We start from the raw sequence: 129,112 nt of genomic DNA on the forward strand, positions 1-129,112 counted from the left end.
CAGGGTCGCTGGGTTGCCGCTGGACACGAATAGGGATTTTGTGAAGCAACGTTAGCTTCGGCCTTCATGCATTTCCTCGTACTTGTGTTTGTGATATTTTTTCAGGTGGTTGAACAGATTAGCTGTGTTACCATAACATATATATAACGTCTTCTTGTTTAATGTCACTTGCCCTGAATCCGAAACAAGTCCAGACAATGGATGTGGATCCCTTTCGAGGCACTAGCTCCTCACGGTGGTGCTCCTCATCTCCACCTGCTGCTGTACCTTCTTCTCCCGACATGACTCGCTCTCATCAGTCCACCGAGTAACTTGAGGCCGCCGCTGCAGAGTGCGCTCGCTTGTTATTTAGGCAGCTTAATGAAGCCTTAACCATGCGTTCGGCTGACTACTGGGCTGGCTGAGAAAGTGCTTGATTAGATAGGTAGCAGAGCCCGCATTTTAAATGTAAATATCGCCACGATCAGGCTCATTTAATCGTGGCAGCCAAAATCGTGATCACGATTAAAATTTGATTAATTGTGCAGCCCTAGATCCAGATCCCTGCAAATTTTCTGACCGGGCCGGATGTCAAATGTAAATACTGAACTACTGAACAAATGAAAACAGTTTTCCGTCTCTGCCTCAAGGACATGGAAGGTTGTTCAAAATACTGAAATTTGTTTGAATGACTTTATCTCTCCTGAGGAATTCAAGATTTCTTTTTGTCCACTGCACCTTTTGTAAAATCAGATTCAGTCTCAATGCGTATTCCCCTGAAAGAGGTTCAAAAGAGCGAGGCAAGCAGAGAGAGGGTTGAACTTTGCCCATGACCTTGATTTGATTTGGAATGATGCTGTCATACAGATACACTTATACATACACACACACACACACACACACACACACACACATTCACAAGTGTTGGGGTATGCACACCCTCTCCCAACAGTAACAGGTTGCTCTCTGTGAGGTCCTAAAAAACAAGGTCACTCCCCTCATCATGGGCATGCCAAAGCCACAGGCAACCATGGTAGCAAGGTTATTAAACCAGCCATCTGTCACTACACACACACACACACACACACACACACACACACAAATAAATGCAAACACAAGCACGCGCGTGGACTCACTTGGCACACAAGCACATACAGTATACTCATACAAATACATATGCACAACAAACTGAGAAGCAGAGCTGTGCAGGTCAGGTGCAAGGTGTTAATTTCGGTCTTTAGGGTTCAGTGCATTTTCGCTTCCTTTCTTTGTTTCCTCCTGCCATGCACAAACACAGACATGCACAAACATGCAAACCTCCACACAAGCAAATGCACATGTGTTCACACAGGTGCAAAGTGTTAGTTTGGGTCAATAGTTAGGTCATATGATATAGCCTCCTCCCCAGGCGGCCTCTCTCTCTCTATCTCGCACACGCACACACACACACACACACACACACACACACACACACACACAGAACCCATTGCATTACATCAACGTTGGTCACTATGGAACTCATTTACAGTCAATCTCATATGTTATATGACAGGTTTAATGAGGCAACAGGCTGGGCAAGATCAATCGATGTTTCATTACGCTTTATCTCCTCGTGCTTATTTTGTATTTTCAATTAAAAGAAAAACATGAATAAATATGGCACACTGGGTTGACCCATGGTGTGCTAAAGCAACCTTATTTACAACCCTAAATTGCACCTAAGGGCTTTGATAACAGTTATAGCAGATGAGCATGGATAAGGCCTAATTTTACTGTAATTCAACACTTGCACGGTTGCACCATATCTGCTTAAACATATGCATGCACAATAATAAAATAAATGTAAGCCTGAATGTATCGTATGCTGATTCAATGCACTGACTCCAGAAAAGAGACTGCTGGCTAACATTATAGCAACATGATGTGCAGATGCAGAATTAGGTGATTCATGACGTCTGCCAGTGAGCTATAGCATTCACAGTTAGCATGCTAACCTTCCCCCTAGCTGCACACAGATGGCTGTGTTTACTACTTGTTGGCCCGAGGTCTACTTATTAGCATGCTGTTATTAGCATGCATGTTGCTACGAGGCTAAACCCTCACCAGAACACTCCCTATGGAAAATCAGTTGTAATTTCATCAGTATTTGTTGTTTTGTTCCTGAATTGTTTGTCGATGTTCATTTTCTCCAAAGCAAACTCCACAGCTGAAATGAGCTGGGGGCACTGAGCGCTGATTGTGAAACAGCTTTATATGTAGGCCTGGAATATTTTCTCCATGGGGAAAATCTGATGATGGATCATGAGCGTCAAGGGTTTCCATCGTGATCTATAGTTTATCATCAAAAGTTTATTAATCTTCTGAACATTTTCTTTTTTGTGTGCTATACTTTTCACCGCTCACTAGCCTATCAGGCAGATTAAATTTTCCTTTTTGTCAGGTTTCAAAATGGAGGAGCAACTTTTTCATCTCACACACAGCTTTCCAGACAACCAGTTTACAAAGACACAGACAAAACTAAATTATTGTTGCCTGGTGTGACGTCAGGAGGAGCCTGATCTGCAGATTGGCTATGGCAGTGAGTTCTTAATGAAAGTAGCCAGATATCAGGGATCCCATGAGGGATCGGGGCCTGAGGCATACTGAGTTTTTAGATTAAATTTATGGGAGCTTTTAAATTTGTAACACTGTTTTTAACTCATGTTTGTTTTTATTGTTTTTATATTAGGGAATTAAATCGGATTTTGGCCTTCTATTCCTTCTTTGCTGGTGTTGTGGCTTGAGGCTATGATCTGTTTTCTCTATTTTGTGGTATTTAGTTGTTACTGACTATTCATAGGTGTGCAGTGTGCTGAGCTCGTGAACTCATCTGGTGTGTACACTTTGGCAAATAGAAGCTGACTGAGGCTGCGTTCCAAATCGCATACTTCTGCTTTTTACTTTTAGTATGTATTGCAGCTGCCCTTACAAAGTATGTAGTGTAGTATGTAATATGCATGCGTATGCATACTATTGGGACACACTACATACATCATCCTTGAACTCTGACCCGCTTGTCGTCTGTAGTGCTACATTTGAATGTTGAAATGCACGCTGAAATGCATACTATGAAATATGACCGGATATAGTAAAACATCCTGGTACTCTTGGCATACTGCATCTGACATACTATGTATTGGGACATAGTAATTCTTTTTTTTTTTTTTTTTTGCATACTAAATAGTATGGTAGTATGAGTATTGGAACGCAGGGTGGATTTATGTGTGGAGTCTCCACCAGGGGGCCAGTCTCAGATATCCTTAAGTCTGCCTAGACTAAGGGCCCTATCTTGCGCCAGACTCCCTAAACCCGCTATTTGCGCATTTAGGATTTAGGAAGAGGCGTTCCCCCGTAAAAGTTGCTATCTTGTGCACCTCCCGCTATCCGCAAAACACCTCCGCTACCCGCTATATTATGAATAGGTGTGTTTTGGGCGTTACGCCAGCTAAACCAATCAGTGTGCCAGGTGCCATTGCCTTTAAGGGCAGGCTGCGCTATCCTAAATCCTAAATCCTAAACCCGCGATGGAGAGAGGGAGGTAGATTTTCTCAGGGCTTCTACTGAGGCTAAAGCAAGTTTATATATATATATATATATATATATATATATATATATACATATGATATATTATATTATAGGCGAGTTAATTCGGGAGGTGGAGCCACATGTGTCCAAGTGGACGTGTCACAAGGTTGTACTGATTGAGTAAAATCCCCGGGTCACACCACACACACACAAGAGGCAGAGGTGGAACTATGTGTAAACTAATTTATTGACAAGGTAGATTGGGCAAATAAAATATTAAAAATAAAAATATAGCACAGCTGCTGGCTTATGATAAAACAATAAAACGTGCTGGCGTAAGTGTCCAATTAAAACAGTCTTTCCTCTAAACAGTCTATATGAGTAATATACTCAGTCCATTCCGACGGCATCCCGGTATCAGTCCGACCATGTGTGTGGCGAGGCTCCGTCGGGGCGCGCATTGAAGCCGCCTGGGTGCGCTCTCGTAACAGCCCAAACTTAAGTGTGTGTGCAAGATAGCAACTTTAGGGATAGCGCATGAAACACGCCCACGACGCACCTCCAGGCGCAAATGATGCAGTCGGCATAATGGATAGCGGGTAGCGGGTGGCGCAAGATACCGTTTAGGGATAGCGGAAGTTCCTAAATCCGCAATTTGCGGGTAGCGGGTCGTGGCAGCGGATAGCGGGTGGCACAAGATAGGGCCCTATGAGTTCAAACATTTCATTCTTGTATTTACTCTTATTGTGAGAACCACAACACTGAATCTCTTCAAATCCCCATATTAAATTTAACCTTGACATTTAAATCTGCACATTCAGTTTACCTGCTAATCGGAGGGTTACAACCACATGTTTAGTATTAAGTGTTGCAGAAAGGATCACACTGAGGCACCAGAGAAAACTCTCTCTTAGCTTAATGTAGCATGCATGTTGCATAATAAGGCTGTCATGGCATTAAATCCAAACTATTCAATTATCATGACAAAAGTTATTACAAAAATAATAATATCACAATATCTATATATCTTTAAAATAATTCTATGACTCAGAAATCATCTTTAGCTTTGTTTTTTGTTTTTTTGGTTTGTTTTTTGGTCCTTTGGATCACAAAGACTAAAATTCAAGTAATTCACATTTTTTTGTTTGTTTGTTTGTTTTAAATAATCAGCAAAAATGTAACATCAAGGATCTTTAGAAATTAGTTTGGGCAGGATTAATAAATGGAGGTGTAATGAATTTGGAATGGAGAGAGGGAAGTGGAGATGAAGACAGGGAAACAGAGATCAATGGAAACATTGATCTCATCTCCACCTTCTCCTTTGACTTCCATGGCAGAAGTTTCTTGTGAGTCCTGCTCTGAAATGTCTCCTCTGGAGTAAAAGCATCATCACTATGCCCATGTATTCATTAAGAGATCACTTGATGTGCAACTTGATGGTATGCTTCAAGTTCTTCACCAAATTACCGATGAACAGCACAATACCCAAACTATGAGGTGCTGTCCAAGCAAGAGCCAATCAGGGACATGATATTCTCTGTCAAGCTAGCTGGAAAAGTCAACACATATCCATTGAACTTACTTGAAATCCCCAAAACTTCAGCAGTTGCCAACCAGTCATTTTCCTTTTTAAAGGCGTCTCTGTAGAAAGGACTCTGCAGGTCATACACAATCTGCCTGCTCTGCATTTCTGTGGTAATAAGCTCCTTGTCCGTGCTGATTTAGGAATGGAGCAGAAACAATATCAGTTAATGGTGATCTAAATGAGATGTAGAACAAACACACGTTTTATGGGATATTTCAGTCCCAGGTTCCAAACCCACCAGTCCTGGGTAATTATCTGCTTCAGGTCTCATCGGCAGAGATATAAAAGGGTCACCTCCTAGTTTACGACCCACTTAAGGTGCTGTAATATGGGGCATGCTCTACAGTTTAGGTACGCAATCCTAAACTCAAAGTAACTCTTACCTGTGGAATGTGATAAATTATCAATGTATCACAAACTCTTGAACTGGACCATAAGGTAGTTGTAATGTCAACTGAGGTTGGAAAATTATGGAATCAGTTAACCCACAGGTTAAACATGCATGCAAGGCTTCTACTAATCTAAACAGAGTCACTGGCTACTTTTTAAGGCAGGTGGCCTCGGGTAAACCTTGATGTAACCATTTTTTCAGCAGAATGAGATTGTCACTTGTTGTATTTGTTGACGCATGGCATTTATTAAGCTGACAGAAATGAAAATGGGATTCACTCTTTGCACATTCACATAGGAACAAGAGTTAGGATGGATTCAGTACTTATCAGCTGTACCCGTCTCCTCACTTATGACCCTTAACTCCGCCTCACACCTTGGTAAGCCCTGTCTGGCTGCCTGGAAATTTGGTGGACCATTAGCATCTAGACACTGGCTCCGACAGCCCCACTAAGGCACGTTCAAAGACCAGAAGTGACAATGGATATGCAACTGGCTAGCACACTGGTGCAGCAGTGGTAAGCCGGTAATGAGATGCTGAAAGATCTGATCTCAGGGCAGATATGGTGAGGTAGGTCTCTCTTGGGAATAAGTTAAAGTTCTGGTTGGCTTAAGTACCTTAGATTTGTCCTCAAGGGTGGAGAGATATGTCTGCTTCAGCACAAGGTGTCTCTGGCTTCTGTCTGCCATGAGAGTGATTACAACTGCAACATGCTGTCCAACAAACCTGCATGTGTTAAAAAAAAAAATAACATATATACACAGTGTATGCTCATAACCTCTCACAGATAGGTATACATACACCGGACACTGCTGTCTGACAAATTCAAACAGGCCTGACAATCATTTGAAGCCCCTTTCATGCACAACATTTTGGATTAGAGCATCTTGTCCTCAGCAGATTCAGTTCTGCTTGCATCTTTGCCAGCTCCCTCATTCTCCGCCCAGAAGTGGCTAAAGCCCTGGACCACGCTTCAGCATGGCCTGTCTGCTGCAGCCATTTTGTAAATCTTCAGCACTTCTCCAATGTAAGATTCAGATTATGCCCGAACTGGCTAAGACGTTGGAAGGACTTCTTTTTTTAATGCTACACTCTTATTAGAAGTGTTGTCAGCAGTAAAGCACGTAGCTGATCTCAGGTCACTGCTGCACTTGTAGGTAGAATAGAATAGAATAGAATAAATCTTTATTGTCCACCAAGGTGGAAAATTGTCTTTGGCTCACCAACATGTAAGACAGACAGCTCTATAAAACACAACAACAACATACAAAGATTGCATAAACACACTTGGTGAAATAAACAGATGAAAATAAAAATAGACATATAGCAGTTCATATCAGTATCTGTGGATTGGTCACTTTGTTGAATTAAGAATGCTGATGGCATTTGGTATAAAAGATTTTTTGAAGACGCCTTTGGCCAGAGGAACTCTGTAGCGCCTCCCAGACTTCAAGGGTTCAAAGTGACTAGAGAGAGGATGAGAGCTATCTGCCACAATTCTCCCAGCTTTTCTCCTCGTTCTTTCACTATAAAGATGGCCAAGTGGCTTTAGGGGTTTTCCCACAATTTTACTCGCCATTGACACAATCCTATTTAGTTTGTTCTTGCACTTAACACTTAAGTGACCAAACCAAGCAGAAAGATGAAATGTTAGGACACTCTCAATGTGTGTGATGTACACAAGTTCTAACAGTTTTGGGCAAACACCAAGACAGCTCAATCTTCTAAGGAGATTGAGTCGCTGAGAACATTTCTTGAAGATAAAAACTGTGTTTTCAGTAAAACTCAGCTGGCAATCAAGAACTGTACCAAGATATTTAAAAGTTTCCACAGTTTCAACAGGTTGACCATCAAGTGAAACTGACTTTATTGGCAAATCCTGCTTAGTGCAAAGAAGCAACTCCTTTGTTTTGGATACGTTGATCACTAGCTGGCTGTTTTGACACCAAGCTTCAAGAGCCTTAGTGTGGCTAAGATAGGAGGCCTCACCAGAGGGGTCTGTTTTCTTGAGCAGACCGACTAAGGTAAGGTTCTTCAATGCTGAATTGAAATGAAAAAGTTCACAGGGGTTATTAAAAAAAAAAAAAAAAAAAAAAAAAACATTTCTAGACACACACTGCTCGTGGACATGCAGATACACGACTCAGATGGAGACTTTATCATCATAATACCAGATAACTGGTGTACCGAATTAAAATGAGATGCAATATAAATCTATAAAAGAATCACCTAACAGAAACTGAGAAAACACACACATTAATGCGTGATAGGAGTGATCTGCAACAAAACAGAGCCTTTACTGAATTTAATCTGTAAATCTTAATCTTTCGCAGGGTTAAGCAGGAGATAGATTGATAGATAGATTACTGATGCCCAGAATAGGAAATTATGTGGTGGCAGCAGTTACAATATCACAAAGACAATATCACAATAAAAAGAAGAACAGGGTGGGTGGAGTGGGGGGGCCGCTGACCACAGGCTGACCGCCCTCCCGGTCGTCTCTGTCCTCCCACGCAGTCAGAAAGCTGTCGATGGTCATGCTTGAGTCTGGGATGCGGTTGTGTGGCCGCGTCTTGGTGAAGCGCATGAGAGGGGAGAGAGCAAAAGTCAGAGTGCAGTGGATAGTCAAAATCTACAAGGATAGTGAAAGCCTTTTGCAAAACCTGCCTATCAAACAGCTCAGACACGGCGCACTTGTCTGCTTGACTCCGGGTCTGTTGCTACACTGGTCAATACCAGTTAAGTGCTTTCCACGGTCTTGTCAAGATTAAAAGACCAGAGATTTCTCAAGCAGAACAAGTGTTGTCCCTTCCTCCACTACGCATTGACATTTGCATCAGACAACTTCAAGACAACTTCCAATCAATTATGGAGCACAGATACTTGTAGCTCTCTACACTATCTACTACCTGACTTGTTTTGAGTAACTGCATGAAGTTTGTGTCTAAAATCAATAGTCATTCCTTTGTTTTCGAAACATTAAACTGCAAAGATATCACATCACATCATTGTACAAATTATTCACAACAGGCTTCTGATGCGTCATTTTCATCCAAAAGGCTAACCATGACAGGCTCATCTGTGAATTTCAGTATATGTATAGCTTTCATCTCCCTTGCATGTGTGATGAAATCAGCTGTTAAGCTCATGCATGAGTACCCAGTGACATCTGTGCAGAGGTCTGTTGTAAAAGCAAAGATTTCAGCTTTGGCCAAAAAGTTTTGAAGTTCAGTCTCGACTTGTGGGTACATGTTTGTGATCTCCTTTTCAGCAAGGTGTTGTCTTTTTGGGAATTTGCATTTTGCCCTGACAGTTTTTATAAGTTCTCTAAACCCCGCCCACTCCACATTCTGAATCACATCATGTCCTTTTCCAGAAAGCAAGCCAAAGATTTTGTGATGGCTTCATCCTGACATGCAGTAGTCTCATCTGCCCTTCTTTTCCTCTCCAGAGACTCAAGCACGCTTCACTGACCTGAACCCCTTGCTTTAGCTTGACATGATGTCTCCCAATTCTTGGATGCTGCCTAGCCACCAGGAAAGAAAACAGCTGTCAGTGTCAACAGGTCAACCAAGCCAGGTTATTTTAGCAGTTGCTGGCTTCACAAAACCCAATAAAGGCAATTGTGGCTGAGTGGCAGCACGAAAGTGGTTATCAAGTGGCTCTGTCTGCCCAGCTTTCTCCAATGTGGCTTCACATCTTTGGACTTAATGGCCTGAACTTATTGTGTGACATGAGTTACCAAGGCGATGGACCCACTTTAAAGTGAGCCACTGTCATGAGGTTAGGCCCAAGTTGGCTCACTATCCCTGCTTCATGAAACCGGCCCCTGGGTGCTTGATAATTCAACAACAGATGGCATTATTGTTTGGAAGTATAAGTCACGTCCTGTTAGTTAACACAGCAAGTTGAAGTTGATTTTGAAGCTGAATATTCATTAAAAAAAACTAACATTACTAATCTTGTGGTGAAGATGGTATCGATAACTACAGAGATTTGTTCAGAGCAGATATAGGTTGATGAGCCTCATATACTTAGATATTTGTTGCATTCCCTTCTTTGGTTGATACTGTACTTATACATTCTCTACAAATTGGGGTACAGGGTAGGGTAGGGGAATTTTGTTTTGTTAATCCTGAAGAACTCCCACAGCATACAGTCTGTCCCCAGAAATGATATTTTTATCATAAACCATCTTAGTGAAATGGGCATCAAGACACAAAATCAGACAACATGTTGTGGACACAAACTGTGAAAATTATCTACCTCCACCATGAATTGGATTATGTGACATCAGTGTGAATTGGACAAACTGTTTTCACTTTTTTGTGACATGCAAAGTTTAGCAGACCGTTACATTTAGGCAAGTAAAACAGTTTTGGTTGAGGTCATGGGTAAGAGTAGGCAACCAAACCAAGCTATTGTTAAAGGAACATGTGGCCCTATTTTGGCTTCAGGTCGAGATCATATCTGTCCATCACAAATACTAATCATTCCATTTTGTGGATTTCTGTTGCAGTAGCTGATATTTCATTTTAAAAACCCAAAGCAAACAGAAATCAGTACATAACAGCACCCCTTCTGCACATACAAACACACTGACACATGCTCACACACACTAGAGTGTGGATCAGGCCGCATAATTAAATCAGAACCCGACCCGAACCCGAACCCGAAAGGCCTTTTTGTTTTTGTGTCCGAACCCGATCCGAGCCTGAGATTTTGCCTGTCCTCCATCGCTAGGTTACATTTATTGCTTGAAATAGCCTACATGTTGCCTTCAGTGTCGCCACGTAAACCGCAACACTATACACGAAGTTGCCCAGAACAGTAGGGTTCGGACAGTAGTATTTGTGTGAACCTGGCTCAACAAGGGTCGGGTATCCACACTCCCACACACACACACACACACACACACACACACACACACACACACACAGGCACACAGGCACACAAACATGTACACAGTTTTGTTTAATTTCATGTCAGCTTTTTTCACCTTTACCAGCCTCTATCAAGAGCCTAAGTGATAAAATAACATGTGCTTGCGTGCGTGCGCACACACACACACACACACACACACACACACACACACAGCTTGTCTGCAGTGTTGGCTGTGATCCCTGGTGAGCCGTGCAATATGCTGTGCTTCCTCTGTGGGAGAGATTCTTATCAGTCTGGTGACAGCTGCTTTGTCCTACACTAACATAATGCTCCCCTACCCCTTCAAGACACACACACACACACACACACCACCTTATTCCTTCACCCTGCCTACTCCTCTTCTCCTTGCTCCAGTTCTTCCTTCAGCCTTCCTTCAACAGACATATTGCAAGACCATTTCATTTGGAATGAATGTTACAGTGTAGACAATTATTTGCAAACGTATTATAACACAATTTCATCCAAAGCACTTCGTCCAGCAGCTTCATCCTAGGACTCAATTCTGATAAATTTAATGCACCCTCAATTATGTCTCTTCCCATTGGACACACTGCAAGTTGCTTTCCATTTTGAAAACGAGACGCCAACAAAAACAACAAAATCCTAGAGGTGCGATAAGGACTCGCTACACCTGATCACTTCATCTCCTCTTCCTCCCTCTCTCCACCCCGTTGATTTCCATCCCTATAAATAATATCCACTTAAACCTGATAGTGCCTCTCCTGTCTGCTCTCTTTCCTCTCAAGTCTCTCAGATCTACTCTCTTCTCTCCCTTTGCTCTCCTCCCATCCTCCTTTCCCTCTTCTCCCCATTTAGTCCTCCCCTCCTGTCCTCGCCTCTGTACCGCGTCCTATTTCCCACCCCTCTCCCTTTCCATCTCCTCCTCTGTCTTCTCCACAGCTTTTGTTTCTTCTCCCTTGCTTATTCTCCTCCTCATAGCTTTCCCCCTCCTCTCCTTGCCTCCTCCTCCCTTCTTCCCTTCTGTCTGTCTTTCTGTTCTTCTTCTCTCCTCTGTAGTCTTTTTAATACTGGACTTCAAGCTCTCTCATGGTTTTATCTTTCTCTTTGTTCTTGTTTGGAATAAAACAGAATGGTGTAACACTTAGAGGCTTAGGGCTTATGAGAGTGTAAGTGCCTCTCTCTCTCTCTCTCTCTCCCTCTCTCTCTCTCTCTCGATGTGTGTATGTGTGCGTGCGTGCGTGCGTGCGTGCGTGCATGCGTGTGTGTGTGATGTTCCTTCTTCTAACATCAGGGGGCACTAATTCTCATTTAATGAAGATGTGCAATTAGGTCTCATCTCATGGGTGTCAGATATATCAAATACTCTATAATGTCAGTGTGGGCTGTCTATCTATCTATCTATCTATCTATCTATCTATCTATCTATCATTAATGCAGCTGCTGCCTTTAACCGGTGGTTAATAGCCTACCATTTTCTTCCTTGCCGTTTCTCATGAATAAGACCCCGAGACGTTTGAGGCCCTCCAGCCGGGGCAGTAACTCACATCTCATGTGCGTAGGACAGGTAATCTTTTCCTGGAGGAGGACGGCAGCCTCAGACTTGGAGGTATTGATCCTCGTGCCAGCTGTGTCACATTCAGCCGCAGAGCGCTTCACAGCACGTTGGAGATCACAGATCGAAGCGGCCAGGCGGACGACATCACCCACAAACAGCAGAGATGTCACCCCTAATGTCACCAAGCACTCACTTTCCAGACTGGCACCTTGATATTCTCCTCATGCCACATGTCACAAACAGCAGAGAGGGACACGTACATTCTTGTCAGAGTCCAATGAAAACACAACAACAACAGCACTCCTTACCAACACAGCAGCTTCCAACTACTAGCAGCTCTAACTTGTTATTAGATTATTATTATTAGTAGTAGTAGTAGTAGTAGTGGTGGTGGTAGTAGTAGTAGTAGTAGTAGTAGTAGTAGTAGTAGTAGTAGTAGTAGAATTCGTTTTAGTTGTAGAAGTGCTAGTACTAGTCAGTGGCGGATTTAAGAAATTTGGGGCCCAAGGCAAAGGCAGGCATGGGGCCCACTGAGATGAGAGGACAACACACAAAACAGGGGCCCTGAGACACACATAATACGATAAGCATTCTGCTGACATTTTAGCGAAAGTATTTTAATCAAAAACATAATTAATGTGCGCAAATAAGTAATAACTGTATTAACCATAAGTGTATGAGGAGTTTTATGGGGCCCTCAGGAACTTGGGGCCCTAGGCAACCGCCTAGTTTTGCCTTATGGTAAGTCTGCCCCTGGTACTAGTAGTAGTAGTCAAAAATAAAAGTAATCTAAGTCACAAATACGAACAAAATGCACCCTGCAACAAAAGCATTTTGGTAGCTGGTTTATTATGGACAGAACAATTTACCAAAGCCAAAATATGTTACAAAAACATTCATTAAAATTAACATTATCGCTGTAAATACAAAACTTTTAATATCAGTTGTTGACATGACTTCCTACCTGCTACATGTGGGTAACTGAGGTATTACACTCGTGCGGAGTCATTTCATGCGCACTCATACAATTTCCGACAGCACTTGAAGGCATCGCCTCTCTCACGGCGACGTCGCTCAGTATCCCAGAAACCTCCCGACCAGGAAGTGCTGCTCAGTTTTGTTTTGACAATGATGGAGGAGGAAGAATTGGAATTTGCTGAGGATTTGGAGGCGATTTTGCACCTTACCCCGGAGGTGCAGCTCGCCATTGAACAGGTAGACATCTGGAGCCGCTCCTCGTTTGGTTTATGAGACATGTTGCCCGTCCTGCTAAGCGGACAGTCGGCTACATGGCTGTTAGCTAGCCAAAGCAGCCTGCAAGCTTGGTGTACGTGACACAGCTTGAGAACATATTACCAGAAATCAATATCGACAGGGTTGAGCTTACACTAGAATGTAAACAGCTCGCCGTGCAGCCTCAAACCCGTGAAGTATCCTTATTTGTAATTCCCCACTAGCATACGAAGCTGTCTTTACCATTTGCCCTTCGGCGATGGTCGTAGTGGCTCATTTGAGATTCCCTTTGGAAATAACAGCACTCCATTCATAACACACCTGGACTGGATGTGAGCTGAATGGCTGTCTCACATCATACTTGAATAAAGCCACATGAACTGCAGCCCATCAGTATCATATCACGATGCAGTTTGATGTGTTTTGTTTGTGTCCAAGGTTTTCCCCAGCCAGGACCCCCTGGACAGAGCAGATTTCAATGCAGTGGAGTATATCAACACCCTGTTCCCCACCGAGCAGGTACGTTTATTTCACTGACTTGTGTCATGCATGCACCTGCCATGCTCATCTCCTAACACCGGCTTGTGTAAATGTAGGTGTAGGCACACAACAACAAGAGTTTCCTTGCATTAGTTTAAAATTTCCCAGGCTCCACGTTATCAAGGTCATTTTATGATCTTAATTGCACATTAGTGATGTAGGATATTGTGTAAGGAACATGCTGTCATATGTTATAGTCCAGTGTCACGCCAAATTCCTACAGCTTCCCCATGTATTTGGGCGTATTTAGGCGTATTTGGCATGATGACTTAACTTGACAGTGTTTTAGTGTTATCAGTGTAGAATTGTTATCCATCTACAAAAAAAAAAAAAAAAAAAAAAGAAAGAAAGAAAGAAAGAAAGAACAAGTGCTGACCTGCATAGTTGCTGCTTATAGCAAGAAAATGTTGATGTCCCCTGTTTCCATAAGGGGTCACTGTAAGCCTTTAGGTTGTGCTTGTGCACTTGTGCGTTGATGTCCATGTGACTGGGCTTTACATGTGTGATAATTCAAATAGGTGAGTGATTGTGAAAGCCCCTCATACTGGATATAGATAGAACTGAAATAATTTGTTTGCATCACTACTAAAGTTTTGGAGAGAAGTATTATGTTAAACATTACAGCATGTATCTTCCTATGCATAGGCTCTTTTTATGTAAAAACAAAACAAATCATCACAGATAGCACAGGACATGAAAACTAAATGCAAAAATGTCCCAAATAATACTGGAAGGAAGGTACAATCCCAATACAAATGTATGTGTGTGTGTGTGTGTGTGTGTGTGTGTGTGTGTGTGTGTGTGTGTGAGTGCGTGAGTGCGTGAGACATACCTTGACCATAACATCAGTCACGCAGACGTTCAGAAATATAAGTAAAAATGCACTTAAAATATCAGCACTCTTCATGTTGTTTAAAACCAAGCATATTAATTAAAACCAACCAAACAAGCCATTAAAGCCAAAACAGTGATTAAAACCAGACCATATTGGAATGCAAAAATATAAAATTCTCAAAAAAAAAAAAAAAAAGTTAAAATCCCCCACAATTATTCTTGTTTAAAAAGTTTATGGAAACTGGCACAAGAGACTTCAGTGTGTTCATTGTGGATGTCGCTGTGCGTCACCCAGAGGGTAAGAGTTCATCTTCGGGGTGCAGGACTCGTTGTGGGTCAGCCAGCATGCTTTGTGTTCCTCTGAGCACAAACTGCTCACAGACAGACTGAAGTGACTGATCCAGGAGGCAGCCCCCCCTGGTGGCCTCTTAGGCCTGCCAGACAATAGCAACAGATGACACTCCATCTTGACTATTTAAATCAAAGCATGCTGGATAAATGACACAAGTTTTGATAAGTCAGGTATCTCATTACTTTGTCTAATTCCCTGCCCTTATTTTTCTCTTCAGTCTTTGGCTAATATTGATGATGTGGTGAACAAGATCCGTCTGAAGATTCGGTGAGCAGATGTCAGCAATTCTTTATCTTTATGTCAGCGTGATTACCAGAGGAGCGAACAGCAGGTGTTTTTTTCATCCACAATGTGACTGGATTGCTTCTCTGTGTCGTGTTTGGCAGGCGTCTGGATGACAACATCAGGACGGTGGTGAGAGGCCAGACCAATGTCGGCCAGGATGGCAGACAGGTGAGCTGAGCTGCAGGTCATAATGGGACAGTGCTGGGTTGACAGGAGGAAAATGCTGTATAATCTCTTGGATTGCCCTCAAATGATATGATGAGCGTGGTGGGCCAAGTTAGAGTAAACATGAGTGTTTGTTCACATGCTCATTCTCACTCCCTCACACAAATGGTAGATGGTAGATCATCCAGGGCTTGCGTGCCTTCACAGAGTGAAATGGACACCCACACACATCCACACAGACACCATCAGGCCTATTCATTAATCCCAGCGTTCAAAACAGCATCTCTCTCCTAAAGTTAGAAAACTGCCACTGGTCGCTCCCGACCCAGAAAAATATGTTCCTCCCCCTCGTCTGCTCTTTCCTCTCTCCACACAACTGCCATGGAAAAGGACAGGATGACTCAGATCCATCTGTACTGCTCAAACTGCCTCTCTTTACGGAAAACACGCCTGGGAAATAGATTCCCGTACGTAAATACTAAGATTCCTTTCAAACCCAGGCTTTTGAGTCTTGCCATTTTTCGCAGGAGCACATCAGAGAAGCAGAGTCCCCACCCCCCTTTGATTTGGACCAGGCCCTCACTGTGTCAGGGATTGTGGTTTAAAGGGACACCTGACGGGAAAGCTGCGTACATTCTAACCGGTCGAGATGATTAGGTGTGTGTCGTCGTCGTCAGAGCGTCTGGTCTGGTGGTCCTGTCTTTCCCAGTCAGCTACCGTTTGGGTTGCGGAAATGTTCTAAATCCCCTCCAGACCAATAACATTACACAGTTACACACAATAATTTTAGTTTGTGTTTCCAACCCCACAGAGTCATTCCAGCTTTTCCAGAGGGAAAATCCTTTCTCCAGACGGAAAGATGGAGAGGTGTTCCTTTCCAGACAGTGACCGAGACGCAGGATGAAGAGAGCAGTTGAATTAAAAAAAAAAAAAAAAAAAAACTAGATCAGCACTTTAGTCATTTATTTATTAAGTGAACTTACTCACTAAGCTAAATGCAATACACAAGTTAAAACCCAAGATAACATTTGTGGAGAGGGACAGAGAGAGAACGACATAAGGAGAGGAAAGCAAACAAGATCTAGAGAAGGATTTGTTTATTCTGCAGGGAGTCAGCCAGCCAGTTGGTAAAATACTACAGGGATGTGTGGGTGGAGATGTGGCTGGCTTTGTGGCCAGACCCTGGGGGGCTAATGCAGCTGGTATTTGTTGCGAGTTAGAGGCAGTGTCGCTGCTGACATGTTGTTGTATGTTTTATCTTTGATGTACTGAGTTATTTGAACATGCGCCGTTTCTCCTAATTGATTTTAGCAGCTGGTAATGAGGCTAAGTTCTGCTTTTGTGGCAGGATTCTTCTTGATCCTCTTCATAGTACCAGTTTCAGTTCTTGTTGACTTTGAAATTAATGCTCCAAAGCCCTTATTTGTTTTGTGTTGCATAAACTATAAAGTAACATGACGTTGCATAACATATAATTTGTCATCATAGCATCGCATCTGATTTAGCGGATGCATCCTTATGTGTCCATGATGAGAGAATGCATCCAGTTGTAATCGTGTAATCCTTTATCATTAACCAGATATTCTGACAGATAATCTCACACGTGGCTACGTTTTTGGCCAATCCAAAGGAATGTTACTAACATTTGTAATTTTATACCGTAAAAAAAAATCAAGGTTTCTTTCTTACCAATTGGGAAATGAGGGCTGATTTAGTGAGTCTCAGGCCAATCTGAGTGTATTGGCAAATGGACATGGGTGTGCGCGCACACACACACACACACACACACACAGAAATATCTGTATGTGGTTGAGGTCTGCCAGCTGACTGTGTTTCCTATGAAGCAGCTGCCAGAGTATTCTGCTCTGGCCAGCCCGTTGTCATGGTAACGTGGATATGATATCAGACGTGGTGCACACCTGCAGACTGCACAGCCAGGTCTACAGTCAACTGAGGTCCGTAGCATGGCGCCAGCAAGACTTTACTTTGCCATTAATGTAGTATGGCAAGCAACCTATCTTTTATTTTCTTCTTTTTAAATTGAAATCAGGGATGTAAAAGCCGTTTGGTTAGAATCCATGTATGGAAGTCTGAACCGGAGAAACTCATTAACGAGACCAAACATTTGTTATCAATTACTGCCAGCCATTTCCATTCCCCTTAATTTGATTGCCGTTAAGCTTACTGCCATTGTGAGCAGCTGTGTGCAGTAACACACACACACACACACACACACACACACACACACAAAGGCGAACACGCGCACACTCCCTGAGCCTGTGCTTTGTACTTCCATGGTCAACATTTATTTTTGAACTTATGCATGTTTTTTTTTTTTTTTTTTTTTTTTTTTTTACTACATGTGTGCATCCTTTTGGCACACAGATGAATGTCCACAGCGCTGTTTTCGTATTGAGGGGAACATACTGGAGAATGTGTTATGGGGGATTCTTCCTAAAGAAGCGATTTAGTGTAAATATTTAATGTTAACACAGGAAGGTTGTTCAGGACTTGTTTTAGTTTCAGTGCTTTCATCCTCTCAGAGCTCTGTCTTTGGGCCTCCCTTGCTCTGTCTCTTTCTCTCTTCCTCCTTCTAATTCCCTTATTTTCATCACTGTTTACAGCTTTTTTCCTGCTCACTGCATTTGGATTTGAGTCAAAAGATTTGCAGATTGCAGATTCTGTCAATCCGTGTGTGAATTATGTGTACTGGTTCAGGCTTTTTCATTATAGTGAATCTGAAAATTTTATAAGCAGCAAACACTGGCGGTGCCAAGAAGTTGTGTTGGTTTCCAGGACCGAATATTAAATCAAACATTAACCGATCAAGGAAAACAAAAAATGTCACACTAGCATTTGGCTTGAGGATACTGGTAGTTTGAATGCAATAGGAACAAATTATGAAGTAGTATGTTGCAGTTTTTCTCATATTATTGAATTTGGAGAGTACTTTATGTCACCAATGTCTGTACAGAGAAGATTTAGGACACAGGAGGCAATGCATCTTTTAGCTATAGGTTGAAATCGCCTGCCTTTACAAAACATGACATATGACTTACTCTACTGATGTTTGCATGCTGCTTTTAAGGGCGAGCTTCAGAGTTTTGAACTAATCCTGATTGTTTGATTTGATTTATTGTGTTTGGCTGAAACCTTCAAAGTTCTTAACACACCATTGAATAAGCCCTGGACTATTGAGAGCTACACCACAGTGTGTGAGCACTGTAGTAAGAAGGAGGGGTGAAGTGTATGATTACAAGGACATCCCATGCCCGTTTTTTCTTTCAAAGAAAGCTCCCTGCTAAACACTACAACTCCCTAACAGAGTCTATATATGCTGTGGAACAGATCCTATTTCTGTTAGTGCTGCACTTGTGTGCGTACGTGTGTGTGTGTGTGTGTGTGTGTGTGTGTGTGTGTGTGTGTGTGTGTGTGTGTGTGTGTGTGTGTGTGTTTGCATGAGAACAGATAGCATCTCAGGCATGGAGGCGCCTGCTGGGCAGTGGTCTCTCTCTGCTCTCCTCAAGGCTAAATACAGGAAATGAGCAGTAGGAAGCAGGCCAGACTGACTCAGCTGAGCCTGCCTGAGCGACAATTGCAGCCATGGAGGTTCCAGTCGCTGCTGCATGTGCTTTGTTTGCCTCAGATCACTTCCAGGGCAGCTCTTTAAAGATTCAGTGGCACTCTCTCCCCCCTCTCAGATCAAAGGCTATTCACATAATGTGCTTTCCTTTATCCCGTTCATTTATCCAGTCATCTAACAACCAAGAAATTGCATTAAGCGAAAAACAAAGGCACAGAATCTTGTATTTAAGTAAGAATCAAGTGTTTTACTTGTGATAGGTTGAATGAAGTCTGTTCAGTCCTGTCTTTGTGTTGCTGAACAGCGGATAAACTTGGTCTGTCCTTCTCCCTGTCTGTCCCCAAGGACTGACTCTGCTGTCCAGTGCCACAAATCTAGAACTGCATGGTTAGACTTAAGGTTTAATATAATAAAAATAATAATATTTTCCTGTGATCTCATGACTTGGTCAGATGTGGCTCCCTTGACCTCCACTTTGGCTCCACAACACTTTCTCCAAGCTTTCACCAGGCGTCAAGCGCTTTGACGCCTCCTAAGAATGAAAAGGAATCCTCTGCAGTCCGTGCAAGCTGCACAGTGCACGTGCATATGTCTTTTGTGTGTATGTGTGTGTGTGTGTGTGTGTGTGTGTGTGTGTGTGTGTGTGTGTGTGTGTGTGTGTGTGTGTGTATGTGTGTGTGTGTGTGTTTGCTCACTCAGTGTCCACTTGTGTGTCTAAGAGGTGCTTGTAAAAATGGTGAATTCCTTGCGCAGCTGGTGCCGGCTGTTAGCATTCTGTGTGTGTGTGTGTGTGTGTGTGTGTGTGTGTGTGTGTGTGTACATGTGTGTGAGACCCAAACTGTGTGTGAGACCCAAACTGCACTGCCGCCACAGTATTGGGCCAAGTGAAGCCAATTACGCTGGCATCAGATGGCAGAGCAAAAGCTCTCTTCAGGACCATCAAAGAACAGCTGCCTTGTCAGATGATAGGGAAATATTAGAATAGCACTTCAGCTATCTAATAATTAAACTGTCTAATGTTATTTAATCTGGACTGGCTTTATAGGCTGTTAAAACTGCTAATGATCTTCTGTAGACATTATAGTGACAGCCTTTATATAGAGCTTAACCTTATGGCCCATGTGTCAACTTAAGAGCAACCAATATCAGATATCTGGCTAGCTTGTCAATTAGGCAGCCAATTAGTTTGAATTTGACATGGCTCCCATTCTGGAGCTGCAAATGAACATCAGCTGGATCATTTTTCTCATGGACCCAAGCCAAGCCAAAGATGAAAACTCGCTCCAAACGGAATATAGGAGTAAACTGTTGGAGAGGTTTCTCATCTCTGTCTACCTTTTGAGCTTTTGATCACACCATTCTGTTTTTTTGTTGTTGTTTTTTCCATTTCTCTTCCTCCCCGTCTTTCTCTGTTATTGCCTCTCTGCATCCAGAGATAAAGTGGAGAGGTGTCAAACAACTTCAGCTACTATAATGACTGCACTCGAGTAGATTTCTCAGCAGGGGAGACACATTAAAGGATGTGCAGTGAACAGCAAATGATGCCTGCACATCAGGGTGTTCCTGCCGCAACAACAGATAACGGCATGGAGTCTAACAGATGTTACAATCAAATGGTCATTATACGACATAAGTTCTTAACCTGAGTCTCAGTGTCATCATTACTCTAACGCTAGTCCTACCATGTTCCTAAAATGTATGGGGCTAGACTTAGCTGTGCTTTGGCCTTAGCACTCCTGGAAAATTTTTGGGTCAGGCTCTAGTGTAAATGCTAATGTGACCCAGAAGAGTGCCTGGTTCCTTTGTGGAAGGGAGGGGGTTTTGATAGAGTGGACCTTTGTCGGTGAAACATAAATTTGATTGAAGTTCATTTTTGTGGTAGCATCTTTGGTTACTAATCCAGAAGTAGTCGGATGTAGCTGCTTAATGAGCGAGAGATAAGAAATAGGATGGGTGGGGAATGACTGGGAGATAATGAAAGCACAGAACAGAGATGTGAGGAGGAAGAAAGGAAAAGAGGAATCAAAGTAAGAAAAGAAAGGAAAGGAAAAATTCTGACGGAGCTGAGGTTGATCACTGGAGACACACTGACTAGTGATAAGGTCATGTGTGAACAGCAATCTGTTTCGATTGTCCACTTCAGATCACCTAAGACGGATAGTAATACCGAATGTGAACTTGTGTTTCTGACTGATGATTCTCTCTCTTTTTCACTTTATCTCTCCTTATTGCTCTGTTTGATCTTGGGCAGGCACTGGAGGAGGCCCAGATAGCCATCCAGCAGCTCTTTGGCAAAATCAAAGACATCAAGGACAAGGCTGAGAAGTCTGAACAAATGGTATGCACACACACACACACACACACTCACACACACTCACACTCCAAGCTGGCAAGTCTGAAGCATAGCAGAGATTTGCACAATACAGATACAACCCCTATCTCCTTTTTTTGCACAAGAGGACAGCAGGGAGAGTATTGTTTTAGGCGGTGGTAATGCACCTTCCATATGTGTGTGTGTTCTCAGTGCTCAGTGACTATGTGTGTGTGTGTGTGTGTGTGCGCGCGCGCATGTGTGTGTCAGCGAGGTTGACAGGAAGACCAGTGGGCTGGGTGGGTAAAGAGAATGAGAGGAACAGTAGCAAACACTCCCCTCCCTCAAGAGGCATGTTTAAGCAATTATTTCTCCAACCAGAGGGTGTGTCTTTATGTCTGTTTCCTCCTCTCGGTTTTCATTTTTCTCTGTCTCTCTTTCTCTACCTCTACCTCTACCTCATGTCACTCCATCTGTCCATCCATTTAACTCTCCTATGTTTGTTTACCTCTCTTGACATTTCTACTTTCCCCTCCTTCCTGCCCTCTTCCTTTTCTATTTCCCTCTTCCTCCGTTCACTTTCTCCGTACTTTTCTCCGCCATCTCAAAACCTCGTTCCTCTTCTTGGACAGGTCAAGGAGATTACGAGGGACATAAAGCAGCTGGACCATGCCAAGCGCCACCTCACTACGTCCATCACTACCCTCAACCACCTGCACATGCTGGCAGGGGGTGTCGACTCTTTAGAGTGGGTACACTCGCATATCACACTAAAGCACTGTCACTTTCCCCGCTAAGCTGCCTTTGAACAAAACAGAAGAAAGTATTTTATTTAGAGCCCTGCAGTTCAAAGATAAGCTGTTTGATTCAGCCATGACTGTAGGATGCAGGCGAAACATGCGGTGTTGGGAATACAAGGCAGGTGCTGTATCAGATTGTAATGTAACTCACAAATCAGCAGCTGGATGATAGTTTTGTTGCATTACAAACTGTAATGTCGACGAAATATGCTGCCTGGGGGTAAAAGCAGCTTTACTGATGCCGCATTCTGATTTAAAAGCAAAACCATCAAAGCATCTCTCCGAACAGAACGCTCCCGTTCACTTTAACCTTGATTGATGAAAACAAAAACTAGCATAATTTGCAGTCCCTGCAAGTTCAAATCATTTTAATCTGTACTGTCTATATCCCTCTGTACATTTTTTTAGAAAAGAGCAGTTCATAGTCACCTCACATTGCAGTATTTTATTCATTTATTTACACAGCTTTAAATTTGTGGTAGCGACTGTGTAAGGACACACAGGAGAGAAAACTCTGATGGGAACCCATACTAAGTCAGAAGGCTAAATCATGGTTACAGACATGTGGGACATTAACCAGTTAATTGTCTTTGAGCACTTTTTGAAGCAGTGGATATGGACCACAATAAAATAAATAAAATGTGTATTGTGTGTGTTCCAGGGCCATGACCAGAAAGAGGCAGTACGGTGAAGTGGCCAACCTGCTGCAGGGAGTGGTCAATGTGCTTGAGCATTTTCACAAGTACATGGGCATACCCCAGATCAGGCAGCTGTCAGAGAGGTAACTAACACAAGCTAGAGTGCGGATTGGGCTGCATATTTTTGTCCAGACCCGACGCAAGCCTGAGATTTTTGCTCTTCCTCTATTCCAAGGTTATGTTATGTGTTGCCTTCAGCTTCCTCACATAAACTCCAGCATTACACAGGAAGTTGCCCAGAACATACAGTAGGTCCATCATTTTTCACTGCAGTAACACTGACATGACCACCCGAACCCAACCCGAACCTAAACATAATTTCTAAATATTTGTCCAAACCCCGTTGGGACCTGTCAGGAGCTGGGATACCCAGGTCGGGTATCCACACTCTAACACAAACACATAAACTCACACATGCCTACCAGTGCACTCTTGATCTTGAGCTAAGGTACATGTGGTTGAACAACACGGCCTGTGCTGCAGTCTTAATTATGCATTTTTACAAAAGAATATTTCCAAACAACTCTCATAGTTCCTTAGATATACATTTTCTCATAGTGCAGGGGTAAGTAAGGGCTTTAGTGCCTTGCTCAAGGTCACTTGGACTGATTGGTAGGCAGTGGAGATTCAACAACAGCTCTTTTCAAATGGCCAATTAAGAGCTGGATCCCTCTGCCCTGAGGAAGTATTTCACACCTTGTTTACTGAACTGCTAAAAAGTGAGTAGTATTGGTGTATGCCTAGACTCAACACTGGGCAGCAAGGCTGAAGGGTTTTCTGCATTGCATCCTGTTTACACACACACACAGACACACACACAGAAAAAAAACAAAAGAAGGAAACACTGAATAGTCCACTAACACAGCATAGCACGCTTTTCTTAGGGTGTTTGAGTGTCTCTGTGGCTGTGCTTCCTCTGTTAAGAGTGTGTGTATGGATTGGGATATACAATTGAAGTATTTGTTTGTACTTGCAAATTGTATCCATCTATCTACAACAACATATTTTGATCATTATTAAATCTACAAATGCATCCAAAGTGAAAGTTACATTATGTATGACGCATCGCAGAGACAAACAAATACTTGGATATAATCTTTGTTTACTGTCTCTCTCCCTCTCTCAGTGTCTCTCTCTCTCTCTCACACACACACACACACACGCACAGACACACAGAGCATTGCAGAGAACAAAGTGCATTGTTGCGCTGGGCTTTCCCACAACTCTTGAGTGATTCAGTTTTCCTTTTCACTAATATTTTTCCAATAACACCGGAATCAATCAAGGACACATTGGCCAACTTCGTGTTTAGGTTCAAAGCAACGTTGACCTCCCAGCACAAGTGAGGATACAGCTCTGTTCTGTTTTGACTGAGGTGTGGCAGACAGTGTTCATACCAAACAACAGCTGCATGGAAGAAGTGACTCTGCTGGAGAAACAGATGAGACTTATGGAGGATGGGAAAAGAAAGATATGAAGGCAGGGCAGACAGCTGGACACAAGCAGTTAATAAAAAGTATCAAGGCTAGTCAGCGAGAAGCATGGGAAGGCTGACACATCAGCCAGTGGAATAGCAAAGATAGCAGAGGGCAGACAGACAGATAGATAGTACAGTAGGTCAGACAAATTGACGTCCCTGTGCACATAAAGAGAGGATGAAGAATCAGAGGAACCTCATTAGAGAAAGAGAGGAACAAATGCAGGCAGTGAACAGTGCCAGGCAGTTGGCATCCATCTGTAGTGCTATCTCTCCACCCTCTCCTGTTTATTTTGGAGGATTTCTTCAGGCACTGGCCTGGGTTAACCCTGGCCTGTATGCCTTCAGCCCACACTGGCTCTCCCGGGACTTGGCAGACTCAGATCGTCTAAAGTCGACCTCATTATATAAAAGATTTTCCACCACATGTCTTTGTGCTCCCTTTACTCACCGGGATCCAATAATGTTTACATTCATGGAATCAGACAACATACATACAAACACTTTCACAGATATGAACAGGAATCAAAATTAAATATGGTCCAAATGTGGGTCAAATTTGGCTGTAGTGGGTTACTCTGTCAATCCTACCAACGGCTTTAGGACAGGAGGCCTTCTGGTCGAGCTTTTGTATGAAAAATATGACAAAGCTGTGAGTTTTCCAAAGCTTCTATAATACTGTGGCTGTGATTTGTGGTTGCTACAATGCATTAATGTCACTGATGCTATTTTTTTTGCAAGCAGACAATTTGCAAAAAGCAGGTTGTTGTCACTCAGTTGAATGAAGTAAAGGCTAAGCTAAACAGAGAAATTATAACTAATATTTGAATAAAGAGATCATGGAACAAAAAGGCAACAGGGAACTGAAGCAGTAGTATTTAGGTCACATTTTAGAAGAGGAAGAGGACAGAAATGACTGACGCAAAAAATGATGGGGGGTAAAAGAAAGAGAGTGACTAGTCAATTGAAATGCTTGTCGAGTGTAGTACGGGAAATACATTGAAACAAATAAAGGTTATTGTGACTTTAATTGGCTCCGTTGGTAATAGAAATGATTAAACAAATGGAGTTTGTCTGGATTCTGTTGACTATATTTCATAAAAAAAAGAAAAAAAAAAAGCATTTCAGCTGGTTATGCTGAAATGCTTTAGTGGCACTGGCTAGTTATACAAAAAGTCAGTCTCAAGCTGTGTATGAAGGGCAGGGCAAACCTGTGCATATATGTTGCTGTCACATAAAAATGCCATAACTTCAATATAATGTTTGGCTGACAGAAAAAAAGCAGTCACTGGTCACTGAGTCACTGGTCTTTGTCTTCTGTCCAGAGTGAAAGCAGCACAGAGCGAGTTGGGGACTCAGATCCTGGCAGATTTTGAGGAAGCATTCCCCTCTCAGGGCTCCAAGGTAAAGACATGAATCTTTATGTAGGAATCTGTTTTGTGAAGGTTTCCTCAGGTTATCAGTTTAATTTAACAAACAAATCCAATTCATTTCTCATAAGAGATTTCTCTTTTCCTGCATCTCATTCCACAGAGACCTGGCGGTCCCAGCAATGTGTTGAGAGATGCCTGTCTGGTGGCCAATGTGCTAGACCCACGCATCAAACAGGAAATCATCAAAAAGTTCATCAGACAGCACCTCTCAGAGTATCTGGTGCTCTTCCAGGAAAACCAGGATGTATGTAGGGAGTGGAAGAGTAATGGCTGCAAGTTTGAGTTCATTGTCTTTATCTGTCATGAAAAATATAGCTGTTGATTAATCAAATTTTGATTTGTTTTTGGTTCCGTGTTCGGAAATATGTACAGGGAAAGGTGAATGAGTCAATCTTCACTTGCCATCACAAAAAATTAGGGTGGTATGTAGGTATTAGTGAGAAAATAGATTTCCCTAAGCTGTGTATTCAAGTTTTATCAATTTGGCATTCGGATGATCTCACTGTATTCACTGTGAGATCATCCTGTCAATCAAGACACAAAGATTGAGTTCAGCATGCAAAAACTAAACTTGTTTTATCTTCCATATGCAAAAATGTTGCATAAGGTGTAGTTGTTGTTGATATTATTTGCTATATAGAAAAATAAGCCCTATTTATTCGTAATACATGGCATCTTTCCTGTCACGCCTTACTCTTTTATCCTGTTGATAATATCCTATTGAAGGTTTTTAAAGTAACACCTCAACTCTTGACTGTTGGAGCACAACTTACTTTCTGTCAGTCTTTGAGCTGTGCCATGGAGCAAAACCAACTGGGAAATGGGACAAAAATAAATCCATAGCTAGTGCACTCTTTGCTGGCTGTTGTTGTGGAAAGGCCATTATGAGCTACGAGAGAGCTTAACCATGCGTAAGCACACAGGAGGTTGCTGTCTGCCTGTGGCCTGGTGGTGAAGGCCTGTCAATCACTGAGGTGATTGATGTTCTGTCCTTGTTGCACCCTGTTGTATCTCACACTAGCTCTAAAGTTTTCTTCCTGTTATCCTGCCCTACTGTTCAGGTTGCATGGCTAGATAAGATCGACCGCCGCTATGCCTGGATCAAGCGGCAGCTGGTGGACTATGAGGAGAAATATGGACGCATGTTTCCTGAAGAGTGGTGCATGACAGAGCGCATTGCCGTGGAGTTCTGCCACATCACCAGGTACACAAATGCAGACACACGCACACACAATGCGGAGATGAGTTGAATCACACTTGTATGACATCACTGGCATGAGAGTGTTTGGTGATCTCTTCCAAATCTCAGTTTAGTTGACATGGTTGGCCTAAACCACCCCCCACCCCCATCCCACCTTACTTAGGGAGAGACGGAAGGACAGGACTCTCTGTTTTAGCATGAAGAAGAGTAGAAATTGGAGACACGTATGATTAATTTTCATACTGATATCCGTGTGTCCTTGTGTGTACATGTGTGTTCCTAAGGGTCGAGCTGGCCAAAGTGATGCGAACACGGGCTAAGGAGATTGAGGTTAAGCTGCTTCTGTTTGCCATTCAGAGGACCACAAACTTCGAGGGTCTGCTGGCCAAGCGCTTCACAGGATGCACCTTGACTGATGGACCTGGAGTGAGAAACATGCACACATACAAATATACAGTGGTGGAAAAAAGTTTTCGGACACCCCATGCATTTGTGAAATATTGCATTAAGAATCACTCTTAGGTCTTCAAGTGCAATTTCTTTTAGTACAGTCACAGCCAAAATACTAAACAAATCCTAAAAAAGCCATTAAAAACTTAAAATTGATTGGGTCCATGAAAATACATAAGACATTTTGAGTATCCGGTCATTTTGGTACCAGTGATGAAGGTCGTTCTTTTTATTAAAAGACAAAATTTTTGCTGCCAAGCTTCGTGTCGATATAAAGCCAGCACATCTGAAAGTTCTTCAGACACAAAAATGGCTAAAACAAGGAACCTAACGCAGGAAACACGCCTGAAGATAAAGATTCTCAGCCAGGAAGTGCAGACGCAGTCCTTCAGCAGTTGGATACACCCTGCAGAAATACAGAGGAACCAACAGCTTGGAGGACAAACCAAGATCTGGGCGTCCAAGGGTTTCTTCAACAAGAAATGACCGCATCCTTATCCGCATGGCAAAACCGCCGAATGACATCACAGGAGCTTCAGCAGCAGTGGTCAAACCAAACTGGTGTCCAGTGTTCCACCCGCACTGTGCATGGCCGACGTTTAGATCATGGCCTCAGGTCCTACAAGGCTATCAAGAAGCCCCTGGTCAATGAGAGACAGAGGTTAGCCCGGCGTCGTTGGGCCCAGGCACACAAGAACTGGACAGCCAGGAACTGGAAGAAGATTCTGTGGTCAGAAGAATTTGTCAAGAATTTAGTTTTGTTAGTTTTTCTTGTAAACAATAAACAAAAAAATAGAATTTTTATTTGTTTGTATCTGTCTAATGCAGCCACACCTTTTGAAACACAAAAAAGATTTTTCCACAAATATTTCATGATAATATTTGAGATTGTGTAAAATGTTAAGGGTGTCCGAAAACTTTTTTCCACCACCGTACACACATCTTATGTATATTGCCTCCTTTTTGAGGCAAGTCCATGCACTCAGAACTGCTTTCAGATTATTCAGGCTGAAAATCCCCAGAGAAAACTGAATGTTAATGATGGAAAAATGGATCAGATGTTGTAATTCTCTTGTCCTCGCTCACTGGCAAGCCTTACATCCTGTTTCCATAGTCAAAGGTGACTGAAGTATCACAGTGTTTTTCCCCAACAATGCATCACCAGCCAGCATACATGCAGTCGGTGAAATGCATTCAGATCTACTTCTTTTGAATCCAAATGAAGTGTCATCAAAGGAAACTGCTCCCCATAGGGACACCAAATATTTCTTTGAAGTTTCACGCTGTAGTTTGTAACACAATAGCAGTTACATTAAAATTCATTTGTAGCTTGTTTTATGCTTTGACATGGCAGTCACGTACTCACAAACACAGCGTACAGTTGGTGCCACAGACTTGAGGAGGCTTCACTATCCAGGTCATGTTGTGATGTGGATGTGAGCCAGGGCCAGCGAGATTATACGATGGGCGTGATGAGTTTTGCAGGGAAATAAGGGTAAGCTTGTTCAGTCCATCAAAGCCTCCCTAGAAATCATCTACAATAAACAGGGAAGAAAGTGATGGATCCTGTTTTTTTCATCAGGGTACCGATGAATGTAATGAACTAAGGCTGGTATGCACCATCAAAGATTAAGGCTAAACTTGGATTAAATTATGGTCTATCTATTATTCCTATTACATAAACTCTAAACCTAGTTTTAAGTTAACCAGGGTTGCTTCAATACTTGCTCCTGAGAATTAAATGTAACTTTGAAGACATCACAATGGCAGCATATTTTAGGTGGATGAAGCAAATGTAAAGAGGTCCTTGCAGGATAACAGAATCACATATAGGTAAATTTTGGACCAGTTCCATTAAGAGTTTTCTTAAAATTAGATAAATTGCTACTTCTGTGATGTAGCATTGCTGGTCACTTGGCTAGTGCAGAGAAGCTGTTGATGTGGTTACAAATGAATAGTTTCCAGTGGTTGAAATTGTTATGGTCCACATGCTATGATGTTACAAAGAAGGCTACTTTGATATTAATGCCAACTTTGTTCTCTGTCTGGTCCTTGAGCATGGTTTAGGTTTTGTCACATCACATACACTATATGGACAAAAGTATTGGGTCACACCTCTTAACCATTAAATTCAGGTGTTTCATTCAGTCCCATTGCCACAGGTGTATAAAATCAAGCACCTAGCCCTGCAGTCTGCCTTTACAAACGTTTGTGAAAGAATGGCTTGTTCTAAAGAGCTCACTGAATTCCAGCATGGTGCTATAATAGTAACGTAATAGAATGACACCATTGAAACAAGTCAGTTGGTGAAATTCCATGATCAACTGTAAGTGATATTATTGCAAAGTGGAAGTGTTTAGGAACCACAGCAACTCAGCCACCAGGTGGCAGACCATGTAAAGTTACAGAGCAGGGACGCCGAGGGCTGAGGTACATAGTGCGTAAAAGTCACTAAGACTTTACTGACTCAGTAACTGCAGAGCTCCAAACCTCCTCTGGCATTAACATCAGCACAAAAACTGTGTGCCGGGAGCTTCATGGCATGGGTTTCCATGGCCAAGTAGGCCCATTCAAGCCTTACATCACCAAGCACAATGCCAAGCGTCAGATGGAGCGGTGTAAAGCTCACTGCCACTGAACTCTCGACTGGACTCTCGCCCCTTAGTTCCAGTGAAGGGAAATCTTAATGCTTCAGCTCACCAAGACATTTTGAACTTTGTGGGCGCAGTTTGGGGAAGGCCCATTTCTGCTCCAGCATGACTGTGCCCCAGTGCACAAAGCAAGATCCATAAAGACATGGCTGGGTGAGTTTGGTGTGGAAGTATATGATTGGCCCACACAGAGCCCTGACCTCAACAACATCCAACACCTTTGGGATGAACTAGAACAGAGATTGCGAGCCAGGCCCTCTCATCCAACATCAGTGTCTGACCTCACAAATGCTCTTCAGGATGAATGGGTAAAAATTCCCACAGACACACTCCAAAATCTTGTAGAAAGCCTTCTCAGAAGAGTGGAGGCTGTTACAGCTGCAAAGAGAGGGCTAACTCAATATTAATGCCTATGAATTTTGAATGGGATGTCATAAAAGCTCTTGTAGGTGTAATGTGTTGGTCGCCCAATATTTTTGTCCATAGGATGTATCGTTAAATATGGCAGAAAACCTCATGAAATTAATCACAGATTATGTTTCTAACTGAAGATTTGTTAAAATGGGTTTAAAGTCAAGTAGTGCAACATAGTATTGAATTATTTTAAAACACAGATTTAGTCATTTTGAAACCCTCGTCCCCTGCATCCTCATCTTTTTTGTCTGCTAGTGTATTTTATTTTGTAATATGACTGTACTGTCCACTGGGTTAGCACTTATTGCACACCTGTCTGGCCAGGAAGATGTCTTCTCTCTGTGGTCCTTCTAAAGATTTTTCGGTGAAATCCTTTGAGACTGCAAAAACTGATTTGATGCACTAAATAAGCTTAATCTTGAAACTTAGATTTACTGAACTTTGATTACCCATGATCCTCGATTAATTTGATGCAAACTGGTACAACCCAGTCTTAGATAAAAAGTGCTAAGTCATTTGGCAGACATGTTGATCAATGTATGATTCCATTATTCCAAGGATGATCCACACTGTGTTAGCATGGATCACACTTGTGGCAGTCAAACCTATGACTTTAGATGCCATGCCATGAACTACCAGTTCCACCTCAGAAAACATTGCTGAAGTTGTATCTGTGTTTGATGTGTTACCACAGAAGAAGCCTGAGAGTCCTCTGGACTCCACTAACCCGTTCCTGGAGGATGAGCCAGGCGAGGATGTGGGTACTGAGAAGGAAGAGGATCTGGACAGGGTGAGAAGAACTTGTGTAACACCATCTGATCTTTTGTCCTCATAATTGCTTGTTGTCATGTGATAATAGGCCACCTTTCTCTTTAGTCTCATAGAATTTGCTTCTTGCAATGTGATTAGCTTTCAGAGAGTGCCAGTGCACAAAAAATGTTCTGCGGTGAAGAATCTGGCAGGTGCAAGAGAGGGATGAATATCCGCCCCTGCAACGCCCCAAATCAAAAATATAGACTCATGTGGCATGAGTCAGAATATGTGTATCGTGTCTCACCGAGTTTTTGTCTTGGCTGAGGGATATAAGTGCATGACTTAACATGCAGCAACTCTGAATCAGTGGCTAAACTTGAGTATTGGCCAGGAACTTGACCCAACCAGTTCCTTGATCAGTCATTAATAAGACAATTATTTTTTAGTTATTAAAGAAAATTATATTTGAAATATAATCCAATTTTCTTCCCGAAATATATCATCAAGATAAATTTTGAATGTATTTTATGGGTGGAAAGACCAAACTGCAGTTTTCAACAGTTGCATTAGTTTCGAACACTCTACACACTGCACTTACTATCCAATTCACTGGGATGTCTCCTAATCTTGGAGATGACCTTTTCTATGTTCTGTGTTTTGGTTTAAACCTTTCCTCACTCAGGAAGAGACAAAACACTGCACCACTAATTGGAACTGATTCGAGTTACAGCTAATACCCATTATTTCACTAATTTCCAGTTTTCCTCCACTCTCTCAGCCCAGGAAGCCCAAAGCACCGGACAACCCTTTCCACGGCATCGTGTCCAAGTGTTTTGAACCTCATCTTTACGTCTACATAGAATCCCAGGATAAGTGAGCAACGCTTAAACCATTAAACACATGTAGCCTACATTGTATGTGTTAAGCTGGCGCATGCATCCTTTTTCCATTGCCCTTCATCATGCAGCCCCCTCAACCCTCCCCTCCACCTCTCACTCCCCATTCTCCTTCATTGCCCCTGCTGTCTTTCCATCTCTTGTTCCTATACAAGCGCCTGTGTCTCTGTGGCAGAAATGTTTCCTATTAGCTGCATGACCACAGACTCAGGGAGAGGGAGAGATCAAAAAAGTGCTGCCACAAGCAGATCCCTGCTTTTTTACTCCCACCTCTTTACTCTTTCTTTGTTTGCCCCCTTTTCAGTCCCTTTGTTTCTGTGTGTAGTTTCTGTTTCCTTCCTCCTCTCTGGTCCTCTCTTCTTTGTCTTCTTTTTTTACATCTTCTTTCATTCCTTCCTTCTTTCCTCTGTGTTCCCCCCTTCTCTCCAGTCTTCCTATCTCTTCTACTTCCTTATTCTCTCTCCATCCTTTAGTCCTCCTTCATCAGTTCCCCTCACTCCCCCCAGTTGATCTGTTGTGGTCTCTCTGGAAACTGAGCACAGAATCTGGGACCACTATGCTTCCTTGTAGCCCTCGGGTCTTGGCTCTCTGGAGTGTTGAATGCTGTTTGCCTGACCAAGGGAACAGTAGACTGACCTATTCTGCAGCCACAACCTCATTTCAGTTCAGGCTAAAGACCTTAAACAGGCCATTGCCAGATCAGCTTGTCCCCAGTGGGACACGGCAACAGAGAACAGTGGCCTGCTTGTTTTGTCTTTGGCTGAAGTTCCTAGATCCAGTAGGACTGGGCCACAGTAAAAAGCGTGGGCCTTTAAACTGTAGAAGTGATGATTGCAATATGCCTCAAATATGAGATTAACCACTATCTATCCATCTGTCTGTCTGTCAGTTCGCCTCTCTGTGTCCTTGTCTGTTTCTTTATCTAATCATTGGAATGAAGAGCCAATGGTAGTTTTTAATGTTTGAGAGAGGCTTTGAATTTGATTCCTTTTAAATGCCCCTAATCCAGCCACCTGTGTTTGTGCGTGTGTGTGTGTCTGTGTGTTTGTGTGTGTTTGTCTACCATGGATCTTCAGGAACCTGGGGGAACTGATTGACCGGTTTGTGGCTGACTTTCGAGCACAGGGCCCCCCCAAAGCGGGCACAGAGGAGGGTGGAGCAGTTCTGCCGAGCTGTGCTGACCTCTTTGTGTATTACAAGAAGTGCATGGTGCAGTGTTCCCAACTGAGCACTGGCGAGCCCATGATTGCCCTCACAACAATCTTCCAGAAATACCTGAGAGAGTACGCCTGGAAGATCCTCTCTGGCAACCTGCCCAAGTAAGACTGGTTCAGTTCAAGTATGTTGACTAAAAACCAGCTTGTTGGAATCGCCATTCTGCATTTTAGTCAGTGGTTGCTAGCCAAAACAGCTTTGTTTGTAAGTTACCCATTGTTTTCACTGAGGCATGCTGACAGAAACCAGGTCCCATAATCTTACAAGAACCTGTATGAATAATAGAGTTAAGCTACAAATGTAAGAATCATTCCCATGAAGAGAGAGAGTCAGATTTGCAATGTAAAAGGAGACTGAGGGCCCATACCCACTAAATTTCCATCTTAAGATGTTTGCTGATATTTTAGAATTTTTACTGACATAGTCAAATTTAACTTCAACTTTGAAGTTGGAATGATGATGATGATGGAAAAGAAAGGAAAATAAATCAGGACTGGCTTAGTGAGCTCCACTTCTTTCCCTATTCTCTTCTGTCAAATCCAGCCTGTGGGCTTTTCCAGGAAAACATTTGAAAAATAGTCACTTGATAACAGCAATAACTGTATACCAAAAACAATGCTGGAAGCCCAAACAGCTTATAGAATTCACTGTCTATTATTTCAACTATTTCCATCCATCAAAACCATTTAATTTTCTGGGCAATAACACATACCGATTTGTTTCGATTTTGACAAACAAGCACACCACGCCCGGATTTACTCATTCTTCTTTCATGATGAAGGGGTTTTTAAGGAGTTTAGTTTGATAGTTAATGTCTTTAGTACTTGCTGTGTTTGATGGGCTGGGATTGCATGCTATGTGGGATCTGGAGATGGTTATGTTGTGGCAATGCCTAATACTCTACCAGCAAAAACATCTCTGGCTCATTGACCACATTAGAACCCCTCACTGGCTGTGGTGTACACACACACAAACACACACACACACACAAACACACACACACACACACACACACACACACACACACACACACAGAGAGACACAGACACACACAGGAATTCTCAGTTTTTGTCTCATATGTGTCTGCATGCTTTTTACACCCTTGCACTCACTTACATGCTAATATATCTTGTATATGCAGCCATACACATGCATGCACAGTCGAAAATGCACTTTGACACTTTGCAAGTGTATGCACATGCAGGCACATGCAGACGACGCTCATCTTGTGCGGTATTCTTTGTATTGTTTTTCTGAGGTTTTGAAAGGGGCCCACTCTTGGAGCTTGAGCTATGTTGTGGTTTTACCCACATGTCTCTGCTGTGACGTTTATTAATGGAGGGGGGTGGCTGCTGAAGCCAAGTTGGCCCAATTTCCCTACCCTTATAGCGGCTCGTAGCTGTAGCTGCTGTTGTGTCTGAGTTACAAAAAATGGCTTCCTTTACCTGCGGTTCATAAAAATGCATTCCTTTAAGAGTTTTGTCCTATGGCTTAGCAACAGGGGGTCCATGGCAACCAGTCCTAGTAACATTGAAATAGGGCATGTGGGAAAACATCCCTACACTTGTGTCAATGCCTGCAGTTCACCCCCTTTAATTTACCCTCCCACGTGATCGTATTTTCCCCTCTTCTACTCAGTTAATTTCTGTGTGTCTTCCCGTCTCAGTCTCTTCTTCTGTCCAGCTATTTTTCTCTCACCTTCTCCATCCTTCCCTCCCCTTCAGGACCAACAGCAACAGCGGGGGTCTGACCATCAGCAGTCTGCTGAAGGAGAAGGAAGGCTCAGAGGCAGCCAAGTTCACCGTGGATGAGCTCTGCCTCATCTGTAGCATCCTCAGCACTGCTGAGTACTGCCTGGCGACCACACAGCAGGCATGGGAATGCACACACAGACCTCTGAGTGTCTCTTAAAAGCATCCTTTTGTATTTTGATTAGAATCGTCAAGACACTTGTCTGTCTCGGGAGAGGTATTTCTTTACTTGTCCTTTAGCTGCCGTTGCTAGCACTGTGAGTCTTCTGAATTGAAATCAGTGGGTGTCGCTACCTGCAAATTGACCAGCTGTACAAATAGTTTGAATGAAGAATACTAAGCAAACTAAAATGCGACCTGTGAAAGATTTTGCGTGTTGAGCAAAATAAAGTCAAATTTCAAGGTTTTCATTTAGTAACCTCACCTTCACCTCTGCACTCAGATCACAGGTTCCGCTTTACAAAATACATGAGCATACCAGTCACCATGTATGCAGAACTACAGATTTATCATCAACACTATATGTTGAGAAATATGAGTAAGCAGATATCATGGCATAAAGTTAAGTGTGTTTCATCAGAGTTTTGAGGAACTCACAGTAACTGTCAGATGATTACAACACAACCTGAGTGGTTTCATCAATGCAAGACACAGCACACACATAAATACATTGCGCTTATAGTGATGTGAACATCTACAAAAGGATGAGCACACATTAGAATGAACATATTTGTAAGCACTCATATGTTATATATGAAATAAAAAAATATTTGAAGAATAATGCTTTTTCCTGTGTGCATGTGGAAAAGCATTGTTATTTGCATGCATGTTTATATTTATGTGTCTGTTTCAGCTTGAAGAGAAGCTCAAGGAGAAGGTGGATAAGGTTTTGGTGGAGAGAATTAATCTGACTGGGGAGATGGATACATTCAGCACGTAAGAGACACACACACACGAATGCAAGAAAATTACCTCTTCTGTTCTGTTAGGAACCCTTCATGTTTTCAAAAGAGCACGTCAACTGTTCAGCTTTTCCACAGTGCAGTGCACATTATTTCTTTTTTTTTTTAAGTAACCCACTTTTGCGTGAAAATTATAAAGATAGCAAAGGTGCCCCCATGTGCTTAGAAAACACTGTACCATTCAAATTATGTGTGTAAAGGTTATTATTTGAATGGCTCCTTTTTGTGTTTCTCAGTGTGATCTCCAACAGTATCCAGCTACTTGTTCAAGATCTTGACGCTGCCTGTGACCCTGCTCTCACTGCTATGAGCAAGGTTGGCCACACTGACACATACACACACACACACACACACACACACACACACACACACACACACATACACACACACAGCCAACCACCTACAAAATTTCAGATTCCAATACTATCGTCATTCATTTGTCAAGGAAGATGAACATTTTTCAAATGTTTGCGAGAGGACAAAGATTGTCCTTGGTAGTTTTGAGAAAGATTGATGCCTCTTTGGAGTGCATCACTCTTATGGTACTCAAAGAACTGCTGTGTTAAAAAGGTGTCACACAAGTCTATTTGACCAAAATATAGTGTTGCTATAAATCATTACAGCCAATTCTAGACACCCCCAAACTTGCAAATCAAAAGTATACGTTCTGGGATTTTGCAAAAAAAAAATTAAAAATAAAAAATCTCAAAGGTACAAATGTTACATCATAAAGCTTGATTTTGCCTGATTTCAGTTGTGGTGTCAGTTTTTTGTCTATAAATTTAACCAGTCATAACACACAAACACATCCTTTTTCTTCATTTATTGATTTACAAACTGATGTAAACATTATTCACACAGTAGTTGTGTCCAGCCTCTGATGCCTATCTCTCCCTCTGTCCCTCATCTCTCCTCTTGTCATTCCCTGCAGATGCCATGGCAGAGTGTGGAGCACGTGGGTGACCAGAGTCCATATGTGACATCCGTCATCATGCACATTAAGCAGAACGTGCCCATCATCAGAGACAACCTGGCTTCCACACGCAAATACTTTACTCAATTCTGCATCAAGTTCACAAAGTACTATACATGCACACTCACACATATGCATACTCTCACACATACATGTATACATATTCTGCATCCACAGTTAAAAACCTTTCATTGACTACTTTGACTTTTACAGCCCTAACTTTAACTGGAATTCTCCTTCTTTAATGACCTGAACCATAGTAAAACCTCCATGACATTGTTATGTTTGTCTTTTCTCTCTCTTTCACCAGCTCTTTCATCCCTAAATTCATCAACCACTTATTTAGATGTAAGCCAATCAGCATGGTGGGTGCTGAACAGGTAAGTTTAATTTCTGCTTATCTGTCCAAATCAGTAGAACGTGTACTTCACAAGTTCAAAATAGAAGTATTCGGTAAGCTCTCATTCGAAGTGCATTGTGAGTCATTACAAGCGTTTTGAGTGCACTGGAAATGTATGTATCTCGCAACTTTGTAGTTTCACCACTGAACAAACATTATTACATGCATTGAAATATATTTTGAATCTATTACGACTGCTTGTTTGAAAACTGTTTTCGCAGAACCGATTTATCAGCTCAGGTCAAAATGCACACACGGTGTGCTCATGGTGCTTTGTAATGCTCATGATGGAACTTCAAATGAAATGTTAACTGAGTCTCTGTCTTGTGTTTCCTCCACCACCAGCTCCTGCTGGACACCCACTCCCTGAAGACAGTCCTGCTGGACTTACCCTCCATAGGCTCCCAAGTGCTCCGCAAGGCCCCTGCCAGCTATACCAAGATCGTGGTGAAAGGCATGACGCGTGCAGAGATGATCCTTAAGGTGAGAGCAAAGCACTTACTTAACCCAGAGCCGCTCAATAGCAGATGAGGGCAGCTCCCATGTGTGTATTTTGAGTGAATTTGTATTTGTGTGAAGAAGTGATTGCGGTTAAACAGCAAGTTTGTTCAGCATACCTTCCATCATTTAAGCTTGTGGGGAAAAAAAATGAACTTAAACCCAGCCTTGCTCTTAAAGCCAGTAAAAATGCTGTTAAGGAGATTGATTTACTGCAATGAAAACTGTTTACTTTTTATGTAAACTCAAAATACGCTCACATTTGACAGATTTTAACAAGAGCCCAAGTTCAGGCCTAAATAGGAATGAATGATTCAACTTAAACTCGTGTCCCTGTCAGTGGAGTCTTTAAGAGATTCTTCAGGGTGGGTGGCTCAATTCATGTCGCCGATTTAAACAGCCAGAACATTAGGTACTGTCTTTTAATGGCTTGAAATCTTTTTATAGCCTTTGCTGTAAAAACTGGTCGACATGAGATCCTTTTAGCTCTTGTTTGCCATTGTAAGTGTAACGTTAAAACTCTGACATATCCCTTTAGACATTAACTTTGCTGTCTTAACCCATGGCCAAGAATAGTCTGGCAGAATGAGCCGTTAATTGCTTTTTCCACTGTTTCAGGCTCCATCGTAAGAAGAAACAATAAGCTAAATCAACACTGCTCTAACTGTTTGCAGTTTGATTGGCAAGCCAGTGTTTGTCTGAGTCGTTTGAGATGATCAATTTAGAGGTTATTTTGGGCAGAATAACCCTTTAATTGCATCTATAACCCCACTCAGGATAGCACTTTACGAGCATGTTTCCATAAACTAGTCCACCTCACATTAAGTAGGGGAGGGCAGGAGGAGTGGAGCTTGTGCACCTCTTGGTTTAATGAGTGAGGCAGACCAAGGCAGGACGCACACACACATTCTTCTACACAGCATGTGGTTGACCTTGGGCCAATAGAAAGGTGTTAGTGGCTAAGCAAATGCATGCATCCATGCATCTACTCACGCAAACGCAGACAATCACACACTTGGCACACAGAGTCTGAAATGTTTATAGGCGTCACCCAAGAATGTATTAGTGTTATGTTTTTTTCATTGAGGGGAGCAAATGCGGGATTTAGCCAGTCAGCCTTGTTCCAGCCAAGGTTACCTTATGGGACCCTAGAGGACAGTGGTATGTGGCCGCCATAGTCTAGCCCGACCCTAATTACTTGTCCCAGGAGCCTAGACAGATACTCACACATGCACACATACACATGCAGTACACAGCGCACAGTATACCCCTGCCTGTCCCTTGAGTTTTGTCAGGCTCCCTGCAGGCCTTCCTTCCTTCCTGTTGTTATTGTTTTGCAACAGCCTTGATGTTTATGGCAGTCGGAGGCAAACTCGCTCTAATCATGCCACAGTTGCCCTGCCTCCACTGTGAAGAACTGTGGACCATCAGCATATACCGCAAAATGTGCAAAACTCCTTCCTCCTTCTGACTTTATGGCTGGACTTTTGTGAAGAAAAAAAAACACAGGCCTAGAGAGGTGAAAAATGTTGGCTGCTATTCTTTTTTGGCTAATTTACTGATACAGGATGCATAATTGAAATCAGTAAGGTACACATTTACTCTTTGGGCATTCGGTTGCTTGTATGCATGCCAAGTATCCTAAAGCCAAGTCAGTGTCCGTTCCAAGTTTGGGCCAAATAGAGCGATATTATCAAACTGAAACTTCTAAAAACACAGTCGAGTTTTCACCATCTGTCCTCTCATCCACATCTCTGTTCAGTCAAGTAAAGAATGCATGCAATTGCACTATAATTTAAGAAGATCTAATGCTAAATGAACCAATAATACGCAAGATAATATTTGTGTTTTGAGGTCTTATATTCACCATGCTTCTGTATACTCATTTTGAAGAATTTTGCTTTCTTTAAGTCTCAGTCACTGATTATGTTGCAAGCATCTCTCACCATTTTACCACTTCTGCCTGTTGACTGCTAGCATGTGAACTCATTGTTCTGTATAAAATACCTCGGATGTATTTTTGTGCTCCTCTTGTCTGTCATTAAAAGAGGCTTTCACAGTATAGACCTATAGAGAGCATTCAGATAACTATCATTGAGGCACATCAGCTGGGATGTGATCTCAATGAATCATTTTATCTCAGTCACAGACGTGGTTGATAGTTCATGAATGCCTTAGAGTGATACATGCATACTTGAGATAAAACGCTGTGATAACGGAAGATAGAGGAAAAACTTGCTAAGGCAGACAAATGTGATCCTGTAAGAAATATGAAAAGTACACCTTCATGTCTTCACGATTCACAAAGACAAATGGGACGGTCCTAATGAGGAGAAGAGATAATAACACAGCAAATAGCATTATGAATAATATATAATCCCATCCTACAGCTGCGGTAGTAGATCTTTAGTTTATTTCTTTAAAAAATACACCATTTTATGTTTTCTTGCTGGTCTGGTAGGTTATTCCAAAGTGAAAGTATTCAATAAGTTGCAGAGAGTTGGCCTTGTGATGGACAAAAATCTTAGAGGCCGTGCTATGAATGTGATCACTGAGATAGCAAATAGGCATCTCAGTGTTTGAAAGCAGAAAATTGTTGCCTTTCACATGCAGTATGTGGAGATGTACTTGTACATGTGTGTGTGTGTGTTTGTGTGTGTGTGTGTGCCTTCACCAATGTTTCTTTTCAGCCATTCAAGGTGTAGTAATGCTCAGTGAACATGACCTTAACCTACAAGGGTTTCGGTTTTGGCGAGTGAGCCGGTGTGGGAGGTTTGACTGCTTTGTTCTGAAATTCAAGGACAAATACGCAGATTTGCTGGGCACGGATATCACAGAGCATGTAAAACAAGAGCGAGGAACTTTTGAATAAATAAGAGTGGATGAATGTCCAGGTGAAATGCCTTTGAAGAGAAAAGACTTTGAGGATACAATTTAAGTATCTGCACAGATACAATACCAGTACTGTATGAAACAGTTATGGTGTTGGTTACATATAGTTAAGAAAAGTTTTCTTGATGCGCTTTTAAGTTTCTTTTGGTGCCACAACTTGTCTTACTTCTTTTTGAGCAAGGAGAAGTGTGATTCCAGAGTCAGGAAATCCCATGTCAGGAAATCCTGATGTATTTTTTAATGCATTGCTATTTATTAATGTTATCAAGAAGGCATAAAAGGACAAGTTCTGTGGAGGTGGATCTTTTGGGATCCCATCCATCCAAAACACTTTTGAAAGGGTCTTACAAAGATTTGGAGAGATTTTCGGCTTTCAGGTAGAGAAAACCCACGAGTAAAGAGAGGCTGTTTAAATCTGGACAGCATTTTAGCTATCGACTTTGTGCAACATCAAGGTGCCTCACAGGTAATTGCTTCCACCTTGAGTTTGGCCCAAAGCTGAAAGACGAACCACTTGAAATCAGGTCAATACACAAATTCCTCCACCAAGCCTCGACAATAGGTTTTAATTCCAGTCTATGGGGCCGTGTGACTGGAAATCAAATGTGGCTGACCTTGCCAAAAAAAAGCTGGATAATTAAAGACTCACTTTCAGTTTTGAGTTTGCTTGTGAAGATTTAGTCATAAAACTAACTTCATGTTTCCTCGCAGAGACTGGTTAATTAAGCAGAGTTCAAATGGAGCTTGACAAAACCTTGTATTCTTACACTGTTATCTTTAAATTGACTGTTTTCACTGTTATCTGATACTGTATATGCAAAGGTTGTACTATTTACTATCATAGCTCATCTAATTGCTTTCAAGTGATGTTGGGTTGAACAACAGTATTTCTTATTTAGAAGCAGCAGCATTGGAGTGCATTTGGAGTCTTCACAACTTATTTATCACACATAAAGACAGAAATATTTGGTTATTGATATCATATGTGCTTGTTTCAGGAGTCGACTTCTTGCTTACATAAATCAATGCTATAGACCCTCCAGTTAGTATGTTAGGAAACTGAGAGCAGTGCATTAAAGGTGAATCAGCATTTGCTTTTCCTTCAGTTCTCATAAGAGAAGTCACAGATGGTTTCTCTCAGTTTTCCAAGTGAGATTCACAAACGCCAAATCTCCATGTGAATGCACATGTCATCAAATTATCTATTATTATTATTATTATCTGGTTTGGGTTGTCTAACATGGGAACTAGCACACAGTTCATTTCTGTGTGTCTCAGGCAGCCTGACTTGGCTGGTGTGAAGCCTGTGAGACGTGGCTGTTTTCCACGCTCGTCCAGCCCAGCCCACCATCACTCCAGCGCTCTCCCACCTCTGAAGTTCTCTTCTGGGGAGTGTTGGAAAGGCATCGTCCTTCCCCACCCTTGTTCAGCCTGGATGTTTTTCTTTTTTTCCCCCCTCACTCTGTTGCTCTCTCTTTCTTTTTTGCTTCATTCTGTAGGTCTCTCTCCCCCCTTTTCTTTTCCTTTTTTACAAGGTCCCTCTAAGCCTTTACCCTTGGCCCGGCTCCAGGACAGTTGCTAAGTAAATCACTCAGTCGGTAGGAAGGAACCAAGGAATTCCACACAATCCTGAGCTTTCCATGCCCGCTCTCTGTCTTTCTCTCCCCCTGTGTCTTTCTCTTGATTTCTGCACGCTCTTTCCTTTATCACCTTTTCATGCCCTTTTGTCCCTGCAAAAAAATGAGCATTAGAGCAGGAATGGATGGACTGAATGTTTTTTGGTTGAAGTTAGTGAGAAATGTTTTGAGAGATGGTTTTTGTGTGCACGTGCAAGGGGGTGTAAGTGGCAAGGGGGGTCTGTCAGCCATGTGTTGGTCTGCCTGCTTTGTAGCGGCTGCAAGCAATGTTATTCAGCCCACGTTTTCCACCCTCTTTCTATTGTTGGAAAAAAAAATCCTGTCCACAAGACTTATGCCCCATTTAACTTTTTCTTTTTTGACCGCTCTCAGCTAATGCTGATTTTTACCCAGCTCATTATAGCCCCAAAATAATTACCGGTGAGGCTAACTCTTTCCCACTCTTGCATGAAGCAATTGGACTTTAAAAAAAAAAAAAAAAAAAGCAAGAGGGGAGGGGGTTCCTAAATATAGCCCCATAGTCTTGGCTCTTTGTTTGCAGCTTGAACCACTTGCACACTGTCTGTTGTAGTCCTCCCCTCTTCCTCATTTGGGCCATAACTGCTCCATGTGGGATCATTTAAAGTTCCTTGGGTTGTCCCATGATGGTTCACAGGGAAGGGGAACGGGGGTTGGGGGAGTGGGGAGGATGGGGTTGAAAGCCAACATTAAACTTGGTACGTTCACAGGTGGTGATGGCCCCACATGAACCGCCAGTGGTGTTTGTTGATAACTACATCAAGCTCCTGGCCGACGGCAACCCTGAGACCTTCCAGAAGATTCTGGACATGAAGGTCAGTTGGTTGGGCTACACAAGTGTTTGGACTCTCTCTTTCTCTCTCTCTCTCTCTCTCTCTCTCTCTCTCTCTCTCTTTTATAACCTGCTGTTTTCCACTTCCTCCTGCTTTGCATATGTTTTGCTGTCGAAGGGAACCAAAGCACTACCTCATTTGCAGCTTTTATGGTGTCTTCCTCATTGTTTGCAGGTTTCGTGCATTCTCTGAGCTGTTTGTTGATGCTGTGTGAACTTTTTGTTTTGTTTCCCTGTGTGTATGTGTGTGTATGCATGGGTGTGCAGGGTCTGAAGCGCAGCGAACAGAGCAGCATGCTGGAGCTCTTCAGACAGAGGCTGCCTACTCCTCCCTCTGGGGCCGACGGTGGCCCCTCTCTCTCCTTCAGCGCCCCCACCCCGGAGCAGGAGTCGTCCCGCATCCGCAAACTGGAGAAACTCATCAAGAAAAGACTGTGAACAGACACACACTGAATACAAACCTCAAATCTCAAAAACAGCTGCAGGCTAGAATGGTTCTTACCTGTCTCGCCGTCATTTATTCATTACAAAGACTTGATCAAGCTCCATTCAGTTATTGTGGAGAGTTACAGAAAGAGAAACTTTTTTTTTCTGAGTAATATTACCATGAACCCAAGGTGAAGCTGGATCATGAAGAAACTTCCGCAGCTGTTACATGCTGTTGGTGCATGTATCATTTACTTCTGTAATTTTCCACCTTTCACCTCTTGACACTAAATCTGAGCTTTGAAACATTGTAGAATCTGCTGTACGTCACACACTCCATACATTATTACACATTTTATTATCTCCACTCAAAAGACTGAATGTGTAGCTGTTAAATAAAAACTGGTCAGAGAGCCACTAGCTGCAACTCTGGCACATATCCACTCCAGAGTGATTACAGACAGGCTGACTTTAATTAAAGTGAATGTTCTCTGAATATCCCCATGTATCTCTATGATAGCCAGGGTCTGTCTCAGCTATTTTTATTTCAAGTGAAGGGTACTGGTGTGCAGTTTGTGTGCATCTCTGTGATCCATTAAAGTGGAGGTACATCATAGGGGTCGGCAGTGTTTGTGTGAATGCTGTCCCACAATGCAACACGAACTGCAGGTTCAGAGTTCCCAAGTCTGGAACAAAGAGGAGCTTTGGCTTTCGTGCATCCTCAGTGAGACATGAGGCTTTCTCTTGGCTTTTGAAACTCCCCCTAGGTTGACTTGGAAATTAGAACCAGCTAGCTCAAGTCTTTTAACTTGGGCCTTTGCCGAGGAGGGAGGAAGGGAATGAGTGAGCGTACGTGTGTGTACGTAGGTGCATGTGTGTTAGTGTGATTTACTCTTTAATTTCCTCTTCATCATTTGTTCTAATGTATCTTGTAAGCTGGAATGAACACAAGGGATTTTTTTTTAGTGCAAGAGAGACACAGACACACACATTGTCCATCTATCTATCCATCCAACAGCACATTTTGTGTGCTTTCTGAATTCCCTCTTAGAGCCCCTTGAGATGTTCTCTGTAATTTGTGACAAAAATTTGATTTGATCATGAGGAAAAAGTGATCTGACAGTACAGAAAAAGCAGGATGGGCTAATGTATCTTCTGGCTTGTCTTGACACTTTGCCAGGCTCTTCCTGTGCCAGTCGAAAGCAGCTCCCACATCACCTCGGCAGTGCTTCTCAGGAGGGACCAGAGATAATGAAAACAGTTCATTTTGAGGTCTAATCCGTGGTCTGAGGGATTGGCTGAAAACTGATTGTGATGCTTGCAGTGCCTTTCCATTTGGCAAGTCCCTGCACATCAGATCTGCAGCTTTATGTTGTAATTGCATTCGGTGTACACATTCCTGCCTTGTGTTAATACAAAATGTTACTTATTTGTAATGTCTGAATTGTATAGGCTACTAACAAAAGGCAATGGTTGAACACTATTAAAAGTTTGCCTTAAGTTATCAGTGCATTGCTTGAGGGTTTTCTTTGGGCAAAACAGGTAGAAAACCTGATTTCCATCAAGGTCCCACTTTCATTTTGAATGAACTGGGAAAGTTCCCCTGTATCGTTGGGTTGCCGCTAATCCTTTCCCCCAATCAGCAGCGAGAAAGGCGTTTCCTTTCCTATATTTCTGGAAAAACAATGAAACCCTTTGAGAGAGGAGGAATTTGAAGACAGGCAGCGGGCGGGACACCCTCACATCCCTTCTCCGGTGTCACACCATTAGGACTAATTAACTCTGTCAATTTAGAAGTCGGGGAGTTTTGCCTCCGATTTGCAATTTCCCCGTCAGCTTCGGCTGTGCACTCATATTTTGCACTGACAGAGTAAAGGACACGTGTTAAGTTGAGTTCAGGTGTTTTGTATGGGGTTTCTGGATTTGCAGCGGTCGGGGAACTGAATCACCGGCCGGTTGATGAACCTCCAGGCGGGCAGCGGTGTATCCTGTCCTGGGAGCGCTCGACAGTAGCACCCGGGTCACTTCGCAACTAAATAACGCAACATAAAAAAAAAAACACCGGAACTGTAATCTGGAAGTGCTCTCGCTGTCGTAATCCGCATCTGTCACCGGGGTTTTGAAAGTCGGAACTAGAAATGGTGGGCAGGTTGAATTTGTCAAATGTATGTGAAGGAGATCCGCTGGATATGAGCTGCAGGGCGGAACGAGGACTGGACAGCCCGGACTCCGGCTTGCCCCCGAGCCCGAGCCCCAGCGCCTGGCTGCTGCCTGCGTGCGCGGAGAAAGCCGGGGGTACGAGCCCGGTGTCCGAGGACGAGGGCAGAGGCTCGCTGGTAGGTACTGCTTCCTGCTGATGTTGGTGCATTTAACAAAAAGTGCAACCTTTTGACATGCATTGAGCCCAACAGCTAAGAATATGAACAAGAAATCAACAGTTTTCTATCATTATTCATAGCCAAACTACTAGGATGCATGCTTCATATTTACCCCATTGAGATTTATTCCTGCTTAAAAAGTACGAGTAGCCTAAACTATTCTGCAAGTAAAAAGGTAGATAGTTTAGTTTGCGTCCCAGATTACACAGCATCTCAGCACAGAGTGGGCAGGATGCTGTCACTGACATTGTTACTGTCTGTCAGCACATTTTTATGCAATTATTAGGTCCCAATAATGAGATGGTGTCTGTTGTTTTTTTGCTGACTTCATGGAGAGCCAAGAGTTAATTTGGGGGGTCTGCTGAGGACAATAACACTTTCAGCATTTCCAGAAGTGCTTGCTACGTGTCCCGGCCAACTGGGGGAAAGTGGGTCAAGTCAATACTAAATGGGGCCAATGAGTGCTTACAAATATTAGCTCCTTATGTGTTGTCGGCTGACTTTGCATTGCAGGTTCCAGTTTTACCTATCGGATGTTATCCCCAGCTGCAGCCCTTGTCCTTTGGGGAGGGGATAGCACTTGATCCATTACCGCCAAAGGAAATAAGGTGGGAACTTGGAAGACGATAATATGGCCTATTTTGTTTCGTGTTACTGGCCTGCATTGTGAGAAGTAGGAGTAGTCATAGCCAAACATTTAAAAAAAGAAAAAAAAAAAAGAAATCCACTGTAATAGCACATGAGGATAATACAGTAGGATATGATTTATTTGCTTTCATTTTCATGTGGACAGCCAGCAACTTACAATAGCTGTGTTTGAAATAAAATTTGTCTTGTTTGCACTTGATAATCAGGGCAAACAAGAGAGAAACAATGGCAAAAATTAATGGCCATCAGGGTTTGATGTTGGATACAGACCCTGGGTTAGGGTAAGGGACAAAATAAACTGCGGGCAGGATACAGATCAGTGTCTCTCCATTGTGCCACAGTAATTTGACAGGCTTCCCACCCCTCACAGATACACATCACTGATGCGCTACGACTCACAGCGCCACTTCATCCAGGATGTGGCCCTGCAGCCGCGTGGCCAGGGCCTGGAGCACTGCAGCCAGACTGTCATGGCCCTACCACAAAGCACCTGGCGCCGCTACAAGACACAACTGGACTTCCAGCCTCGCCAGCGGCCCCAGCGCTTCCAGAGCACCACGATCATCTACCCCAAGCAAACACGTGCTGTCTACACCACAGAGCTGAGCTACGATTGCCACCGGCTAGCAAGAAGCTTCCTCTCCAGCGTGGAGCTGGAGGTGGCCAGCTGCAGAAAGCTACCTCAGTGAGGGGATGATGGGGGGACAGGGCAGTGTGGTCGTTTCCATGGCCCTTAAAGTCCCCAAGGCTGACTACCATGGACCTGCCGTGTTGTCTCTTTACAGCCGTGTAGCCTGCCGTCCACTAGTGATGCACAAGAAGCCAATGTGCCGAGATAACTAAGATATCAAGAAGTGACACAAATGAGTCATTAATTGCTTCAGTTTGTAGCTAGTCGCATGGTGTACAAAGACATATTGGATTTGTTTTCAACTGCTGTTTTTTTTTTTTTTAACTTTGTAAATTGGAGTCATATGGGCTGAGATGAGGATGAGGACTGAGAAGGGGAGGGTCCTTATTTGCCCTCTGCAAGATCAATGTTGTCACCCTTCATCAATCAAGCAGGATTATTGGGTTTTAAAATTTATTGATAGGGCTCAGATTCTACAAAAGTTGACAAACACACCCAGGCAAAATGCATTAGTTCAGATAGCTGTAATTGAAGATAGGAGTAGTTATAAAACTGCTAAGGTACAGTAGGACATTGGTCAAAGCAACTTGTAAGTAAGGCAGTGAAAAGGGCGATGAAGTTGAATGTGTTGGAGTGTTGATACAGGCTAAGGGTTCACTGAGGGAGAGTTAGGTTTGTATCTACACAGAGGGTGTGGTGAGGATTGTATACACATGGTTTAGCCACAAACGGTCTCTTCCAGAAATCATAGGGTGTTATTTGGTATTTCTGCACAGCATTAACACAAGCTAAGCCCTTCCCAAACCTTCTCGCTGGACACTGTTGATGGCTCCTGTTTCATGTATTGTGTAAATGTGAGTAGATTAAGGGATCATTTCTGGTCATGTAGGTGCATAAGCTGCTACTAGGTGAATACATAGGCAGTATAGATGGAACGTGAGAGTGGATTTTAACTAAGAAGTGGATAGTATTTCGGTATCCAGCTCCCACTGGTGTAACTGGTGGGACAGTAACAGCCTGCGTTCCACTGCTATCATTTCCTTTCGCTTGATTCAGTCAGAAATGATGTATTTATTCTTCTGGACTTCCATGACCTGAGGATTTATCAGCTTGAATTACGGGACATATTTTTGTGATGCCCTGTGTGCCCTATTGATGTATGTACTGATGTATCTATTGATGCCCTTTCTGTTTTTTAGCTGCTTGTTTAGTGCCAGTTTGAAATAAATAAATTAAATGCACTATAAGAAGTGTGGGTTTGTTGTTTGTTTGTTTATTCATTTAGAAGCAGCCAGGTCTTTGTATAAAGGCAGAGGAGCTTGATTTTTGGCTGTCTGGGTTTGAAAAATTCTTCACCTTTAACAAATATTGGCCATAGTTACAGCATGTATGAATTCTCAGGGTAAGAGGCATTTCTCAAGTCTCATGCATAATGATGTGGGATGTTTTCAAGGTGGTGTTGCTTCTACTCTCTCTAGTGGGCAGAAAGGGAAATGCATATAAGAGAACTTGATTTTGCACAGGAGCAAAGTGTATTTTTTTTTTTTTTTTTTTATTCCAAACCAAATTTTCAAATTTCAAATGTAATTTTCACAGTGGAAAGAGACTGGGAAGCTGCAGGGAGAGGTAAGAAAGCATGCAACTTAAGTTTTGAGCCACCTTAAAATCAAACAATATACTGTTTAGGGAATATATGGTGCATTTTAAATTCTATAATCCACACAGATCCCGTGCCTTTTACCAGAAAGTGTTATCTGGGAGAGTATGCTAATTTTCGGTGTAAAAAAGATAGAATTAATGGAAAACATAATTTGAAGCTGAAATGTGTGGATTTTTATTAGGATATGTCTTTTTCCTGATTGTATACACCACATCTAACAGGTAAAAACATTTCAGGCATGTTGTGAAAAGGTGGTGCTTTCCTATACAGAGATCATTTCAGTACACAGCACTGCACAATTTTAATTTATTCTGGTCACAGTACAATGATCAGTAATATAGTAATAAGGTCACAGAGACCAAAAGAAGTAAGATGTTAAATACAGGATCTATTACAGTCTTCATACGTTCCAACAACATGAGGTATTCAGTTAAATATAAACCAACTCTAGCCCCTGTTTGACTCAACATTTTGGGTTACGTACAGTTCATAAATTTTCTGGTTCACACAACCTTTTTGTCATCCCAGCATAGTCTTACAACCACTCACTACTGTGCCAAACTGCTCCAGAGTCCATGGAAAATCACTGTCAACACTGCATGCAGCACTGATGTGTAGTCCTTTGGTTTTCAGTGTTTCTTGGGCCTCTTGTCTTTCCTGTAGAGAGGACTCTCCAGAGGACACTCCCCCTCCCACCACGGGCCATCCTGACCTGGGTGAGTGCAGAGGTGGGTATTGGGAAACCATCATCTCAGGCTCTGTTCCCACCTGGTATTAAAATGTGTCTTTGGTAATCTGAACTCAAGTAGACAGCTGTCAGTCCGTCCATTCACACCTGGCATTAACATGCGTCTCCACATGCGTCTGGCCTGCCCACTTGTGATTGGAACTCACTTTTCCACTCTATATGCAGACTACCACATGTTTCAGAGAGAGAGAGCATAAAATGAAATTCTTACTTTGATAGTCCTCCTTACACACAAACAAATGAAGTGGTATCTAACAGGCAGCAGGTATTTAACAAAAAGGGACATTCTTGTTTACCTCAGTCTCATTTTAATGCAGCTGTCAATCAGTGAAGACATATTTCACGTTTGTTACAGGCTTGACCCGATCACATTCAGGCTGATATTATTGAATTATTTCAGCAGGTTTGAGAGGGTTCTTGCTTAGGTGGATAAAACAACCTGTAATATCACTGTGGTAACTCATGCAGCTCAGCTGATTTTTTTCGGTTGTCATGTCCTCTTCTTTTAGAGTTACACGCTTTGGTCTTCGAAACAACACGTAATAACTATCCATGGTGGCGGTGATCAGGGTGGCGGGACTGAATGCACCTGGCTGCTGTGATCTGCTGTGAGCTACCACTCATTACCAAACGTCTGGGTCACGTAAACCGGACCAATTAAATAATAAAATCAAATTCAGTCCTGATTCCCGTTTTTCCATTTCGTATTTTTGATCCGAGCCTAAAATTGAACTATGAAAAACCAGGCATATTTTGGATTTTGGTGTTAGTTTAAAAAACAAATAACAAAATAACCAGTCACTTTTTCATTTTTTAATTTTTGATTGGCAATTGAAAATAGAAAGAACGAATGATACACGGATTGTCTCAGACCACCTCTGAATGCGTCCTGAGATCTGACACATTGCTGCTGTTTGCACCTGTACTTAGAGATGTCAACTTGTGATTGGAGCACACAGGACGGATGTTAATGCCAGGTGGAAACAAGGCCCCAGTGTGGCCGGTGCTGAGTTGATTAGACAGAAAAGAAAGGAGGCAAGCTCTGTCTTGCAGTGTTCATCTTCAGGTACATGGCACAAGCCAAGCCAAGTGTTATAGATAAACTGTGTTTTATCTCTTGGCTTTTTTTGTGTTTTCATCATCATGCTTTTGTGATATATTTTTAAAAAAATGATACTTGTATAAACGTACTTTCATCTTGAACTGTATTCATGAACAATTAATTTAGAAGGAAGGTTACTGCCAGCCCCAGCTGCCCTTCAAACGTTTTGAAATTAGATTTAGGCCTATCTTTAGGGCTTCTCCAGCAGATATAGAAGGCTAGATAAAGGACTTTCAGTTGCAGTAGATTGCCATTTAGTACTCGTCATCTGAACAGCATAGTTGAACTTCGATTAAATGGTCAGATATTTGGCTTTTAATGGAATTCACTATTGGCCAAAAAAGCATTTATCATTAATCAGGATACTGCATCACATCAAGCATGCAAGCCATTCTATGAACTGCAACTAAAGCAAGAGGATGGGACTGTTCAGATGGATTTGAAACATGCAATTTTGAGAGAAATGGCTGCACCAGCACTCCTACCATGAGGCTGTATCTAATTTCTCGAAAGCGCAATCAAAAGAGTTACTGTTCACAGGGAGTTAAAAGTCAGAAATATGTGAGATCAGTCCATGACCCATCTTTAATGTATTTATTTATTCCCTTGTTGAGGGATATTTCCTAAAGGAAGAGATTCATTTAATTCATGATAATTCAAACCTTTATCAACACTGATTCCAAGTCCTTGATGATTTCACATCAATCATTCAAAAATTTTGGAGACTTTCTATTTGACTTTAGGGTCTTCCTCAGATTTTCTCTCTCTAGGAAATTTTTCTGAGTATGCATGATATTTGGTATGGCATGATGTTATCACTCCACCCTAAAGGATCTCTGTGATCGAATCCCTGATGAAGAAATAAATTAAGCTAGATTTTTGTTTCTGTGGGTCAAACAGCGTTAACTGTTAAGTATTACAAAACACTTCATAGTAATAAAATGTAGGCCCACTGAAAACCACCTCCTTAGAAATATATTTACATGAGGACTTCCACACTTTGATCACCTTCTGAGTGAAATATTTGAGCTTGTATTTTATAGAAATTGGTGCAATGCATCAAAAAGTCAAAATGCATTTTCTTCAAACACACACTGCCTCACACTTGAACACAGATTTGGCCTTTGAGATCTGTATAACTGTATCTGAGATAACTTAGATCTGTTGTTTTCCCACGGGAGTTGAATGCAACATGAGACTCCTGCATGTGTTGTGACGTAAAACGTGTCAAAACGTGTCGCAAAGTAAAAAAAAAAAAAAAAATCTATATCCTGATGATAACTCGGATACAGTTACTTCAATAACTCATTTATTCTTGTACATTCAAAAATAATATTTTTTTCCCTCATCTTTAAATTGGACACGCATCGTATTACGTAGCATAGTTCAAAGGTCATGTGCAGAACGCCGTGAGCACAAGCACACGCCTGCAACATCAGTTTTTTTTCCACCGCATGTTTTTCAGCCATGCAGCACAAACAGTTCATAGTTTAGCCGTTTTTTATGTTTATTAATTTTTTTTTTTAATGAAAGTTGAATGTCCCGTGTGGTTTTGTCCGTTACAGCAATGAAACAGAAGACAAACCGCCGAACACAACATTAACGGTTAAACGGAGCTCCACTCCTGGATGTTGAGCTAGCCGGCCATGCTAGGTGGCTAACGCCGCTGAGAGAGATGAAGACATCCGGACCCAGCGTCATGGACATGTTTGAAAAGGGAAAAGTGGTGAAAATATGTGCTCCCATGGTTCGTTATTCAAAGTAAGTAGAATTACAAGTCTAAAGAGGGATGTAGGGTCGCACGACATCATGATGTTAACCTCCACCATAGCGAAATTAGCAGTTAGCATTTATATTTTACCCAGTTTGGGATAATGTTTACCATTTTGCGTGCCTGTTTTGTTCTTGTTGACTTTCTTTATGACAGTTTGTGCCTAATACAGTGAATACAGTGCGTGTATTGAATATTAATGCATTCACCATAATATAAGCGTTGCAGTCTGTTCACCATGTTGTAGCTAGTTAGTGTTATCAGTAGTGTTTTTGTGATATTAACAAGTCTGAAAAACCTATATCACCACCTTCTTCGTTTAAATTTTGTCTGAATCAAAGCTGAACTTGTTAATTTGTTGGCATTAAATTTCATTGCTTTGGTTAAATTGTCCTGTTGTCATTGTCAGCTGAATATATCCACTTGGTTAACAAAGGCGTGCAGTCTTGCAGGTCTTACTTTATTTAGAGAAATGTTGACAGTGAAAGTGACTGTCTCTTTCTTTCCAGGCAGGTTCCTGGCCTGGCATTGCCATGAGCTCCCCTGTCTCTTGCCATAGCAAGTTTTTTGTTAACCAAATAATGCTTTGCTGCTCCAACAAATACACATAAGGGCTGCTACCTTTGTATACACAGTGATTCTGTGAATAGCATGTATTTGTTCAAATTCATATGAGCTCTGAAAGTAAGAAAACTTGCATGGTGAAGAAGTTGTTGCTTGATATTCATTATTATTTGCGACATGTCGCTGCATTTTACTGCTGTATGCAGTGGGGCCGACTGCTGGCAGCCAGCTGCTTCCCTGGTGAAGTGTTTGAATATAAAGAGGAACAAGTGTTCAGAGAAAATAACATAGATGAGGAATCTATCTAGTAGGTGAGCAGAACAGATTGAATTGATGTCACGCAGACAAGAAAGGTCCACACCACTGAATTTCAATAAACAAAATATAGACCTATAAAACTTCACAAGGTGAGGACTCGATGGCTATCTGTGCATGCTGCTGTATGTAGTGGTTGGCCATTTTTCAAATGTGTCACATAGTGCAATACCGCTCTGCCTTGAACAGGGGAGATTTGTCCACTGTTTACCTTGTATGTAGGTTGCTAAATATTCTCATTAAGGTCCTTAATTGTTTCTCCTCAGGCTGGCTTTCAGATCTCTGGTGAGGAAGTACAACTGTGATATTTGCTTCACTCCGATGATAGTTGCTGCTGACTTCATGCGGTCTGTCAAAGCCAGAGACAGTGAATTCACGACTAATGAATGTGAGTACCCACCCTGCTGTATGAGCAGCTGTACCACCACCCACAGAACTTACCTGCTTGTCTTCATTCCTTCACTCTGTGTTGCCATACAATAGTAGGCTTTGCACATACCGCCATAGTTTGGTTTAATGATGGGGCAAAGTGTTCACCACAACTGTTTGTTTTTCTGTCTCTCCATCAGCCGACCGGCCCCTGATCGTGCAGTTTGCTGCCAGTGATGCCGAGACTCTGGCCGCCGCAGCCTGTGTGGTAGCACCTTTCTCAGATGGAGTTGACCTCAACTGTGGCTGTCCCCAGAGGTGCAGCTAGTGCCAGTAGGCCCTGATCCACTTTGGCCTCCAGTTACTTCTTGTTTTATGGCTTTGCTGTTTTTGTTTAACCCTCCTATTATGTTTGGGGTCAATTTGACCCCATTCAGTTTTTAACGTCTCTAAATAAATGCTTAACATCATTTTTTTTGCTTCATATTTTATGACTTTTCCTAATTTAATGGATACTACCGGGTAAACATGAAATTCACACAATGATATGTTTTCAGTGTCCTGTACGCATTTTGTACGCATCGGTGGTGTTTGGGGTCAATTTGACCCCAGGCTGTTTTAGCTGTAAAAACACCGTTTTACACACATTTTTGGGTTTTTTTTGGATGATATTGAGTTCACTATAACATGCAATTTGATAATCTTCAAAAAACTTCCCTCTGCTTTAGGGCCCTAAGCTAACATAACCATACCTGAAGTAGTATGGGAACCACTCATATGGGGGATATGGGGGGAGATATTGGGGAGGGGAAAACATAATACCTACAAGAACTTCGATATTTCCCGCACTGTGAGGGTGGGGAAATATGGTTCCCACAAGGACATTGATAGTTCCCACCACATGGGGCAGGAGCAAACATATAGAAGCTTGCACAGCAGCCTTCTAAATCATTTCTCTTGTTGCTCTGTGTACTCTCACTTTATGCTCTCTCTCTTAGCTGAATATGAACGTGAAGCAAAGGTTTTCTGCCAGTGAGGTTTTGTCACAGCTCTTTGACAGTGAAAGTGACACAGAGGAGAATGTGTCTGAGACAGAGGATCATGTTGAGGAGGACCCTGGTTATGAGGCATCCTCCTCTGATGAGAATGAAACCCTCAGTGTTGACCCTCCTGTTGTCTCTCAACCACCAGCAGACACGTTACCTTCCAAAAATGGAGAGGTATCATGGTCCCTCTCCCACATGAACAACAGGGTAGACTCAGTGCTGCTAATGTCATCAAAATGGTTCCAGGCCCCAGCAGATACGCTGTCAGCCATGTCCAAGACATAAAATCAGCATTTGAGCTCTTTGTAACACCATCAGGTGGGGATATACTTGTGATGACAAACTTAGAGGGGAGGTGTGTATGGGGACAGCTGGAAAGACTTGGATGTGACCCATTTGCAGGTCTACATTGGGTTACTCACTCAGAAATTGTGTTTCTTTTTCCTGTGGTCAAATTGACCCCGAACATAAGACATGTAACTATCCTTGATAATAGAAATTGTTTTTCTTTCCAAATATTATAGATAACAAAAATATGTTCTTAGAAATAATATAAAACCATTAAAACACCAAAAATATATTTATTTCCAATTTTAGGTCAATCAGTGAGATTTTATGGTGATTTGCATATTTTTCCATAGTCGCGTAATAGGAAAACTGGATGTATAGGTGGGGGTAGGGGGGGAGTTATGTTTTATTTAAAGGACTATTTAGGTAGTCAACAAAGAAACCTAAAGTACCTGACACAAAAATTTTGATAACAATTTTAATTATAATAATTTTGTTGAGGTTTAAACTGCTGGGGTCAAATTGACCCCAAACATAAGGGATGTTAGTCAAATTTGAACATAACAGGAGGGTTAACATTGATCAAAAACCCAGATGTGTTGTTTGATATTGCGGTGCTCGCATGTCTCTTTTCTAACAACTCGTTTGACACTGAAAAAATGCCAGTGCTGGTGCCAAAATGCTGGCACCCGCACGACTCCACAAATTTGCTGATAAAACACGAGTGAAAGCAGCAGCAGCAGCCTCCTCAGTGATGAAAAGACGAGCCAGCAGTGGCCTGTGAGAGAGACCAAAGCTTTGTTGGCCCTCTGGCCCTCCACAGAAATTCTACCCAACTTCTGCTATGTAAAATTTGGTTCTAAATCCTGTCGAAATGCAGGCCAGTTCTTAAAAGGCACCAAGGAAGAACTGGCTCTGTGCTGGCACCGGCCAGGTGGAAAATAGATATTCTGATAGCTCTTGGTCAAAGATGTGATCTTTAGATTGACCCTTTTACTTGATCAGTCAAATCATTCAAAGCGGTCTTCGTCACCTGAGGTGGTGTTGTCAAAGAAAAAAGCTTTAGCCTCCAGTTACTTTTAACAAATACTACTTCTAACAGAGGCAAGTTCGGAGCTAATTGTATATTTTTAAGTTTCATTTTCTTTTTCACTGCAAGGGGCTTTGTCTGATTGAGTGAAGTGGTGCTTGATCTGTTGGACTGTGCACTGCCAAACAGCTGCACTGAGCCAGCTCTCTAATGTCACGTAAATTTGACAAAGTAGAGATAAAAAAAAAGTGAGTGAGAAATTTAGTGTGAATGTGATTAAAAAGTCTGTGCAATAGGCCTATTTTAAAACGTTCAGTGTAGCCAGTAATACTTAATGCGTTTCCATAAGTTAATTCCTTTAGATTAATTCATAGATAAGATATGCATTCCTTCATTAAAAAAAAATGGCACATCTGAAACATGATCTTTCCGAACATCATGTAGCGCAGACCTTCAGTTGTGAGGGAACTGTGCTTGTATAGCTGAAACAACAATAAAACAGCACATGTGGTTACATATGGATTAATCAGTTTGAAATTAGAGGATTTAGTCTACGAAAAGAAATCTTTAATATGGGGCAGGTGTACTGATTTTATGTCTTTATCAAGCCCCCAGTATTTGTTAGTTTTGGACACAGCTCATTAATTTCTAAAGAAACCCCTGTATTTGTGTTGTAGTTTTTCATTTCCCTTAGTTCCATTTATTTTTGTGTCCATACTGTTGTGTTTTGTGTAAGATTGCTCAGTCAGGATTGTTGTTTGTGTTTGCAGGTGGGCCATGTCAGAGGGGTATGGTGCATGCCTTATCAACAAACCTGAACTGGTGAAAGACATGGTCAGACAGGTCCAAAACCAGGTGGACAATCCAAACTACACAGCTTCCATCAAAATAAGGTGGAGTACAAATACATTCACCACCTTCTCTGCTTGTTTGAAATTATTATCCATTGAAACAGTCCATACTGTATTTTAAAAGGAACACATTCAGGAGATGAATACACTTGCCTCTTTCATTATGGCTTGTTATTACAAACACCTGAAAATGGATCTGTCACCCACAGAATTCACAAGGACCTGAGGCGGACGGTTGATCTTTGCCAGAAGGCTGAATCGGCCGGTGTGTCATGGATCACGGTCCACGGCCGCACAGCAGACGAACGCCACCAGCCAGTCCACTACGATGCCATTAAGACAATCAAAGACAGCATATCGGTCCCCGTCATCGCCAATGGGGACATAAAGTACCTTCGAGATGTAGAGTCTGTTCACCAGCTCACTGGGGTTGATGGTAGGTTTGCTTTTAGCATTATGTTTTTGTAAACCTGGCTGTCAAAGTGCATAGCGTTCAGGCAACATGGAGGTGTAAACAAAATCGTTCACTCGTCTTTCTTTTTCCGGTTTGCTTCAAGGTGTGATGGCTGCACGAGGGCTGCTTGCTAACCCTGCTATGTTTGCCGGGTATGAAGACACCCCTCTGGAGTGTGTATGGGACTGGGTGGACATCGCCATAGAGCAGGGCACTCCATTCACCTGCTTCCACCACCATCTTATCTACATGCTGGAGAGGGTCAGCTCCCAGCCGGAGAGAAAAGTGTTCAACTCTCTGTCCAGTACCTCAGCTGTAATAGATTACCTCCACAACACTTACGGATCAGTACAAAGCCTTGGAACATGATTTTTTTTTTTTTTTTTTTTTTAAGTGCAATTTTTGATTTTATCAAGTTGTATGTCTTTTTTTGTGTGTCAAATTAAACTGCTAATGTGTGATTGGATCACTCGTGTCTATCATTAAGATTACTCTTTGGTCTTGTATTTACTCCAGTTGCAGTCCAGACATTAAGCAAACAATTTTTTGGCAGGGTTATGCAAGAATGTGCTGTTCTTATTGGTTTTAGGGACTTTGCTGCTGAACTAGAAACTGTTCTCAATGTCCAAGCTCTTATTATGAGGGTAGTTGTGTGTCTCAGTGCCCTAGTTAGATGAAGATTTTATGTGAAGAATCCTGAAGGTGAAGGGACACCACAGATCCCAGTTGACTGATTAAGTAATAACTTGAGAAAAAATGTAATTCATTTGTAGTCACTGAACCATTTATGCCATTTGAAATAAAAATTTCAAGCATTTGCACATTAGAATTTTACTAATTGCTAACATTTGCTCACTCTCCGGTGTTTGTATCATTTTTAGTATTATTATTGTCAATTTTTGATGTATCTATTTTGGTTGCTGGTCAGGCTAAGGAAGCAGTTTGAAGACATTGCTTTGGGCTGTTGTAATTGCTAAGGAGAATTTGCCATTTGACAGAGAAAATGATTAAGCCAAATAAATAAATACAAATAATAATAAAAAATCTATAGTGCTCATGCAACCTTACATCCAGTAAGCTGTAGTCAGTGACTTGATTGGTAAACTTTCACCTGCTGCTGGACTGACCCTGAGCAAGACCAGAAAAATAATTTTATCATCATTTGAAATGACCAGTCATTTATCTGTTAACTCAAGCAGGTCCAGGAAAAATCTGTCACTTTTTAATTTATCTATATATTTTTAATACTTTTTTCATGTGTTTGAGAGCAGGAAATATTTCAAAGTAAAGACTGTTCTGGGAAGCCAGTACGTTTTATACTTACATGGGATACTCGTGTGTGTATTTCTCATTTTAGAGGATGACTTAACAGACCCAGGATTAGCAGACTTTATCCTGCAGGCGGGCACAGAGAGCAAGCCCATTTTCCCTCTAAAATAAAAGCAGTACAGTGTATTTGTCACTGATGGGATAGACGTTAGTTTGTGCATTATAATAACAAAAATGTAGCAAAATAGAATCACTATAATAAACTAAGTGAAACAAGGTGTTTAAGCAGAATATTAACAGCCATTTAGACCGACAAGATGCCATATTATATGAAGAGCTGCAAATCTATACAAACAAATTCTCTAAAAGTAAACAGATAAAAGTAGCTGTTTTATACCAGCATTGATGTACTACAGGTTTCTTCTTAAATGCAGTCATATTCATATTTTGTATAACTGGGGTGACACAGTGGTAATGAATGAATGGATTTCTGCTGCATAGAAAACTAAAGGAACGTGTGGGTTTTATTTTGAAAGTAGTGACCGGAAGCTCACGCAACCTCTGCTGGACCAGGAAGAGAGAAGGAGCAACTTTTCCTGTGGTTCATTTCTAAAGCTAACAAATTGTCCTGTTCTGTCGCAGTTTGCGGTAAGTTGTGTGTTTTAGGTTTTGAATTGTGACTCGAACGGTCATAAACACCACAAACCATTTTAACACCTGCAACTCAACGTTATTTTCACACAGTCAACAGTCTAGCTTGCTAACTTCATGTTAGACTCACGGTTTTGTAACCAGGAGGGATGACAAAAAGGAAAAAAAAAACAAAACAAGATTACTACAGTACTCTTTGGTGGGCTTGCATTTCTGAATTTGCATAGGCCAAAGCGTTCAATTCCAGCTTTTAATGTGAAGACTCCCATTTCGTGATGCTGCATGAATCTTGTGATGCGTTATTAAACTCAACATATTTGACAAAATCACCAGCATGGTTAACTTAACGTCAGAATATGTGAACCTTGGACCGAGTGGCTAAGGAGCTTAACGTGAAGTTATTAGTTTACACAACCTAAACAGAGGCTATACTGTTGTCCAAGTAGAAATAAGGTTAAGCCACATGGGCAACATCCGCATGTGGTGCCACTGGGGCATCTAGAGCTTGATGGCATGTCGTCATACCCCAGCCAGCCACATCCATCTGCTGATTTGTCTCTTGAAGTTTCATTTCAGCCAGTGTTTACTTATTCTAACATGTAAGTCTGCTTTTCTCCAGAGGTCCTAGCTGGAGATGACATTGCAGTGGACTGCTGTGGCCACCTTCTTGTATGTGGAGATCGGCATTCTTGTCATCCTCTGTTTACCCTTCATCTCGGCCAGGAGGTATTTGTCTTCAGCTGTGTTTTAACAGAGCATCATCCGTAAAATTTGCATAACAAGTAATCAGACGAGGAGTGGGCATCCATATGACATGTTTTCATATGTAATGTGAAATATGTAATGTGAAATACAGTGATTGTGAATACAAGATTATGGCTGTGCAGTGATTTTTAATTTTTTTTTTTGTTTGTTTTTAATCTGTGGCCCTGCCTGTGTGTGGATGTCTGCCTGTGTTGTGTTGCAGATGGCAGAGTATTTTCAAGCTGAGCATCTGGAGCACGGTGGCGACATTTTGGAACAAAGTGTTTCTCACCATGATCATTATCCTCATTGTGCTGTTCCTTGGTAAGTGATACATCAGTAGCAACTTTATTAAAAACATGCTGGATCAAAACCCCAGGTGGGGGCTGTGATCCGCTGCAAGACAACATCAGAAAGGTACAAGATAAGCCCCTGATCTGGCCTTTGTAGAGCTCGAGCTGTTGAATTTTCTTTTGTAGAGTAAAGAGACAGAAGCTTTGACTTTGGCGATATACAATGTGGTTGTACAGGTGTGACACAAATATGTCTGTGGATAAATGTCTGCCCAAAGCCCAATGTGAACCAATCAGCTTAACTTGGCCACAGGAAACCACTTGAATATAGATGAGTAATTCTGATCCATCTTCAAACTGTGCAGTGTTAGGTTATATATTTGGTAGAAGATGAAGATGCATACTAGCACAAAAGTCCGCACAACGCATGAGAAACAAAACTTTTTAATTGTATCGTGTTCCTTGCTCTCTTCTCCCTCAGATGCTGTGCGTGAGGTGAGGAAATATTCCAGTGGAGAACAGGGCAAAGATGCCAAGCTGCACCCCAACATGTTTGACCACCTGCACATGAAACTGTTCAGAGCCCAGAGGAACCTGTACATCTCCGGCTTCTCCCTTTTCCTCTGGCTGTGAGTCTGTGCATCTTAACTTTCTCTATCTTAACTTAATCTGTCCCCATAGGGCAAATACCTTTGAGGCCTGAGTGTAGATAAAACATAAAAAACAGCAACAGCATTGTCAAGAACAGCTTAAAACAGGAGCGGGTCAAAACCTAGTGTATGGCAGACAGCAGCTGTTTTGACCTCAGTTCTGTGAACAGTGGCTGTACTGGACAGCAGATTTCAAACCCTGATATTCGCACCACCAGAACAGAGGCAAACATTGTTTTGATGATACAGTCATGCTGCTGTGGTGGTTTGCCTACTTCCATGCTCTGATGGTTACATTTTTGCATAACATCTTCATCAACTTTTGCCTCCTTTGTCCAGTTAGTACTTTCTTTATGTGTGCCATTACTAACTCTCTTGTAGCTCTGATATGCTTCTATTTATTTATTGAGAAATGAAATCGTAGCTCTTTGTGCTGCAATTTTCCAATGATTTCATCAGAGGTTAATTCTGGCCAGAGTGAATGTGTTTCCCGGCATGGCATGTCTCCCGTGTAAAAATCGCTATGGATTTTATTTATGCTATGCTATTATCATAAAAACAGTCATCATGTCTTAACCTCTTCATTAAACTCTAAATGAAATGATAACCAAATCTGTGAGATGTAAACAAGGTATGGCAATGTGTGCATCTACAAAGGTTTCCAACGTTTGATCTCATAAATCTCAATCATAAATTATTAATGAGAAGTAGTTTTGAACATTTTTAATTAACTGTAGTAATCTTCGTCTGTGGAACCAGATGTTCTTTAAAATCTCTGGGTTGACATTCAGAGTGCACGCACATGAAAATCCAAGCACTTACGTCCACCCGTGCATACTCACTCACACACACCCATGCACACACACACACACACACACTCTCTCTCTCTCTCTCTCTCTCACACACACACACACACACATTACTGCTTATCTTATTCATGGTGTCTTATAGAGGGTAAAAAACATGAGTTAGTGTCACGCACAAGGAGGTACAAAGAGGATTCTGCCTAGGGAATGAAATAGTGAGACTTGAGAAAGTTCTATAATAGTTGATAATCTGTACTAGTTGATCATGTAATTTTTTTTCAGCAAATCTCTTAGTTACACTAATATTGTTCATGTGAAGCAGCCATTTTCAGTGTGTCTATTTGCGGATGTGATACGAAATGTAAATTTACATGTGTGCAGGAGCTTGACTATTCATATCAGAGGCACATTGCCAGTTATTCTCTCTCTCTCTCTCTCTCTCTCTCTCTCTCTCTCTCTCTCTCTCTCTCTCTCTCTCTGTGCTGTGTGTTTGAATAGGGAAAGTCTTTCTTCAAAGGCTTCATAAGTAAGGTCAATACAGCTGTTACATTCTTGTTGTTCAGGCTGACTGCAGTTACAGCCAGTCACGTGCATGTTTCTCATCCCTTGGCTAGATTTGACTGTAAGCTCTATTTTGTCACTTTTTTCCTGCAGGGTCATGAGACGTGTGATTACCCTAATTAATCAACTAGCAACAGTGTCTTGCTCCACTGCTGCCCTTCAGGCACAGGTTGTGAACGCTGACCAGGCTGCCAAGAAATACATGGAGGACAATGACCTGCTAAAGCAGGTATTTGGTTGGCTGAAAAAGTGATATGATGCACTAATAGGATAGGATCCAGGTGAAGTTTTTGTCCAGTTGCTGTCCCTCTGCACTGTGCACATTATCTCTGTTCATAGTCGTCATCCAAACTATTCCTGGATATCACAGCTTTAGCTGCATTGGAATGAGTTGCATACTTGTCTTCTGACACATATTGTCTTCTGGTTTTGACACATATTATGAAATTAACATTCATGTTGTTAAGATAAGATGACGGAGAGTGATAGGGAAATAATACACGGGTCTTTTTGAGTCTTTTCAGAAAATAACAGGATTTAGAGCAAAACACAACAAATCAGACAACAGTGCACACCCATATATTTTCAGTCAGGTGGTGGTCGGTTGCCGTAAAGACAAAAATTAACCACTGCACACTGAAATAACTGTAATTTTAATGGGAGTGCTCCCAATAAAGTTACAGTGAAGTTATGCCAGTGTGTGGAGGTTAACTTTTGTCTTCAAATAATACAACGTGTTGAAGATTTATTACAGTCATCGCTGTGCTAATACACAGCTATTGAGTGCTTGAATAAATTGCTGAATTTCAGATTCATGTCACTTGATGTATTTCAGGCTCTGAGGGACGGGAAAGGTGATAAGGCCACTGCACAGGGCATTGAGCTACTGAAGCAGGAGGTGGAGAAACTGAAAGGAGAGCTGAAGACCTCAGGGAATGGTTAGTACACATGTACATACACACATGCACGCTCTGATTGGCTCATCTCACTTTCATATGTAACATTTGATGTTTGTGTTCTGATCTAAAGCACTAAAGAACTAATCTGATCAGCTTCTTGATTTAAAGTAATTGTGGTTGTGACCCGTGCTTTCCGTGTTTGTCGTGACGATGGTGGCGTAAACAAAGATGATGATGCAGTTTAAAATGTTCTTTTCTTTTTATTTATTTTCTTTTTTTCTTTTTTTTATATATATATATTTTTATTTTCCATAGACAGTATAACAACAAAAAACAATACATTGCACTTACAATATGTATACGCACACGATACATATACACGTGATACACACACACACACAAACAGAGGCGCACACACAATACAGAGAGTGGCCTGGAACTGTGTGATATGCGCAGAGCCCCTGCACGGCCGTGCACCAGCAGGTCAGGGGCCCGACCCCAAACCACTGCAACCAGGAAAGACAGAGAGCAGACAAGGCTACACTGGAGCCATCCAGTGTAGCCAAAACCAACCAAAATGTTCTTTTCTTAATGTTTGTTTCCTCTCCAGCCCTGGTGAAATCCCAGTCAGACGCAGAGGTAATGAAGAAGCAGATGGACAGCCTGGCCAAGGAGTATGACAGACTGTTGAAGGAACACCAGGAGCTTCAGGTGATGATTAGTCACGAGCACAGTCAATGACTTCTTATGGTCCATGCCAAAATCTCACCGACCACTGCTAGCCAGATCACACACAATCTCAAATCTATGGCTGGTTTGTTGAGAAGCTGGTAGGTCGACTGATCAACGTCAGCCAAGATTTAATAGCACTTAATTTGTCGCTGTACTCCACTATTTGTGTGATGCCAGGCAACTGAAGAGTCAAGATCAGGCAGGTATCCCCAGGTTGGAGGCTTGGTTCGTGCATGCTAGTGGTCCCTCATATCACTGAGAGCTATACAAGATAGGATAAAATTAAATTTGCATTTACACTAATTTGTTAGAGTAAGTGTTAGAGCACAGTGTTCCAATTTATCCAATTTGTCAACAGTTTAAGCAAAAAGCACAAGGACATGTGTTTTTTGTTACTGAGAAAACAGAAGTTGTTAGCAATACTGATGGAAATCAGTGAATCCCAACAAATAATCATCTTCTGCTGTGTGGATCTCACCCAGAACAACACTGAGGTGAGTGGATTTAGATGTTTGGAATGAACTGTCATTTCTTTGAGGCTTCTGAAAACACAAGGCTGTTTTTTTTTTTGTTTGTTTTTTTTATCACAGTAAAGTGTTTAATGTTAGCACCTGCAATGCTTCGGTAGGCTGACATTATCATTTTGCATTTTACCCTTATTCTCTCTTTTCAGAATCTTCAAGACAGCGGAAATAAAAAAGACGACTAGTTACTGAGATGTCTTCTAAAGGTGAAAATGTTTACTCAGCAATTCAAACACGAGAGAATCACTGCATCAAAATGCTTCCGTTCCTGTGCCACCCTGGGCCGCCGTGCATGTCACAAAAACAGGATTTTTTTTCCCGCCAAAGCACAGCATTTGTCTGACATCAGCACTGGGTCAGTTTAATTTTAAAAGAGCAGCAGCCTGGCCTGGATGGAGTCAGTATTTTCAGTGGAAATACTCATTCAATTCCTGAGGCTGCATCAGGCAGTGTGACACAGGACTGTCCCTCAAGTGCACACCCTGTCAGGCAGATGAATTTCTCAAAGTAACTAGGAGATTTTCAGCCAGTAACTGATCCATGTCTGATCACAGAGCACTTGCTAAATCAAAAATATGTGTATGCGACCAGTGTTTCACTGTTGTGACTTTTTTTTAGACAGCTGCTTGTTTCAGGAGGCAGGATTGACCCTCAGTACTCGAGTACTGTGGTAAACAGCTGTGAATGTAACTTAATGTAAAATGTTTGATACTTTGTAGCAAGGGAAGCTGTTGCAGTCACTTTGATCTTAAGTGTGGAAATTCAGTGTGTGCTTGTAAGGCTGTGCAAATGAACTTTGTATGTATGGTATTACCCTTGAGCATATATATGTACTTATGTTTCCGTTGGTGAGTACGGTCATTAGACAAGCAGGCTTGATTCTTTTTTTCTTTGTTTTATCATTCCAGCTGATGCACTGTTTTCTTATGGGTTTTAGTTTTTTTTTTTTTTTCTTCTGACTGATGACTTAGTGGTGGTGAAAAATGCCAGAGGTTCCCTGACACCTAGTCCTTATGGTTGTTTTTTCACTCTTAGTTGCAGCATGTGAATGTCAAAGGAAGGAACTGCTCACATTGAGATAATCTGATTAAACCCAATGTGATTTAAATCTTTTTCCCCTTCTGTCTTTGGGCTAAATAAAAAGGATTAAGTCAGGGATACATAGTTAACGAAACAGATGGGTCTGACTGTCACATATGTGGTACTGTGTTTAGAGTTTTGTTGCTCAAGTTTAATTCAGTCACCTGACAGGGAATGGTATGCCAGTATGAAAGGCATACGGTTGTCAGTATAATGATCCAGAGCCATACCACTATGAAAATAGGAATGTGATTACAATCACTGTAATTTTTATAGTTGGCGATTTCCTTCTGCTAAATCTTGATTTCTAACATACTTTTACATTATGGCTTAGTTTTCTGTTGGTGAAACTGTAACAAGTCAGAGAGACTGTATAGTTTTTATTGCTGTTCCACTTCTTTCAGTACTGCTTCAACATTTCCATGAAAGACAGATTGAAGTGCCTTTCAGGTGACTGTACCAGCTTTTGTGAAATAAAAACATTTATATATGCTCTGCGTGTCATGATTAAAAATGCTGACTTTTTTTTCCCCCACCTTTTCTTTAAACTGCAGTAAATAAAGCAATGGCACCCACACATGATTTGATTGGATATTAAAAGTTTTATTTTTGTATTACATTTAAGGTATGCTTTGAAATTTTACAAAAATAATCCAAGAAAATTATGTACATTCTGATTTTCTTTTTTAAAATGCAAGTAAGAAATGCCTTACATTATTGAGATAATGACCTCCTACATGCCTCCTTGATACCTGGTGCCACTGACTTGTTACAAGAGAGAAAAAAAAAAAAGTATATTTGGCCACCTGTGACTGAATTTAAACCTGTATCCAAAGGACAATCCAGCCACATCATGAGAAGGGGTTCATTCCAAAATGATACATATCTTTCTATCTAGCTATCTTTATATCTATATCTATATATATATCGATAATTATATATATCACCATTATTTAAACATTTTTTAAATAACTTTTAAAATACTTATTATGTGTCATATTTACAAATAGGATATATATTTAAACAACTACCATGAGGTGGCTGGTAAAGTCCTTTCTCCATAAAGAATTAAGATTTTTTTTTCTTTTGGAAATATTCTGGAAAATGCGCTCTGATTTTGGAATGAAGCTCTTCATGAAAATAAGTGATAGGAAAACCTGAGAATAGTCCATGATGTATTTGTTCGTGGATTTTGGCACGGTACATGTGCACACGCATGCCCACCCCCACCCACACACACACACACACACGCACACACACACAACATTACATTAAGATATCTAACACAACATGGAAAGAGACTGACCAGTAAAATGTGTAGCAATGGCTGGTGATACGGTTAGTGTGGAAGCAGAGCTTATACACATCAGCAACATGAAGTCTGAGTCTCATGCACAGTCTCATGCATGCCACCAAGACTGTGGATCAACATACAGTATATTGTTACAGTATATTGTTAATCAGTGTTGCCATACAAAAGAGCAGAGCCTGTTGAGGCCCACTGAGATACATCTGAATACATTCATTCGAATCTTAACTTCCAGTGTTATGAAGCAGTGTCACTATCCAATGTTTATGTACTCTGTGATTCTGACATAGCAGTATTTGTTTTCCTTTACACAACACTATATTTAGACATGAATGTTCCTGGCCGGTACTATTTGTTACTCTATATAAAACATGACACTGCCACCTTGTGGACTTGATCAGGATTAAGATCTCAACTCTTGCAGCCTCCACAACTTAAACCAGGGGTAGGCAGCCATGTGCCATGGAGGGCCGAGAGGCTGCAGGTTTTCATTCCAACCAGAAACTCAACGGGGTGATTTCACTGATCACCTCACCTTCAAGCAGAGAGGAGGCACTAGTCAGTGAGATCACCTGGTAGAGTTCTTGTTGGGAATGAAAACGTGCAGCCTCTCGGCTCTCCATGGCACATGGTTGCCCACCCTTGACCTAAACCCACAAGCACATATGTAAGTTAGCGAATCGTATTCTTAAAAAATAGCATTTCCAACCCTGTAAAATATCTTTCTATGAGTAATTTATACGAAGGACAAACAAATGCATATCCAGAAAGTGCACAACACCAAAATACAGTACTACACAATCAGGCTCAAGTGAGTGTTGAACTGAACTGAACACGGGTTGTGAACTCCATTAAAATGAAAACAATGGTTTACAGAAGAGTAAAGAACCGCGGTCATGTTCCCTCTGAATTAAAACATGTAAAATGTAAGGTGAAGTGGTATTTAGACCAACAAAATACCCATCTGCTTCAGATGTGAGTAAATTGCTTTGCAGTTACAACACGACAGACAACACACAAATGATTTAGAGGTAACTGTTTAGTGATTGAGGCACAATTGTTCAAATCAACACCTGATAAGGCCTCTAAAAGCTATCAAAATACACGTTCCAGCACACATTTCTCAACAACGACTGATGAGATTATTCTTCTTACACATTCTATTTATTTCTTTCCTTTCTGAAGGCCCACCCTTTTGATTGAGGGTTGTGCCTCTGTGGTTGGTAAGGCCACTTCTCTTCTGTTCAGGTACAGGGGCTTTAGGAAGAAAAAACTCCAGATGAAAGAAAAATCCCCAAAAAAAGGCTGCTTACTAAGTGCTGGTGTTCAGAATTATGCTAGCCTCTGCAGTTAAATGTCACATTTCCCGACTGATCTCATGTGCCACTTTCCAAAAAAAAAAAAAAAAGGAAAATATTGATATATTGTCTTTGTGAGAAAAAAAAAAAACCCAGTCATATCAAAAACATATTTTTTTTTCTGTCAAGTTCACAAAACCTACACAGGTCCAGTAGTACAAATATAGAATCTATGTTTTATAAGAGATAATCAGACACAACATGTGATTCCCTGCACATCTCATTTGCATGTACGTGTGTGTTTCTGATTGTGTATGTCTGTATGTTTGCGTGTGTGTATGGTTGAGTTTGTTCATCTATGGTACATGTGTGTTTTCGGGAAAGAGACTTGGAGTCTGTTCTGCTAGATCTGTCACAGCCGTGTCTCCCTCTCTGTGCTGTTGTCTGACGTTCGCTGTGATTGGTCAGAATTCGAGATGACAAACTCTTCCTTCCTGAGCGCTTCCAGCTCCGTGCCGCCGTTGGCCAGAGCGCCATGGATGGCATTCCTTTCCTCCCTCTTCAGCTGTTTCCTGAGCAGAATGAAGCCCGGGATGCACAGAATGAACGAGATAGTCCGCAGGCCCAGAGTCAGGCCCAGGTAGGCTATCCTGAGGAACGAGGAGGATAAAATTCATTAAAATACAATTCATTTGATGCTGCGTTTATGCTGCCAGTGACACAGTAGCTGTGTGGGGGAGACGGTGCAGCAGTAAACCTCTACAAAACAAATGTTGAAGGGTTTGAAACTAAGCCTACAGTAATTCTCAGTTTAGTCCTTTGAATCAAATTTGCGAAACATGCAACAGAGCCAAATTCTGCTTGCTGAGCTGTATTTGTATTTTAAGCATTTCATTCAAAAAATGCTCTAAATCTACTATTAAAAAATACCCTCTGTAAAACAAATAGTATACTGTCTCACAATAACTTCAAAATAACGTGTCAATCCAAACACAAAAAGGCAAAAAAAATGTCAGTATTTCTTCACTGTGTGGTTGGATGTAAGCGTGGCTGAGTGAGAGAAACCATAAATATTAGTCAAACAAGGAGAAAAGAAGATTTACCATCATCATGTTAAAAATGGTGGCAACACCTTCAAAATGATGAAGATCACAAAGTCAGGGGTTAAATTTGCTCATAATGAAATATTTCCATTGCTAGGTCTTAATATTGATCAGAGCATATTGCAAGGAGATAAATAAAGAAAAATATGAAGATGAAAGTATCTTTGTCTTGAACATGCAAACATTTGATGTGCACGTTTGCATGTATAAATGCATACATGCATTGTTTTGCTATCTAAAGTAAATTACAATCCCCTCCTCTCTCTGTGAACTATGTCCTTTTCTAATTTCCTGTAGCTACGTTCCTGCTGTGATAACAGTATGATACTTGCAGTAGATAGCTGTTTTCAATTTGTACATTGTATCGGTCCCTATGGAAAAAAAAAAAAAAACACTAATAATTCAGTATAAAAGCGTCTCTGTCCCTTTTTCTTATGCAAACGTAGTTTTTCTTCCTTTGATCTTGTGTTTTATGTGCACGTCTGAGGTTAGAATATGTAAATCTAAGTCTATTAAGCACGCACCAGAGCAGCCCTGCCATTGCTTCCAACACCTACGCTTTCATTTATTCAAATCTCTTTAATTCAGTCAGATCTTTTGGTGTGGGTTGGGAGGTGAAAGAGCGATGCGTGGTGAGGGGAGCTCTGACAGGTCGATCTTACATTTGGAAGATTTCAGTAAAACTCAAAGTGTGTGGCTACTACCTGTAGGCCGTGGTGTTGTAGATTCTGCAGGCTCCTATGCCTCCACACCTTTTCTGGCCCCATTTCAGACAGGTGGTGTCGATGATTGCTCCAAAGTAGATGGGCGCTGGGATTCCCGCTGTTGAACCATAAATACATCATGAATTGAAACATTAGACAATGCATGGTGAGCACTTTGGCATTTGGCATTTTTGCTTTTATTAGGTAGTTCAATGTTAAGAGAAACAGGAAAGACTAGGAGAGAGAGGTGCGTGACATGTGGAAAAAGACCGTCAAATCATAACAGAAGTTATCATAACAGATAATGGCCACTCCCATGAACCAAAATCTTCCCCAAGAGCAAGCACAGGGCGACGGTGGTGAGGAAAAAACCCTGTTAACAGGACCAAAAACCTCGAGCAGAACCCAGCTGTGGGTGGGCGGTCATCTGCCTTGACCGGGAGGGTTACGGTTGGCGTTAAGACCAAGATATTGATTTTACATGATATATGCCTTAAGAACACGGAACCACCAAGACATCCCATAATAACAATAATAATAATAAACTATTTAATACAGCTTCAACAATGATTGAAAATGCTCGTAGTGTGTTCAACTCAAATAATATCTGGCTTTACAGCCCCAATCTGGAATTGATTTTGGGGTAGCACAGCCGTTGTGTGGAGTTCTGCAACAACACAAGTGAGAGCTTATTTAGTTAGTTAGTTAATTTTATTGACAACAATATAAAATATTTGCGTCCAAACATTAAAATATCAATTTTTTGATCATTTCCAAAATCAGATACTTTACATGTGCAGGTTTATTAACTGGAGGACGGGAGGACTGTTTCATTGTGTTGTCTGGGTCAGGAAGGCAAATTAAAGCCTCATGAGGAGACAGGATCAGAGTTTATGAAGCACAGGAGGCAGAGATCACAGTAACACTGAGTGTAGCTGTGTTTCCATCAACATATTTTTATTCATATTTTGAAGTATCGCATTAGAAAAGGTTGATGAAATTGGCAAAATTTGAAACAACATCCTCGATATCGCAAAAAAAGGTTTTTACTTAAAAAAAAAGTTTTCAAAACTTTTCACAGTAATTTGCATAATGTAGTTCAGGAAACCTGCATCAATTCACATTTTCTTTCAAGGAATGATCAAGATGCGTTGAAATACGTGAGACATTTTGGATTGACACCCAACTACTGATTAAATTTTGTGCTCTCCCGTCATTTTCAAATTGCAGATTGGGGCTTTAAACATGAGAGGAGTTTTGCGGAAAACTTACCAAGGGTGCGCGTTGCCAGAGCATGGAATCCCAGGGCCAAAGATTTCAACTGTGGTTTTATGCACCTACGTGAAGAAAAAAGTGTCAAGTTAGTGATCACATGCTGTTATGAGAATGTCAAGATATTTCATACAGCCCAGGGCAAAAGTAGTCGTAAATTAGATTATACTGTACTTTCAAAAAGCTCAGCTTGTCGACATGTGTTTGATCTTAACCTTGCCAGACACTTTAACTCAGAGACAGAGTTCATCGCATGCAGTGAAAAGTAACTGAATCACATCAGGTTTGCTTGAAAACTTTCCATTTTCACTGAAGAGTGGCCTATTTGAATATAATGTTTTAAATAGGACGGCTTCACCTTTGGCTGTTCGCTAGCCATGCAGCTCGCCTGCACGTGTCACTCAACTTAAATGACAGATAGCCTTCTAACATTATAATCCCATCCCAGCTCAGACTGCTGCTACCGTGGCTGGGATGGTCTCTGCCTTGAAGCTACATGCCCTGAAATAAACAAATCCTTCTTGGCCCTCCTGGTTTCCCCAGCACTTTTCCTGCTGCCACAAAGACTCACTTTGACTTTGGTTGGCGCTTCACACAGAAGTAAGGTTGAAAAATGTTTTTTTTTTTTTTTTTACCCATCACTTTTCACAAATAAAATCTGTCTCATGTAATTTAATCTAATCTGTCATCTCATCTGACAATATTGCATTCAACATATGTCTTCTACAATTCACAAAAACTCTTGTTCTTCTCTTGTAAAGTGCTTTGAGCTGCTTTTCATAACATGAAAGGTGTTATATTAATAGTTTCTTCTTCTTCTCATTCTTCTTCTTCTTCTTATTATTATTATCATAGCATTTAAGAAAATTCTGAGTTGTGTTTGTGAGCCCAACCAAGTTGTCTAGCCAATTAAGTGATATATTATGACCTTTGTTTGTCAAAAACTAACAATAACAATATTATGACCTTTGTTTGTCAAAAACAAACAAAGGTCATGATTAATATTACCTGAGAAAATATGTCTTACTAGTTCAGGTGTTCAAAGAAAGCGCTGTTTATGATGACTAAAATATTGTTGTGGTCAGTAGTACAAAGGGTCGTCTTTAGCAGTTTGATTTGGCTAATATGAAAAGAACTAATATGAGGGACTGAAAGGAAACACGGCCTGGTGAACACAACACCTCTGAGAAAGTGTCTGACACCTCATACTCTCCACCATGTCAGAAAAACACACCAGAAACTCTTCACACCTTTCTGGTACAATAGTAATTGTTAAAGGCTGGAATAAGAATGAACTACAATGAAAAAATCCTGATGCCTTGTGTATAAAAATGTGCAAAGATTCCACCATTAACTCATATAATTAGGCCCTCCATGATTACTGATCATTTCATTTCATTCTGTGTGAAAAAATGGTAAAGTTGGAGCCATACGGAAAAGAAAAATTTGAAAAAAAAAAAAAAAAAAGTCTTATTAATAAGATATGATCTCCCCTAAAAACATGGTGCAAGAAATTTGTGGGTCTCTAAAATATGTATTGACAACATGCAGGTTTTTTTTCTCCATATAAAATCTGGAGGCGGCGGCAGCTTTTAAATTTCCAGTTAAACACATTTTTTCTAGTTACTCTAGGAATACTTAAGAAATATTATAGGCGGCCATGCGTTGTGTGTTGCAGTCACTACAGGAATACCACAGTAATATTACAGGTTGATTTATCCTCCTAAGCAGAGAACCAGACCCTTTCAGACCCGCTGCAATAATTCAATAATCTGAGCCTGAACATGATCGTGTTGAGCTTGTAACAGATGTGAAATGCGTCCATTAAAATGAGACTGGTGTGAGTGAGGATGTCTCCTTTTGTTAAATACCCTCTGCCTGTTAAATGATAATTATTTTTTGCGTGGAGGGAGGACTGGCAAAGTGGGAATTTCATTTTACGGAAGAGAGAGAGGGAGCTGCATCCCTTACTCAAAACACAACATGTCTTGCAGCTGCGTTACGTTTTGAGCTATTGAGTGGAGAAATTGGTATCTTTGACGGAGTTTACACTGTGTGGTTGTTGAATGTCAGTACAAATTGGTGAGTCTAGACAGAATCCTCTTTTCTTCAAGTCTGACGCACACCAAACCAGACGTTTCTGTTGACTTTTTAGATCAGCGCAAAAACTCTCCCATTGAGCTCAGATGACAACAAGACTTTGACAACAGATATTTCAAGCTGCGCTGGAAATATCGGTTTTCATCTGAAATGTCAAGTTGTCTCTGCTCAGCCAGTTATCTGAGGAAATCAGAAAAGTACAGCCCAAACAATGGACTTGTAAGGTACTGTACATTGCCAAAAACTGTCTATTTTATTTTATCTTACTGTTAACGGTGCTTAGGTACTTTGGAAAGGATTCTACTTTGACTGATGATGATGATGATGATGATGATGATGATGACTGTGACTGGACATCAGGCTTCATAACTCTACAGGGATCATCAAATGGGCTGTCCAGTCACCAGCCACCTATGGGTTGAGGTGTATGCAATGTATGTAAAGCCTAGCTGTCTCAGGGATTAGGAATTGTGTGTCACTGTGATCTCAAATGGGCACTTCCCTTTCGTCACACGTTTTGTGGAAGTGGACCCACAGCATCTCCAGAGGGCTCAACAACTTTTTTTTCCCCCTGGCATCCCAGAACCAGCTGCTCCACTAACACCAGGTCTGCTGTACTGCTTCCACTGCACTGATTTAGATTCAGAATTCAGATTCAGAAACGTCATTTATCCCATACGGGCAATTCAGTTTACAGCTCCCAGTTCACACAAAAGCACAACAATACAACAATCATTCATTGGCCATACAACTCTAATGCTCAATTGTCAGTAAATCAGGCGAGCTAATGGTTTCCCAGCAGCAATATCTTGTACATGGCTCATATGCAAAAACAAATATTCAATCAAGGAAAATGAATAAATAGGATAATAAATAAAGAAAGAAAGAAAGAAAGAAAGAAGCACAAACCTACTCATTACAATTGGCATTCATCAGCCTGATAACTGAAGGGATAAAAGAGTTTGAGTAGCGGTTTGTCTTCCTAAGGGGTGCATGGTAGCGCCGCTCCTATAATCTTGCACTACACCGCACTACACTATCTGCTGCTGCCACTGTTACAAAAGCCCTATTTGTGGTGACTTTCTCTTGCAACTATTTAAAAGCCTTTTTTGTCAGGTCCATGTGTATGTAGCTGTGTACCTAACTAGTGCCACTTTACTGCAGGGAAACAGCCCACCAGCACACGAGACTCTCGAGGATGTAGCAGTATTTGTTAGTGAAAGCACCAATCTCTGATCTGTTGAAGCATCTCACACACCGTGCTGTGCTGTGTCAGGGTTGCTGGGCCGAGGGAGGTCAACACCTGTAAACTGAACCTGTGTCGGGGCTGGCGATGTGCAATCTTCCTCCACAACCTTCTGCTGTGCGAGTTAGGCCAGTAGAGGCACCAAACAAATTGTGAGTTTTCCGCATTTTCCAACAGTTTTTCTGCTTCAGCCTCTCTCTTTTTATTTTGCTGCTCCATTACATCTTAAGTGTAGACTTGTGCGTTGACACTGCTGACTTATCTACTCATGCATCTCAGTGGGGTTGCAGGGTTAACCTGCTGGATGGCATCGCTTGACAAGGACACACCAAAGAGCAGCAGGTGTCCAGTCCACTACAGTGATTTACAGTGGCGTGAAAGGAGAGAGGAAGAGGATAAGGATATTTTGTGGGTCAGAGTCAAGCTCACAATTCAAACATACAACATATGTCCAAACCTGTCAAGTCTTTGGGGTCATTCACATGTATCTGCTTGTTGTTCACAGTCACAATTCATAAAAAGATGTCCCTTTCTCTCAGTCAAAAAGGACAATAGTGCTGACAGTGGGTATAAATTTTGGCAAATTTTGTGTGTATAGTCCGGTGCTGATGCTCAGCTTTCTACCATGTGGTCTTTGGTGGCAGGTGCACAGGTATTGACATCACCTGTCAGCAAAGATCAGCAAATTCAGTAGCATGGTTTTTGCCATTAGATGTCAGCCTTTACACAGAGTTGGGTTTGGTAGTCAGGCGCTCTTTAAATTTTATTTTGGGCTCCTTTTGATTTTTATGTCATCTAATGGTCAAGTCATAACTAATCTGTTCCTGTGTCACTGTTAACATCAAATGATCAAGATTATTACTCAGAATCAACTTAATTTTCTCATTCATTTTTGTGTTATCCTTGCCAATGTTCCACCATCAAAACAAAAACGGGCACTTCCTTCTGTTGGTCATGCAGTGTCTTGTCTCATTAAACTCTGTTGGCCTCTTCCTTTTCTCATAAGACTTTACATTAATCTCAGAGAACTGACGTAGAAAAAAAGGCACACAACAAAGAGAGACATTAAGAGAGACGGAGACCAGTCAAAACAAGAAACAGAAACACAGCCAGTAACCTAATTTTGCTCCAATGAGGCCAATGTATTCCAACAGAATCAGCTGATATAGCTTTAGGAGATCTGGTATGTGTATGTGTGTGTGTGTGTGTGTGTGTGTGTGTGTGTGTGTGTGTGTGTGTGTGTGTGTGGAAGAGGGAGAGAGAGAGAGAGCAAGAGAGAGAGAGAGAGAGAGAGAAAGAGGAAAGAGAGAGAGATTCTTTTATACTCCATCAATAAAGCCTATTTTATCTGAGAGAGGAAGATAAACACGGCAAAAGAAAAGGAAATAGAGAGATGAAGCAGGCAGTATCCACAAAGATCAAATAACAAGACCTTTGCTGCCTCAACATGTCAGATGGCACCGTGCTGCAGAAGAACATAGACTAGCCTATTTTATTAAAATGCCTTGGGAGTAATCAGTCTATTATTCAAAGAAAAGATTCAGATAAGCTGTATTTAAGTTACTGTGTTCATAGCCAGGCTCTGCAGCCGCAGACGCAGTGGTGGTCAGAGTGAATCTGTAATATCACTGACTTGTCAATTAGTCAAAAAGAGTCAAACCTTACGCTGCTTCCAACCATAAAGCCAAAATACAGCTGTTTGTTTTGGTGAGCTGGGCTGGCGCTTCTCAAAGGTTAGGTTTAGGGACTTGGAGTGTTTTCGACAGGATCTGTTCATGTGTATGTTAATTAAGACACAAAGATGGAGTCCACCTTGAGCCATGTGCTTTCACTTGGTGTGAGCAGGCAGCCAGTGCAAGTTTACATCCCTGTTATCTTTGACACCAGAACCTGACTGTGCTGCTTCACTGTTTCTGTCAGGCCCAGAGGTCCAAGTAATGCTTTACATTTATTCATGTTATTGTAATACAGTAGCTTTTTTTGTGTACTGGTACTTTTTTTTTTTATTGTATTATTGAAAAGTCAGTAATTTTACTTCAACTTAAGAACATTTTTGCTTGAGTTTTATACTTCATTTACTTTACATTTTAAATCACAACCACTACAGAGAATGAATGATCAATGACAGCTTGTGGGACCTTTCAAAATAAAAGTCCAGTAAGCAAAGATGAGAAGAGGAATCTGGTTCTACTTGGTTGGTTCTGCTTTTTGTGATTTCCAAATTTCTGATAAAAGGTGCACAATGAAAAACTGCAGATGGTCCAAAATGTGGCAAAAGTGTGGAAAAACATCACAATAACGTCAGTGAGCTGGCCTGACAATGAGTACCAAGTAGACTCAACCAGCATATAATGTGCTTATTCCACATTTGTCAGTTTAGAGTCTACAGGGTCCTCACTTTGGCTATTTTGCAGAATGCACCTTTAAAAGAATCATTGAAAATGAAAAGAGATCGCTGGAGGCAGAGAGAACAAAGCCCTGAGTCATTTCTCCTCAGTCTACTCAGCTTTTTCAAACACCTGCTGCAGGTGTCTCACTTTCCAGCTACACTGCCTCTGTGTCATCAGATGACCTCTTCCCCTGTTTTTTACTCAGTGAATGAGTCGCAGTGAAATGTAATATGTGTGAATGATGCACATCAGGAGGTTACTCTTTGTATCGTACCATCTTACTATCACAATGCTTTAAACATTGTTCCATAGAAAAAAACAGACCTTTCAGATCACTAGAATGTATACCATATTGATATTCATATGTTCTTTATGTGCCAAATGAATACTTGCAAAATGCAGAAAAGAAGACAAATTACTCCATGGTGCCTATGTGAGTCTGATAGCGCTTTAACACCAATTGCTTAAATCTTGTACAGTGTCTCATTTATTCCATTTTTTTGTAAAAAAAAAAAAATACACAAATAAATAAATAAATACATCGGTATACTGTGGGTTGCCTAGAGCTTACCACAGTTCTAGCCTATGTGGTGATACCTGATATCCTGGACTGCAGAGGTAAATTGATGCCTATTATAAGGACTAATATCATCATAATGATGTGATCAGCAAATTAACTGGGTAATGCTTGCTTGTTCCACCTTGCTGAGCTCAATTTTGATGAATATCCAAGAAAGTGGCCTTCAAGGACTGATTCAAGGACTTCAAGGACGTTTTATTACAATAATCAACAATATTCTTCTCCACAGTAGCTGTCTCTACCAGGGATTTCACCGTCAATCATATGATTGGATCTTATGCAACTTATCAATATTCTTTAATAAATCAATAAATGCTGCATACACATACACTCTCTCTCTCTCTCTCTCTCTCACACACACACACACACACACTCACAAACACACACTTTCAATTCAGAAAAGTGCTCAGAAAACTAAATGGTAGTGTTTTCTGAATAATAATTGTAAGTCATAAATGCACCAAATCATTGTCTCTGGATTCCTGAACCCATGTGGAAGCAAAGTGAAAAATATTCACTTCCCAGGACGCCTAGTAACGTCAGTAAGCAGACTAAACAGACAAATGTTCAATAGCAGGAAGACGCACACAAATAAATTAAAAAAGCCTTTATGGGATATCGCTCTGCTTTGAGTCAAAGCCCTGTACTGAAAATGTTATTCAAGTCAAAACAAAAGATATTTGCTTGTCCATGCACATGATTGCACGACATAAACTTACACTGAAGTCACCATTTAGGCCCAACAGACAAAATATGTGTAATAAGCACAAAATGGGCAGGAAAGTTGGAAGTTGAGCTGAAATGGTTGACTCACTGATGAACTACTTGGTTATTCCACATTATTGTCAGTTGAGTCTAAACAGCCTCTTAAATGAGCCCTCAATTTTGCATAGTCACTTTAAATAACAACAACAAAAAAAATACTTACACCTTATTTGCTCAACTTACAATGTCAATCTGAAACAGCTTTTCTTCAAAATAGCTACTAACTGAGAGTGTCTTGTTTTTCTGTTATCTATATTGAGCCCAGGGGAAAGAATGCGAGTGTTTGAAACTATAAATTAAATCATGAGTCTGACCTGATGAGCAGCATGTAGCCTGGTGTCCCCCCCAGGGAAATGATAAAGGAGGTGATGACGGAGAGAGCCAGGAAGTATGGGAACATCCTGTCACAGTTGTCCCTGTGAGGGCACTGGCCGGTGCTCGCTGTAAAGTTACCAGCCACACCGACACAGCTACAGTTAGAGAAGACCTGGAGAGACACACACACGACATACACACATGACCCTGAATGGCAGGACTAGTAAATACATACACACACACACATACACACACACACACACACACACACACACGCACACACACTAAGGCATATGCATACTGTATGTGAGCTACCGGAACACACACATATACATACATACACATGCATGCACACACACACACACACACACAGAAAAACATGTTATTTCTGATGCAGATGCTGGTCCTGCTGGTGGAACTAGAGGGAAGGTCATGGGGTCACCAAAATTGCTTCGATTCATCTTTTAGCCAACATGAATGTTGACTCAAAAAAATTCAGTTCTCACAACCACCACTGCTGCTATTACAATCGGATCGGGCCACATATTTTTGTACAAACCCGACCTGAGCCTGAGAGCTTAGTAACTGAGCCCAACATTTACCGCCTGAAGCAGCCTTCAGTGTTGTAACCACATGTCACGTAACCACATTTCATGGCAATCAAAAACTTTATGAGATATAAGTGTACAATATTAACAGTTTGATTTGTTGGTGGCGCTGCAAGAAAGGTCATGGGGTCACCAAAATGGACAGATTTCATGGCAGTCCACCATAAAGTTTGAGATTTGTCCTTTGCAAAATTAGAATTTTCACCTGCTGGTGGCGCTACAGGAAATGTCACCAAAATGGTCAAGTTGCCAACATGCCAACAGGAATACTGTCACCAAATTTCATGGCAATTCACCAAATAGATTTTGAGATTTTCCAGGAGGAAAGGTCATGAGGTCACCAAAACCAGAATGAACAAGTTTCATGCTCGAGGCAATGCTGTCACCAAAATTCATGGTGATCCACTTAACAGATTTGGAGATACGGCCCTCTTGACCTAAATGCTCACCGACTGACCGACTGACCGGCCAACACAGGCATTTATAGACCCCCGATCCCAAGCAAGGCAAAAATACTTGCATATTTTTGGATAGTAGTTATTGATCGGGTTTACTCTAGAGGATTTGCAGCTGCATGACCTGCATTGTTCACGTTGCCATTTTGGATGGTAAAAACGCCTCTAACCAGCTAGCTATATGGAGACAAAATGTAGGTTTCAGTTTCAGAGTTTGGGCTTTCCTCCATTGCGGAACATCTGGAAACAAACCACAGAAAGCATTAAAAAATGTTTTGCAAACTGTCATGACATGAGTGAAAGGGATGTATTTGCTTTTCCTAAAAATACATGATATGTATGTAACATGAGCTGTTACTGCATTTAACTATAGTGACAGAATTACACCCACAGTATGAATGGCTAACCTCAGCTTCATACATGAGGTCCACAGTGGGGAGCAGCTAACTTGTTAAAGACATCACCTCTCATTCATTTTGACCTGAGGTACACTTCCTCCTGAATGCACTTTGTTGTGTACTCCAAACCCTGCTGCTCCACTTCAGACACAATAAAATTTAGGCTGGGCTGTATCGTTTTTGTTTCCTATACACTGTGGGCTTGAGAGGCCCTTTGAGACCAAAGTGACTACAGGCTTTGAATAATTTTAACTTGAACTTGGTCACTTAGCTTGGTTAGTGACAACAATAGTTTTTCTGCTACTCTATGGCTGGGCTAATAAGTGCAGCAGGCTACTATAGATGCATTGTTTGTCTCATTTATTTTCATCACTGGTGACATTGAGATGAATATCCCTTCCACAGGAAAAGACTTCTAAATGCCAAGCAAACTGAGTGCAAATACACTGAGATAGTCCAAACATGAAAAGCTGAATACACCCCAAAACAATTCTTAGTCTTTGTTTATTATTATTGTTATTATTATTAGTTAGTTCTAAACAGATCACAATACAGTAACCTCAGTGTTTCTAAAACAGTCTTCTCATGAGTATCATGTTCAAAGATTAGGCTGCCACTCGTTTTCCTGCCCTCTCCGGTTTGGCCAGAAATCTATAAAAAGAAATTCCCTCCTTCTGCCCTTGCTGATATGTACAACCAAATGCTGAACATGAGATCACTGTAGTCCAGCAATATGCAGCATCACAGATGTCCAAGATGGCACTATGCATGTCAAATGACCTGAAAACATCTGTCATGTCTGCATGTCCTCTATATTGACAGCTAGGTGAAAACAGGGAACACTGCAGTGTTATTGGTGATACAGACAAAATCAAATACCACAATACCTTTGACTGAATACCTCACTACTGATATTGGAGGGATGACTACTAGTGAATGCAACCTAGAAATATACATGCACACCCAAGCCAAGACAAGGACAGGTGCTGGGCCAAAAACAAGCAAACAATGAAACAAACAAACATCTCTCACACTGCAAGGCTCCAATTTACTCCAGTTTATTGCACCAAAAACACTGTGACATTTTAAGCAGCTCTGTTCTTCGTCAGACCAGCAGTGTTTATTGTGGTGCAATAAATTGGAGTAAATTGGATGACTACAGGTGCATTCATAAGACCTTTACACACAAGGGATTCCTAGTCTCATATCACAATATTGATAGAATACTGATACACTATCACCCAGCCCTAATTTATATCATAACAGCAGCTGCAGCTGCTCATGCCTGCACACTCATCAAAAACATGCAGCAAAATCACTGGGTAAGTGTGTTAGAAAAATGTGCTGCTTGTCTTATACTAAGTAAGAAAGAACAGAGTGTCAGTGCACAATGTTCAAACATAGCGTTCTCATGTATCTTCTTGTTGTTCATATTCGCTCTCACCACAGAAGGTAACGGTAGCATCTTGCACTGAACCCCACTTATCTTACTTCCCTCCCAGGTGAGTCTCCATAGCAATAATGGCGTGTATGACTGTGCAACAATCATGCACACTCACATGCTCAACTTTTTCTTCAGATAACTCTGTACTATTCTACTGACTTGTCTCCTTGCTGCAAGAGAAATAAAGCCAACTGCTTTGACTTTGGTGACCTCGTGTTCATTTATGAACTTTCCCAACAAAGTGTGTCATCACAGTATAAAGGCATAGCCTTTAACCAGAGGCTGAGGTATAAGGGCGTTTTCACACCTATGTTTGGCTGAATCGACTCTAACACCTGGACCGAGACCCTGTCAAGGAGGAAGTCTCTGTTGGCACGGCTACCAATAAACACTAGAGCGGTTTGAACATGAAGCGACCAAGAGTCAACCCAACTACAGGAAGCACTATGTGTTCTGGGCTAGCTCAGTTGTGCATTATGGACTGCAATTACTAACTGAAAGAAGCAACTTAATATCAACAGCAACTAGCAGTTAGCAACACAGGAATACAATGAAGACAAGGTCGACATGGAGCAACAAGGACATGCAATGCCTTCATGACATTTAGCCCAAATGAGCGCTGCAATAATGAAACACCCACACCCATGCTGAACACTATATTGGCCAAATGTGTTTGTACAATAAAGTGAGAGAGGAAAACACTATCCCTGAAGGGAACATTTCCTATATCTGCCTTCAACCTAGTGACCCTGACTGATGAGCAAGCTGACAGCTCCCACATGGCTTTTGTTGATACATTTTGGTTTGTTTGAATTTTTTGTTGTGTGAAAGCCAACTAAATGAAATTTGAGCCATAGCAAACACACTGCAGGTGTGAAAACTGCAGTAAAATTGGCTGTTTAGATAAACATTCTGTCACACTCTGAATCTCTTTTCCATGAACAGTGTATCACAGAAAAACATCTCCAGTCTCTCTTTTCTTTTCCAAATTAAAAGGCATCTGTCTGTGTGTGTGTCTCCTGCACCTCCTGTCTTGTGCATTGTGTAGCTCACCTGCACACCTGTTCTGCATCAGCCTCATTAGTCCCCTGACTCCGCCCACCTCACCTGCTCCTCCTGCTCCTATCAGTTTCCTGTTTGTCTCCCGCCCACCCAGCTGCTCCTTATCAGCTCATTAGTCTTCTCTGTGTTTATAACACAGTCAACTGTTCAGCCTTTTCCACACAGTTCTTGTACCAACCTTACTCACTGTCAAGCTCATTTCTGCCATGCTGTTTTTGTTTACCTGCCGTATGTTGAACGTTTTTACCCTTTTGTCTGCTGTTTTGGTACCTTTGCCTGTGAGACTGATTGTGCACAACCATCTGCCTCTCTGGATCAAAGTATTCTTCCTGTCATCTCGTCAGATTTAGCTTAAGATCAAGAGGTGAAAATGACTGTAGTACCCCAGCATCAGCCTGTGGCTGAGTACCTTGTCAACTTACTGTGTTTTTCCCAGTTCCAGCTGAGCTGGTGCAGCCAGCCAGACAGGGAGAGACATACGTGATCCCATTCTCTCCACAAACTGGGTCCCAGTCGGTCCCTGAACATATGCAGTTTGAGTTGCAGGCTGCAAACACAGAGTGTTCATTGTAGGAAATCTTATCCATCCTGGAGGAGAGAGAGCAAGAGAAAAGGAGGAAAGATGAGATATTTGTTACATCATTAAGTTTGTATATAACATCCTCTATTAGTTTACATACTTATTTAGATGTGTGTGTGTGTGTGTGTGTGCTTTTGCGTATGTAAAAATAACAATGATCATAACTAATTATTATGTATATTTTACAATGTGACAGTGTAACTCACTTGTGGTATGACAGTGTCACACCGGCTACCTTGGCATTGTCACAGCTCATAGCAAAGAAGAAAAGTGACAGGACGTAGCCGATCACAGACGTGCCAAAGGCAAACCGGGCCGCTCCCATAATGTTCAGTTTGAGCCTCTTCATCAGCAAACCACCAGAAAACATCCCGAGTGCTACAGCTGGGATGTTGATCACACCTGAGATTAACAGAGACGACACACCACCAACCAAGATTCAGTTCACTTGTTTAATGTTGAAACTGTCTTTTCTGATGATGAGGGTCACTACTTTTGCCTTATTTGGAGTCAAAAATTAATTGATATATTCATGATTCCATTAGTTAGTTGATGAATTATATTATTCTATTCAGGATGACAAAACAGAAGAGTGGAGAGAAATGTGAGAAACTTCCCACTGAGAAAATGTAACTTGCTCCACAATCAGTGCATCATGATTAGTTTCAAAACTCAACTCTTACCATAGATAATGTGCTTTAGGTTTGACCTTGAAACAAATTCTGAAATAACTGACAGTCCCTGACATTTTTTTAGCTACATACTGTAGCAAAGCCAAGCTATCTTGCTTGTAGCACATTTTCCTGGCAACAAACTACACAAACTCCGTTGCTAGGACTGCATGCATGTAACACCTCAGACACTTTTCCTGTGATAGGAAAGATACACAAGACAAGACTGCAGTTTCCAACAATTTGTTCTTTTCATAACTCCATTTGATATCAGTGGTGAGCATAGTTTTTAATGTATCTACTCATTACATTCGCAGTGCTCACTAATAATGCATTCTCCTTTACATGCAGCCAACTTGGTTGATGCTGGCATCACTTCAGATGAGCATTACAGAAGATGCATTTCAACTCTTTCATCTCTTATTATCAAATATTGCATTTTGCATTACATAATCAAGCACTGTTATATTCACAAAGCCTCAGTCTAGTCCAGCGCAAGTGGACTGATAAAAACAGACCAATCTAGCTCTCCTCTCTTTTACACTGTCCTTACTCTAAAACTGTCTTTTTCTTATTGTTTTTGGGTTGGGGTTATGTTTAGGTGAGTTAGAGTGGCTCCCTCTGCCTGATGGTCACTTTAAACCTGCATTTCAAGATACCGTAATGGCTGCTCCGTCTGTGTGTGTGTGTGGCTCTTGCTTAGCCTGCAGAAACTGCCAATGTAGCTCATGTGCACTTCTGCAGAAATGCTGGAGGATTCCACCTAAGTGGATAAATAACAGCCGGGCATTCTTGGCATCTGTTCCAGATGACTAGAGAGCCAAGGAAATTAGAGACCTGGACTGGAGTCCAGCAGAGAGGGCACTAGGTGTACTCTGGTGCATTGAGTTTGACTCATTCAAGCTGAGGATTACCATGAAGGACAAGCCAGTGACCAGAAGTGGGATACTCTCAACTTTAAGCTCAATTCATGGGATGGAGCTGACAATCAGTGTTGCTCTCTCCATTCGAATCCCGAGTGAAAATTAATGAATCAACTGTGTACGCAAAACTTCACCTGGGATTAGGATATTCCAGAGTACTACACCCACAGATTGAATGCCAGTCAAATCTTCCTTATGTATGAACAGAGCCATCATATGTGTTAGCGCTTTTCAATTCAATCCCATTTTATGTGCATGGCACAATATATAATTTATTTGTGCTTGCTGTTCCATCATATGTTACAACAAAACAAAGCAAAACAACAACAACAACAACAACAACAAAAAATAAAACAAATTGCAGCATATACTGTACCCATCAGAAAGTTGGCCTTTGAGGCAGACTGCCTGAAATGCTGCTCGATGTACTTGGGCTTATAGGTGACCATGCCAATGAGGGAGTTCAGCTGGATGATGGTGACACATAGGTAGATCAAGTATACAGGGTTTCCCAGCAGCGTTCGAAGAGTTGGAATAAAGTCTGGGGAGGCACAGATATGAATAGAAACACTGTTTACTATGATTTATTCTATAATTACTACTGTACAGGCCACCCTTCTGTGAACATGAGGTAGCATAGGCTGTGTTCACACAGTGTGTTTTGCATGGGAAAAGTGCTGCCTGCTTGCCTTAGTTTTGGAGAAAATCCAAATCATAAAGTTCCAGATATCCATTAACTACATGCATGCATGAATGAATGAATGAATGATTGATTGTTTTTAATTATTCAAGTGTCCTGCCATTAGCTGGCCCATCCCATACAGGATAAAGGACACCTTTACAGAGTACAAGAGTCTTTACTGACATAGGGATATGTAAAAGTGGCATAAACTGAACAGCACACACTTTGTAGGCTTAAAAACAGGAAGCACACTACTCTGCCAGCACATATATAAGCACTGAAAGCATCCTTATGTGATCACTAGGCAACAGCAAATTCAGCTTCTGTCAGTCTTATAGCCAGCATAACTAATGACATAAGTTAATATAACCCTCGCCATTTCCTTATTGGCATAAAACTACTATTAACTTTTTCTCCATTTCGACCTTAACCTGTTTGTGTTTTCATCAAATTAAACAGCAGAGAAAGGAGTAACAAACATGGACGATACTTTTCTGCCACAAGCACATTAAAGAGAGATATTTTTCAGCTTGGAAAGTGCTAGGCACTTCCTCAAGAAAACAAGAAAGGTGCCCCAAGTGGATAAACACAAGATGCCTGGAGTGCAAAAGCAGCATGCAAAGCACTTAAAACTCATTAAAACAATTAGGAAATGTCACCTCCCGCTGGTAGATTTATATCTTGCCTGATCAAGGCCCATGAGGGTACCTAAACTGTAGTTCTCATTTGGAGGAAACAAGATTGCCTTGTGAGACTATTAAACTTGAGTTGGCAAAATGTGTCTGCTGTCAGAAGGCTGCAGTCTCCAAAGCCTGAACAGCTTAAAGGGAAATCTCAACTTAAATTCTACATTGTCTCATATTTATAGCTATTCATCTAATACTAATGTTTAATTTTATTCTTTATTGGCAGCACCCCTCAAAATCCTCCCTTACCTTTGGCCATCTCTATGAAACTTGCATGTTCATCAGCCGGATACTTGTGCTCCAGAAGAGAGGGGTCTTTGATGAAGCTGGTCTGTTCTGGAGGGCACGGTGCTGCGCCCTGGTGCCCTGACATGGGCAGAGAGCGGGGCAGGAACCAGAATGGGATGGCAGAGAGCAGGGTGATGACCCCAGCTATGAGGTAGCCCAGCCACCAGGCCCCGACCCAGCGAGCATCTGCTGGGGTGATGGTGATGGTCTCTGTGGTGAGGGTGAACAATTAATCAATCAATATTGATGTTTTCCACAAGTACTAGCTTAGAATTATCTTGCAGGTGATACAAATCTTTGAAGCTCCTACATGGTTTAATGAAACAAGCACAAACCTTGCTTGATTTAACTATACATATCCTTAATGCCAACAAGGGCAAGCAAATTTGGAAGGATGGATAGGCCTCAACATGACGTGACTTTCACAGTTCAATCACATGAACTCTTTCACCGTCTAGACAGTCTGTCAATTTTCATAATGATGTCTGGTCTCGCACTTAGAATGCTTAGACATGCATTACTCCCAACATGCTATTGGTATGTTAACTCACCCATGTTTACAAATCCAATGTCCACATAGATTTTGGCACACAGGGAACCCAACAGGTAGCCGAACACAGGGCCAACGACCGAAATGGTCTGCACGCAGCCTAGGATATGATAAACACACCCAAAGAGACAAACACACATTAAACACACATATGTCGCCAGACAAGCATAGACATGCAAAATGCATGCACGCACACACACACACATACACACACACACACACACACACACACACAGCAAATTGCTTACCTCATACAACCGCATAATTGAGAAGAATGATGGTGAATGAGTAGAAAGTGATCTGTTCACATAACTTACATACATTACATGTTCAAAAGTATTGGCCCAGCATTGCACCCACAGGAGCTTTCTGACATCCCATTCTAAATCCATAGGCATTAATAAGGAGTTGACTCCCCCTTTGCAGCTACAACAGCTTCCGCTCTCTCCTGGGAAGGCTTTCTACAAGGTTTTGGAGTGTGTCTGTGGGAATTTTTTACCCATTCATCCTGAAGAGCATTAGTGAGGTCAGATGCTGATGTTGGACAAGAGGGCCTGGCTTGCAGGCTCTGTTCTAGTTCAAAGGTGTTGGATGGGGTTGAGGTCGGGGCTCTGTGCAGGCCAGTCAAGTTCTTCCACACCAAACTCAACCAACCATGCCTTTATGGAGCTGCTTTGTGCACTGGGGCACAGTCATACTGGAGCAGAAAAGGGCCTTCCCCAAACTGTTCCCACAAAGTTGGAAGAACAGAATTGTCCAAAATGTCTTGGTGAGCTGAAGCATTAAGATTTCCCTTCACTGGAACTAAGGCCGAGGCCGACCCCAGAAAAACAAGCCCGTAGCATTATCCCTCCTCCACTAAACTTTATAGTCGGCATAGTGCAGTCAGGCAGGGAACGTTCTCCTGGCATTCACCAAACCCAGACTCGTCCATTCAGATGGCCAGATAGAGAAGCATGATTCATCACTTAACAGAATATGTTTCCATCGCTCCAGAGTTCAGTGGCAGCGTGCTTTACACTGCTACATCCGACTCTTGGCGTTGTGCTTGGTGATGTAAGGCTTGCATGCGGCTGCTTGGCCATGGAAACCCATGCCATGAAGCTCCCGGAGCTCAGTTTTTATGCTGATGTTAATGCCAGAGGAGGTTTGGAGCTCTGCAGTTATTGCCACTTTTTTTGGCCACTTTTATGAACTATGTGCCCCAGCACTCAGCAACCTCGCTCTGTAACTTTATGTGGTCTGCCACTTGGTGGCTGAGTTGCTGTGGTTCCTAAATAATTCCACTTTGCAGTAATACCACTTACAGTTGATGGTGGAATATCTTGAAGGGAAGAAATTTCACCAACTGACTTGTTGCAATGGTGGCATCCTATTACATTACTATTACAGTACTTCATCCGAATTTAGAGAGCTCTTTAGAACAACTTATTCTATCAAAAATGTTTGTGAAGGCAGATTGCATGGCTAGGTGCTTGATTTATACATCTGTAGCAATGGGACTGAATGAAATACCTGCATTCAATGATTAAGAGTGGTGTGTCCCAATACTTTTGACTATATAGTGTGTTGTGTTTTGCTGTTATTTTCTATTTGTCAAGCAGACAGTTACACAGACTCCCGCCTGGGTGTGACCATGTAGAACCATACACTTTTATCATTCACGGTTTAACAGATCGGTTTAAGTGGTGTAACATCATAGTGATGGACCCCAGTGCAAATGTTTTTGTTTGTCCCTTCTCCACGTAGACACACATGCTCTACCACCTTCTCTATCATGTACAAATTAGCAGGCATATCTATCACAGAGCAGACAAATGAAAAAAATGTCTACTTCTACTAGGAATAAAAAAGCAGTATTGTTTGACAATAGCAATAAACAATAGCAATAAACACTTTTTTTTTTTTAGCAATAAACACGTTTTTGTTTATTGCTATTGAATTGCTATTAAATATATTGATAATAAAGCATATAGTGTGTATACACATATCAAACACATATCAAACACATATCAAACCAACTAGAGGCCCATCCACAGTACACTAGGATCACCACAGATTCCTTAAGAGCTCCTTCTGGTGCTCTGGACATCAGTGGGACTTCACGGCCTGCAGACGCAGTAGTTATGCCACTGCTAATTTGCCTCTAGAGCAGTCTTCGCATCTAATCTCATATCAAAACAACAATTTGTCCAGGTCAATCTATATGGACTCGTTATCAGTGAAAAAGTAGTGACCAGTGCATTTCTAATTCTGGGTGATGATTTCCTTACCGACATATAGTGCAGCATTCTCCTCGCTAGTGAAATCATCTATGTAAGAGATTCCCAGAGGCTGGACAGGTGTTTCTCCAATCCCACGCAGGACGTTCCCCAAAAGCACATAGATCCACATGGACAGGTTAGACTCTCCTTCGCAACCTGGAGGAAATGAGGGAAAAACATTGATGGTCCCACTGATATTCCCACTTTAGTGACATGTCGTACGGTCTGTCTTATACTGTTAGGCGTGTGTGCATGTGTGTGTGTGTGCGTGTGTTGACTCACACCTCTTCCTGGCACTTCAGGCAGCTCGCCATCTTGGGCCAAGTCTGCTGGTGAGCCCACGTGACACGGAGAGGGGTTAATGGTTGAGTTGATTGTCCAGCGCACTGATGTTTCAAATTCATAGCTGTATACAAAACACCAGTGTAGCTGTTAAACCAACAGAGGGCATTATAGACAAGTTTCATACAGTGGTTCTGAGCGCGAATCGATGGATTTTGCATTATTTTCTGTTGCTTTCTAAAGTAACATGTCTGAAAATCAGAAAGATTTGTTCAGTCTCTGCATGCTACCTGTGCACATTGGATGATGTACACAATGTCCAACATCCCTGCACATATCTTCCCTGCATTCTCAGGAGCCAACCTTGAGAGACTCTTGCAGGCTGGGCATCATGCCTATACTCGCCTGCAACAGTCCTCTACAGTGCTCGGAAGCTGTCCAGGATGCCAACAGCTGAGTCATCTCTGCGTAGCAAGGTGATACTGTGTTGTCTGGGGCCGCAAGAATGATTCCAAACCTCTCCTGTCTTACTCATACCAACAGGGGAAGAGCAAGATGGATGGGAAGAATAGCATGCAGTAGCTTTTATTCATTTATTGGAAATGCATCAATACGTAAAAGAGTTTCTCAAGGCATCAAGAACCGTAGTCCCTTGTGCCAAACAGAGCCACTTTTTGCTCTCCTGAGTAGGCTCCATAACCAATTACAGATTCTCCATGGCCACCACCACAGGTTCTCTGAAGCCTTTCACAGAAATGCAGATCAAATTCTCTCCTGTCTGTTAATATTGGCTAACGTAGCCCAACTGTCAGTCCATACCAACACACCCATCTGGTTCTCCCCCAAAGGCCACACATCACCTACAGACCACACCAGACAGGTCTGGCCCCAACCTCGTTCGGAGGGTTGTCCATGAACAACAATAGATAGGAGACTGGCTTTCCAAACAGTCTTTCCTTCCATGAGCAATCCAGGTTTCCTCTAACTATTGGAGCACTTGCACTGTGTTGACACAATTTGAGAGGGTGCAATTACTCATCCAGGCTATCCCCTCAAAGACAAAATGGAGTCGACTGCCTGGCTGCACTAATTCCAGAAGCTTCTTTAAAGTAAGCACATCGAAAGGTTTCTGTGTCATGCATGCATTCAGCGGGCCAAGATCAGAATTTCCAGAGAAACAAATCCAGAGAAACAGGCTTTTCAGTAACAGTTCCTGTATTTCTTAAGAGAAAGCATCAATATCTTCTTTTGAGGTCACCATACAAATGCCTCATGTAACCAAAAGGAGGTGGAACACAAAAAAACTGTTTTGGGTATTCTGAGGTATTGAAGTACTCTGTCTCTCCAGTCTGCCAAAACTTACCACAGGCTTTCTAGCTTCTACTCACTGACTGACCCTCATGCACCAATGTTCCCAAAACAGGTAGGCTGTTCCACAGGGGTCAGTCAATGATCGCCTGTTAGGCTTCATCAGTATCGCCTTTGCCTGCAGAAAACCCTCCTAACACATTCACACTCCCTTTGAAAGCAGAGACAATGTGATGGACCAGATCCAGCTCAGCCAGAGGCTTGCCATCGTAGCAGAGTTATCTGCCAACAAGGGGATGCTTGGACTGGTACAGGCTAAGCCTACTGCAATGTAAGAGATGTAATATTGCATAGGAAAAAACTGAGAGAAACACCTTTGCATCTTCCCTCACAGATTTTAATGTGTGCAAGATTAAATAAAATATTAATTACAATGTAAGAAGATCATGCTCAGTCAAACTTTGTGAGCTTCCACAGAGATGTCAAGAATTTCATACTGTGTAGGTTTTATGGACCAATATAATGTTTAAATATGTTTTTGTTTGTTCTGAGAGGAATAAGACAGATGAATGTACACCTTTAAAACTATTCTATGATTCTGATTTTTTTTTTTTTTTTTTTTGAAACAAGCACAACATTAAAGCATTATGTCAACAAGTACTAAAAATTGGTTCAGGTGATATAAATGTGTTGGAAATCAAGCACTACCAAAGATTTCACAGTCTTTTATATGCTGAGTATGTTTTATGACTATGGCATGCGGTCCATGAACACTTGATATTTAGATTCATAACACTAAAAATGCATAGGCGTCAAACTGAAAAGAATAAAGTTTTATCTAAACTCTGAGTCTAGGGTAAAGTCGACCAACAGAGAGGGCCTTGGCCCTTGCCACTCACCGTCCAATGATGAAGTGAGGCAGAGCAATAATGAAGGTGCCGATGGACATCAGAACACAGCCAACAGCAATGATCTTTGGCCGATGGAGCTTGGCCCCAAAGTAACTGACAAAGGCTATCACCAACAGGTTACCTGCAGAGAAGACAGAGACAGAGTAAACATATGAGTTTGGATTTGATGAAGTAGCAAATAAGGAAAGTAGCCAGATATTGCCTGGTTACAAACTGCCATTTTTCAAAGACACAATCTATAATTCTCCTGTTGTCTTGCACGCTGGCCATAAACGTACCCTAGCAGCTGTTTAAGTCACCAGACTGGATTTTGGCATTAAATGGAAGACTGACCTCTTGTATGAAAGAACTAAAGCATGAGGAATAAATGTGTTTTGAAGCTGTAAGCAAGTTATGTATTTTTGTATTTTTATTGTAACCACTCAAATAAAATGTAGGTGTGTACAATGGAGTCTGAAGCTGTAGCCTCTGACAAATATCTCCTATTTTTTTATTGTAACACATATTTCTGTATTTAGGGTGATTAACTTTTCAGTGTTGTGTACATTCATAGATCGGTAAGATTGATGAGGCTGTGTACTCTTAAGGTGATGCAAACTCCAAATCATTTGGGTTATCCACAGTTTATAAGTACAGTATACAACTAATGTATTACATGAAATTAAAAAAATAAATAAATAAACAAATGTTATTTGTCAGAGGTATCAAACTATTAGGCCTATTATTAACCTGGCCATCTTTCCACTGTCACTTGAAGTCCTACTGTAACCAAAGTGGTAAAGTGTCTTATTTATTATAAAGGTTAATTGAGCAAGATGACGTAAAAACCTTCCAACAATCCTTCAGCTTTTAGCAAAAGAAAGAAAAAGAACAGAGATGGCCAGCACTGATAAATGACAAGTAATTCAAAGGATTGTGCAATTGCAGTCTTGTGACGGCAAGAACAATCAATAAAAAGTGTGTGTGTCAGTGTGAGAGCATCAGCAACATAACAGAGAGAGAGAGACTGAGAGAAATAAAGAGGGACATGGTACTAGGAAAAAGAGTAAGGTGAAAGAGAAAAAGATGCATTTATTTAGGCATACGGTGTATGCAAGTGGTGCATATCTAGCCACTGTGGCCAATCACTTGGCCTCCTCTGAGGGACACCTGATCAAGGTAGGGATTTGCATCTACTGCTAGGACTTTGGTCTTCTCCTTTCCTCTCCTTTTGCGTCTTGCTTTCTCTCCTCTCCTTTCTTTTCCCCTTCCCTTGTCTGCTCTCCCCTCTTCTATTCTCCATTCTTATCCTCTTCACGCTGGCCTGCTCTGCCTCTGCGTTACCCTGGCAACAGTCCTATGGAAACAGCCTGTTGCCTAGGCCACGCAAGAGAAGTAGCTTCCACAGCACAAGGAGAGAGAGACGGAGAGAGAGAGAGAGAGAGAGAGAGAGAGAGAGAGAGAGAGAGAGAGAGAGAGAGAGAGAGAGAGAGAGAGTGAGAGAGAGACCTTAAGGTGTTCATCTCTGATGACGCTGCAGGCCTCATCATCACCTTTTCCTCCAGCAAACACAACAGCGCTTCACCTGCATCAGCACGCTGCAGACTGTACCTTAACATCTCTACAGCACAATATCAAATACTGTATATAATAAAACACTACTATCAGGTAACCATGAACCCAAAATGCCTGTTGTTTGGTTGCAAAAGCAAACACGTATAATGCTTGATATGGCATCATGCCACTTTGGGTCTGAACTCATGCTGGGAGCCATGTATGATTTATATCTTCCAAGAGACACTTCGGGTGAATGGTCTAGTCTCCTTACATAAGCGGCCCAGATAATGTGCAAAACTGGTTTAGGCACTATCTCAGATCACAGTCATTAGCACTACATGTCATCATGAATTCCTTGCTGTTACTCAAGAGCCACAAGGCTACAGAGCAGCTTCACTTAGCTGCACTTTCTCACAAATAATGTTTATTTTGGTCCAACAAAATTTTATTGTTACTAGCACCAACTCATCCTCAGCCAGAAGTCCAAGTTATAGGTCTTACATGCCGTGCCTATTAACCTTAAACTAGTTTTAAACATGCTCTGTGGCACAAGAGATGATCACAAAATATTCATGCATCAGTCTCCCTCTCTACTTGTAAAAATACTGATCCTATGATCTTATGAAGAAAGGATTTCTTTCATGTGTAAGCACAAGCTTTGATGATAGAGGATAGAGATTTCATTGGTTTGCAATTATATCAAATATGTCATAGTAGGTTACAAGGGGTTTTGATACAAATTCCAGTCATGACAACCCTAATTTCAACCTGGTTTGACCTCAATACTGTGGATGTTTTGTATCTAATCTCCAAGCTGAATATATTTTCTGCCTGATAAAACCTGGATTGACTACTGTGCTGTTGCACAATCTACACCCAGTTTGCTTCACTCTTCCTACAATTTCTTCTACAGGCTGTCTAAACTGAGTGTTATGTAAATATTCTTTATCTGTTTATGTTAAATAAACCTTAAATTGCACAGTCTATCCTGTGATATTTTGAATGCTGAAGGGCTTTTTTTTCTCTATAGCAGTAAAACATTAAATCTCCAACGGAAACTAAGATAACAAACATTTAACAACAACATAACATAACAAACAACACTTTTTATCTACTTTTCCACAAAACCACTGATAACTACATGGCATATTTAATGTAATTGGAAACTCCAGAATGTGCCCTATCTTAAAACTATATCTGACTTTGTGCCTTATTTGAACCAATTTGTCCACCAAGGCCATGTATGAATGAGTTCTACAGATAGGAAAGCGCAGTTTCAAATATGAATAGATTTTTTTTTCTAGTCCAAGAATTCAGTTAAGACATGCCAAATTCATGCTCTCACTATTGGTTACTGAATAATAACAGGCAGTCAGTGCTTTTCACAAGAACATTAAATGTTTCTCATTGCCTGCATTTGCAGATTCAGTGTATCTGACCAGAGGAGGGCAAACTAGTTGCAAAGGGTGCACACAAACTATTAACCACTGTGAGACACAAGCATTTTTCCTATAGATAACTGATCTGCATATGTACTGACCCTAAGGAGCAAAAACAAGATTTTTTGTGAGGTAGGAAATTAATAGTATGTGTGTAGGAGTTATACTAGTTATACTAAAGGTAAATTATACCGCCTAGAGGGCTGCTTGTAGCTGCTTCACATGAAAGGTAAAAGCTGCCGAGTGCGGCCACATGATTCCCATGCATACAACAACATACATACAAACGAGGATTAAAATAATAATATGGAACAGATGTTGCATAACTCCCCCACCCATCGCCCCTCCCTTGAAGGAAAAAGAAAGCAATGTCCTCACTTGACAATATGGATCACCATGAAGCATGCACATGAGCGCACACACACACACACACACACCTCCTCTTACGAGCCTGATGAATCCTTTATTTGCACCTAGAATACCTCTGTGACCCATTCACACTTCTCCCCCAGAGACAGAAAGAGAGAGGGGCAGGGAGCCCATGACAGCCAGGCAGGCTTACTCACCTATCTCAAAGCTCCCGTCAATGACACCTATTAGGTAACTGGGGATGTCAAAGCGCCTCTCCAGCTGAGTTATTGTGCTCTTCATGTAGCTCCCTGACAGAGCCTTTGCAAAATAGGCAAAGGACAAAGCCACCAGAAACATCTGGACAGAGAGAGAGAGAGAGATGGGAGAAGGAAAAAAAAAAGAGAAAATGTGCTTTCATTTTATGTTACAACCATGTTTGTAAATTTATGTAGTCAGTGGAGTTTTTTCTGCATTTCTCTCTTCCCGAGCAAATGACAGTTGAGTTCTGGCTGGCAGGACCATGGGAGATGCTGGCAGAGAGATGCTGGCACATGATTGGCTCTTCAGTGACTCCTTGCAGTATAAAAGCAGCAGCACTCAACATGTGGACAGAAGCAGGACTGTGCCTCCTAAATCTTAACCCACAGGCCCGTTTTTATTATCCATGCTAGTATTTATGTCATTCACCTGGGTCAGCTTAGTTTAGGTTCTTGTTATTCAACAGCCATTTAGCAGCCATTTATATTGATCTCTTTTTCTGCTGTTTTTTGGTTTAGGGAGGTAAGAGTCTTATGTATCTGGTTCATTTTTTTTTCCTTTGGTATTTTCATATTCCCATAAAACGTTGGTTTATTATTTTGACCCTGGCTCACCCTGATTTTTTTTTTTTTTTTTTTTTTTACCACCGCTCCTCGTTTTGATTATCTTTCACATAAATCCTCACTATACAGAGTTTCCAATCTCTGAGTTTGGTTTCTGGAGCTGGGAAGGCAAGGCTCCACTTTGCATGTTGTGCCTCAGTTTACACTACACAGGACATAACAATTAATATGCACAAGAACATACTGATATAACAGAACAGATACATAATTTTCATCTAATCATGAGTCATGATTCATGAGCAGAGTCACCTCTTTGGCTGTGTGATTAGCACACTTTATTTTTGACCTGATGTGAACCCGCAGACTGAACAGGAGAGAAAAGAAGAACACATGGTTTTGGTATGATTGCTAGGGGAGTTGTCTGCACTCCTCTCATTAACCTATTTTCCCAGGTCCAGATTCACTTATTAACATGTGGGAGCATCACAGGAATCATGAGATGGAGATGACTTTGGGGTACAAGGTGAGAAGAGAGTTATCTGTGTTCAAAAATCACTCTAAGACCAAACTTCCTATGAAGCATTTCAGAACTGAATACAAATTTGTGCCCAGAAACAGCTGAATGCCCGAGTTCGCCGAGTCCGGGGTCACATGTTTTCCTCCTTATGAGCTTTCCACCTGTCCAAATACAAACTGAAAAAAGCATCACACTCCTCTCCACTCTCCTTTTGTTCCCCAGAATTAAAATGAAAATGAAGTTGCTTGATTTTCAAACCCTTGCTCCTTCACATTCATGTTGATGCTTTCTGCCTCACTCTTACTTCTTTACCAATCACTATGGACACAGAGTGACTTTGTTACATCTGTTGCCATAGCATCCAGCTTTTCTTACCTCTGTTTGCATTGAATCTCAGAAATTAGGGTTTTGCACCAATTCTAACTGTTAACTGCTCCTGATTACACCTTGACCAGACCAGAAATGTTCAGTTTACCTAATGGAGAAACATGGATTTTATCTTTACTATTTTTCTTCAGACACCCCATGACAATGATCTATATTGTTCAATTAAAGTAATGGATCAGATATGGACTGAGGAGTGGTAGATACTATACAGAAAGTTTGACTCAAAATAAGTGTCTTTAGAGAAAAAGCGGCAACAGTAAATCATTAGTATGGAGAAAACGATTAAATTAAAAAGATGGCCCTGCTAACAGGGGAAATATTTAGCACTCTCAGATTGGCACTCTCTCAAGAGCCGTCCTTGGTTGGATGAGCACACTCATGCTATTAAAAGGAAGTGCAGGAAAGCAAAAATGACATGGAGGAGTAGCAAACTTAATGCCCTCTAAGTAAAAAAAAAACAAAAAACTGATGACAGACTTTAGTACCGCAGTTAAGATTCTAGGAAAGAAGTATTCCTCTGATCTAATTAGCATTAGCACCACACCCCTAATTTTGTGCAATAATAGTATTGTTATTGCTCCGGTGCCTAGTAATTTTGAGCACACTCCAGAAGAATGTGAGTTTTCATCCTTCCTCTCCAAGAAGACTGTGAACACAAGAACTCTGATTGTTCCTCCGCAGCGTGAGTTCATTATCCTCCAACTGAGCGCTTCCTTTGGCTTCTTTGAACAGATTTCAGCACAAACACTTTTAGAGGTTGTTTCCCAAATGAATTGTTCATCTTGTCCTCTGGACATAATCCACTGCAGACTTTTAAAAGGCGTCTTTGATTCTGCCTGCACACATATTCTTCCAGTTTGGCCTTGTGCCGTCATATTTCAAACATGTATTTATCTAACGTCTTCTTTAAAAGCCAAGCCCTCCTGTCTTCAGAAATTAAACACTTACATTACGTACTTAAAATTTAACCTATAATCAGTTTTTAATACTTAATTTTTCTAAATTATGCGTCTAATGTTTTATTTGACAGTTTTATTTAATATGTTATATGTTGTTTTATTTTGTTTTATTTTATTTCAATCTTGTTTAATTTTATTGCAATCTCTAAGTCATGTTATTAATTATGAATGCTAAATGAGACATACTCCAGTGTTTGAGCACCTGCTGTTCAACTTGCTGTGAGCAGTGTGAGACAGGCTAACTGTCACAAACATGTGCACTGTTGAGTACAGTACCAAAATATCTTTCTCAAACTGAAATAGTGCTTCTTTGTTAAAGGTTTACTCATGTATGTTAGGGTTATGTTAGTTTTTTTTTTTTTTTTTGTATGCATCAACAAATTCAGTGTTTTTAGCACTAAAAATGTTTCCACAGGCATGAGTCGAGAACCAGGGATCCCCTCCTCCTCATCCCTTTCTCTTACTATTATTTTTTCACTTGTCCATCTCTCTGCTCATACCTTTCTTTACTGGTTAAAGTTTCCTATGATTTTCCATCCTTAATAGTGAGTGTACAGTAATCCAGTTTATGGCTACAGCTATAGAGAGCACGACCATCTCCTTGCACAACTCCGTTATAATTTAATATTGCAGTTAACTTAAAGCTACTTCAATATGTATGAGCAGATTTGGTGCAGATGCTTAATTTGGTGCAGATGTTTAATTTGCCGGTTTCTGGTGTAATACGTATGAAGAACCCACAATAACTTGGAAAGCTGAACTTACTGACAAAATTAAAATGAAATAAAATTAAATCATTAAAGGAAAACCACTGCTGAGAGTGTAGGTGTTTTTCTGTGTGTGGAGGAGAGAGAATAAGAGAGAAAGCATTTCCTCAGGCCACATGAATTCTGAAAGAAAGTTGTGAAAGTGTCTCCTCTGACTTATTCCCCCTTCTTCCTCTCCCTCTTGTGGATTCTCTTCCCTTATTCTCCTTGATACTCCACTGCCAATTTCTTACTCCCAGCCTCCTTTGTGCTGTTTAGCCTTGAAAAAAAAAAAATGACTGACCGATTTCAACCCACTGATTCCTCAGCACAGTGCGTGAATAGGGAAAGAATGCAGTCTTTGTGTTGTGTATGGATTAAGAATTTGTAATCTCTCTTTCTCTCTTTCCTCTCTGAAGGCTTCCAACTGCAATAAGTTTGCAGCCTTGGTCGTGGCTCATGCAATATGTTCTGGCCCCTGACTTGGGACCCAGCAGCGACATGAGACAAGCAGCGCATGTGGGAGTCACACAATACAAAGAGACTGACCAAACTCTCCATGGCCAGGGCCGGAACTGTATCTGGAGATCTTATTAGGCATATTTGCGTTGTGCATGGAGAACACTCAAGGAATACTGACAGGCTGCATTCAGCATGTGTACAATTAAACCTGTATGGGAATTGGAAGCAGCTGACTGTTACCATTACTGATGTAACCACATTAGCAAAAGGAAAGAAGAGATAGAATACACTGAGTAGAATATACAGGGATATGAGTCCAGAGAAGCAAATGTGAGCATATTCATATGTTTCAGATGTTATTGTTTACTGACCTCGAATATTGGCTGTTCACATCTGCCTATTCATATTCCTTGGTGGGAAAGTTACTAGGCCTATAACTGGGCCATACATGTAAGAAACTCGTCACATGTGCATCACCTGGGATGTTGGCTTGCAAGCAAGTGTGCATACACTTACATTATCAATCCAAAAAAATAAGAATTTAAATACATACATACATACTGTACATATCTTGAGTATCACTTCCTGTCCATCTCTATTCTGTTGAAGGAAACAGTTTGGGCTATATCAGTGCAATTTAAAATGGCTGCATTCACAGTTTTGAGTGGGTGAATAGAATGATTTTGTTGATTGTACCTCTATTCATTTAATATGTTGTATTATCATAAAACATCCTATAAAGGGAATATAAAAATGTTAGGAAGAAATGGGGAGGCATAATAGGAAATCTGGTGTTTGCTTTTATCCAAAGCATCGCACAGGGCCATGGATATGGATATATTTATAGCACTACTGGCCTCAGGGAGAGTTAAACCACTAACATTAGTGCCAAATTCTGCCTATTGAGCTACAGTGGAGGGGGCTGGACGGGTGGACAAATCATAATTTGTTCACCATTACGGCCATAATTTCTGCCAGTGCAGATGAAGTACAGTGAACCTGACAGCAAAATGGCACTTCTTTTTATTTAATATTTTTTTTAGAATGATTTTATGGCATTTCTGCCTTTCTGAAAAGTAAATGGTAAATAAACAGCATTTATGGAGCGTTTTTGTAGTCTACTGACAACTCAAAGTGCTTTTCAAAGTATGTCTCATGTGCACTCATTCATAAACTGAGTGGGCCTGCAAAGCCTGTAAGGCCCAAACCTACTCATCAGCAGCAGTGAGGGGTTCAGTGTCCTGCGACTACATGACCGCTCTAATTTCTGAGCCAAACTGACCCCCTGAAGAGAGACAGGAAAGGCCAAGAGAAAAGAGGATGACAGGCAACAAAGGTCGTGGGCTGGGTTCAAACCCAGGACATCAACCTGTTCTATCTCACAAGGCCCCACCCTCTACTGGACTTATAGGGTAATTGCTCTCCAATCATATGTGCACCTGATGGTCATTCTGGTTGTCTCGGACTGCCAAAATGCACCATGATATGCAGAGATGACACAAATGCAGGCAGCCTGGCCATGGACAATCCCCCAGTTATAGGGAACTATGTCATAGGAGGTGGGCATGATAGGTGCGATTAGAGTTCTCATCGGGCCTGAAAATTAAGACCCGACCCGACCCGGGCCGGACTGGGCCAGCCCGAGGCCCGACCCGACCCGACTAATTACCCGAACTTTAGGCCCGACAGCCCGATAAAGCCCGAAAAAAAAAAAAAAAAAAAAAAAAATCGCCAAATTCGCCATTATTTAGCAGAGCCGGTCGGCCGCGGCACCGGGGCACCATCAGTCGGTATCAGGCGGGCCGGCCGCGGCACTGGCCAGCATCAGGCAGCTCACCTGTCAGATCCAGCAGACCTGACGGGTGGGCGCGGTATCGGACGGTGCCGCGGCCGGCCCGCCTTATGCCGACTGATAGTGCCACGGCTGGCCCGCCTGATGCCGACTGATGGTGCCGCGGCATGTGCGGGTCAATACGGTAGTCTAGAAAACTGGAGATTTTTTTTTTTTCTCGTGCGCCCCCAAGTAGAATGCCAGCACAGCGGGATACTGCTGCAACTCTCTCTCACTTGTTTGCGCTGCGCTCGCACAGCTGGTTGTCTGTCTGTCACTGAAAGTTTAGCCTCCAAATCCAATCCAGTCCCTCACTCTCTCCACCAGTCACATAAAAATGAAACGTCATAATCAATAACACAACACATAATTCTATTTTTTTATTAAAAAAAAAAAAAAAAAAAAATCCCCCACAGAACCCGAAGCCCGACCCGACCCGCCCAATTCACGTAAATTTTAGGCCCGACCCGACCCGAAGATGTCGGGTCGGGTCGGGTCGGGTCGGGTTCGGGCAGAATATGAGAACTCTAGGTGCGATACCCATGTTGGGCCATCCTCTTCAGGCTTGGCTCCAGAGAAGGACAGGTTAATGTGGGCCCATTTGTCTGTAGGAGTCATACAGACTATCCATGTACAGGCTTTGCGGATGCCTCCCCCAAGCCTATAGGCAAGTGAGAAGAGACCATAGCAACAGTGTCAACAGCCATTTTCAGTGGGTTGAGTGTCAAGGACATATGCACGGCAGCGGCAGGGTGTCTTTGGCATGGCCTTAGATCCCTGCTAGGTTAAGCCATCTCCTGTGTTTTCATGTTATGTGACTAACTAGCCTGTGTGAGACAGAATGAAGGTTTTGATATTGTAACCCAAGTTCTATAAGCACAGGTGGAGCTCTCTATCTATGGACCCTGCTGCTCCTACACCACTCACTGAAGAGGGTTACGGATGTCAGCAGCTTGGTAGCCTGCCTTATAATAGCCCGCCTTTGCCCTTTCAGTAATTTTGTAGGTCGTCATGACTAAAATGGGGTGAAGAGTACATTAGAGCAGGGTTTGTCAATGAAATTTTTCACAAATCAAATCAAATAAGCTTGTTTTTGGATTTGCAACAATAGCATTTATTTTAACATTTTCACCATGTACTTTAATGGTTTTACTAACAAATGCACAATTATCAAAGGGCTTAGTGTGATTAGCAAGCACTAAGGAGGGAATAACATTAAAATGGATGAAAATGGAGGCAAATAACTTGTACCCGCAGCATTAGTGGGCTGCTTCACTCTCATTTCTCGAGCATATTAATAACGTCTACTCAGTATGCTTAGCGGTGGTCAGTATTGTACAACATACGCATACACACATACATCCACATGCATGAGTGTGTACAAAAAGACACACTCAAAAACACTTCTGCATTACTACTGGAGCATGTCCAGTTAGCGACACATGGCAGAACATCATTAGAAAATATTCTGGGTGGATCTGAGATGGCGGAAAAAAGCTAAATGAACAATAAACAAATAAACACTCGGATTTTTCCAGCATCAGTCATTTTGTTGGAAGTGAAATTAAAAAAATAATAATAAATTAAAAAATCAGCAGAGAATCACATTGTGAAATATAGTACAGGATTAGAGCTGAAACAATCAGCAGGCTGGACGTCTAGCTGTGCCATGCCCCACCCAGCAGGCCAGGCAACCAAACAATTCTGAGAATAAATCTTTCTAGTCTGTCCTGCCACTTTAGACCGTATTATTACAAGCTGCTTGAACACCATTGTCTCATGGCACTTTCATGTGTAAAAAAGCATCTGACCTCATCCAAGTCTCTCTAACTTTCATGTTCTTGGCAGCAGATTTCAACCAACTGGATGCTCTTTAAGTTTTTGTTTGAAAAGAGTCTTCAAGGTGGGAGAAAGAAGAGGGAGAGCCAAAGGCAGCCTAAACAATAACACACTATTTACAACATGTTCTCCTTTTTTTTCTTAGAGAGAGATCATGGCACCCCCCAAAAAAAAAAAAAAAAAAAAAAAAAAAAGGGCCTACAAGAGGGCTTGACAAACATTGTCAGCAGCAAGAGGTTACTGAAAACAAAGAGTACAGCCATCAGCAACATTTGAGTGTTGCTTGTTGAAGAAATTCTTTTCAATAGCAAGATGCTTCCAAAAATAGCTATGAGCCCATTGCAAAAAAAAAAAAAAAAAAAAAACGAAAAAGGAACAATATTTCATCCAGATGCTCGCAGTCAAAATAATACTTTTTCTATCAGAATACACTGGCATGCACACAAACTTTTCAGTCGTTGTCGGTGTCACTTGTTTGTGTTTTTATGAAAAATGAGATTTGGAGACAAGACAGACTCATTGGGGATTCCTCCTGTTGAAAGATCTTGTAACATGTGACCCTTTGTGTGAACAATAGAGCAATCTGACGCAGACAGTCATGCAGTGTGAACTCGGGCATAAGGTGGTAATCACAACCCAACTATGAAAGCATGAGCAGCTAAGAACACCGCGGAGCTTGGACGGCTAATTTCAGTGCGGACTGCGGATTGCTCCATCTGGTTTCTAGGTAACAAGTGGCTCAGTCTAGATGCTGCCACTCTGGTCACTGATATGTTGTGCTAGATTCTAACAATTTTCACTGATCATGTTATGCTGAAGTGACACCGATGAGTGTAGCATTTCAGCCTCAAGTTGAACCAAGCTCCACTTGTTTTGCAAAACCAGCATGCCACTCTCACCTCTGTTTTGAATGCTTGCAAGATCAGATTTGCTGCTTCCAAACCACAGCAACCAATTGCCACTGTTTCCTCTCGTGCTTGGTCTGCTTGCCAGTGTGATCACCACATAAGTACTTCCCATAAAATCACTATAAATTATGTACATGCCATGCTTTCCTTACCTTACAGTCAAGACATAATATGACTTTAGAAGCTTTACAAGAGTGCAATGCTTTAGTAAAGTGATTTTGTTATTAAGACCTTCCAATGTTCCTACTTGGGCTTGTTACCTACACACAATGCAAGGGTGCTGTGGCTCAGCAGAACAAAGTGTCTCTCTCCCAACAGGCTACTACCTAATATAAATCTTAACTTAAACATAACTACATAGACTAGTGGAGGTAGCTTTCTCAAGCAGACAGGGTCTTTAAGAGCAGTCAATAAGAAAATGTGTCAGTGTATTCACAGCTAATATCTATCAGTTTGTAATAAAGCTAATTCACTATATTAGCTATGTTATTCATCACATTCAATAATCTTATTGCTTTAATTTTTATTCCAAAGATAGATTCACACATAAGTAAGCTGAGCACAGAAAAGATGGATACTTGGTTTACCCTGACTCTTAAATCATTAATATGAGATTTCATTAATAACATTTGGCACAATTATGAAGCAAAAGGATCCATTATTCCCTTTATATCCCATTATTAATATTGGGAAAAGGCTGTGTCACAACTAAGAAAAAAAAAACTGTATTCTCATTCATTGCCCAATCATAAATACTAGTCCTCACTAGCCTTTTAGAATGTGTAATCTAAAAGTGTAAAAAGATCTAGTGCTACTACACTATAATGCTTCCATATATAAAAATAAAGTGTTGACAAGGGGGTGTGCAGTTATCAGCATATTACAATTAGGCATCTAGCCAGTTTAGCGGCAGCAGGAAACAGAAATCTTGGTATGGAGCTAACAGAAACTGGTTGAGACTGTCAGTTTATTTCTATTGCAAGTTTCCAGTTTTGTTAGTTTAAAGTTTAAACCGGTGCATCGTCTCAGTACAGACAAGGCCTCTAAGTGCCCCACTAACCCAACAGCAGGGATAGGAGCCTCATCATTTCGAATGGAAGTTCAGCTGAGAGACATTACTAGTGGTGAAGAAGTACGGTGAAAATACAGTATTACAGTATATACAGTTTGTTGATGATTTTCATTTAGATGGAATAAGTTTGTCTTGGTGACTCAGTGACAATATAATGAAGTGAAGTCTACACAGTCACACATCATCATGTGTGTTCAGTCAAAACAATGCTTTTCTGTGCTGTCTCCCATCTGACACGAATTCCCCCTTGCATTAAACTCTTAATCATCCTCATCATGACGTTGCTCTGGAGGCACATGAGTATTCACATGTGTGAAATCAGTTTTAACAGAGTTTTGATGGTGCTCAATAAATGGTGATTGAATTCCTGAAATGATAGTTTGGGATATTAGGATTCGCCCCAACCACCGCAGCATCTGCCTGCATTCCCTCCAGATCAAATATCTCAAATACATTTGAATCTTTTACAATTTGCTGAGCATGTTCTTGACCCCCACGCCCCCCTTCAGCTCTGTAGGGATGTCCACCTTAACCCTGGGCCTTCCAACACACAGCTGTTGCTGGCTGACCTATGGTAGTTCACCTCACCTGTGATGAACGATTTGACACCATCATGGTACATGGTAACTCTGAGATTAACTCTGTTACAACTGTACATAAACTGGACGACACTACATGTAGATTGCTGTCTGCTGATCCTTCAACTCCTTCAATGCCACAACCATAAAGCAACAGAAAACCAAAATGTCTCAGACTGTAAATAATGCTGTCAATTAAGTGCTCTGGGACCTGAAAGTAAAAACAAAGGGAATTTTTGCTGGACATTTAAATATAAGGAACATTGTGTCAAATACAGAACAACTTGAACAATTACTGTCACCTATAACCTTGATTATTTGTGTCTCTCTGAAACGTGCCTAACTCCTCAACTCCATCAGGTGTTTTAAGTATTCCAGGTTACAGCGCTGCAAGAGTTACCGTGACTCTCTCTCCTGAAATGTCCTATCATGTAACTGAACTCTATCAACCATCGATTGAAAAGGATATGTTCTTTTATCTCATGTTCTCAAAAAACATAATGACAAAGAAGTGCTCTTAATGGGTGATTCCAGTCTTAACTGGTGAGACAAAATATGCAGAAAGAGGTTTATGGGCATTGTCAGTATATTTCAGTTGCTTGAGATGACAGAGAATCAAACAAGAAAGGAGAGATCATCAAAGACCTTGTTGGATTGAAATTTCACAAGTAAAAAAAATTATAGCCAAATCAAAAGCATTCTGGAATCACACTTTAGTTACAAGTCAGCTGTCAAGGATGTGTTATAGAAATCAAAATAAAATGGACGGGCAGAAATATATTTCATTTATTCAAAAGAGGGACTTGAATGAAATAAGGCAAATTAAATGGGAAACTTTAATTAATGGTAAAAACTGTGATTAGGCCTGTGATTATTTAATATCTACAATCAAGCAACTTGTATCTAAATGTCCTAAAACAGTCCATCAGAAGCATAATAGAAAGCAGACTCCCAGCCTTGGTTTTATGACACGTTATGGCTGTTAATGAAGAAAAGAGATGCAGCCCTCAAAAAATCTCTTAAATCACCACTCAAGAGCTTTGTTCAGCTCCACTCTGAGGAAATGAGCAGAGCCTCAAGGTCTGCTTCGAGGGGAGGATGTGGTGTTCCTAAACGGCACTCCAACTTGGAACAATCTGCTTTTTCTTTGAGAAGGAGAATCGAATAAGCTCCCTGTCACTCTGAAAACCTGCTCGGATTTCCATATTTTTTCCTGTGAAGTTAAAAAAGGATTTTAAGTAACCATTCTTGTCAGGATTAATTTGACGTTTTGATGACCTTTTCTCATAACTCTGGATATATGTGGCTAAAATTGTTGTATATTTGTATTCTGCTTTGTGAATATTCCCTTGAAATGTGTGCGTGTGTGTGTACCTGATTGCGCATGGGCTGTTCCCCACTATCTTTCCTCTAGCGCCACCATCAGGTCGTGAACACAGTAATGTTTGCAAACATTAAAACAGGATGTGCTGGATGCTTTGCATTGTGCTGTAGATTAGGAGGACTGAATGATCTCATTACTGGGTGCAGCCATGGATAATAAATTCCCCATTGGTTGGCCAAACCATTGAACCAGATTAGGGTCATAATCACAAAATGTCATTGAGTATTCAGGTTGTTTTGGGGATATATCCTGCTGTCGTTCACCCGCAGCATATGATCTAGTCATTGAATAGGATGATGCAGGAGAGGAGCAGAGCTGCATAAAGAGGGTTTATGTCATAGATTCCTTATTGTTATGCTCATGCTTTCTCTGTGCTGATATTATCAGTTCAATATCCGCCCCATGTGAACCCAGGAGAGAGGCTGTGGCCTTGTAAAACCCTCTTTATATTGGTGGTAACAGTATGGAACATGGATGAATAGAATTCATTTGCATTTCCATGGTCCATTTCCAGTGACAGTCTTTGATCATCCTTTACATAGCAGTGTGCCTTTACACCAGAAAAGACAAGTCACAGATAACAAAGTATTCCTTTAGACAAATATTTACAAGAGGACCAATGCTTACAAGAAAAACAAGCATCATCTGGATGTGTTCAACCCTAGAGTTGTTAAAAGAAGATTATTTCTTGTACCTTTAGGCTGGAGCAGGGTGAGGAGCGCGGTTCTCTGGCCATGGCGTCAGTGCGTCCATTCTCCTCTGTGCGGCCTTGCTCAGCTTCCATCTCCATCCTCCAAAGATAGGTCTGTGTCTCCTTGGCAGAAGTCTCCCTCGTAATGCAATTTCTTGGCATTGATGCATGCAAGCCTGCAAACAGATAATTCAAGCATGTGACCCACTTCTCATCCTCAGCACAAAAACAGAAACATGTCTACAGCAGCTGACAGAGTTGAGACTGACACATTAATACACAAACAATAGTCCTCCTATCAGTTTGAAATATCTAAATATTTCTGAGCCCAACCTCGAAATACACAAACATAATGTCACAGATTAGGAAGAAAGCAACATAATGAGTCTTTTTTTTATTGTTTTAGACCATAGCAACAAAAGACTTAAAACCACACATACTTACTCTGACATATTTAGACTGCATACTTGACACTTTTAAATGTATTATTCATCCAGTAAAAGAAATGGCCAGATAATATGAAGCATAAACCTGCATTGCACTGTATGTGGACTATTATGCCACCATAACCATGTGTCAAGAGCCACAATGCACTCAAATGATAATAAAATGACTTGAGAGCAAAAATAACTTGCTTTGTGATTCATAACATGGGATTTTACTTCCATTCTTTCAGAGTGCAAGTCCTACAGACCGACCAAAACTCTGTGAAAATGTTACCTTTTCATAGTGTCTTTAGTTATTGTATAGTGGTCAAAACATACACAAAGTGTCTGGACAGCTTCATTTTAATGCCACCTTAAATAGGCTTTATGAGTTGACATTTGAGTTTGAATTGGGCAAATACGATCCCCATGTTGGGTGAACACGAATGAGAAATATGTAAGTCACATTCTCAACAATATTGATTTTAGCATTGTTTTGCTATTCACTTTCACAGTGAATGCTGAGGCTCAGCAATCTGACTGACTGAGGCCAACCCCGGAGCGGGACGGCTTCAATCGGCTGCATACTGATCGCCACTGGCTGGGTGAGCAGAGGGGCAGCTGGGGTCGTGGATCTTTTTGTTTTTCCTTAAACTACTTCTGAATCACAAGGACACCTCCGCATACTTGGTCCTTGATTTCCTCTCTCCCTACAGGCCAACCTGCGTTCTGCACTCCCACATTAAAGGACTCCAAACCATCGCCTGCATTTGAAAAAAAAAAACAAAAAACAAAACACAAAACAGCCTTGCCTCTTCTCTTCCATGTGGAAGTGTGAGGGTTCAGGTTAGCGCCCTGTATCTGCCACAGAATCAAACGTATGTCTCATAATTTAACTCCAGTCTCAAGATCAATCAATTCACCACAGCCTGCAACCTTCTCCACCACTTTTTTCTTCATTTCACTAGAGTCTTCATTCATTCATTCTTTCTTTCATTCACTTAACCTCTTCTGCAGAGTATCTTGGGGTTGCACATTGCAGCATATTCACTCACATGTGTCGGCATGAGCAGGCACACACACTCTTACACACTCTTAGCATTTTACACTTTAACCACAAAAAGACGAGGTATTTAAATATCTAAAAGTCAATATGGATAATGTTATCACATATTGCCAAAAACATAAAAGAGGTTGTATTTTGATGTATTGTCATTTGGCTTATTATTCTGTATGTGTGTGTGTGTACTTCTGCATGTGCATCTGTTGAACAGTAAGGAATAAATGAAAGAGTAAGGATAGATTTCAGTTTATTAAAAAGTGAAGTACTTCCCTTCAGTCCTTCATCTCTCCTCCATTCATTCCTTCCCTCGTTTCTCTGCCATTGCCTTCCCTTATCTGCTTTTCTATTCATCATGTCTTCCTAAATCTTCACATTTTGCTTGTCTACTTCCTATACACACACTCCTCCCCCCGCGCATCCTTTCCAGCAGTCATGTGAAACTGTGGATGCAGCTGCCTCAGGGTATCTCAGCAGACAGGCTGTTAGTGTCCATTGCTATGGTTGTACTAACACCATATTCACCATCATAATACCATCACTGTTATTTCCATCAAGACTGCCACTGCCAGCGGTGCCAAGTACAACAATTTTACATTTTTGACTGAATGTTTTTGTCTTGAGGCCTCTGTGTAGGCAGGCAAAAAGAGCTGCTTAATCACAACCAGCACTGACCCAAATCCTAGGAATTAGCTCCAACCAGTGCTTGAAGCAGACCAGTACAGAGAGGTACTCCATACAGGTATTTCTATGTTTTTCTCATATGAGCAGTGGCACTTTTTTATTGCCACTTCTCATTATTTCCAAGCATGCATAATGTTTGTACTCCTTTGGAGCTCCTCTTTGTGTCCCAACAAACACTGTGATGTAGTCCATAGCAAATAGCAGCTGCTATCATGAAATCGCATGTAAATAACTTCTTTAATTAGACTACAATATATTACATACTGCTGCAGCCTCAGGTGAGGTTCATCCTTTTTTCCCAGGGCCCCATGTTCCCAAGGTCCTATTTTCCCAGGCCCTAGGTTGCCTCAGTATAACTTAATTTCAAACTGAAGACAGCCTTATGTCCCCTAAACATAAAAAACATGAATAATTTCCATACCTCTGTTACATTATCAAAAATGCATAATCCAATACATGCTCAGTAAATAATATCTGAATGATGTTTATGGACATGTTGCTACCAAAGACGCTCTCTCATTCAAGCACTCTATCTATTAACATTCATATTCACAAAGTTGGCATAAGTATTGCTATGCAAAACACAAAATCCTGTGTTTCCCCTACATAATAAGTGTGTAATTGTGAATGGAGATCCACTGGGGAAGTGTTCATACAGTCCAGGTGTGTAAAGATTCCTTATAATGTACCAACCAAGAGAGGAAGAAGATGATGAAGCAGGCCCTCTCCTCCAGCAGCCACAAACCTTCCAACATGCAGCCCTCGGTTTGAACGCTACAGCCCAGCACATCAAACTCCAAGACAAGAGTGAAGGTCATGGGGTCACCACTTGTCAGATTTCATCCTCTAGGCAACATGACTGCTCTCACCAAATGTCATGGAAATCCACCAAATAGATTTTGAAATATTCCACTGTGATATTGACATGTGACCTGCTGGAGGTGCCAGAGGGAGGGTCACAGGGTCACAAAGTATGCCAGGTATCATCTTGAGGGCAACATGAATGTTGTCGCAAAATGTAATGACAATGCAAAAAAAAAAAAAAAAAAAAAAAAAAAAAAACACAGAGAGACACCTTTTTGACATGTGTGCAAAATAATTTAGTCTGACCCTGGTGCCATTAGATGCCTCCTTGTATATTAACAAAAATCCATAAACTGATATTATACCATCAGTGTTTCTGTTAAAGCAGTCTCTGATCGATCGAGAGCCAAATGTTATTTCCTATAACATCACGGTGAGGTTTCTGATTCTGCTTCTGTAAGATAGCCAACAACTGACAACAGGTAACTGATGCAACATCCCCCGTGGGGCTAAAAAATGATGTTTCCAAATACATCTTTTAGTCTGAAAAAGACAGTAAAAACTATGCAAGGTTATTGATTCAACCCCTCGCAATGCAACAGTCCCTGAAGTGTAGGAAAAATGGGATGGAAAAAAAATAGGTGGCTGCCACAAGACAGATGTTATTGGCCTTCAAAAGTTTTAACAGTTGGCTAAAAGTAACACTGTAACAAATGTAATCTTGCACATAGGCCGTAACAGTCGACACCTCAGATTGTTTTTTATTGATAAACAAGTTTTAGTTGGTTGAACTTCTTTTTTGCAATCACAACTTCATTTCGGCGTTTTATTTGAGGTAAAAACAATTTTGCTGCCGGAAAACCATAACTGTTTCATAAAAGCAAGACAAGACTTATCTGTGCCTGTGTGCCTCTAGTTAAACTATTGCTGAAGCACACGTTCAAGTGAATAGCACCTGAAATGGTGTTTGAAATGGTTTATGAAAAAATAAGTGGGCTATTTCAAATACTTGCTGCTCGGGCCGTAACTGCTGAGCGACTGACAGATTGGCTGACCGACTGCCAGCACGGTGACGTACAGGTCCCCGTTTCCCAGGGGGCCAAATATATGACACTAAGGGAATATAGAGCACTGGAGACACAGAGATGAAAACCCTGTCTTCATCTGATCCACTGTCTGCTGCTACTACTGTGACTACATCTCCCAACATGTTAATAAAACAATAAGGACAATATGTGCCATTTAATCACAATCACTGTCAAGGAAACACGGTGCCATTAATTGTCCATTGATACTTAAAACAAACAAACAAACAAACAAAAACATTCCACACAAGGCACTAGTGTGGAGTTAGTATTTTAATATTTAGGCTCTCAAAGGGTGTAATTTATTTTCTGTGTATGATTGTGACTGTGGTTTTCAGTTTATTAGATTTAGATAGAATAACTTGTTTTGATGTGATTTTCCATAAAACTCCATTCATATGTTCCATCTGCATTACTGGCCCATGTCAGTTGGCGTACAAGAGATAGCTCAGCACTGAAGATGCTGCTGCTACCTGAATGCACCTTGTTTCAAAATATCTAGATGCACTGAAAATAACACCATTACGCCAGAGGGCTGGTCATAAATTTCTCCTCTGCCTTCAATACAAAATAGCCGGGCATGCTGCTGTTTTTAATGCATCAGCTGGAGGTTAACCCCTATTTGATCCAGTGGTACTGTTCTGTCCTAATCAGCTGATTAGGGTCTACAACACCTTCTAGCTGCCGTGCTCCACAATGACTTGCCGGCTGTGTTTCTAGCGTGCCTAACCACAACCTCTTCAAATTCTCTGATAATGCTGCACTGATGAGGGAGGAGAGGAGGAGGGGAAGGAGAAAAAACAACTGTTCGTTACATTTAACAGACAATATATCAGCTTAGTTTTTGTTGTGGTGGCCTTTGAAGAACTAAGATGAGATCCTGGGAAGTGTGGCAGTGAAACGTTATGTAAAGGAGTGAAGGGGAGAATTCTGCCTTTTTGCAGAGATTCAAACAGCGGTAGTTTTGTGTAAACTGATACACAGCAACCATCAGGATGCGAGCTTTGCTAACAATATGAGAGTTAAGAGTTTCAGGAAGGCCGCCTATAGCGTAGCATAAGGGGGACAAAATGGATTTCATGAGTGAACACTGATTAAAGTCCCCTCTTTCTTTGACTAGTCTAACCACTGAGGTGACACACATACACACACACGCACACACACTCACACAGAGGTACATACTACTGATTAACAAAAGAACCAGTTTTCTTTAAGAAATGATGTAGTTCTCATATTTGAGGGGACAAAGATCTTGTTATACTATTGGTTTTCTTCAAGAACAGTCAGCAAAGTCAAGCAAGATGCAGCTGTGCTGCAAGGGAAGATGTATACAAATGCATGCATTCAAACCATGACATCAGTGACTGTAATTCCTCGAATGTTCTATTCCTAGATTCCTGCAGTGTGTGTGCAGGGCTCAAGTGGGTTTACAGTGACCTTATCCAGCTTTGTGCTTGTTATTTTAATCTCCTGTGGTAAACTGTAATATGTTCCTGGAAGCCCTTACGATATTTGTACAGAAATGATTAGGTAGTTCATGATGACCTTATCGTACCTTATGTTTTTTTTTTTTTTTTTTTTTTTTTTTAATCTCACAAGTTAATACTATAATAGCCTATTCTTTATGTACACTAGGCAAGACAGGGCAAGCTGTAGCAACAGCTGAAGTTCTCTCTGTTTTCTAGCACTTCTCATCCAGAACTGTGAGCGATGCCAAACTGTATCAAGACGAGAGCAACTTTTTTACTTGCATTATTTTAACACCGTGATCTATATGTTTACTCTCTGTCTGCATACCAGCCATCTAGCATACCAAACTAGAAATATGGCATTCAGCAGAGTGCGTACTTCCACCAACGCTGTCTAATTTTCAAGATATGCCATTTCAGCACTGCATAGCCGACCAAATTAAATGTAATAAATTCACACAGTAAACAGTTATGTTGGAAGAAGAGACAAATGTGCTCATCATGCCAGAGAGTCTTGCTCAACCCAAAAAACAAAGAAATACAAATAAATAAATAAATCACCAGACATATTTTTTCAACACTATAACTTTCTATAACAATAAAAATATGCAGTTTTTGTCCTGTATACTTGCTAAATGCCAAGTCCTCTTTAAAAGGAAACGTGCATGCCACTGAGAAAACCTCTTTAAAAAAAAAAATAAATAAATAAATAAAAGGCAGATGTTAATAAATTTAAATTTCTTGTCATACACCAAACATAGACGGAAACCAAATTGAACTCCAGGATGTTCCAGTAACAGATTAGCCTGGATGCCACCAGGACGCCCTGGAGGTGCCCTTGGAGATTTTCTCCTCTTGCCATTAAAGAGTCTGAACGCGCTGCTGCTCGCCAGTTTTCATTCTCCACTAAAACGAAGAGCGAGCCACGGGCTGGAAAAACACTGATAATCATATTCATCATGTCGTTCGTGAGCTGTGATGTTTGGCAACAGGATAACCACGTTGCAGGCGTCAGAGACAGCGAGAGAGACAGAGACTGTATGTGTGTGTGTGTGTGTGTGTGTGTGAGAGAGAGAGAGAGAGAGAGAGAGAGAGAGAGAGAGAGAGAGAGAGAGAGAGAGAGAGAGAGAGAGAGAGAGTATATCCTCCGCTTGCATATGCTTTAGGAAACTGGGACCAGTACAACTGCACAACTTTTAGTGACGTATTCTTTTGAAGGGAAAGCTCCCTTTCAAAAATAAATAATGCTATGATAATAAAATAAAAATTTAAAACAATTGGTCCACATTTACGTAAAGCTATAAACTAGACTATGGATGGTCTAGATAAATTCTGGAGCATTAAGGTCACCGTAGCCTTATTATTGAGTGCCGCAGTCACACCCTGGGCGACATTAAATGATTAGTGATTCTTAGTATTTAATATCTCCTCATATAGATGGCTAGGCCTGCCTCATTATAGACTACCAGATAGAGGAGGCGCAACCGGATACCCAGCAAACGGCATCAGCAGCTTTGAAAATGTACATCCAAATGTGAATCACTCACCAAATGTCTTGTGAATCAATCGTCCACTGGCTTGTGCTGTAATGAGATCAAGCAGCCAAATGGAAAGCCGGGTTACCTCCTGTCAGCCAGCTCCGATCAAACTTCTCATACGGATGGGAGCGGAGGACAGGCGCCGATCGCTGTCAGTGTTGTGAGATCGCTGGTGTAGCCTGTGTCTTCACAGTTCATTTCCAGCCGACTTCACACACCCCGCAAGGAGACTAAGAGCGACCAAGCTGGGACTTTATCTCCTGAAACATTTCTTGTGACTCAGTGTCTGTCCTGTTAAAGGGAAACGCAGCTTGCAGATCTGATTTCCAGTCGCTAGGTGAGCGCGCTCGACAAGTGGCCCAAAATCTCTGCTTTTTCTTGGACTGAGGTCTGCAGACAGCCTGCAGCAGGAGAGGCTTTTCACGGCAAAACGATTGTTTTATTAAGCGGCAGTCGTTTGACTGCTCTCTCTCTCTCTCTCTCTCTCTCTCTCTCTCTCTCTCTCTCTCTCTCTCTCTCTCTCTCTCTCTCTCTCTCTCTGTACATGCGTGAGGCAAATGTTTCCTCCTCAGACAACTGAATCTCATTACACTCATGCTACAAACAAATTTAATGCTATCTAAAGAGTAAATTAGATTGAGGCCAAGCGGATCTTTACTATTATGGTTTTATGTTTTGGAACAACTGCAGTACAGCCGAGATTATTATCAGCTTATACCAGTAAACTGGTTCGTTTTCACTGTAATTAATTCACCAGAATTATCCCAATTACAGAATGTGTAAGAGGGCCTTTTGTTACAATAGGTTTCACACTAACCACAATAATCTCCTCAGTGTCAAATCAAAATAAAATCAGCAATAAAAACGTTTCCACATGGAGACCAAATGAGGTTCCTTGTGCATGGACTCTGCATGGATTTTTTTTAGAAGCCCTGTCAGGTAAACAGGAATATATACATCTACTGTTTGAGGAGTATTTACTAATCAGCGCAACCAATGGGACCAACCCTATGCTGAGGCCGCCACCAGTCCTTTTCACAGGAATATGCGACTCATCAGCACTACTCAACACATCACCCTCTTCTTGAAAATTGTGTCTTGGTAAAGTAATTGTTTTGCATGTGTAAGAAACATAGACATTTCAATGACACCTTTTGTGAAACACAGTGCTTCACTGAAACAACTATTCAATCAGTCAGCTGCTGTATTAGTTATAATTTCACTGGTATTGTTTTTCAGGCCTCTGTCCATAGACCTAAATTACAGATTAGGATAATCTACTAGTAGGCATGATCCAGCTGTAAAGGAGTGGGTGATGCTGGTGATTCTTCTTGAGTAAATGCATATGAGCTGCTTTTGTTTCGGGCGCAAAAACAACTTTTTTTTTCCAGGGTTAAAAAAGTAGATGATGTTATTTGATGTTCTGCAGTATTACCCTTTAGTTCAACTCTACACAATCAGATTGATTTGAGTTCCAACCCCCATCCTCCCCACTCTCTCTGTGTCTCTGCCCATTGCCTTGCAGTTTTTTAAATTAGTGGGATTGGGTTGGCCAAGTGGACTTGAAACTGGGAGAACAACCATGCTATAAGATGGATGTTGCATCATGGGAACGTTAATGTTTTGAGGATTTCTTTAGCAACAGTGTGAAAAAAGTGGACAGCTTCTCACATACTCATCACACTCAGTCTCTAGCTTGTATGATCTGGGTTCTGTGTTGTTTGTCATCTCATTGCTGTGGCTGGTGTCCATCCTTTATCATTGTTAAGTAATGCACACTTGTCATCAGGCCAGAGATTCGACAGTGGTTTGGCCCTATGTCATTTATTGCAGTGGAAGCGTTTGGATTTTTGGGCTCTGTAGTCTTGCTTAACCACATTCTTCAGACCAGGTCAGTGAGGTCATTTTTCAACCCAGGGACCTTGAAATCATTGCACGTGCTATATGTGGCGAAGTACCCACTAGTGAAGGCCAAATTATTAAAATTAATTAATTAATTAATTAATTAATTAATTAATTAATTTAATTAAATTTGGTCACCACCCAAGTCTGCGGATGTCCATACACTGCTGTCAGCACGGGCCAGGTTTTGTGATGGCATGGGCTTTCCCTATGCACAATCACAGGGACACTGTCTGTATTCATACACAAACTATAAACATATCCCCATGTGTGTATCCCCCGTCCGGTTCGTCTGCATCCGCTGTCCACATGGACACAGAAAGCATATCAGGGCCTTAACAGTGTTGAGCTACAGTCAGCAGCCACTGCTGAGATAACTAAAGTAAAGAAAGCTTGTTCTTGCTTGAGGATCATCTTTGTTGTCTGTGCAGCCCCCACAACTCCCACCCTGGCTTACATTAAGTGAGCAGTGAGCGTTTGAAGTTACATGCTCAAGATGGCGTTCCTTTGCAGACACCTCAAACTCAGCTGATGTGAACTTTTGTGCACTGTCCATACAGAACTGCTCTGGGATGCTGAAACGTGCATTTCCAATCACTATTCTGCAGGATGCATCAGACATATGTGCTACCTCAGCGAACATTGTATAGTTGTAAACCATCTGCTGCAGTGTGCTGCCAGGATCTGGCTTGCAACTTGGTCATTATGCTGTAAGTAGTTATTCATATTATGTTTGCTTATTTATTTGACAGTGTTGACAGTGACCTACTTTGTTCTTTATGTCTGTATTGATTTCTGGCCAACATACTGAACTTGCACTTGGTGCTTAGATAGACATTGATAGCATTCATGTGATGAAGTATTTCTTATTTCATTGTGTCTCGAGTCATGAATCTGTATGAGGTAATAATCCTTTAATTTCACTCAGCAACCCTTATTGGTTTAAATATGTCCTTATTTTCACTGGCGCAGTTCTTGTGTATTTTAGCCATTCAAAAACAATTCAGAATCACATTATGACATTCTGCATCATATTTCTTAGTTTGTGCTATGTGTTGTGCTCTTCTTGTGAAGTGGGTTGATTCTCCTCCACAACAGCAAAGTATGCATTAACCTCCTCTTGGTGTGGTTGCTCTTGAAAATCAGACAGATGTCTGGAAATGCTATCAGGAAGAAGAAGCATGTTACATCGGGTCACCCTGGTACCATTTGTGAAGGCTGAGCTTCCTGGGTTTGAATCTGACCTTAGGCCTTTTGCTGCATGTCATCCCCTTTCTCTCCCCTGCCTTTCCTGTCTCTCTCCACTGTGATTGTCGAATAAATCAGAAATGCCAAAACACTCAGCAACCCTTATTGGTTTAAATATGTCCTTATTTTCACTGGCGCAGTTCTTGTGTATTTTAGCCATTCAAAAACAATTCAGAATCACATTATGACATTCTGCATCATATTTCTTAGTTTGTGCTATGTGTTGTGCTCTTCTTGTGAAGTGGGTTGATTCTCCTCCACAACAGCAAAGTATGCATTAACCTCCTCTTGGTGTGGTTGCTCTTGAAAATCAGACAGATGTCTGGAAATGCTATCAGGAAGAAGAAGCATGTTACATCGGGTCACCCTGGTACCATTTGTGAAGGCTGAGCTTCCTGGGTTTGAATCTGACCTTAGGCCTTTTGCTGCATGTCATCCCCTTTCTCTCCCCTGCCTTTCCTGTCTCTCTCCACTGTGATTGTCGAATAAATCAGAAATGCCAAAACAGCAGTCTTCAAAAAGGAAAGCATCATCCTTATTAGAGGATTGTATCATGTCACTCTGATTCATAAGAGGCACTAATGACTACTCTTTGAAAGAAGTCAGCACAGGGTAATGTGAGAAGCTTTCACCTGTCCTTACTCATGCTAAGCATTCATCGTCTCTTTGGCCATGCCTCCTTTACACTAGGGTGAGGACGTGGAAACACAATTCAGTATCTTGCCATCATGCTCATGTGCTTCCCTCAGCACTTGGTAAAGTTGTTGTTCACTGGAGGTTTGAGCTCTGTAGACTCTCTCCCTTCTCCATGCACTTTGGTAGTAGGTGAAGAAACCCCTTCTCTGCTTCTCCGTCCCCAGAATGACGACAGAAAGCAGTTTGTGAAGTAGTTGCACAGTGGTAGAACTGTTTGGTAGGTATTGCCATATGTTCTTGAGCAATGCCCAGTTTCTGGCTCAACCTGGTAACATTGTGTGGTTTGTCCAGGATCTGGATGGTGTGCGGATTTTTTTCTGGATCAGCCTGGATCCAGAAAAAGCCAACCACACACAAGGAACGTATAGAGAAAGAAAAGACAATAGGTCATTGAGCCCAAGTTGGTGCAGAGAGTGGAAAATTAGGTTTGCTATACCTCCGTTTATGCCTTGTTTAACAGGATTGTGCCCTTGCCAGATGCTGAAATTATTAGCAATATTTCCGTTGATAACTAGTTCATATTTGATACATTAGATTGTACTAATATTATCAATGATTAGCTAGAGCTAGGCTTCATGCTAGGTTTTGAGTAGCTGCTGGAGAGACTCCTGATTTTTTGTGTAACAAGGACAACTAAGCGTTAGACAAAAAACACCAGTCTGCATTAAGTAAAGTGTATTTTGTTATTGTTGAATCTCTGTCCCGTCAAAGATCAAGTGGTAGAGGTGGAGAGATTTATAGTGGGACATTCCATGCCTGTCGTATTGTCTTCAGTATTTGTGCCACCAAAGCTTGGCAGCAGTGCAAGTTTTAAATGCTGTTGCTGTGACATATTGTCCCTTGCCTTCCTCTGTAATTTCATTGAAGGCACACAGCAACCAAAGATTCAAGTTTAACTCCTTTAACCCGAGCCCTCCTCGGTTATACGTGCCAGTCTGTAGAAACTCCACCTATAGAAGGGCTGTGATCGGGACTATTCCAGGAACATAGCATTCAGTGGCACGGTTCAGTACACCCTGGGCTATACTATCATTTCATGTTGGAGAACCTGTTTTACATACACACATGTATACATGTACATACACACACATCATCCTCATTTGATCAGTATATAATTAGAGATAAAACAAGAAATGCTATGTCACCCTTACAGACGCCTCTAAAGTCACGTGGCACAGTACAACCCTGCAGCACTTAAGCTTAACCACTGTGATCCCACTCACATCACAAGGGTTTCAAGTGTCAGTCTTGCTATGGATTTATTCACTCAGAACTGATGTAACCGTTGCTGCCTATATTGAATTAACAGAGTTTTTTGTTCATGTGCTCAGGAAACATGGTTAATGAACTGCATTGGTCACTCTCAGCACAACCTGTGGAGATGTTTTAGTCACTGTTGTTTTAGTAAAGAGCGCTTTACAGACTCATTACAGAGTCCTGTCACAGTATATATGGGAGGTGGCTGCCAACTCTAACAAGAAACACACCACCATGTTGGACAAGTGGGCAGCAAAATAAGTGTTTGAGACATGATCACCTCTTCTTCTCTAATTAAACTTTATCTTGCAAATATACCCATAGGATTTCTGATCAAGTCTAAATCTCCCCCAGTGTCATAGCTGTGGAAATCTGTTCATAGGTTTTTGAGATAACCTGCTGACACAGACAGGCAAAACTAAGAGTGAAAACATAGCGGCAGACCTCATCTATAGCCCCAAAAAGCAGAGATTCATCTGCCTGCTAACTCTTACTTGTGTCAGTGGATTAAAGAATGACAAGGTAAATTGTAGAGTAAATGGTGATAATGATGCTGGTGATTATCACCTACAAGCTGTACAATGGTGTAATGTTCTTGATTACATGGATGCTAATTTGAACCAGTAATAACAAACCTAATTCTCATTTCCCAAAGGAATTGCATCACATTTTGTTCCAATCACATCTTCTGATATTCACTTTTCCTATAGCGAGTGAAGATTTGACTAGGTAAGTTGTCTTTGCCCCTTGCTTGTTTTCAGCAGGTCCTGTGAGGACACACAAAAGAGAAAGTCATGCCATGTTTCTCTGTTGCTATGGTGACACCTGGTTCATGAAATATGGAGGGCTTGGATAACCCCAGTCTGGAATAAGTAGCACTGCTGAAAACTGCTGTGTGGAGACAGTGTTGCTGAAAGCAAGTGTGTTGTGAAGACAAAAGAAGTGTTGTTTTGGGCCCAAATGATGCTTTTCTCAAGAGGAAATGCATTCTATGTGTTTTGGTACAAACAGGAACTCAAAACTCACAAAAGCCAAGCTGCTGTGAAGTGTTTCAATTCAATGCCAAATGTCAGTTTGCTTCACATGTAGCATCCAATCTTATGATATACTGGCACAACCTGTAGAACTATATATAAAAAAGTCAGTGATTTCATGGAGGATACAGGATGACCTCATGTTACCTTTAGAAATAATAAAGAAGAGCTTTATTCAGAGCGAACTGGATAGATAAGTTATATAATATAAGCTAGGTGGTTTTGAATTATAAGTACTAATGTGGACATAAATACATAATGCAATAACACCATTATCCTAATTGTGTGTGTGTGTGTGCGCGCGCGCACGTGTGTGTGTGTGCGTGGGTGAACAATGGTTCTCTGTCTCTATGTGGGGTCAGCAGCGTTAACCTGACTTTTTCTTCACCTCAGTTCTCAGACATTTTGACCCTTTTTATGTGGTTTAATCCACTCTAGGTTAAAGTCTACATAAAATTATTCCTGTTGTGTAAATCAATATGGCCCGTGGTTTATATTACTCCTCAACTGCGGTTGCGATACCTCGATGGAATTCTGTGGGGTGACCGTGGCTTTGACCTACGGTCACCCCACAGCAGTAATAAGTGATTAGGTGCGGATTATTGCTAATTCATGCAAAATAGCCAACAGATTGGCAACGTACAGTCATATAAATAGTCATACAGCCTTGTACATTAAAAGTAAATATTTCAGTCTGCTGTTTCCTCTACTGTAGCGCAGTACTGTATATCACAATAGTGTGAATGAGATCTTATCAAAACCAGAATGACATAGTGCCCAAATGCCAAAAAATTGCTACAATCCTTTAATCGGATATATTTTATTTATTTATTTATTTTTACCTCAAACAGGGGTCAGAAATGTAAGGGTTGCGGACAAGGGCACCAGTTTTGTGCCTGAATGTTACTTGTAGTGCCAGTATGATGCTGCAAAACAGAGAAATAGTAAAGCCTGAAGGCTGAGGAAAATTATTGCACTGTTGTGACTGAAAAGTAACAACAACAACTCATATAATCCAGGACTGTTGTTTTTGGCAATGTAAAACAGCATCTCAATCTCCCCTATTGCCACGTAGAGAACGAAATTAAAACTCATTTTTGTGTTAGTAGCCATTTTGTATGCATTACATTAGTATCTCCACCATCTGGTGTGTTGTCCAAAAACCCTATGGAAAATCTGATTGGGCTTTTCAAAAAATGCTAACACTTAGACCTGTGTTAAATGGAATGGATCCATGACAAATACTGCATTTTGTTCCAAGGGTTAAGTTGAATCCACCATTGTCACCTTTGTGAATGCTAATGTTTTTCTTACCTTTGATATTGATTTTTACTAAGAGATGTTAACCATTAAGGAAAACAGGTTTCAAAACATAGCTCACTAATAACACTCAAAATAAAAAGTGACTTAAGGACAACAATTCACTGAAGTGATGTGGGTTGATGTTTGCTATTTCTTGGTACAAAACATAGTATTGTGAGTAGGACGCTGTGTGCAAACTTTTTTTTTGTTTTTTGCAAAACACATTCATATTTTCCATAGGGGCTTTGGACAGCACATCAAATAGTGGAAATGCTAATTTACAGCCAACACCAGACTTAGGCTGTCTTTAGATGTGCTTTAATTGTCACTCATCGGGAAGGAGCCCACAACTGTGAGATAATGACAGGAATGCTCTGAGGGTTGAGAGAGCTCCTATACAGTCTTAATTTATACAGCTTAGATCTTAATTTTATTCTTTTGCAAGAGCTTTAGAGGGATTACAGGTCGGGGTTAATTGGGGTGAAATAGCTTAAGGACTGGGGAGGGAATATGAAAGGTCTGCCCTGGTTGATCCAAGAGCAAATGTGACTGATAGTGTGTGGTGATCCTTCCACTTGTCCCATAAGACTTGATTCCCATGCATGTTCATTATCCACAGAGGCCCCAAGGTTAGATGCAAGAAGTAGAAGGAGGGGGGGCTTGATGAAGGAGAAGTGATGATCTGGGACCGCTGTGGATACAGAAAAGAGGTTGGGTAGAGGGAAAGACAGAGAGCACAGAGTGAGCAGTAACGTCTGACAGAGCCAGGAGTGGAGCGGAGCTGACCGGACCGGATGAAAGGTCCTGGTGGAACATTTATCTGGTCCTGACCCTGTCAGAGTCAGAGTCCAGGAAACTGTTTCATATAAGGGGCATTTCATGTGAAATCACAGAAGCACTGATATCTACTGTCTCAGATCTCACTGACACTTTATCAGAGGCTACAATCTGACCTAACAAGCGTCCTGGAACTTTTCTTTCTTTGTAAAAACATTTGTTAGTTGCCAATATGTATATTAATTAATTAGTTTGGCTGAGGGTCAGCCATTGAGATTTGTACATGGCCTCTGGATAAGCCTTGGCACAATAATGATTAAGATACAAGGAATCCAGAACAACAACCACAAGGTGAATATCAAGGCTCTCTGACCTACCATCTGAATATTTAACAAAACAGCACAAGAGTTGCACACAGAGTTGAATTGTGGTCAACTGAGCATTTTGTTTGGACTCTGTTTTTTAAGATTATTTCATTTGGCATTTCCACTTTATTTGACAGTCACAGTAGAGAGAGACAGAAAGGCAGGGGACAGATGGGGGATGACACAAAGCAAATGGCCCAAAGTCAGATGCAAACCTAGGACTCTGTGATCAGAACTCAGCCTTAACAAATGGTGTGTGCTCTAAGCTACTGGGGTTCCCTTTGGACTGTAAACTGTTGGGGAGTTCTAGGTAATGAACCTGTGTACCTGGAACTCCCCATCAGTGTGTCAGATCTGAAGAAGCCTCTTTATAGAGAAGTGAAACATCTTTGAGAATCTACAAACAAGTCCAGTAGATATCGATTCAACTCTATGTGGATAACTTCGGATACTTCGGATATAGTGCCATACCTCAGTCTAACTGTGCACTTCTTCAGGTTGGCTGTGAGCTCTGCCTGTTACGGGGATTCAAGCGTCACCCCAAAATACTGTGTATGCCATGCCCAGCTGTCTAAGTATGATATCATCCAAGCAGGCACTGTATCATCATTTGAACTATAAGTATGCATTACCTTGTTCATGAAGCACTGAAACTTTCTAAATGGTTGTGTCATGAGTTGGGAAGTGAGGAAGTTTTCTTCTTGGAGTCTGGAGACAAGAGATCATTCTAACACAACCCTTTGGTCAACCCTTTGGTCAAATCTACTGTCATTGAAAAAATAGCTGTGCCTAACAGATCACATAGTTTGTTGACCCCCAGTATATGACTGGCATCATATTTTGAAATGTCAATCACCTTGCTGTAGTTGCCACAGAACAACTTTCCCGTTGAGCTTTAGAGTAAGCACAATGGGACTACAATAAGCACTTTTATCACCCCAATTTCCAGCGTGGCATTCAATTCTGCCTGAACAACTTTGGCTTGTGTTAAAGGTGTGTATGCATCATTGCGCTTAGGGGAATCTTTGTGGTGCTATTTGAGGTCAGTGCATCCCTGCAGAAGCAAAAACATAAGCAGTGTTGCAAGGTCACGTCCTCCTTTTGGCTCAGTGAGATGTCTTTAAAGATTGGAAGATGGATGGTTGGACCTTTTAAATAGACAAAAAGCACAGAGCTATCTTTCATGTTGGCAAATTTTGGACCAACAGGCTTGGAAAAGATACTGTCATAAGCCAAACTATATATCTTACTGATTACCTGCCATATATCATGATGATTTCAGTTGGAAAAAATCAGCTTGTCAAAGCAATCACTGATTTCCGATTGTGTTACTTTAATTTATTTTCACTTGTCTCACCTTCAAAAGTGATAAATATTTCTTCAAGATTTTTACTCCTCTTTCCAAACTAAATGTGTATCCATTAATCTATTTGTCTAATACATTTTAAATTTATAGCCATGATCATTTATCTCTTTCTATCATTCCAGAGGCTCTGCTTAGTTTTGTGTTTATTATTTTATATAATTTTACAACTTGGTTGAATGTCACTTGTAATCTGAACAGTGTTCTTTTTATATTAACTGGAAACACTACACCTATCAATTTATGAAATCTGTTGTCTCCCAAATCTGTGACAAAACTCAGGTGAGCTGTATCCAAGAATGGCAAAATTTGGGGATAAAATGTGGCCTCAACTTGCAAATGCACAATTAAACAAAAAAGTGCTACACCACCTTTACTACTTCATGAGAGGATAAGTTTGACTCACTTACAGTTCATTTACAAAGACAGAAGCTGCTGATTAGAATACAACTAATCTTGAAATTTATGAATAGAACATATGTGGTGGACATGTCTTCCCGTCAGTATTTGGTGTTACAACGACTGTAATAAAAATAAGACAGACGCATGTACAGCATTTATAAATCTTATTATTCAACCATATTCACGTAACAACATCAACACTGCTCTGCTAGTGACAGTTTCTAATAATCCCAATATATTGTATAGTTACTTTGTAATACATTATCAAGAGGCACTTCCAGTAAGTCTGGCAATAGAGGAGCTACAGTATTGTGTCTAAATTACAAAACAGTAAAAATAAATATTTTTTCTAAAAGTTTTTCATCGTAATATACTTTTGAATCTGTACAGCATATATTTTTTTTTTTTATACAAAATCAAACAATAACCAGAAATAAAATGTAATATTCCACTTAACAAATACTGGTGAATCACACAATTTCCCCATCCTAAAGGTATTGCTACATGTGTTAAGTGCAAGATACTAGAGAGAAGAAAATAATAAAGTCTGTGAAGCGCCCACTATAATAAATAAAACATACAAGTCTTGTTTGTCTTGCTTAAAGGTGGTGTATAAAGTTTGTTTTGGTTCCCTATGTGGCAAACAATGAAAGCTTGACAAGTATAGCATTCAGACAATGTACACACACAAGTGGACATGGTATGGCACAGGAGCATGGCCCCTTGGTTGAAACAACAAACAATACAAAAAGAATGTTTTTGGTTCAAATCGCAAGAGAAAACTGCAAGGGCCAAAGTCTCACAACACGGCCCTTGTAGGTCAATTCCATTGTAGTGCTGTTGCTGCCTGTTGACATGGCAGCAAATAAAAAAAGGACACCAAAACTGTGACACAAAAACATTAATTAAAACCTTAGATTAATGTCAAGATTACTCTTTTCATTTTCTCTTCATCTGCCCTGTCGTCATATGACAATTGTTACAAAAGATGCATATCCAGACTTGTTCAGCACATTCTGGATAATGGTAAAAAGGAGATGCACACAAGAAAAAATGCTACTGTTAGGGTTTATGTTGTGCAAATCACAAAAAACCACAGAGTTTAAAAAGTTTCTTTGGTTTGCACAAGTTAATCCAGCGTGCAGCATTCTCCCTCTCATTCTTTAAGAAGCCACCGGTGTTGGCTACGGTTCTGTGTGAGTTTTATTAGCAAGGGAAAGGTACGTATAACCCCTGCTTATTTGTCGTTTTCTGGTCAAGCTCGTATATAAAAAATGTTGTTTAATGCAATGGCATCCCAAAAATCTTAACCAATATCTTTTGGACATTTTCTTTTTGTTTCAGTAGTTTAACAAGTCCTCCAATCCATACGACCACATAGGTGTTTGTTCCAGGGGTTAAGGTTAGGAAAAGGTTATTGTTAAAGCCAGGGAAAGGTTTGTTGTGATGGTTATGGTTAGGAAAAGGTCATGGTCAAAGTTATGAAATGTTAGCCACCTAATATTGGATACTGTTGTTAAAAATAAACGCTGCTCTAGCTTGGATTTGAACATGGGTCACCGGAGTGAAAGGTATGTTGATTGCTTTACAGGGCTGCTAGAGGTTGCTTGACTTCAAAACGTAACTACAGGTCGTGATATGCTGCTGTACAAACTCCCTATGGGGTCGTTTTTCACTGGAGAACAGTCTCAGATAAACTCAATCACTGGGTTCTACACTACAGAGGATCTCATGAACTCATCAATGCAGCAAGAATAGAAATCTCATCAGATTGGAGGGCACTTGACCAGTCTTACACACCATATGGCTTACTCATAATGATGACACCTACATCAGTGGCTTCACACACACACCCACACCCACACACATGCTTGAATATTGTTTGTGAGAAAATAGTGACCCCCGACTTCGATCACAGCTTTGTCTAAGTCTCTTTGATTGCTCTGCTACAGTTAGTGAGACAGGGCGGAGGGAGGGAGATTAGAGGAGGAGAGGAAAGGGTCCATTTTGTCTAAGTTGAGAAATTAGTACACTTCAATGATTTCTTTGATCTTGAGAAACTGAAGTGGATGTAATTCAATGAAGTAAATGGATATCCAGATGGGGGATATGAACAAGTGTATGCAGAATCCCCAAAACATGGAGCTGGAGCATGGACGGGTACAAGCTTAGTGTACTGGGGAGAAAGTCTACTCTAACGTGTGTGCCAAGCAGCATTAGGTTTTCAGAAATGAAACTGGCTTCCTCTGACTGACTTAAATCAAGGTTGGAGGTAATTTTTTCTTTCAGTTGACATGATTGAGTTGGAATCTACTACTAAAGAGTGGTACCTTAGGAAAAAACACCTTCACTTCTGACGCCTTCACTTTTATCATTTATAAAGAATCTACTTGAGGTCAAACAGCTTAAATGCAATTTTTCATCGCACTCAAACCAACCTCTGCAACTGCTTCCTATTGTAAGTACAAGGAATAAGCAATCAAGGGCATTATGTTGCACAGTTAAGCTTTGGCCTCCTTTGCACAATGGCCACTTTGATAACTTAGTGCAGTGGATGTAGTTGTGGATTTAGACATAGCGTTAACACAATTAAAAAAAACTGTCACTGAGTTAAGAAACTGGGTCACAGTAGGGCCGCTTCAACCAATGCAAACTTAAACACTGTCTGGAAGCAGCAGAGCCTGTCTAGTGTCTGTCTCTCCTGTGTAACAGCCTGATTAGTCGCTTATTTTTTATATCCTGTATATGTGCATGATGTGTTTTTGTCCTTAGAGGACATTTGCATTTCTGTTTGTTGTTGTTTTCATGTACTGTTTATGTGTCCTTGGTGCTGCGGCTTCAATCTCCCAAACACATTTCCCTGCAAACACACTATCTTATCTTTTCTCGTCTTATCTTCCAGAGCTATTAATCACAGTGATGGACCCCCCACTCTGGACCTTACATGCTACTTTAATCTCCACACAAACAGTTGTACTTTGTTTTTGTGTTGTGTGGTGTTTCCTGGGTTGTTTTGTTTGGGAAAGAGCAATAATGAATGACAACACATCCAGTGAATGTTTGTGCTGCTTCAGCCCATCACAATATTTCGGGACAAAAACCGAGTAGGGGGCATCTTAGGTGCTCCTCATCAAGCCATCGGATGGCGAATCGAGAGGCAAGGAGAGAGCTGTGTGAGCAGCAAAGTGAATTAGAAAAGCCTAATCAGAGCTGACGGTTCTTTTCTGCAGAACTGGAGTAAAATCACAGATTTTTGGTTCATGTCTTTGATAGCAAGTGCCTCTGAAGAATAAACACATAACTGCAAACAACATCTAGACACACCACTAACTCCCTACTCTTAAATTTGAAAGAACCTTCACTAACCACCTATCCAGGTACACTTCACCTCTGAAAGCCACTTCTCCAATGTCCACAATGTCCAGGAGGGCCAAAGTGCAGGTGTCTCACACAGCTACAGAAAGGTTTTCACATCATCGGACGTTTGGTGGAAAATGGCTGACAACTCACTGGAACAGGGAGCCACATGTCAGAGTAAAGCAAATCTGAGCAAAATCTTGAGCAAGTGAGTGTGAGAATGGGAAATTATTAACATTTAGAAATTTAAGAGATGATTTTCTGAGACTTTTTTTTTGTTTTTCTGGTGCATCACATTTACAGCATTGGCACATAACTGATACAAATGGGAATCAAAGTCTTACAATATTAGTGAAAGTGAGAGCATCTTCAAAGCTCTGATCTGATATAGTACATGCCAGTTTCAGCCCATAGACATCTCCCTTTAATTACAGCTTAAAGATTTGGAAATGTAGATCTCTTAGCATGCTTATGAATGCAACATAACTGGCGTATCTTCAAAGAGCTGGATCTAGCTACATCTGCTGAAATCTACAAAATAGACCATCTGACCCTTCCTCAGAGGCTAAAAGTCAAGCTAAAAGGCGTCTTCACTTCTTTCCTTCCTGTCATCGTACTGAGTCTGCGCTCTTTGTTGTCCACATGCTCTCCTATCACCACCAATCTGAATCTCAGAGGACATCAAAGGAGAGCGCTGACAGAACCTTTCAGGCTACATCCTAAGCGCCAAGGCGTAGATATGAAGACAAAATGTGCCCGGAAGTGTGGTGATTTCGCTGGCCCATGATCAAATATTGCCAGAATCTTCCTCTTCTCTGTAGCCGGTACAGTCTGAACTCTTTCCTGCCACGCAGTGGGGTCAACCTGCCAACCTCATGGAACTATTTTAGTTTCTACGCAGGAATG

General features: G+C 41.2%; 4 protein-coding genes across 5 annotated transcripts; 3 read left to right on the top strand and 1 right to left on the bottom strand.

Annotated features, from left to right (window-relative positions):
* Window positions 1-13,068: 13,068 nt before the first annotated feature.
* vps53 (VPS53 subunit of GARP complex) lies at window positions 13,069-45,163 on the top strand. The gene is made up of 22 exons (XM_030067084.1): window positions 13,069-13,194; window positions 13,651-13,731; window positions 15,156-15,205; window positions 15,325-15,391; window positions 21,223-21,309; window positions 21,915-22,030; window positions 22,744-22,863; window positions 25,583-25,661; window positions 25,791-25,934; window positions 26,752-26,894; window positions 27,176-27,317; window positions 31,101-31,196; window positions 31,938-32,032; window positions 33,132-33,374; window positions 34,995-35,142; window positions 35,875-35,957; window positions 36,220-36,298; window positions 36,915-37,063; window positions 37,267-37,336; window positions 37,702-37,839; window positions 43,112-43,216; window positions 43,501-45,163. The coding sequence occupies exons 1-22, from the start codon at window positions 13,108-13,110 to the stop codon at window positions 43,669-43,671; spliced, it is 2,493 nt and encodes an 830-aa protein (XP_029922944.1). The 5' UTR covers window positions 13,069-13,107; the 3' UTR covers window positions 43,672-45,163.
* A 192-nt stretch (window positions 45,164-45,355) lies between these two features.
* Window positions 45,356-48,569, top strand: rflnb (refilin B). Its single transcript, XM_030067088.1, has 3 exons — window positions 45,356-45,995; window positions 46,551-46,645; window positions 47,056-48,569. Exons 1-3 carry the CDS (start codon window positions 45,798-45,800, stop codon window positions 47,372-47,374), a joined length of 612 nt encoding a protein of 203 aa, XP_029922948.1. The 5' UTR covers window positions 45,356-45,797; the 3' UTR covers window positions 47,375-48,569.
* A 3,642-nt stretch (window positions 48,570-52,211) lies between these two features.
* On the top strand, window positions 52,212-66,216 carry LOC115370184 (tRNA-dihydrouridine(20a/20b) synthase [NAD(P)+]-like). Of its 2 annotated transcripts, XM_030067087.1 has the most exons (13): window positions 52,212-52,587; window positions 53,743-53,864; window positions 54,046-54,163; window positions 56,980-57,102; window positions 57,270-57,496; window positions 57,569-57,582; window positions 60,069-60,160; window positions 60,402-60,502; window positions 60,953-61,100; window positions 62,582-62,717; window positions 63,324-63,426; window positions 63,998-64,098; window positions 64,793-66,216. In XM_030067087.1, exons 1-13 carry the CDS (start codon window positions 52,502-52,504, stop codon window positions 64,826-64,828), a joined length of 1,407 nt encoding a protein of 468 aa, XP_029922947.1. In that variant the 5' UTR covers window positions 52,212-52,501; the 3' UTR covers window positions 64,829-66,216. The 2 variants fall into 2 exon arrangements, with proteins under 2 accessions (XP_029922947.1, XP_029922946.1); XM_030067086.1 differs by lacking the exons at window positions 57,569-57,582; window positions 60,069-60,160; window positions 60,402-60,502; ... (3 more) ...; window positions 63,998-64,098; window positions 64,793-66,216 and adding an exon at window positions 57,618-57,980.
* Window positions 66,217-66,336: 120 nt separating this feature from the next.
* On the bottom strand, window positions 66,337-114,873 carry LOC115370183 (solute carrier organic anion transporter family member 1C1-like). The gene is made up of 15 exons (XM_030067085.1): window positions 114,513-114,873; window positions 107,442-107,614; window positions 95,459-95,600; window positions 91,906-92,038; window positions 89,695-89,822; window positions 89,426-89,572; window positions 87,154-87,252; window positions 86,564-86,812; window positions 85,323-85,487; window positions 83,559-83,754; window positions 83,195-83,360; window positions 78,805-78,977; window positions 71,410-71,474; window positions 70,138-70,255; window positions 66,337-68,980 (listed from the first exon to the last, which is right to left on the bottom strand). Exons 2-15 carry the CDS (start codon window positions 107,598-107,600, stop codon window positions 68,743-68,745), a joined length of 2,178 nt encoding a protein of 725 aa, XP_029922945.1. The 5' UTR covers window positions 107,601-107,614; window positions 114,513-114,873; the 3' UTR covers window positions 66,337-68,742.
* Between the last annotated feature and the right edge of the window lie 14,239 nt (window positions 114,874-129,112).

The sequence above is a fragment of the Myripristis murdjan genome, chromosome 13 (genome assembly GCF_902150065.1).
Source record: "Myripristis murdjan chromosome 13, fMyrMur1.1, whole genome shotgun sequence".
NCBI classification, from domain to species: Eukaryota; Metazoa; Chordata; class Actinopteri; order Holocentriformes; family Holocentridae; genus Myripristis; species Myripristis murdjan.

Bases quoted from the DNA above. Each gene is read 5' to 3' on its own strand.
- LOC115370183 (XM_030067085.1), bottom strand. From the start codon at position 107,600: ATGCCAAGAAATTGCATTACGAGGGAGACTTCTGCCAAGGAGACACAG. The intron at 86,813-87,153 runs GTGAGTTAACAT...CCCTCACCACAG, and splicing joins CATTGGATTTGTAAACATGG to AGACCATCACCATCACCCCA. The intron at 68,981-70,137 runs GTAGTAGCCACA...CTCGTTCCTCAG, and splicing joins TACAACACCACGGCCTACAG to GATAGCCTACCTGGGCCTGA.
- LOC115370184 (XM_030067087.1), top strand. From the start codon at position 52,502: ATGAAGACATCCGGACCCAGCGTCATGGACATGTTTGAAAAGGGAAAA. The intron at 60,161-60,401 runs GTATTTGTCTTC...GTTGTGTTGCAG, and splicing joins CCCTTCATCTCGGCCAGGAG to ATGGCAGAGTATTTTCAAGC. The intron at 64,099-64,792 runs GTGATGATTAGT...CTCTCTTTTCAG, and splicing joins AGGAACACCAGGAGCTTCAG to AATCTTCAAGACAGCGGAAA.
- rflnb (XM_030067088.1), top strand. From the start codon at position 45,798: ATGGTGGGCAGGTTGAATTTGTCAAATGTATGTGAAGGAGATCCGCTG. The intron at 45,996-46,550 runs GTAGGTACTGCT...TTTGCATTGCAG, and splicing joins ACGAGGGCAGAGGCTCGCTG to GTTCCAGTTTTACCTATCGG. The intron at 46,646-47,055 runs GTGGGAACTTGG...CACCCCTCACAG, and splicing joins TTACCGCCAAAGGAAATAAG to ATACACATCACTGATGCGCT.
- vps53 (XM_030067084.1), top strand. From the start codon at position 13,108: ATGATGGAGGAGGAAGAATTGGAATTTGCTGAGGATTTGGAGGCGATT. The intron at 25,662-25,790 runs GTAAAGACATGA...CTCATTCCACAG, and splicing joins TCCCCTCTCAGGGCTCCAAG to AGACCTGGCGGTCCCAGCAA. The intron at 25,935-26,751 runs GTATGTAGGGAG...CCTACTGTTCAG, and splicing joins TCTTCCAGGAAAACCAGGAT to GTTGCATGGCTAGATAAGAT.